General features: G+C 36.8%; 4 protein-coding genes, 1 long non-coding RNA gene and 1 pseudogene across 12 annotated transcripts; 3 read left to right on the top strand and 3 right to left on the bottom strand.

Moving 5' to 3' along the window:
* The first annotated feature begins 26,718 nt into the window (after positions 1-26,718).
* On the top strand, positions 26,719-46,568 carry Tk (Tachykinin). The gene is made up of 5 exons (XM_090162961.1): positions 26,719-26,733; positions 39,151-39,357; positions 41,202-41,568; positions 43,023-43,427; positions 46,038-46,568. The coding sequence occupies exons 2-5, from the start codon at positions 39,187-39,189 to the stop codon at positions 46,169-46,171; spliced, it is 1,077 nt and encodes a 358-aa protein (XP_090019087.1). The 5' UTR covers positions 26,719-26,733; positions 39,151-39,186; the 3' UTR covers positions 46,172-46,568.
* A 3,664-nt stretch (positions 46,569-50,232) lies between these two features.
* LOC149921154 (uncharacterized) lies at positions 50,233-63,171 on the bottom strand. Of its 6 annotated transcripts, none has more exons than XR_016477229.1 (8): positions 63,121-63,158; positions 58,507-58,628; positions 51,912-52,714; positions 51,794-51,848; positions 51,532-51,729; positions 51,262-51,473; positions 51,067-51,190; positions 50,233-51,011 (listed from the first exon to the last, which is right to left on the bottom strand). It is a non-coding gene; the product is annotated as an uncharacterized LOC149921154 (long non-coding RNA). The 6 variants fall into 6 exon arrangements; XR_016477230.1 differs by having other exon boundaries at positions 51,532-51,848; positions 51,912-51,976; positions 52,673-52,714; XR_016477232.1 differs by having other exon boundaries at positions 51,532-51,848; positions 58,507-58,555; positions 63,121-63,171.
* Positions 63,172-72,435: 9,264 nt separating this feature from the next.
* Positions 72,436-106,199, top strand: LOC149921152 (uncharacterized). Of its 3 annotated transcripts, none has more exons than XM_090163462.1 (2): positions 72,436-72,454; positions 105,474-106,199. In XM_090163462.1, the coding sequence occupies exon 2, from the start codon at positions 105,477-105,479 to the stop codon at positions 106,128-106,130; it is 654 nt and encodes a 217-aa protein (XP_090019588.1). In that variant the 5' UTR covers positions 72,436-72,454; positions 105,474-105,476; the 3' UTR covers positions 106,131-106,199. The 3 variants fall into 3 exon arrangements, with proteins under 3 accessions (XP_090019588.1, XP_090019587.1, XP_090019586.1); XM_090163461.1 differs by lacking the exon at positions 72,436-72,454 and adding an exon at positions 87,577-87,664; XM_090163460.1 differs by lacking the exon at positions 72,436-72,454 and adding an exon at positions 103,570-103,760.
* On the top strand, positions 78,345-79,246 carry LOC149921153 (uncharacterized; annotated as a pseudogene).
* A 49-nt stretch (positions 106,200-106,248) lies between the features above and the next one.
* On the bottom strand, positions 106,249-109,842 carry LOC149921151 (uncharacterized). Its single transcript, XM_090163947.1, has 2 exons — positions 109,581-109,842; positions 106,249-106,560 (listed from the first exon to the last, which is right to left on the bottom strand). The coding sequence occupies exons 1-2, from the start codon at positions 109,692-109,694 to the stop codon at positions 106,321-106,323; spliced, it is 354 nt and encodes a 117-aa protein (XP_090020073.1). The 5' UTR covers positions 109,695-109,842; the 3' UTR covers positions 106,249-106,320.
* Positions 109,843-114,794: 4,952 nt separating this feature from the next.
* LOC149921150 (coiled-coil domain-containing protein 12) lies at positions 114,795-122,381 on the bottom strand. The gene is made up of 5 exons (XM_090163264.1): positions 122,173-122,381; positions 122,030-122,106; positions 121,910-121,971; positions 121,732-121,843; positions 114,795-114,977 (listed from the first exon to the last, which is right to left on the bottom strand). Exons 1-5 carry the CDS (start codon positions 122,295-122,297, stop codon positions 114,874-114,876), a joined length of 480 nt encoding a protein of 159 aa, XP_090019390.1. The 5' UTR covers positions 122,298-122,381; the 3' UTR covers positions 114,795-114,873.
* Positions 122,382-144,179: the final 21,798 nt, after the last annotated feature.

Raw genomic sequence — 144,179 nt, 5'->3', positions numbered from 1 at the left:
CCGTTCTATAGGAAAAAAACACATTCCCCCTAACTACTTTAAGGAACAAAATATTTTCCGCAACTACTCTACTTTTTTTCGCGTTCACTCTATTCCCATATCTGCCCTAGAAAACAGCTCTTTACTCCTAACTGCTTTACAAACTCTAGGTGGTTTCTTTTCGCTTGTTCTCGGACTAAAAGTGTACTCTTTTTACCCTAAAACGTTTTATTCGCCTGTTCCGGGGATGGGAATTACTCCGCCCTATAAACTATTCGCTTGTTCCGGAGTATTAGGGCTACTCTTTTTACTCCTTCTGAAAAGGAGGTGTAAAGGAGTAAATCGGATTTTGTCGTCTGCTAGCCAGAATTTATCTGCTGAAAAGGTCACAGGCAGCCATTTTGGAAAAACGTTTTTACTCCGCCCCAAATTATTCGCCACCACATAATCGGAGTAAAATGACGTTATAGCGTTACTCTTCTTACCCTAATCCGAAATCCCGGAACCAGCGAAAAGAAACACTGTTCTAAAAGTAACTGAACTAATACAAAAACCTTAAATGGCAACAAAATCATTTGAATTTTGATGGTGAAGCTATATAATTCTTTGGTCCTTAAATTGCTCCAAGAATAGCCCTTTTAAATTTACCTGTTCTAAACCACCCTTTTCCTCAACTTCTCTAGAAACAACCATTTCACGGTACTATAAGACATGTTTATTTTATTTTGGTTTCCAGTTATCTAGACATATTTTAAATGAAGGAAGTTCAAATAGAAGAATTTATGTAATTGACGATTGTAACCCCTTAAAAAAAAAGGAAAGACTAACAATTTAAATTGACGAAAAAATAATTTTTACGTTTCGAAAACTGGGGTGGAGGCAATAGAAACCGAAATAAAAGAAAATTGTTCCATTAAGCGCGGGATGATTTTTTGTAAACAAAATCTTTCACTCCGCTGTGAGACTTTTGTCCATTTATCAACGCAGTTAATGCACGAAAAAGCGAAACTCTGGAAGGGAGATACACCCTGTAACCAGAGATATGATGAAAAACGGGGCGCCATATTTTTAATTATTCATCTCGCCAGCGCGCATTCGTATATATAAAAGACTCTCGCTGCTTAATAATGCATAATCTCTCTCGTCGGTGGTGCGGTGGCACTTCGGAATCCCAACAATTTCGCGCACCCCAATCTGAGAAGCCACGAGGGCCCTCGGAGGCAAGGTCCGTGGGTGGGAGCGGACTCCCAACTTCTGATTATAAACACAAGAGTGAATGAACGAATGCGGGAATCAGCGACAAGCGAAAGAAAAGTACCTTTTGATAAAAATAATAATAATAAGCCAGGCTAAGGTCTGGCAGCTTGGGAAATAGAAACACGTTGGGCGAGATAAAATAGGCTTCGAGTCTGGTTTCTAAATACTAAAAAATTTACTTTTTTTTCACAAAAATTATCGAAGGAATGTCGGAACAAATATTAGGAATAACTGATCTAAAATATTTCAGGAATAATTGATCTCAAATATCTCAGGACTAAATACTAATGGATCGAAAATATTTTTACAAACTTTAGGAATATTAGACCTAAAACATTTTAGAGATAATTGTTTTGAATAATATTAAGAAGAATTGATCCAAGTGATATTAAGAAGAATTGATCCAAGTGATATTAAGAAGAATTGATCTGCGTTATATTAGGAAAATTTGATCTGATTATTAGGAAAATTTGATCTGATTATTATGAAGAATTAATCTTAGTGAATGATATTAGGAAAAATTGCTCTGCGTGATATTAGGAAAAATTGATGTGATTAATATTATGAAGAATTGATCTGATTAATGTTACGAAGAGTTGATCCCAGTAATTTTAGCAAAGATTGATCTGAATGATATTTTTAAGAATTGATCTGAGAACTATTAGTACCAATTGATCTGGGAACTATTAGTACGAATTGATCTGAGAACTATTAGTACGAATTGATCTGAGAGCTATCAGTCAGAATTGTTCTCAATAATATTAGTCAGAATTGATCTCAATAATATTAGTCAGAATTGATCTCAATAATATTAGTCAGAATTGATCTCAATAATATTAGTCAGAATTGATCTCAATAATATTAGTCAGAATTGATCTCAATAATATTAGTCAGAATTGATCTCAATAATATTAGTCAGAATTGATCTCAATAATATTAGTCAGAATTGATCTCAATAATATTAGTCAGAATTGATTTCAATAATATTAGTCAGAATTGATCTCAATAATATTAATCAGAATTGATCTCAATAATATTAGTCAGAATTGATCTCAATAATATTAGTCAGAATTGATCTCAATAATATTAGTCAGAATTGATCTCAATAATATTAGTCAGAATTGATCTCAATAATATTAGTCAGAATTGATCTCAATAATATTAGTCAGAATTGATCTCAATAATATTAATTAGTCAGAATTGATCCCAATAATATTAGTCAGAATTGATCCCAATAATATTAGTAAGAATTGATCCCAATAATATTAGTCAGAATTGATTTGAGTAATGTAAAAATAATTAAAAATAATTGATGTTAGTAATTTTAGCAAGCGTTGATCTGAGTAATATTAGGAAGAATGCCGGTCATGGAAAATAGCAGCGCATCCAAGCTTAAAACCCGGAGGCTTCTTCCGGGGACGTAGCACGAAAAGGTGGCGAAGATCAAGCCCGCTTAATCCTCGACTTCTATACCACCAGATCTTTCGCTTTTTGTCGTTCGAGTCCACGATAAGTCGCTCGGCCAGGTCCTTTTTTGGTGGGATTGGGATTTTACGAATAAAATATTGGCGAGTGCCATTGAGTGAATGCTTCCAATCTCCTCGACTCCAACTTCGCATTATCAATCCGACTCGGAGTGAAATGGCGACGGTGGCCGCACAAAGGAAAGGTCGGGAATCGACGGAAAAGAAATAAAGAAAAGTCCACGGGTCTGTTCGAAAAGCCAGCGGTATTGCGGGAAAACGTCTCTCGCAAATCCGACCCTGTACTCGAAATGAACGCGGCATCACGGATTTCTAGTCAGGCCATAAAGGGGTAGTCCGGCCCCCCTTCGCGAAACCGACAAACCGTGAGGGTGTTAAGCTCTACCTAACTCCCCAAAACTCTCGATTCTCCGCGCAATTCCTACCATCCTACCCCGTTAACATCTCACCGTTAGGAAGACGCGCTAGCGTGAACCTAAACCGATAGCGGGCGGCCAAGGCTTAGCGTCTTTTATTTCGTCGGAGGTTCTTCCCGCGAGAGACCCGAGACCCCTTCATTCTAGTAGGTCACGGAAGGCCGCGAGAATAGACAGAGAGGGATTAAGGGTCCCCGCTTTTTAACGCGCGCTACCTCATATTGCGCCAAAATGTAATTTCTCGAAGGTGATGAAAGAACCGCGGACAAAGAGCGTTAGCCAGCGCCCTCTATACGCGATTCGAAGAATGAAGATGCCGAACAAAAATGTCTCCCGAATCTTCTTAAAGAGCAAATGGGTTTACAGACCGCGGCGAAAGCGTTCGGAAGGCTGCCGGATTTTACGTTCGGTTGGTCACAAAACATCTCAGAAGCGGGATTCTTGTATTGGCTTAGCGCCGGATTTTAGGAACCGTCTCGATCGAAGTTATTACCATCGTCTACTCAGTTACTTGAAGTACTTGTACGTATTATAGCGACTACCGCGTGACTCGGGAAACCGTGGTGGATACCTAAATTGGTTGTTCAACTATTAAACAACTGAGCGAAGCTCGCTGGATTTTATAAAATATCGTCTGCTAAGATTCATAAACGAATCTAGAGATGGCGGTAGTTCAAACACAAAATGTTGTCTGCTATGACAGAAAATTATTAATAATTAGAATGAATTAAGATACCTAATAGTAGAGGGCAACACCAAGCAGCGGGGAAACGCGAACATTAACGTTTGGGTTGGTGTGATAGTCAAAAAAGGACTTTGCAAACAAATCGAGCTAACCAGCGTAAAAAAGTAAACTTCAACCGTATTTAAAGTCCCTGCTGCTTGGTTTGGCGCTTGTTGCAGCCTACTTCCAGGTGCTAGTAGGCCACACTTTGAAGCTCTCTGGCGCTCTTTTAACTCGTCGTAGGAAAATGGGAAAAAAACAGGCGTACTTCTCAACTCACTTCCTACAATTCCTCAAAATTGTGCATAACCTTTTGAAACACCCTGTATTATTCCAAAAATATATTTATATATTTACTGAGAATGACTGAATGCCATCACAGACCACCTACCCCAAGAAGGACGCATCAACCTCGAAAGAAAGGTGTCTCTAAAGTGAGATGGCGCGCTCTAAAAAAAAAGCCGCATCACATTCGACGCAAAAAAAATTTAAACTACTACCCGCGATACATGTCCCTCTTGGGGTAGGTGGTCTTTGATGCCACAAAAGTAAGTAAGTGAGGGTTTTATACATTAATTCTGCTTCGTTGATGTAGTAGCTGAACAGTCTAAACAGATAGTCTCTGCCAAAACTTGTTTGACCTTCATTTTAAATTCTTAAAATTATTTGTCACCAGGGCCGTCTTAAGGCATGGGCTAAGTGGGCTACAGCCCAGGGCCCCCAGCCAGTTTTGGGGGCCCGGAAAGGCCAACGATACAGCCTCTACCATAGGGATACGGTTTTAGTTTGTTAAATATTATTTATGCTCATTTAATATTATGTATCTGTTAGTTACGTCTAAAGTAATTTGACTCATCGCGTATCATACGGTACCAACAATTTCTAAAACCTAACAGCGAATCACTGTCAGAAAAAATGTTGTTTTCAGTAGGTCTATGTTTTACTTTTGAAATTAAAAGTTTTGGTTTGATTATTGTGTAGTTGAATTTAGACAACGAACATACAAAGGTCTTAAGAAATAATTTAGCCCAGGACCCCACAAAGTCTTAAGACGGGCCTGTTTGTCACCGGTTCTATGATTTAAATGTTTAACAAAAAATCACCTCAATATATCATGATCCACAAACTTGATTAGACTTGCCAACTTGACACCATATTGCATTCTCTTAAGATTTCAGCATACTAAACCTTAATCGGGATTTTTTAGGGCATCTTCCTTAAATGAGCCAGACCATCTCTTCTCTTTATGATATCGACGAGTTCATTTTTCGCTTTATCTAAACGTCATTAAGCTTCCATTTTCGCCCTCGTGAATCGGTATCTCGGGCCATCGCGCTGTTGATAGCGACATTGGAATACCATTTTCTCAAATCAGTCTTCTGAAAGATAGGATACATTTTTTGATAGGGTGAGACGAGATCGACCATAAAGAACCCTTAACGGGGTGCCGCCGGTAGTGGCTTACGCCCTTCGCTACTAGAAGGCGCTCGAGGACAAGAACGTATAGTACAACGGCGAAGTAGAATGAAGACGATGAAAAAAGTATCGCCGATCTCGCGACGAAAGAATTACGAGGGTCTCGATTGAGATTATTAAGCTGTCTTAAGACACCGTCCCCTAACTAGATAGAGATAATTGCATTGGACTAAAAAAAGCGAGGGAGGAAGGAAGAATGGCGGCAAAGTGCATTCGGCGGAAGATATGTAGCCTTCAATTTCCTGCGTCCATTCGCGTAAAGACTCTGTAGGGACAATGTTGTATAATATGGGGCTCTATTCCGTTCGTTTCCGGTACATATCTTCCGCGTCTTTTTACGTATTAAAGAGAAAATAGGTTTTTTTTTCTGCGCTGACGTTGATCGTTTTTACGATTTCTACCGCGTCCCGGCCGATTTTAATAAAATTCACGTAGCTCTTAATTGGCTGCTTCCGCGTCATCGTTTTTATAACTGAGAAGGAAGCTAAAAGAAATTTCCTAATGAGTACCTAGTAAAGTTCTTCAAACAGCAAACGGAATAGAGTAATATCAAAAGTAAATGAACCGGAGTTATCAGACTGCTATGCTCCCCATGTTGGAGGCGTTTTCCTTATGAAGTTACATTTTGACCTCGAATTTGAAATTTTGCGCGCTCCTAGGCCGAAAAAAAAACGTTTTGGTTTTTATGAAACCATTTTCTATACGTAGAAATGGCTATACCCACAATTCCAAAGTTCAATTTATCGCGTTAAAAGACGGGGATGGAAATTAGATTTTGTTTGACTCGATTTTCTCATCATTTTCATAAGGAAAATGCCCTCAGATTCTGAGCGCTATTTCGATAACTCGGTTTATTTACTTCTGGAAATATTTAAAAAAATTGAAAGCTAAAGTGGATATATTTTAAATACTGGTAAACAAATGTAGTGTTATCATAAAGATAAAAGACACGTTTAAAAAACTATACTTCGACTTTCGGAATAAGATAAGCAAAAACTTAACATTAAAAGTAAATACAAAGATTTCCTTATCGATGTAACCGTAAAGTTTGCCATGGTCATTTGCGGCGTCAACTAATACACATAGTCAAGTTTTATTTAGTGCATTGTCATTATTATCACAAACCAAAGTCCAGTTACCGCGTAGAGTAGAAAAATTACAACAAATACACTACAATTTTTAAAAACTTCAACTCAATATCAAATTCAATTTAATTTAATAATTATTTGGATTAATAATACTAATTATTATTTTGATTATAGTGACATGAAGGTCTTTAAACTTTTAAACGTTTGACTCTACATCATTCGTTGTCTTTATTTTTAATATAAAGAAAAGAGTAATATTTAAAAAACTGCAACGGAGTAATATTGAAAAAATTGCAACGGAGTATTATTTGAAAACTGCAAAGCCAAAGGAGTATTATTTTGAAAACAAAGCGAACAGACTACAGAGTAATATTTGAAAACTGCAAAGTGAAGAAGGATAAAGTGCTATGATTTTATCAACCCGGTACTACTGCTGGACGCTGTCGTATTCGAATGTGTGTCAGTAATAAACTTCAAACTGTAGTGACCTCTTTTATCGCGAGAAAGCACCGAGTCCTTCTAGATTCAAAGGATTATTTGTAAAACTCCAAAGCAAATGGAGTCTAATATACCGTACACAGCTACGTCTAAAAATAAATACCTTTAACGCGTTCCCACCTACACCAAAGAACGGAGACGTTTTGTTATTTTGTCTAGCTCGAGCTTGTTTATTGTATCCCGATTGATTTCTTTACTTTGCGTAAAAGAAAAATACCTCTTTTTCCCCCTCATTAAAGTTATTCAAACAAATAATAAATCTTAGGGGCCTGATTCTCCCGTTTTTTGTCTCTCCCCGGAGTTTTAACTCTCCGTTACGTAAGATTACTTTTCACTACTCTCCATTCTTCAAATTTGTAATATTTCCCCCGTTTTTAGGGAAAAGAATTCCGCGGAACCGACGAAGATGTTTTTTCAAATGATGGAAAATGAAATAGGTTTTATCTTTTTTACGATATCAAAACTTAAAATGCGCAGAAAAGACGGTTGGATTTATGGGGATTTCAGGCGCTGATCTTAGAGATTTTTATAGGATGTTTGACCTATTATTTTTAGAAAATCACGCGGGGATAAGAAAAGATTTGAAAAATACATCCATGCTCGTAAACTTTATATGAAGCTGCTTTTTATTGATATGAATAATGAATAAATTAAATTATATTTTTATTGTTATTTTAAGAGCTACTCGCCAAAATCAGCAAAAGGGGTCGGCTTTTCTGGTGTGGGAATTTTCAAATTCCAAGCAGATTTTGGAAATACCAGACTGATTTTACGATTTTAAAATTGATTTGGATACATTAGAGGATTATAGAGCTGCTTTCGAATTTTTGGGGTCTCCAATTTTCGACACCCTACTTAAGAGATTTTTTAAAACCCGTGACATGATATTACGATTTGAAAATTTATTTTGATATTTTACAGCTATTTTCCAATTTGTTTGTGACTGCAATTTTCGAATTCCAAACAGATTGGTTTAAACTCCTAAACCTTATTTTTATATTTAAAGAAGACTATCCTTTCACCGGCAATCTGAATTGTAGATATTATCTAAAATGCGCGTTTCTAAATGAAAAATCGTTTAAAATAGAGCTAGAATACATTTTTTCTCATAATCCATTAATTCCATTTCCACCTCAAAATATAAATTTGTGCAATAAAAGCATTAAAATCCAACTTCTAAATGTTCGTTTCTCTGTATGAAATTTGTGAATCGGTTTATTACTGTGAAAATTAACATATTGGTCACTAATTCGAGTGAGAAGTATGAAAACTGTTTAGTTCGAGATGACAAAAAATAAAATGGTTACACCATTTTCGTTAAGGGTTTTTATAAAGTACTTTTTTGGGAATTTGAACGCACCATATTTCTTTAGTGATTTTCCCCTCAATTAAAGGGGAACGGTCAAGCTTTAACCAGTTAGATAGCCCTATAGCCCATTAAAAACTAAAATTTATGGCGAAAAGCGCATAAAAAAATATTGAGTGGTTAATTTTTAATAAAATAAAGAAATTTCGGGAAATCGAAAAGCGCGCGTCCGCCGCGACACCTGGTGAGAAGTCGGTGAGACAGAAAAACAAGGTAAAAGCGCGCGCTGCTGATGACGCGAAAAAATTGTTTTGCACGCGCGGCGCGTTCCAGTTATAAGAGACCTTAGCCTAAATTGCGCGATTTTAAAAGTTAGGACAGTTCGCAATTCGCTCATACGGGGTTAAGGGCGCTGGCGGCAGCCCCTAAGATGGCGGCGAAAATTCAAACCCAAGCACCTGGCGTTATTTTTCGATTCAACTTTTTGTGCCAAAAGCAATTTTTTCAAGACAAAAAAAGGTACGTGTTAGTATATTGAACGTCTTGTTAATCTTTTGATACGGAAATAAGGCCATATTTGGAAAAGCTTGGCCGTTCCTCTTTAAATACTTACATTCAGACCCAACAGTTGCTCAACTTTCAAAAATACTGAGGTATAGTAGGAATATCGACGCTAACAAAATAAATACACCCCAAAAACGGAGCAAACATTAACAATGCAACGTTACAAGGAACTGCACTCAGAATCGTCTCGGGGCCCTCCTAAATTCATTAGGCACCAGGGGCTAAAACGCCTCGGGGTTCATTTAAATCTATCTAACTTCAAGGACAGAACTAATCTTTCGGCGTTGCCGTGGAAACTGCTGTTCGTTCCTTGGCTATAGACTAAGGGAACTTAAGGAAGCTACTAAAGGTGTAGAAAAAGATAATTGTTTGTCTTCCAAGAAATGTTTATCTAAAAATACCGTCTTTTAGAGACAGCGCGATCATTAAGAAAGTAGGAGACCATCGTTAGGATCCGAAATTTCCTTTTCGCCAAAAGTAAACACCCCAAGAGGTAAACTCGAAAAACATAAATGTATTAAGCAGGTATTCTCGAAGTGTATCTTTTTTTTCTTGGTTCGAGAAATGGGAAAACTTTATCAAAAGTTAATCATTATTTTGCGTATAGGAATCTGACAAAAGTTTATTCGATTCTTCAATAGGCCGGGATTTTTCTGATGCCTGGAGCTTTTCCTTTTTGGCCGGGGTCTAAAAACCCCCCGAGCGCAAATGCACGAATAAATCATACATTTTTATCTCTCTCGCGTAGAAATTTCCATATTGATTTTGTTTGATTTCTTTACCTTGATATGGCCGGGCATCGTGGCATGAAAAAATGAACGACGATATGTTTATGGTTTGATATACGCGGGAAGGATAGATCGATGTTTTTAACTTGGCCTTTCAAGCGGTGCTAGAGAAGCTATTAAAGTTACGCTTAATGTGAATGATCCCATTTTAAACGAAACTTTTTCAAATACAAGTCTTTAGAACCAACAAGAGGAGCTCATAAACATCACGCTTTGTGATTTCTCGCCCGCTTAGCAGACGTAAATCCAGCAGTTTATGAAAGGTACAATTGGAAACGAACCACTTCGGAAAAAGATTTCGGAATTTTTATATATTTTCGTGGATTTAAAATTTTGGTTCGTGGAATTGCGTACTTTTCTTTAAAGGATATATAACCTCTAGAATTTCTTAAGACCTGCATAAAGGGTTCTAATATTATCCGCACCCTCATATGCCGCTGCTTAGTGGTTTGTTGCGGACGCAATCCCTAAAACCGTTGGGGTTTTCCGTAAATAACGCGTTTCACGTTATATTAGCACTAAACCCCAAACAAAGGATTTGAAGATTTTTCGATTTTAATGGGAACATATGTTTGCATTTTCGGTAAATCTGGAAATTCAAGATAATTTATAAAAAAAAAATGTTTATATTAAGAGATTTGTCGAAGTTTTACATTTCACTGTTTTTTTATTTTTATGGAATTTAGAATTTCACTGTTTTATTTTTTATTTTTCTGGAATTTAGAACTTCACTGTTTTTTTAATTTTCAAAATTTTTTAATTTTACATTTTTTTTAATTTTCAAATTTTTTTAATTTTACATTTTTTTTTATTTTTCTAAGCTTTTGAATATCATGGTAAGAAATATCTGGTATTTTAGCAATTTTGGTATTTCAGAAATTTTGGTATTTTGCCAAATTATTGGATTTTACGAATTTTTGTGATTTCACCAATTTTTGAATTTAGCCAAATTATTGGATTTTACGAATTTTTGTGATTTCACCAATTTTTGAATTTAGCCAAATTATTGGATTTTACGAATTTTTGTGATTTCACCAATTTTTGAATTTAGCCAAATTATTGGATTTTACGAATTTTTGTGATTTCACCAATTTTTGAATTTAGCCAAATTATTGGATTTTACAAATTTTTGTGATTTCACCAATTTATGAATTTAGCCAAATTATTAGATTTCACAAATTTTTGTGATTTCACCAATTTTTTAATTTAGCCAAATTATTGAATTTAGAATTTTTGGATAATACGGTTCTTTTATTACATGAATATTTCAGTCACTTTAAGAAATCCAAAGTCGTTGTTGTATTTTTAAAGAAGATTTGGGCACTGCAATAATGACCGTCAACCTTCGTTTGGAGAATTCGTATGTTTTTCTCGTCGTCACGAGCCCAAGTGTATCTGAAATTTCTCGATACAAGCGATTCCAGCGCCACCGTTTTATCTACCTAGAAAATACGGTAGAAAACCATTACACGGAACAACCACCATTTAATGGAAAGATCTCTCGAAATCTGCCTACCGAAGATTTTGCGCGTCCACGCTCGCCGTCACGCCGCATTTTTATCCTGGTGAAAAACAGCTTTAAAGCCCCATAAAGGTCCCGACCGCCTTGTTTCAGCTTCTTCCGTCATCGTAAGCCGAATTTTAGCACCTGCAGGGACAGAGAATATATAATATTACATAGATGGAAGGGCTAGTCTTTTTCTCTTCCAATTGGAAACTGGCTCTTCAGAATTTTTTGTTTCAAGATGGTCGTGGGGGTGTGCGAAGATGAGAGGGTCGCTGGTGGCGGCTTTAACAAGGTTAGGCCTCGTTAAGGCGCGCGACGTTGTCCCCCACGATTGGAAAAAGGGGGACCTTAAGGCGCCAGATTGAAGGGGACTATTTTTTTCAGGCGCGCAATTTTTTTCCGGCTGGGCAAACTGTAGCTAATCACGGAAGAGACTAAGTGTACATATAGATGGAGCCACCGGCGGCTAATGGAAATAGAAGGGGGTCTTTGCCGCAATGAAGAGTAAATACATTTGAAGAATCCCCCATAATTGATGCCTTCCTTTTATATTCTCGGCTTACGCGTGACGTCATCGATTCTATGGTAGACGACTCGCGTAGAATACCTAGACTACACGAAAGACCAATCGGAACCCGTCAAAATGGAATAAACGCTAACCCTTGACCACTCAATAAATGAGTCCTTTTCTGTCGAAGAGTTGACGGTTAGACGCGAAATCAATTTAAAGGTACGTTAAATGGACCGATAGAACTCTATGTTTTTATTTAGTTTAGGGTTCTCGAGATAGTCTTCGTGCGTAATTCAATTTTTGGTCACCAGCGCGGCGTGTAGACCGCTTTTGCAATAAAATACGGGATGCCGTCTGCCCCGGTACATCTCGATATAGTACGGTTAGTGGATACGATAGTCGCCGCGTAGTGGTTGTGTTTTCCACTAAAATTTATCAGGGTACATAGCGCTCAAAATAAAAATTAGGGCTGCGCGAGTAGTGGTTTTAGGCAATCGAGTCGGTTATCGAGTACGAATTTTTTTTCATCGAGTATTCGAGTCGAGTAATATTGAAGTCGAGTACTTGATTAAGGGGAAATTTTCTCTTATTCGAGTCGAGTAGTTCAGAAAAAACCTCGAGTACTTGATTAGGAGCTGGTTTTATTCAAGTAATTAGGAAATTAAATTTTAAATGAGTATAAATAAACTTTCAATGCTAAAAAAATCCTTTAATTTAAATGAACCACAGTTTCCACAACTTAAGCAACCTTATAGTGACTAGTGGGATTTAAAAGACTAGCCTACTAGCCTAATTATAGTAATTAATAGTAATATATACAATATAATTTTTTTTTAAATTATTAATGTACCGTCTACCCGTGTATTTTTAAGACTCTTGAGTCCTAACGCCAGCCGACATCCGAACTCGTGAAGAGACATCAAAGTAGTGTTGTTAATTTTCCGGAAAAATTTCCATAAACCGGAAAAATAAAAAAAATAAACAAATTACTTTTTAAGGGTTTTTAATTTTTTTTTTTAACTTTTTATCGATATAAAATGTCTAACAAAAGTAAACATACTACAAAACATAAGTGTTACATTGTTAATCAGATTAAAGCTAGTCTAGAGGTTTAGTTTTAGTTTAAGATCCGAAAAAATGAGGCAAAAATGCCGCTTTATTTAAATTTGCAAACAATACTAGACTAATCATGGATAGAAAACTTGGTTTATTTTTTTAGGAAAAATATGGAAATTATCCGGAAAAAGGCCTCGGTCATTTTCCGGAAAAGTTGCAAAAACCCCTCTTTTTACAAGCAGCTTATTCAAGTAATCGAGTAGCCGACTATGCAATTTTTTGGTACTCGATAATCGACGAATATTTTCCAATTACTTATTCGAGGTCGAGTTCGAGTACTCGACCTCAACAAATGTCGAATAATCGATGCTGTTCGATTACTCGCACAGCCCTAATAAAAAATTTAATCAATTTCCGTTATTTCCTACAAATTTTAACAGATGGCTCTGAATTTTCAACGCTTAATGAGCTACACCGGCGTTTGAATTAAAATAGAGGTGGTGAAATGACAAAATATGATTGGCCGGATGAGCAAAGAGGAGGAGCTAAACGATTTTCACCCATATTATTATTAGGCGCAGGGAAATGATGCCCAGCCTAACTGTATCAAGTTATAACTTTTTGAAAAATGATAGATTACATTTTTAAGAAAAAAACTCGTATAGTTTTAACTCAATACGCGCTGAAATAAAACATCCTTCAAGGATATCGCCAAGAAGAAATATTTCCGAGAGTCAGGACTCGCAAGGTACTGTTTGTATAGTGCTTGTTGAAATAATGGAAACTTTTCACCTGTAAGCAGAACGTCGTGCTTTGGCCAAGCCTTATGATGTCAAAAAAGCTACCTGGTTAAATGGGAACGCTTATTGCATACCGTAAAAGTGAAAAGTTTCCATTATTTTAACAAGCAATAAATAAACCGTGACTTGCAGGTCCTGGCTCTCGGAAATATTACTTCTTGGCAATTCCCTTGAAGATGTTTTATTGAAGTGTCTGTTCTTCTTCGTATCGAAAATAAAGAAAATGCAATCTAACTTTCGGAACTAGGAAAAATAAATAAATTCTTTCTTTCAAATCAGCATCGAATATTGTACTTTATGTATCAAAATAATCCACTTTGCAAAGTTCCAAAAAATCCATAGAAAAGTTCTTTCAACTGAGTATGTCTATTAGAAAATTTCTGGTTGGATCATTTTGCATTTCATTTGAATTTTTGATGTTCGTTTCTTTTTAACGTAACAAATTTTACTCTATATCGAAACATTTCTTTTGTAAAACGAGATGTATCGAAAAAATTGAGACTAGATACTGGATCTTTTCGTAATTATATTTCTAAAAACGAAAAAAAAATGGAAGTGGAATTATCGGATATTTGGAGGGTCTTTTACTCGGAGGTTTCGATGAACCCCAGGTGCGTTTCAGGAGCCGACTTTGAAGATTTACATCCTTAAGAGATCCCTTCTGTCTCTCGCGAGTCCACCTACACCTCATTCTCCGAAAGTCTGAATATTTAAAGCATCGAGAATTTACATCTCGGAAAATTTTAATTCTTATTAAATCAATGTATCGATAGCAATACTGTATACGTATTTTGAATATTTGGATATTTTGAGACTTCATTTTCTTAAAATGTCCTGACAGCTCGTTATTTTATCATTTAAGATAATAAAGAAAGTAAAGGGCCACTCGGGTGCTTGACAAAATCTGGGTAAAAATCATGTAACTCCTCCTTCTTCGTACATCGTCATAGCAGATCCGGCCAATCATGTCCTGTTATTTTCCCTACGTGTTTCCGGTACTCGCGCAGGAAACTAATATTTTTTTTCAGAAGCGTGCGCTTTAAAAAGCATAAATAATGGTTAATATTAAATACGCTTAAGCCTTGTATAATTAAGGTCAAATCGCTACGAGCATACAAGATAAAACAGAGAACACGAAAACTAAAGTGTATGGTTCAACAATTCTCACTACCATATATAAAGCGTGTATTAGTATTGTTATGTTTTTTATTTTCGTCGCGTACTCTGGTTTAGCGAAATGTCTTAAATGTGTTCACATTTTGATTGGACCCATACTGGTTTTCTTTAGCCGTTGAACTGACAAGGAGACTACCCGAGGTGGTTATCACCGATTTTGTTGAAACTCGGAGGTTAGGCCTTATGGTAGTATGAAAATTGCCAAAGGGAAAAGTTGCAATGAGCTTTATTTAAAAATGCATGGGATTTTCTCGGTTACCCAAATTTTGTTAAAATTTAACAAAAATTGATCAATTTTACCCAAAATCCTTGATAAATTTTACCCAAAATAAGTCAAATTCATCTTTTTGGGTAAGTTTTGAAAATTTAATTTTTTCAAATTAGTTAAGTAAGTAACTAACCCTGTGAAACCGAGAAAATCCCGTGCTTTTTAAATGGAGGTTTTGTTTTGAAAGATCAAAAACATTTTCAGTTGCCATGGGAAAACTAAAGCAAATTGCAACTTTTCCCTTTGGGAATTTTCATACTACCATAAGGTCTACCTAACCCCCGAGTTTCAACAAAATCGGTGATAACCACCTCGGGTAGTCTCCTTGTGAGAGCACGCCTAACTGTTTATAAATCATTTTAATTTTCTCGAGGTTATCATTGAAACTTCTACAGCGCTTTTATTAATCTCTTCATTGTAACGGTATTAGACAGACCTTTCATATCATTAATATTTAACAAGGCGAACATTGGGGTGAAATTCACGTTTTTGCGTGACGTCTAAATTTAGTTAAGGATCTACGTGATTGACAGATATCAAACTTCGCACGACACTATCAGTTTATCAGACATATTTATGCTCTTTTTCTATCGTTACGGTAGTGGTAGTTTAACGCGCAACAGATCGCTACATGGAAATTGAAATAGCAAATGATCCTTTCAAATGCGGATCTTCATCTTTTTATATATATCGTGTAAAGAAGGACCCACGAAGACGAATACGGGTTTGAAGTTCACATTGTTTCGTCGTTGTGTATCCTACTTTACCAAAATGAATATTTTCTTCGGATGTAATACTATGAAGTTCCGGCAGTTTGAAAATCGTTTAGCAAACTGAGTTTGCTAAGCGATTTTAAGCACCAAACATCTATAAAATTCCAGTTGTTCGGGTTTTCTAACATTTCGTTACAGCAGGGCTTACGAAGATGAAATACGTGTTTGGACAAAAAGCACCGGATAAACCAAAGTGCCGTCCAGGGCCGTCTTAAGGCATGGGCTAAATGGGCTACAGCCCAGGGCCCCCAGCCAGTTTTGGGGCCCTGGAAAGGCCAGCCATACAGCTTCTACTCTAGGGATAAGAGTTTAGTTGGTTTAATATTATTTATGATCATTTAATATTATGTATCTTTTAGTTACGTCTAAAGTAATTTGACTCATCTCCACATCGCGTATCATACGGTACCTACAATATCTAAAACCTAACAGCAAGTCACTGTCAGTAAAACTCGTATTTTCAGTAGACCTATGTTATACTTTTGAAATTAAAAGTTTTGGTTTAGTATTGTGTAGTTGAATTTAGACAACGGACATACAAAATCTGACCGTTGGGGATCGCAAAGGTCTTAAGAAATAATTTAGCTCAGGGCCACAAAAGGTCTTAAGACGGGCCTGGTGCCGTCCTCTCCGTTGTGGCGTGCCTTACTGTACTAAACTGAATACATCCCTTATATGTAAAGCTACGAAGTTCCCGTAGCTAATTACCAAACGATTTTAAGCATCAAAGGTCTAGAAACTTTCAGACGTTCCCGTAAATTTTTGGGAATTTCTTAAAGAAATAGAAATACTTAAAAAGAATGCATCGGCTGACGTGATAAGGCTTAATTTTTTCGAAATTCGCTAATTATCAATTGACGGTATAATTTGACTTTTCGATAAGTATTTACGTCTTGGCGTTACTTTACTTTATGGTGTAATTTTAGAAGGCTATCAAGATGTTCACTTTCTTTAGTTTACTAAGATTTACTGTCTCATAAGAAAATGAGCTCCTTTTAAGCCATCAGCACCACCATTGAACGCACTCGGCGTCTTCCACGTTACAAAACAAAACTACCGTTGCTTCGCTTTCACCTCAAATTAACGAATCATTGCGTATGCGTGGCTTGTACTTACTTTAATGATTTCTCAGGGTAGGACGTCCCTCCTTCTTAAGCCTTTGCCATTAACGCTACGGCGGCATTGATTTTTAAGTACAAGACTAACACCAGTCACAGAACTTCGCTTATTAACAAGCGTTGAATGTTGCGGTTCATTAATATTCTCGCTTAGTCGTTCCTAAAGTGTATAGGCCTATGTTTTAGTGAAATAAGTGATAATTTTGACCCATTTTCTTTGGGCATACAGCGCCACCTATGCGATACGGGTTTTGTTAGTACGCTACAAAAAGAGTTTTTGCCTACGTGCTCTTACTGCTAAATTATTTCTCTAGAATCAAATAGTAGCCTAGAGACCATTGATAAGAGTCTTCAAATACTGGTTTTCTTCTTTGCGGAGCCAGTCAGATCCTGTGCCTTATTATCCGTTTATTCTTTTAAGTTCGAGTGTACTTTTCTTATTCTACGCGTACCTGTTTTCCCTTTTACGTAACGCCAACTGGTTGTTTCCCTCTACTTGTAACCAACTGGTTATCTTCCCTCTACTGATCACCAACCGGTTATTTTCCCTATACTTATTACCAACTGGTTGTTTCCCTCTACTGATCACCAACCAGTTATTTCCCTCTACTGATCACCAACCAGTTATCATCCCTCTACTGATCAATAATCAGTCATCTTTCCTCTACTGATCACCAATCAGTTATCTTCCCTTTACTGATCAAAAACCAGTTTTTGCCCTTACTGATAACCAACCAATTATCATCCCTCTACTGATCCCCAACCAGTAATCTTCCACCTACTGATAATCCGTTATTTTCCCTCTACTTAACGCCCACCGGTAGTTTCCCTATACTTTGTACCAGTCAGTTTTCATATACTTTATTATTTTATCTGTTAATAGAGAAGTGCTCTGAACAACTTAGAGCAAACTCTCTTTTATTATTCACGAGAGTCTAAATTAAACAGTATACCACAGCACATTTAACGACCCGCAAGTCGAACAAAACATTTAGCTTTTGTAAAACGCACAATCCTTTCTGGGAAAAATCTTTAAATACCTTTAGCCAAATGGTTTCTCTTTAGTAATAATTCGTGTTCAGAGAGGGCGTTTGTTAATGGGCAACGGAGGGGAAGGGAACGCGAGGGGGCTGTTGTGCCCGTGGCAATGCATTAGCAATTAATTTTACGCGGCACAAACGCGGGTCGCCTGGTCCAGCATTCGACTCGAGCGGACCAGAAAAAATAAAACGTCCAAATTAGCGTCGAGCGCCTTTGGGCAAGCTCGCCGGTGATACACCGCTGTAGCGGGACGCTATTAGCTTAATTACCACTATTAAATCGCCGACAGAGGGAGGCATTATCGGATTTGCGCGAAGAAAATCCACGCTTTGTTCCTTCATTAGGATCAGCTCGTATGTACTTGTAAATCTTAATGCGTTGTTACACCTGTACCGGAATTACACTTTCAGTCTCACTTTTCTCTGACGCGCGCACGCGCTATTAGCGTAGATAACTAATTAAAATATTATAAATGAGAAAACAAATTTATTTAAAATAGTTGAAAATTTAGGTTCAGCTATGAAACTGATATATTCCGTAACATTTGACCAACCCGTCCCCTCCCCCCGTAACATTTGACCAACCGTCCTCTCCGCGTGCAACATTTACAATTGTTAGTAGCTCTTATACAAAACCCCCTATACTGCTAATTAGCTACTAGTGCCACGTTTGCGTTAGGATTGGATCAGCTTATTTATATCAGCAGATTTCGATTCCATTTTAGAGTCGTTGCTACGGAAGAACAGGGTTGCCATTCTAGAATCTACATCCTATAATGACTTTATAAAAGGACCGATAACTTTTGATTTTTTCATTTAAATTTAAGGGAATATAACCTCAGGTATTTGGTGTGGAACACCAACGTTGGCATCTCTGTGTTTGGCGCCTCTGTACAGGGAAATTTGAAAAATTGAGTGGGTCTTCCATAAAGAATGCTTTGCAGGTTATATTCCCTTTAATATGTAAATATTTCTTCGCGACCTTGAGTGACCAATACGTTAATTGTAAAAAAAATGAGCAGAAACTGACGTAAAATGTGTATTCCCTTTACGTAACGAATTCGAACGTTTGGTTCGTCAATGTTATCAATAAATTATATCTCGTTTAAAGGGAATATAACCTGCAAAGCAATCTTTATGGAAGACCCCTTCAATTTTTAAAATTTCCCTGTACAGTGGCGCCAAACATTTTTAAAGCGAAAGGCAAGAGTGGCCAGAGCTACAAGCGTTGGTGTTCCACACCAAATATCTGAGGTTATATTCCCTTTAATTTTAGCCTTTCCAAATTAAAGGATTCGAGAGTTGGTCCGTTGGACGCTTCGCTGTCTCCGGATTTATGAATCGTCAAAATTTGAATGCGACTCTCTCCGTCGGTCTCTTTTATCCCAGGGCCGAGCTCTTCGCTTACGAATGCTGACTGTGAATTTGCATATTTCGCTCGACCAATTATCATAGTTGAGGTGCGGGGTAGCAACGACGCTCTATACGAATGAAATGAGGAACTTTTAGCTATCGAACGATTTGGACCATTCTTCGCGAGTCCTCCTTTACCCATCAACCACTCTGAAATTACCTCAAAAGGCATCTGCCAATGACTTTTTATCTTCGAATTCGAAAGACTTTGCTTTTTACGAATTAAAATCCCATTTTTCAAAACTTTAATAATATTAATGTGACAATTAAAGTTATTCTTATTTCTTAGAATGGTATTTAGATAGGGTTGGAAATTTGCATAGCAGTAACTTCAATTTCACAAAATATTCATTAAATTTTTATTATTAATATTTATTTCGTTTGCGGTGAAATTTAACTTTTAGGAAGAAAAAACTCACTCAATTTAAACACAATAACATGTATGATTTAATCAACGATTTCTATTAAGAAAACATTTAATTTATTTAAAACAAGCATTAATTTTATTTGAAACAAGCATTAAATTTATTTAAAACAAGCATTAAATTTATTTAAAACAAGCATTAAATTTATTTAAAACAAGCATTAAATTTATTTAAAACAAGCATTAAATTTATTTAAAACAAGCATTAAATTTATTTAAAACAAGCATTAAATTTATTTAAAACAAGCATTAAATTTATTTAAAACAAGCATTTGATGTATTTATAACAAGCTTTTGATGTATTTATAACAAGCTTTTGATGTATTTAGAACAAGCTTTTGATGTATTTATAACAAGCTGTTGATGTATTTTTAACAAGTTTTTTATTTATTTAAAGAGATAATTGGATTTATTTAAAGATATCATTGAATCTATTACAAACATTTTATTTATTTAAAGATATCATTGAATCTATTAAATCTAAAACAAGTATTAGATTTATTTAAAACAAGCATTGGATTTATTTAAAACAAGCATTAGATATATATAAAACAAGCATTGCATTTATTTAAAGAAATTATTAGATTTATTTAAGGAAATTATAAGATTTATTTAAGGAAATTATTAGACTTATTTAATGAAATTATTAAAACTGTTTAATGAAATTATTAAAATTATTTAATGAAATTATTAAAATTATTTAATGAAATTATTAAAATTATTTAATGAAATTATTAATTTATTTAAAGCAATCATTCGATTTATTTAACGAAACCTTTTAATTTATTTAAAGAAACCTTTAATTTATTTAAAGAAACCTTTAATTTATTTAAAGAAACCTTTAAAATATTTAAAGAAACCACTTATTTTGTTAAATAACAAGATTTAAAATTCCCAGTTATTCCATTGAACACTAAACAATTTAATCAAACAATGAAAAACTATTTTTCAAAAACATATCTTGATATAAATCAGCCAACCCAGCTCCGAATTTGGAACCTTAATGAAATTAACAAATAAAGTCTCACACGTACTCTCGCTAGCTCCTACTAATTAAACGTTGCGACTAACCACGCTATGCTACCACCTAATTATAATGTCCGTCGACTCCACTTTTAAAGTTTGTAGCGGGTAGCGCGAGGGGTCAAATCAAACCGCAAACTTGTAACTGGTATAAGACGGAGAGCTCGGTCGTTTATTATCGTTCCTCGCAGGCCGACGGGCCCGTTTAAAGAGCTGAACCAATTTCGGGCAACAAACTAGAGGGGCAATCCCTCAAGATGATAAACTTATCTTTCGATACTTTCAACCTAAATTTTACACAAACACCATCCCACGCTAAACTTAACACCGCCGCGCCGTTGCTCCAATATTGAAGTTTCCATCCCGCTTATACTTCCCTGATTGGTGAGGTAGGCTGTTGAGGGGGGGGGGGGGGGGGGCTAAAACGGGGTAATTTCGTGGCCCATACCGTTACGAGGATGAGCAATGAAGGAAATAAAACAAGCGGCCGTGTTTCCACAAAATATAGACGCTTCTTCGAAAAAACATCGTTGCTATTTCGATCAATTCGAGTGACTCGTCTTTTCTCCCGAAATCGATTCAAAAATATCCCGAAGTTTTATCTTTCCCGGGTTTCCCCTCAAAGCGAGAAAAGTGGTTAAGATTTCGGGGACCATTACGAAATTTTGGTCCATTTCCAATTTGACAATCGTATTTTTGGGATTGTTCTCTAATTTCATTGTTTGGTTTCTAAAACGTAAATCTATGTCCAGAAAAACGGAAGTAAATATTTTCGGGGAAGGTTAAAATGATCTCGAATTTTTCCACGAAACGGGCGGAAGTATACACGGCTTCACGGAAGGAAATTTACTGCCTAACGATGTAAAATGTGAAGACCACGTAGGGATAATTACAATAATAAACCGTATCTTCCGTCCATAATATTTTGAAAAAGTCACTATTTTTTCTTCGTAAATATATTTTATGTTTATGCCTAATGTTTTAATCAATTAATTAATTAGCAGTATTGGGAGATAAAATATAAAGCGTTATATTTTATTCGCAAATTTTTATCGGATGATGAGTTAAATAAATTTGCGATCATGTATTTTAAAGTCCAAATAAAAAATACATAATACCATTAAATACTTAATATATGTAAATATTTAATAAATTAAACTAATTTTAAGTATTAATATTAAAATTATATATGAAATATTTGCTAATTAATAAATATTATTTTGTGGCGCTTTTGAGTCGACTGGCTTGGCTTTTACTTAGCTGCTGGATTTTCGTCCGCTTAGCAGACGTTTTGTCTAACTTTGTGTTTTAAAATGGCAAATCGCTAAGTGAGCTTCTCGTTTTAGCCGCTAGGTGGATCAATGTAAACTGAAAAGGCCAATTAATTTTAAAATATCTGGTACTCTAGATATTGTCGTCTTTTAAACAATTTCGGCTACGTTATGAAAGATGGAGCCAGATAAATTTGGAGGTTTTGGCTGCCATATGATATGAGGTGGGATCGGCTTACAATTCCTCAAGTGGATAATGTGGATTGGTCAACTTTGATTAAGACCAAGAGTCGATCTTGGCGAGTTTAGCGGGGGAACGAAAAAGCGATTGGATGGAAAAGTCTATTCCAATCACCGTTCAACGGAATTTGTTTGCGAGCGCTATAGAGAAAATAGACTACACCGATAAGGGTTTTGGAAAACAAGCGTGTACGTCCTTTCGAAGCATCTCGCTCCCCGCTATACACTTTTGATCGCTATCATTACCGAGAAGTGCTTTTCAAGATTTGAAAGAGAAACAAGTTGAGGCTGCTAAAATGCCCAAACCGTTCCACAAACACTATTTACAACCCAATGTAATTGTTCCTTATCGCTTTTACAGTCCAATTTTTTCCCTGGCTCTTTCACAACCCAAACACGTTTTACTCTGGCTCTTTCACAACCCAAACACGTTTTACTCTGGCTCTTTCACAACCAAAGAAATATTTCATTATTAATTTCACCGCAAAGACATTTTTTTACAACTCAAACCAATTTTTCCTTACCACTTTTACAACCTAAAGAAAATTTTCCTTAGTTCTTTCTCAACCCCATTTCTTTAACTCTTTTACAACCCAATGAAATCTTTTTTATAACCCAATGAATTTTTTTAACTCTTTTACAACTCAAATAACTATTTTTTTAGCTCGTTTACCACTCGAAGAAATATTTCATTGGTTCTTTTGCATCCGATTGAAAATTTTCTTAGCTATTACAACGGAAAGAAATATTTCATTAATTATTTTCAATCCAAATAAATTTTTATCTTTCTCTCATGTGGGCATATGTTTCAGCTAAAGTACTTTCTCCCTTTTGAGTTTTATTTCCAGATTTTAAATACTCTTTTATCGGTTTCAATTTTAAACAAACCATTGTATTTCAGTGCAATAACGACATCTCATTGTTTGCGTAACCATTCCATTTAAATTATTACTATATTTTAAAATATACTATCTCCGCGTAGGTTACCTTAGCTATGTACAAAAAACGACTTAATCCTTGACGATTTTTGACTTGGCTAAAAGTATTGGTAATGGTATTTTTTTTCCCCGGTAACGAGGTGAAAAGGTAAAATCCGTTCCAACTAATTACTTGCATGCATGGAATTAGTGTTTCCATTAAGTGTGAAAAGATGACATTAATTATTTTGTTGCCCTCAACAAAAATGTTTTTAGAATTTTTTTCAAGTGTAATAAATTTCGACTTTTGTTTTATATCAAACCCCAAAAGAACTTAATATTAATTTTTACCGCGTGTCATTGGCTCGTAAATAGATAAATGAACCGCGAAATCAAAGCCCTGTATTTGAAATGGCAGAGGAAATGTGTAGGTCTCCCTTTAAGAAAATACGCTATTTAGAAATAGTGAAAGCCGGAAAAGGCAATCTCGGAGATAAAACCAAAAAAGGAGACTTAACAGAGTCGCCGGATCCCGCGGGACTCGCGACTTTGTTCGGAAAACAGCGAGCGGTTAAAACCGATTGGTAGATGTCGCTACCATCTTTCAAGCGTTTTCCTTTTACTTCGGTTTCGTCTTTAATTGGTCGATTAGTTAACGGTGAAAACGTCTCCATTTAAATTGATTCGGAAAAAAATGGCTTTCGAGATAAAGCCAATTTACATTTAGAGTTTTGGATTTCTTTTTCGTTTTGAAATTCTTCGCAATTTTTTCTTCTTGGCGGGGTCGCCGTACCGCGGAGAAATAAAGCCTACAGGAGTAGCGAACGCGAGGCGAGTTCGGCTTCAGTATTGACTGCCAGGTGACTGGAGCCAAGCCTCCAAAGAGGGGCTCAAACGCGCCTAACTTCATCCCCGCGCGATCCAGAAAGCTAAGCTAAAACCAGAATATAAATAAGATTGTAATTGTCTCCTCGTTCATAGATAATAGATGGCGCCCCACTTTTGGGGAGAGGCTCCAACCACCTGGCAGTCACTGATTCTCCATTCGTTCGCTACTCCTATAGACTATTTCTCCCGAAACAACTAAGGTTTATAAGAATATAGCTGTCTCTAACGCATAGAGTTGGCGCATAGGGCGTTTGTATCCTAGTCAATGATACCCGTTTGCTACTCCTCTAGACTATTTCTCCTTGAACGTTGGAGATACGCTGTAACGTACGTAGTTTTATCAGAATACAGTTAGGAATGGGGTTTCAATTAGTGCGCGAAACGCATTTGGAGCATCTGGTGTGTTTCAGACGGTTCCTAATCAAGGTTCAGCTACAACGACTCAAACGTACTTATGATAATTTACTATCTTGGAATGATTTATTTTGTTTCTTTAAAATTCTAGATAAATTATAAATTATACAAACTTTTAAACCAGAATTATATTAGATAAGACACTATTAAGTGCTTCGAAAATTTATGGAGCGTTTTGGAACTCAAAGGGTGCGTTTGTAAAGTAAAGGCCACTTTAAACTCATACGACCAATTCAAAACTCAAAGAAAGATTTCTAAGTTCTAAAACTCATAAGACCCCTTTAACCTCAACGAGCCACTTTAGACTCATAAGACCCTTTAGAACACAAAGGGTCCCTTTAAACTCAAACGGTCCCTTAAATCAAAGGGACCTTTAAACTGAAAGGTTCCCTTTAAACTCAAACGGTCCCTTTAAACCAAAGGGTCCCTTTAAACTCAAACGGTCCCTTAAACCAAAGGGACCTTTAAACTCTAAGGTTACCTTTAAACTTTAAGGGTCAATTTAAAAATCAATGTGCATCATTTAAATTAAAACGGCACCATTTAGACTCAAAAGGCCCTATAAAACGCATAGAGTCCCTTTAAACTTTTATACCCCTTTAAACTCAGAGGGTCCCTTTAAAACTCATAACCAATAAGGTTTGTCTAAATTTCACCGGTCGTTGCCAATACACACCTAACCGGCTGCATCTCTTTCTAGTTTATGTAAATACAGTCGCACTTAACGTGCTAGCTATTTATCGAAGGTGCAGGCTCTCTCGAAATAATGTCTGAACAAGGGTTTAATCAATTTAGTGGGCTTATACGGACCCTGTCTCTGTCAGGCCAGTCAAGTGACCCTTTGCCCTGAGCAATCCACTCACAAAATCGGAAGGAAGGCGAAGAAGAGGAAGTCTCGAATGCGGAAAATCCGGCGTCGCCAAAAGGGACGCTGCACCCGATTACAGTCACTCTGCCCGCAGTCCAAAAATCAGTCAGGGTTGACATCTACCACCGAGAATGCATTCGGGTTCACTGAGAATGCGCGTTGTCTCTTGATTTCCGGAAGAAAAACCCCGCCCCTTCGCCTTTCCTCGAGTGATATTTCTCCCGGTAAAGGAGGGGACACTCTCTGTCTGTAGGCAGAGCTAATAGTTGCGACTGCATATTCTCTGTGAACCTATATGTATTTTGGCTACTACTTACCGATAACAAGGCTGAAACTAACGTGGTCACCTCAAAAATAATGTAGCGGTCGCCGTTTTTGATACGCTATTTCGTTCTCAACCCAACGACAATCTCATTAAATAGTAGACCGGATATACAAATCCTATTTACGGATCTCAAATCGGCTTACCATCCGTGTCTGGATTTCTTAAGGACTCCGTAAGCCTACTCGCCTTGTAAAGAGAGATTAGATGCGCATCTTTCCACAAATAGGAAATTCATTTTATTCTAAGGCGACTGGGAATCACTAAATTACGCAATCCACTTTCAAAAAATAGAATTTTCCATTATGAATTCGATTGAAAACAGCATGACTGCCAATTAGCGGATATAATATGGCCAAAAAATAACAACATTGGTACAGACGCTAGCGTAATTATTCTAATCTGAAATACATGGACTCCTAGCGGCCAAAATACCGTACTAATTACGCTTATATTTTGAAAATAGTTTCCCTAAGGTACCTTACGATTTTCTTCAAAATCAAAACATGACGATTAAAATGAACACTAAAACGGTAAATTGGTTTATTGGTGCGGGACTATGGGGAATTCCTAGTGCGTTAATCTGTAAATTCCGATTTCCCGATTTCACCTTGTTCAGAGAGAACAGAACGAGGTTACGCAGCCTACAGATAATGACTCAGCAAAATTGTTAGCGTCGTGTAGTAGCCGTTAAACCGTATTTGTAGCTTTGCTCTTGCGGGAATAAAACGCGTTAATAAACAAAGGAGCGCGAGCGAATATGAGACAACTTTTATTTTTTGAAAAAAAATCCGTGAGTCAGTTTTGAAATTGGGGACAAATCTTAAGCCTCGGTCTCTTTGTATCGAAGTTATATCTAGTTAGGTGGGGACTAGATAATTCTCATCCGAATATAGTCACAGTCCTTTCGACTGGGGAGAACTCCCCCCAAATTAAAGTCTCATTTCGGCGAAAACCCCCGAGAGATGGGGTTGACTCGGCGGCGGCCGGTAATTATAAACAGATAAGGCTGAAAACTGCCGCGGTTCTATTTAGACGCGCGAATGAAAAGAACCTTTATCAGTGTCGGCCTCTGGTGGAAATACGCCAAAAACAAAAAAAGGAGAACGCCTGACCCTAAGACGGTAAAGTAACGTTTATACCCCTTTAAGGGCTTACTGCTCTATCAAGGGGTGGTTCGGGAAAGGGTTCCAAAATTGGATGAGCCCCTAATCTGATTGCCTAGTCTCGGCGATCATCGCCAGCTGGATCGGATTAAGACGGTCTCTGGCGCCACACCTAACCCTTGGTTCGCTCGCCCTGCTTAGAGAGCCCCCTCGCCACGAACCTTCTTCTAGAGGATGCTAAGACAAAACCTACGTATACCTTCGGCTAAGCCTAACTGCGGCGCGAAGACGCGTCTCGCAGTTGTGATTGAGTCGCGGCCGGTCGGCTCAGTCGGCGGCGCCCCGAGGGACCTGCCTCGTCCCGACGAAAAATGGAATCTGTCTTTGATGTTGCTGTTCGAGGAATATAATTCGAAGGCGATCTAATCCCCCGCCAGGCTGAGCCGCGAACGAAATAATTTCCTCTTGTCCTGTCACTATCACGTCGGCCCCGTGTCCCCCCAGCCTCGTCTCCCGTTAGGCCTTGGCTCGGAGCAACTCGCCGAAACTTTAAGAAGTAGACAAAAGTCGGAAACAGCGCCAAATCACGAAGTCTAGCGGATTTGCCAGGCAAATTAAGAACTGATACGCGCCAACGGGTTCTGGTGTTGATTTAATAACGGGCAAAGCGGATGGATTGCCGATAGCAAAGCCGACTAGTTTGGAACAGAAACTGACGTAAACAGGCCAAACATTTTGGGTGGAAAGTTACTTGAATATTGATGAATGGGAAATATTCGATATTAACTCAAATTTCCGGTAATGAAATAATGAACTAATTTAGACCACCGTATCGCAGGGCTGCCACTAAATTTTCAAAATTAAATTACCTGACTTTTCATCGGTTATTTTCCCTTGAAATTTTTAGAGGCGCTGTAAGCGCAATTAGACAATTTTTTACTTAATTTTTTTCATCCGAAGTTAATTAATTTACTTCCGCTGATAATTTTATGTTTTAACCTAAAATCTATTTATTGCAACATAGGAATTTCAAATTTTAATTCAAATTCTCGGATATTTAAATTTTCCCTGATTTTTAGACCTATTTTGAAATTCCCTGACTTTTCACAATTAATTAAAATTTCCCTGTATCGTTAATGGGTCAACGGCGTAATTCAATATAATTTGAATGGAGAAGCCGATAAATTTCTTCCGTTAACCACTAACGAATCTAGTAGAATTTCGATCCTGGGTTTGATATCGTATTTAGAATTTAGGAATCAAACCTCGCTCGCTTAATCTGATAGAGACTCTCTTTACGAGGCGAACGGCTGATCATCTATTAATGAACCCGGAAATTAATGAACTCGTTATCCTAAAGGGGGCGCTGTTATCGAAAATCCCTACATAAATGAGCGTTTTATAGATGACCCTTCATAAATTAACTATACTAAACAAGCGGGTATTAAAACGATAAGAGAGCTTCTGTTCGTCGCTAATTGACCTTCATTAAAGGCTTACGGCCAAGGACTAAGACCTGCCAATTAAACGAAACTTTATACAACGCGTTGCCACTTCCATCAGTCTATACTTACTCGTCTTAGCGATTATACAGCGCGTCGATGCTACGATCAGTCGGTTTAAAAAATTATCAGACTCCAAAATTCACAGTCTGCGAAATTTACAAAAAGGAGAATTATCAGATTTCAAAATTTACCAAATTATCAGACTCCGATATTTTATAATGTTATTCGACTCCATAATTTACCAAATTTTCAGACTCCGATATTTTATAATGTTATTCGACTCCAGAATTTACCAAATTATCAGACTCCGATATATTATAATGTTATTCGACTCCAGAATTTACCAAATTATCAGACTCCGATATTTTATAATGTTATTTGACTCCAGAATTTTCAAAATTATCAGACTCCAATATTGTATAATGTTATTCGACTCCAGAATTTACTGAATTATCAGACTCCGATGTTTTATAATGTTATTCGACTCCGGAATTTACCAAATTATCAGTATCTAAAGTACGTAAACTTATTCGACTCCGGAATTTACCAAATTATCAGTATCTAAAGTACGTAAACTTATTCGACTCCGAAAAATATCAGACCGGGAAATTCAGATTAGGTAAAAATTTCGGGCTCAAAAATATATAAAAAAGTTCGGCCTCGAAATGAGGTAATTTTAAAGGCGTTTTTGTCGACGACTTAAATTGTAACGCGTAAGAAATTTGTCAATCCTCCCAACCCATCGCTGCCTTTCAAACTGCAAAAAAGCATTCGGGCCAGTTCGCGTCTATTCCGTCCGGATCATTTAGTAGTTAATCTCGGGCCTTGGCCCCAACGCGGCCAACAATAAAATAACCGTTAACAGCAAGAATCTCTTCTCTTAACTCGGAACTCTCATTTAGCTCGGCCTCAAGATAACAGAGCTGGAGCCATACAAAGAAAGACGGAAATAACAAGATCGCCTTGTCCAAATCAATGTTTCACCTTAAACAAATAAGCTTGGTTTTCTCAATATTTCCACCCAAATATTAAACAAGTGCGAAATAATGTTAGACCTAATATTTTTAGCTCGGCAATCCTAACGTTTTTTTACGCACGTGCTTTGTATTTTAGGGAAAGTATTTCGCGATTTTCTCGGTAGGAGCTCTGACACGCGATAAAATTTCTATTCGTACGATTCGGATCCAGTAAATTATTCGTCCAAAGTTTAAAATGAAATGTGACTAAGTCGTGTTACTCATGTATAATTCCGGCGAAATCGATACGAGTATACAAGGTTTCACATTTGCACAATGTTCCAGAGACCCCAAATTTTGGAATAAATTCCAAGAAAGATAATGTGGAAATATTTTTACATATTAGGGTACAGTACGCTGTACGATTTGCTGTAATACAAGAAAGGATGCTCTGAAACCCCTGGCGGCGGAACTAGCTTCCGTGAAGGTATATCGACAAAACGCCATCTGAGTAGTCAATTTAGACATTTTCAGGTTCTTGGGTATATTCACACTATCTGCACAGAAGAAACAAGAGTGAAAACACCATAGTACTTCACAACAAGTTGGCAAGCTTGCCAAAATATACCTCTCCTCGGAAGAATTGTCCCTAGTGGTATTAATTTCTCGAGATGACCCTTAAAGATATATCTCCGCAATTCAGAGTTATTTACTAAAAACGTAATCCCGGTTCCATCCCGCCCGGTATAAAATTTTAATTATAATTCAAATAAATGAGACGAAACAACCGATTTTAATTTAAATATTATAAATTGAGTAGTTACAACAGTGAGTTAGACGTACTATAACAATGCACAATTGAATTTAACCCATTTTACAGTACAAGTTTATCAGTTGAATATAATACGAAGCAAATTTTAATGAAAGAAATATCTACAGATGGTATTTGTATTTTTCTCGATTACGAAATACTTGCCGCATCATTTTATTTCAACACTCGTAGACTTCCAGTTGACGTTGTGACACATACCGCATGAAAAAGACCAATACCGTCCAATTTCCAATATCATATAATGACTCGCACACCCAAGAAATCATTGACTGCGTTAGAAATCGTAAATATCCAAATATCCACACCAAATGTATTTACAAGAAGCAAAAACCTTACCATCAACAAAGCACAGAGAACCACTTGACTAACCGACATTTCTTAAAGCAATAAACGTTAAATTATCGCTTTTGCATTAACACAACTATATATAGGTCGATAATAAAACCCGTAAATAAATAACAAAAAACTAAACAAAGTGGACCACCCACAGGGTCTACCCTTTAACCCTCTTATCTCGGCTGACTGCGCTAAAACAATATTTGACCTTTAAAATTGCATACGTAAAAAATTTAGACTTTAAAACCATTAATATACTCTTCCGCTAAGCTGAGTTTATAATTTTCAAAGAATCGTAACATATATCGGTGGTTCTGTGGTTGAACATTCGCCTGTCATGCAGAAGGGCTCGGGTTCGAAACCTGGGCGGCGCTTTCCTTTTTAATCAACAGAGAATACGCTACATTAGAATTACTTCGATGCAATAATTTAAATGGAACACGAAATTTCGTTCTATTTAATAAAAACCGAAAATTAATACTCTGTTAATTTGTAATAAACGCTTCCGATAAAGCTGAAGGTCTAATTTTCGACAAAGCGTAATAAGTGTCGGTGGTTCTGTGGTAGAACGTCCGCCTATCAAACAGGAGGTCTCGGGTTCAAATCCCGCCTGATGCGATCGCAAATTGATACTAAGACGAATACCGTAAACAATTGGTGGAAACCCTGCCATTTGGACGTTGAGACGTTTATCGTAACCCTTAGCAGTTAGAGAGGAAACGTCCATACAGACAAAATGCAAACACAACACACTGTACACCCACGACGGCGATAACACAAACTCAACATTCCCACATGACGCATAAACATTACAATGAAAAAAACAACCATACCAACCCGCACCAACTGCAAATTACTCCGTTAACGCTCACCGTCAGACGGTGGTTTTGCCAACCTTTAAACGGCAAACACGGTTTTTATTAGACTTTACCCCCGGTAATGCGTTTTGGACTTTGCCCTCGGTAACGCGTTCGCAGCCCACACACACACACACACACTCACACACACACACACACACGGACAGACACGACGATTGTATAACCCCTCCAGGGTACAAAGTACCCTCGTAGAGGTAAAAATTGATCTACGATTACAACTTCTTTCGGAACCAAAAAATTAATATTATCGCAAAATATACTTTTCTAACAGTATTTGAAATTTAAATTTGATTTTATAAGAATGATGTTTAAAATAATAAAGTTCTGCCATTTAGTATAACTCAAATTTATTTTCCTTTGTTTTGGTTTTCTTCAACCTTTTTTAGCCAAAAAATAGTGCGGCTTTGCCGCTTTGGTCTACTTTTGCTAATTCATATAAAATTTTAAAATACACTTTTTGAGAATTTGCGTTTAGATCAACAAATTTTAGTATATGGAATTAAAATAAGAGGCAGTGATTTTGAAATGGTTGATCAAATTTCCAGGTGACACTCGCGCATTTTTGAGAAATACCCTGATCTGAACACGGCTGAAAATGAGTGTTTTCACTCTTATTTCGTCTGTGCAGAGTGTGAATAGACCTAAACAGCTGAAAATGTCCAAATTGATAATCTGATGGTATACTATCAATTGCCGTCGGCGTTTTTTCGATTTACCTTCACGTAAGCTAGTTCCGCCGGCAGGGGTTTCAGAGCATCCTTTCTGGTATTACAGTAAATCGTACAGTGTACTGAACCATAATATGTAAAAATATTTTCACATTATCTTTCGTGGAATTTATTCAAAAATTTGGGGTTTCGTATCGATTTCGGCTGAATTATACATGAGTAATGGCTTTAAAAGTCGCTTGATAACTTAGGCCTAAGGTAGCGTGTCGTTAGTTGCATTTCATTTTAAAACAGTATTTGCGCTTTTAAACACGCTGCTGGAAAAATAACCACTTTTCTCTCTTGAGCTGGAAAACTGTATATTTCCTATTTTTATTTAAGAACTATAAATAGTGATATCACAGAAATAACGCGTCTTTTTCTTGAAGATTTAAAATTTACGACTCCCAAGTATAAACGCGAAAAGAAAATTGTCGGAAATGTCGCGGGACTCGTGATGTTATGTCTATTATCGGACAAGACTAAACTTGTTGTATTCGTAAAAAAGGTGAGAAATATCGTGAAACTTGGAAGACCAAACTTACAATAAAAAGAGTATTTAAATGTCTACAATGGCGTTTGATTTTTACTAAAAAAACGCAATCACGTAGCGATCGCAAAACCAATAACAGCCAGCACCGATTCAATAGCTTCCCTTACTTGTCATAACAATAAAGCGCTTACTAAAAGAGGCGAGCAGGTACTAGAACAAACCAGGTATATACAACGAGAAAGAGAGGGGTGAGAACTCATCTCCACGAATCCGCGCACGCCCTACATTTCGTCTCGTTGACAAGTGAGTAGCCAAGTAACTACAACGAGACGCAAAAAGAAACGTCTTTGTTAAAACAGTACCCGAGTTCAAAAACGTCGTAACTTGAAGTTACTATAAAATTAATCTATCAAGAATATTTATACTTATAGCGTTTTCCATTTGACTGCTCTCGAGCGCTCTAGATCGCCCTGATCCACATTTTATGTTCCATTTTCGTACTCGAATCTGCTACGATTAAGTGTCGCGTGTTCCATTTCCCGCTCTCGGGTGTTCCGAGGTCACCCAAAACCGATCTGCCGATTTCGACAGATCAACGGATCGGAGCCAATTTTCGCGCGTTCCTTTTAGATTTTTTGGCAAAATGGCAGACCAAGACGCGAAAATTCAAATTACTAGCAGACGCTAAAGCACAAAGCGCGGGAATATGCTAACGGAATGTTCCATTTGCGGTTTTACTTTAGTTGATTGGGGTGAGATCTAAGACGTCAGAGACAGATTCGGAGCGAATCTCGAGCAATCAAATGGAAAACGTTCATGGTCTATTATCCCACGGCACAAGGGGGGGGGGAACGTCATCCGTCTACGTTTCAGAAGACGTCAGGTTTAGGGAACCAATCAGATACCGATTTGATTTTTTTTTAACGTTTTCAAACAAAAAATTATCAAATAAAAAAAAATCTGAATATCGTGAAATTCTTTTGCCTGTGTGATAAAATCGAGGGGTAAGACACTCTGCGAACTCGGTGTACACTGCCGTACCTTTGACAGTGCTAAATGGAACTCGCGAACTCTTGAAAATATGTACCTTTAACAGTACTAAATGCGCGAACTCGGTGTACAGATTATCTGAGACTGTCTTACCCATTGAATTGGGAATAATACTGCTAGAATTACAATTACGATTTCGGTTGCCATGGTTACGCGGGACCTGTTCCGATAAGACTGTACGAAATTCATCTTTATAATTAGGCGGTAGCGCCATCTATATTTTGTAAAGTTACACGGCTGAAAATAAATAATTATTAGCTAACTCACCGTAACTTGAGTTAAAAAGGATCGTGTTGACAGAATAAAATTATTTTTAAACAACTTCAAAGGTTTGTTTGTTACGAGTAATCATACATTTCAATTTCGCATCAGATTCGCGAAAAAATTCAATTGCAATATAGTTTCCACCACTAGAGACAGATGCCGCCACGGTAGAACGATAAAGTTGATAAAGTCTCCTTATTGAACGAAATTGGTCCCGCGCCAGCCAGATTTAGTTGTACCTCTATTTATTCCCAACTCAATGGTCTTACCCCTCGCATAAAATAGAACGAATTATGGGAAAGAGCGCCCCCTTTTTACATAAGAAAATGTTCGAACCAAATACAAATGATAAAGTTAGAGTTACGACTGTCTGAAACTCGGTGAACGAAACGCGGATTGACACGAGCGAAAAAGATACACAAGACGTCGGAAGGAATTGCTTCCTCTTTTTGTAGATTAACTTTGTTTGATTAATTTCAAACGGACTGCCTCACCCCGATTCTACGGTTTCTACCCGGGCGGAATGGACCTGAAGATCGTAAAGCGAAATTTACCGAGTGAAGATTTTACGAGAGGAAGAACGAAATGGATAGCCATAAAAAGAATCGGAAAATGAAGTTTCAATTTATAAATATCATTATTTTTTAGGTTATGAATATCCCACCTTTGGTTCTTCTGTATATTACATTACAACACATCACATTATATCGTATTATGTTATTTTAATTAATTATATCATATTATATCCACTATTAATTAATCTTTTGTATTAATTATATCATATTATATCCACTATTAATTAATCTTTTGTATTAATTATATCATATTATATCCACTATTAATTAATCTTTTGTATTAATTATATCATATTATATCCACTATTAATTAATCTTTTGTATTAATTATATCATATTATATCCACTATTAATTAATCTTTTGTATTAATTATATCATATTATATCCACTATTAATTAATCTTTTGTATTAATTATATCATATTATATCCACTATTAATTAATCTTTTGTATTAGTTATATCATATTATATCCACTATTAATTAATCTTTTGTATTAATTATATCATATTATATCCACTATTAATTAATCTTTTGTATTAATTATATCATATTATATCCACTATTAATTAATCTTTTGTATTAATTATATCATATTATATCCACTATTAAATAATATTTTGTATTAATTATATAACTGTTAATTTTTAGAATATAAAGAATGTATTTATTGATACCATAAGTCTATAATATTATTCTATAAGTTCGTCACTTTGGCACAAAATTTCCCCCTAGCGAGGCGCTGTCAAAGGCTACGTGTGACACGGTAGCAAGCGGACGCAAACCGGCGACGAAGCCCGTAATGCAGTCTGTCTTGTGAATAGACCCATAACAAAAGAGGGGCCGCAGACGAGGCTTAAGTGAGACCTCTGGACGGAACATCCTGTTTGTGACGTTTTGAACCACGTGACCGCCATTGAAATATACAGGCGGAAGTAAGGAAACGGATGTTCCGTCCAAATGCAGAGTTGCCAGGTAAATATGTTAATTTTCGCCCCCCCCCCAACTTTCATCATGGGTCTATAGCTCTCAGTAAAAATTTTGTGAAGAATAGGAAGTGTCACACTTATGTAACAATATTATGACGTCAGTGTTAGGGAACCAATGAGATACCGGGCTGTATTGATTTGGTTTAGGGGGAAGGAACTAACTATTAGAGCCTGAGGAGGGTTGGATCTTTAATTAATTAATCCAAGGTTGGATCTACCGCTAAACGTCGTCTCTAACAATTGTAAGTAGAAAAAAAACAGTCTTGAGAATACGTTTAAAACCATTTGTTAAAAAAAAACACACACAATTTTAAGGGACGAAGTGTTTGGAACCTGAGTCATTTACTCGGTCATTTAATAACAAAAATATCCTAGTTTTGCAAAACCTCCAGATAGCGCTGCGTACGGATTATCATTGTGAAATGTATAAATGCATGACTTGACTCTACGTTCTTAGGGACCTAAATACGTTCCTCGTAATCCCCAGTCCACCTATTATAAGTCCCAATTATCTTTTGTTTCCTAGACAGAATGCTTCCGATCTCGAATGAAACACTCCAGATTCCCCAAATTCCCAGGTTGGCCGTGAAAAGGTTAGACGTAAATTACTTGCGAATCAAGAAAATAACGCCAGACTACACACACGCTCGAAGAGCTAAAACTCGAGAGAGAAAATTACCCGGGTAAAGCTAGACTGACACAGTCGATTACCCATTTAATAAAGTAGCCCAGAGTAAACTAATAAATGAATCAATTTCAATAATCTGGATTTATTATTCAAACTCACGTCCCGTCAAATGTCTCTGGCGATTTGAGCTAGTTTTAATAAGGAAATAACTGCTTTGACAAACAGATACCTCCGTTTTGAGTTAAATTAAGCTATTTAAACTAATTGACAAGAGTTTGGATAATCTTTTGAAGAGTTAAAGTTTACCACTACATGATATCTCAATTTTCTCCCGATAGGGTATTTTTATCAAAACCTATAAACGAAAGTATACAAAGTTTCAGATTTTTTAAATTGGTGTACCTTTACGGTAATTTAATTTACAAATTTAGTTTAAAAACTATTGACTTTATCAATTTACAAAAATCTATGTTTGTAATAATAATAATAATAATCAGGTAGGCTAATACCCAAGCTAGCACCACCTTAGGCCCAAGTCATCTAGCGTATTTTAATGCCTTTAAACAGGTGGCCGGGTTACAATGCGTAGGAGGGTGGTGCCAACAGCTCCCTACACTAACTATTACCGTTAACATTATCTCCATAAATTTAACCAAAATCTTCTAAATATTTGGTTAGTTCATGTATTTGGATGTCAGCTTAATTTTTACATAATAAACTATAAAAAACGTAGATTTATTAACAGGAAGTATCGCCACTAAATGCCAATTTTTAAATAAGTACTAGATGCACTGATTTGAACTTTTATTTAAATTTTTACGTAATATATAGCGCTTAAAGGGAATAGAACCTCCAACGCGTTCTTTATGGAAGACCCCATCAATTTCGTTTATTCCCTTCACAATCAGGGATTATCAGCGCCGCAGGTGTGAAAGGCATGAGAGGCAGCGGACAATATTGGAACCCTCGGAGGGCGACAGAAATACCAGAGGTTATATTCATGGACCTTGTCAAAGGGCAAAAAGCGCAGCGATAGTGAGCGTCCACTCGAGTTAGGCCTAACGGATAGTTTTGGCGTCAAGGGGAAAATTGTCTTAAACGAGATTATTTGCCTCGAAAATCCCCTGTAAAAAGAGATCAAATGGTCCTATCTCCCGCTCCGACTTCGGTCAGGTTTGGGCTGGATACTGAGCTTCGGCTCAGGCTAACGGAGAGGGTCCGTGCAAACTGGCCGCCTCTGCGGTTTGGGTAGCCTGCTGTGGGGCGGCGGGCCTCCATATGCGGGCCGGCGGTCCTGTTTCCCGACCTTTTGGAACAACACCGGGATCTCCGGTGCTGGCTGTGCCGGGTTACTTGGACTGCTGTGTGCTCGTCGTTCCCCTTTAGGAGCTCTCTCCAAAGGGTTTGACTCCTTACCTGTGTAGGTAGGGTGTCGGCTGGAGTTGCTACAGCATCCATTCTTAATCCCACTGCTGTGTGCGAAGTGGGAATTGGTCCACTCATTGCTGCACCTTCTGCTGGGTTGAGTGGCTCGCGTCAAAGGTGCGACCATCAGTAGTAGGGTTCTACTACCCATGCTGGATTTGTCACCTGTCCGGGCTAGGTGGACGCTGGCGTAGGGCACTATGATGATAGGCCTCCGGTGGTATGGTCTCTGTTACTATAGGTACACCGGGTTATAAATTCTGACACACTGTAAAAAGAGATGGTCTTTAATTGAAGCGCCTATTAGAAGTTTTTGAAATAATTTTGTAAAATAACTGTTTTAATGGGTGCCGTCTGTTGTAACTAAATAACTACGTAATTGGCGAATCAGTCTATTGAAATTAAAAACCTTTTCGTTTCCAGGATTATATTTTTATAACGGACTCTTTGGGGTGTCGCGTTTTGTGTTTAAAGGGAATATAACCAGCAAAGCATTCTTTATGGAAGACCCCTTCATTTTTCAAATTTCCCTGTACAGTGGCGCCAAACATGTTTAAAGCCAAAGGCAAGAGCGGCCAGAGCTGCCAACGTTGGTGTTCCACACCAAATACCTGAGGTTATATTCCCTTTAACGCAACTAGAGACAATCACCCCTTAACCTCAATTAAACCTGGTGTCGGAAATGTGTAGATCTGCCATAAATATGGACGTTCATATTCCCTTTAAGCACCTTATAGACGAATTAACTAAAAAATTTCATTCATGTACCGATAAGAATATGGGTGAATAACACCATGGAACAAGAATCTAAGGGGACTTCACTGTTCCAGATATTTTGACACGGTAAGCGTGGCCGAAATCGGAAGGCTTACTTAGGTACACCAGCCCCTTTGAAGCGCCTCAAGAATACTGTTCATCTATCACTACGACAGGCATAGTACGCGTGTACGAGAAAGTTAGGTTAGGCTTAGTTCATTAAATTTTCAAGTTTAGAAATGAAGTGAATTTTATTAAACAAACCTCAGCCATATGCGGGTTACTGGTTATTTTTACTTAACATAACGGTTAATTACTGTCTTTTTTACTGAACCTATTTTCGACGCTTACAATCTCGCCCAGCTGCGACAAGGACTTGAACCGGAACTGAGTAGCGTATTATCGTCCTTGGTAGTAGTGAATTTCGCCTCGGGTATATTTAGACACTAGGAGGCTCTGTGCCTAGAACCAAACCTTGATTGCGCAAGAGCTCTGGAAAACAGTTCGATGATAGTTTTTCTAACTGCCATTAGCTATTCGGTAATTATTTAAACTCAGAAATAATGAATATATTGAGTCGTTTTCATCGTTGCTGCCTATAACTCTCAACATAGTAACTCTCCATAAGTACAAATAAATACACTCTTAGCCATAACTTATTGTTAATATGTTACTTCTGGTAATAGCTTACTACGATTGTCGATTTAAAAGCGAGTTATAGTGAAAGCGAAGAGAGAAGGAGCTACCATTAATCAAAGCTGACACGGAGCCCTTTCGCGTGAAAGTAATTCCGAGGTACGAGCACCGAAACCAATTTCCATAACGGAAATCTCCAGCCCACTTTTTCGGTTTACTTTCTCCCTAATTGTAGTTTAATGACAAAGGCTTAACCACGCCATCTATAAACGAAAGGCGAGTCATTCGACTAGGCCTTTTTCAAATCGTATTACGTAGGGTCACATAGCCAGTGCCCTTTTGTTAAGAATTTAATTTATTATTTTGCGTTTTGCATTAACGAACCGTTTCTTTTTTTCATTCGCAGGCGTTTTCCTCGAAGCTAAAAGGTCGGACTAAAGCTATGGACGGAGCCACGTTACACGGGTCAAGGTCAAGTGGGTCCGTTTTCAGTAAGCTAAGAGTACTTGGTTTCGACTTCCGGCTCTCCTTGGCAATTGTCCTGTTGGTTCTCACGACGTGTCAGACCAAAGCGGAAACGTTATCACCGGACTTAGACTTAGTTTACCAACAAGTACGATCCATTTCATTTTTACTAAAATACGTTTAACATAAGTTAGAAGAATTATTTATTCCTCTAGAATAGTGCTAAATGACATTTTGTCTCTCTAGAAACAAGCTAAATTACCCTATAAGCGAGTTAAATTAACTAGTACTATATATATATGTATGTATACACTTGGAAAATCTAACAACGGAGATTTCGCTCGTGATTTTCTAAGCCTGACTCAAGGTTAGTAAATTTTAGGCTATAAAAGGTTGCCTCGATACGCTGTGGTTGCTAAGGGCTAAGGTTGGTTTCTTCGTTGCTAACGAACATCGTGACGTCACTGAGATGAGATCCTATTGAAAACCAATGGGATCTCATCTGGGTGACGTCAGCAACAGACGAATTTTGGAGGCAATCCAAAAATTCTTTCAAACCGTTTCTCGATCGAGACCCCCTTGAGCCTGACTCGGCTCCTGATCGACAATAAGCCTTGTCTCGCTTACTTCGTTTGCTCTTTTTAAGCATTTAAATTCATGATTATACCAGTTTCTCAATGAGCTTGGCAATATTATCGAAGATCTTCAGTGTGATCCCAGTTTTTTAATTTAATTTTCGGCTAAGTCTATTTTCCGAGTTAGTGTCCTTCATTTTTTATCCACTGCGCAGCCAGACAATTAATTTGGAGAAAAAACGCGTCTTACATTTGACGTAGTTCCCCGTGTCGCTTTCACGGGATGACGGCAATGTATCCTTAGCTATTCCAAGTGTATACTACTAGTCTACTACAACTACTACAAATAGCCCAATTGTTTAATAATACTCGCATAATGGGAGTGTAAGCAGAAACGTTCCTCGACCGAGCTAAAGTTTCTCAAGCAGACGGCGTTTTCTGTTTCAAGAACTCTCGTAACCCGACCACCTGTTTATCGCTAGATGACTTCGGCCTAACGTGGTGCCTTGAGTATTAGCCTAGCTGATAATTATTATTATTATTATTACAACCAATGAAATAAATACACTTTGTCAAAACCCCCAATGAATTTTCCAGTTTCAATAACATTACGGCATCTATCGTTTTCAAAAAAATTGTATTGATTAAGGCAGCGCCTTCTTAAAATTAGTCTCGTGCAAAAGTACCATCTTGGCCAATATGGACTTGACAGCATGACGTACCTTTGGCTATGGCCGCCATGCTGGTTCGATTTTTTTTCCAATTGGAAAAAGCATGGGTGACGTATTACCTACGTCATGTTGTATAGGAGCAACAAACATAAGGAGAACGCAGCTAGCCTTTAAATACGCTGTTGTGTACAAATTTCATTGGACGACTCATTACGCTGAGGGTTTACGGAAAGGGGGAAGACAATTTCCGAATTTTCCTCTTCCGACGGCAGCAGGCGCTAAACCGTCTAACCAATGAAAATTGTACCCAAGAAAATGCACGACTTTTGACGGGTTGCGTTCTCCTTGTGTGGGGTGCTGCATTTGCTGCTCGTATATGTTTCCAAGTCCCTATTACGATAAAATAAAAGCGCGTATCAAAACTATTGAAGTTGGCTGTACTTGTGGTAATTGAAAATACCTTTAAATTATTGAAACTGGCGAATTAATGAGGCACCGTCTCCTTAGACGCAGATCGATCTTTAAATTATGGCGATTTACACCTTCAAATAGTTTAATTTATTAATAGTCGAAAATTATAATGAAAAATAACTAGTATAAACATAGCGACTCCACCTTGAGAATTCTGATGTCGACCTTCAAAAAGGACATCTTTAGGATCGCAAATTTGGTCACACCTGGCTTAGGAGGCGAACGTTTCTTCCCAGTAGAATGGATCTGACTTAAAATGTGTATTTCTTTGGCAGGCTCACCCCGCTTCCGTGATATTAGGTCTTCCGGAAGAGGACATTCACGAATCGGGTGCGGCGGTCAAGAGGTTATCGTCCTTCATGCCCATGAGGGGCCGGAGAGGACCGGACGGGGTTTATTCGGACAACGAGGACAAGCGGGGCTCATCCTTTTTACCATCCAGGGGTAAGAAAGACAGGGACGAATCCGTTGGCTCGCCCGCTGACTCGTCCGCCGCCACTGGCCAGAAGAGGGCTTCGGCCTTCATGGCCATGCGTGGCCGACGTCTCGAAGGACAAGGAGGCACGCTTTACGACTCCGTCGACGAACTGGACGAAGATTACTACAAGAGGGCCGCCTTCATGCCCATGCGTGGACGCAAAAGTAAGCGAACGCGAGCCACATCGCAAACGGAATTCATCGATCACTAGGAATGATAAAGGTATCGTTGAGGTCAAATCGAGAACCGAGTGTCGTATTAACCCAAGGCAGGATCCCTAGGCTTGACGCGTGGGCCCCAACTCTTGGCGGGCACCTAGGCTTCAGCCTTGTCAGCCTTACTCGGAGAACCATTAAGTTAATTTTTATTGGCAAGAATACTTTAGGGAGAAGCTTTCCATTGTAAGCCGGCCACCTGAATTAATGCCTTCAAAATTCGCTTGATGACTTAGGCCTAAGGTGGTGCCTCGGGTATTAGCCTAGCTGATTATGATTATTATCTTTAGGAATCAGATTTAAGAATGAATCGACGCTTTTTATAGCAATAATGGATTTGTGTAATTTTAGCAAGAAGGGATCTGATTAATTCTAGATCTCGTCCACTTTAAAACCAAATGGGTTTTTCAACTTCGAGACCTTTACTATTCCTATCGTATCATTTCCAAAACAAAGTTTTTACCTGTGAAAAAAGGCTGCGACGGCGAGCGTTGATGCAAAAAAATTAGGTCTAACTGTAGATTTTCCTTTTCTCGTAAAATTAACGTTTTTGGCCTTCCCCAGCAGGTTTTTTATCCCCGATTCAAAACGGAAACGCGTTTTACATCCGAATATCCTCCTCCCTTCAATGAAACTGAATCAGCCCCACCAGGGTGCGAAGAACAGGTTTAGTTCCATGGCAAAGGCGTTAGTTTCAACTTCGACACGTACAATGTTTCTAAAGCGCGTAAAGAAAAATACATTTTTTAAAGTGTGTCATAATTATGAACTTTTCTCCAGGCCCGTACACAGCTGCCAAAACTCGAGGGCGCTCAAATTCTTTTTGGGGGTGCCCACTGCCAATGCCTTGAGTCCTTTTTATCTTCCCCACCTATGAAATTAGTAAATTGGGGATGCTCACGTACGCTGGGCATCCCCTGGCGCCCCCCCCATGTACGGGCCTGCTTTTCTCTAAGCACGTAAAAACTTGCGTACATGCGATAGTGAAATGACGCGTAGTTACGATCACCAATGGAAACTAAGTATTAGCCTTGGTTTCCAATAGGCCAACGTAACGGTGCGTCATTTAACTTTGGGACATCAAGAAAAATTCATTACTACGAGAGCTATAGTGGAATCTAAGCTTTACGTAGTCTAGTGGAAACCGCATACGCGCGCTAGTGAAAACTGAGCTTTACGCGGGGTAGTGGAATCAGCATAGGGTGGAAGCCGCATAGGCGCGCTAGTGGAAACTAAGCTTTACGCGGGCTAGTGGAATCAGCATAGGCGCGCTAGTGGAAACATCATAGGCGTGCTAGTGGAAACTAAGCTTAACGAATATTTTTTGCGTCGACGCTTAGCCCTAGTGAAAACCAGCCTTAAGTGTAACTAACGATGCGTTATTACTTCACCGTGGCGAACAGGCGCCTTCATGCCAATGAGAGGACGAAAATGGAGCCCTGACTCTGAGACAAAGCCTTACGGCTTGGACCTGGCCGAGGACAAGCGGGTCTCTTCCTTCATGCCGATGCGCGGCCGCAAGAAGGCCTTCTACGGCAGCAAGGGCGGCAAGAAACGGCTGAACGCTTTCATGCCGATGCGCGGCAAGAAGGGCAGCGCCGAAGACGAGGAATCCTCCGCCGACAGCCAAGCGCCCAACGAAACCACCCGGGACGACTCGGCGGACGAGGCCGAAATGAACCGCGCTCTGGAGGCGGCCATCGCCAGGGCACCTTCCGACTACAGCAATCTGACCGGCGAACCCGACAAACGAGCCCAAAGTTTCTACGGCATGAGGGGGAAGAGGCACGCGCCGCTCATCGCCAGAGGTAACCTCTTACTTTACTTCAATCCTAGCAACGAAAGTGAAGCTTCCGCCATTACTCATTGGTGGCGAGAGTGTAGTAGGAAACCCTGCTTCTCGCGTATATCTCCCAAAGATAGTTTTGTACACCTCGCAACGGGAAGGGATTGGCAAGTTTCTACTACGCTCTAGAGTGTCGCACCGCGAATGAGTATTGATGGAAGCTTGACCTTCCCTGCTATGGTTATACACCCTTTAAAGTACGCTTAAGCCTTCAGAGAACTTACAAACAGCCAAATCGACAAGTTGTTACCCACTATTACCACACTATACAATATTCGCCACCAGTGGCGCTGCTAGATCAATACTCTTTCAATCATTTTCAGCGATAGAGGGATAAGGATAGTAGCAAAAGCCTATCAACCCTAAGTTTGAATCGAAAGGCAGTGTTGGTTCAAGCAAACGACTGTCGAAAGTACAGCGCTAAATCCACCCGGTGGCGGAAAAGAGAAACGTAACGCGTCCCGCAATGCATGATGCCAGCTGCTTTGGTAAGAGAGAGAAAGGGGGAAGGAAGAAGCTTCAATTTATCTCTACCAGGTGCCGATACTATCGCCTGATTTCTTCTTTTTCGCCCGTCCAGTGGTGGTACAAAGGGCGCTATGCGCGTTTCAAACTTAGAGGTTATAGGCTTAAGATAGTAGCTTTAGCTAAAACATTATATTTTTAACTTAAGCGTGATATCCCTGGTTTAATTAATCCCAGCCGACATAGAAAGTCACTCTCTATGTAGGTATGGGCGGTGGTTGGGGCGGTTCGCCCCGAGTGCCACCCGTTTGGGCGTGATTTGGGAATGATACCCGACCGTGAAAAAAATCCAAACTTTCACAAACTAGAGACTAGTAAGAAGCACACCATGATATCCTCCCCGGGTCAGTGGCGTAGCTGATGGTCCGCAGGGCCCGTGGTGCGGGGGGGGGCCTCGAGCTTCAATGGGGGTCTAAAGCTTCAGGTGGGCCCCGCTTACCATAAAAAAATTAAAAAGGGGGGGGGCCTCATAGAGATTTTTGCGGGGGAACCTCTGAGTTATCAGCTACGCCACTGCCCCGGGTGTCACCCATGCTAGCTACGCCACTGGGAGAGTGTACACTACAGACACGGTTATTCACCCTTTGGCGATTGTTTTACGGGAGGTCTCGGGTGGCGCCCATAATCAACCTTCTTTTATCTCGACCCCTTTCTCGTTATTTCTTGGGAGCACCCGTCTACGTAACCTATTTACTAGCTTTGTTAATTTCATTCAGTATAGATAGCCATAAATTTAAATATTAATTTTTTCAGTTATAAAAGTGAACACATTTTATTAAATTATTTTCGTAATTAATCATTACCATACAATTGTAAGGTAAACGATAACTGCGTTTATTGGAAATTTACATAAATGTAACATGAAACGAATAAATATGACACTTTCCACTCTCTCAACCATTGAATTGGGAATAATACTGCTAGAATTAAAATAAAGATTTCGGTTGCCATGGTTACGCGGGACCTGTTCTGATAAGACTTTACGAAATTCATCTTTATAATTAGGCGGTAGCGCCATCTATATTTTGTAAAGTTATATGGCTAAAAATAAATAATTATTAGCTAACTCACCGTTTGTTTGTTACGAGTAATCATACATTTCAATTTCGCATCAGATTCGCGAAAAAATTCAATTGCAATATAGTTGCCACCACTAGAGACAGATGCCGCCACGGTAGAAAGAAATTGGTCCCGCGCCAGCCCGATTTAGTTGTACCTACCTCTATTTTTTTCCCAACTCAATGCTCTCAACGCCAACTAGTCTCTTTCACCAATGACCATATAAATTATTACTTTTCTAAGGACTCGCGATGCTCCGTTAATTGTTACTATTTCACGGAACTACCAGGTATCTGTGCCCGGGAATTTTCCCTTTTTTAATGGCATGCATAGCTAGTGCTTATTGAAAATTGGAACTCTTTGCTTGACAATACAGGGTGTTGCAAAAGGTTAGACAACATTTTTAAGGGGGTGAGTTGAGAAGTACGCGCGGGAACTTTAAATACGGTTTAAGTTTACTTTTTTACTCTGGTTACCTCGATTTGTTTACCAAGTCCTTTTTTACCTATCACACGAACCGAAACCTTAATGTTAGCATTTCCCCGCTGCTTGGTGTTGCGCTCGTTGCAGCCTACTTCCAGGTGCTAGTAGGACACACTTTGAAGCTCTCTAGCGCTCTTTTAACTCATCGTAGGAAAATGGGGGAAAAAACTGCGCATACATCTCAACTCACCCCCTACAATTTAAAATTTTTGCATAACCTTTTGAAACACCCTATAATGATGAATTTCGGAATTGGAACATAAAATTTACTAAATAAACACACAACTACCAAATTCATATTTTAGGTCAATTTCAGCTACGATTTTATGTTTTTTTGGGGGCTTAGGTTTATAATAGTAATGTTAGCCAAGATTTTTTAGATATGTTGTTTACCATTTAATTAATCAAAAAAACGCAACGTTTCAACCAAGCCCATAGAATCATACTCATCAAATACTGTACACAAGCTGACTTTGTGCTAAAATATCAAAACTATTGTTCCTAGCTCACAAACCATCAGCGACGGTGAAAAGAGAAGCTCTATTCATCGCTTCCAGGGGCAAACGATCGTCGGACACGAAACTGGAAAATGACCATTCGACGAACCTCGCCGGGCAAGTCCGAAACGCCAATAATTAGGCCTTTCTGCTCTCAGCGGCCCTAAGAAACATGACCATCCTCTCCCGATTTCAGTTCCCATTATTAATCAGCAGATGACAATAACTATAGCCTACCGAAAAATAAATAAATTATAAAAAAGCGTCTATTTTTGACCATTCGTTTTAACCATGCAGCAACCGAAAAACATGTTTTTAACTCATTTCAGATTTCAGAGTGGAAATATATAATATTATGTACTCCCAAGTTATTATTACATAGATATATAAATACAAAATAAACACCACAAATAGAACTTTCTTAGTCCAGTCCGACTTCTTGATTTTGTGAATTTAGACAAAGAGGATTTTTTCTAACTTATAAAATAATATAGTGTTTGAAAAAATGAAACTACGTTGTGTTAATATTAAATATTTATCTAATTATTTAAGTAATATATGTTGTTTCCGATTTCTCAATAGGTCGAAAACCGTTACAAAATTATGTAAATTTTGGCAAAATAAAGTTCAAAAACTGGTCGAATTGTAAGCAAGGTGTTTGGAAACTTATTATTTTGGTGTCTGGAATACTATTTTATGAACTAAAATCTAATGGGTGTATTGGGGTCTATCATAGCCCATTAGCCTTTTCAGTTTATAAAGCGCCACCTAGTGGGCAACGAGAGAAATACTACCGGATTTTTGTGTGCTAAGTAGACGCTTTATGAATTATTATCAGGGGTGTGGCTTCTTCTTCGTGGAATCACTAGACGAGCAGGGTGCTGCCGATATAATCTCTGTTCAACTGAATACATTCTTGGTAAAATTTACTGCAGTCTGACTTTTAGTGCCAAAAAGTGTTGAGGCAATGTACAAATCAAACCCAAATAACCATTTACCATTAGGAACGGCGGTACCACCTTATACCACGATTTGTAAAATAGTCAGATATATTTCATCCTGAGTTAATGTTATGTTAATTTCTTACATAAAATCGATTGCTGTGTGATTTAAGGGGTAAATAATATTTTAAGATCTATTAGAGTCCTAGTGTTAAATATTATTTTTCGGATATAGATAGATTATTGATGTTTGCTTTCCAAGAGTGCTAAATGTTGTTTTCCGGGTTAAGATCTATTGGGGTCTGAGTACTATATATTATTTTCCGGGTTATGATCTACTGAGGTCTGAGTGCTAAATTGTTTTTCCGGTTTACGATCTACTGGGGGTCTAGGTGTTTAAAATTGTTTTCTGGTTTACGAACTACTGGTGTCCGAGTACTAAATATTGTTTTCCGGGTTACGATCTACTGGGATCTAAGTGTTAAATATTGTTTTCCTAGTTAAGATCTATTGGGGTCAAAATTTTCTGTATGACTATTTTCACCGATTTATCTCATAGAAATCCCCCTCGATCTTACAAATTGAATCACGGTAGTCATCTTAAGACCAAGGAAATTATACCGGATGATAATTAAGGGTTATTTTTCTTAAATATTTTTAAATAAAGTAAATTATAGCATTAAGAGAAAAAGCTACGAAATCGCTTTCTCTGCCCAAGAATGTTTGACCTCAGGGAGAATGACCATGTGGAAATGATACGCGAGCATATAAGTGTATAATATTTTTACATAAGTTTGACATTTCCTATTCTTCATACGCAAATGTTTTACTGAGAGCTATTCATAAGACAGACTGCATTACGGGCTTCGTCGCCGTTTTGCGTCCGCTCGCTCCCGCGTCACACGTAGCCTTTGACAGCGCCTCGCTAGGGGGAGATTTTCTTCTTGTGATGACGTCACTCCCTTACTAACTCTCAGTAAAATATTCCCCAAAGTGACAAACTTATGGAACAATATTATAGACTTATGGCGAACATCATCGATAATTTTCCCTCGGCCCAAGAGGGTGTAAGAAAACCTTAACTCCAGTTGGTTTCAATACCGTCGGACGACGTCATGTTAATTGAACCAATGAACTACCGAACCAATTTGATTGACTGTTAAGGGGAGGACCTTATTAACAATTTTGCATTGATTTATACTTATTAATATGTAAGTTGAAATAAATCCATTTATCGTACTCCCCAATAAATAAACTTTAACATTGCTTTATCATTCCAATTCCGCTATTCCAAAACCCTTAAAAACAGAAACTACTTTTAGAACTAAGTCCGGCTTTAAATATTTCACAAGCAGTAGATCCGCCGATTCTTGTGGAATTCTTCCGAGTCAATACGTCGAAACTTTCATCGAGTTACACACTTAAAGAAAAACTGCGCCTTCTATAGACAAAAAAAGAAGGAGATTTCTATTCGAAAAGACTTTCGAAAATATGAAAATTAAATTTGTCTTCCTTCGCCACAGAGGACTAGTTCGCGCAACCGGTTTTGGACAGGATATTTCTACCAGAGTTATTCAACTTTAAGGAGGTTGGATGGCGACGCTATAATAGCGGTAATTGAAACTCGTCGCTCATAATAACTCAGATCTTCTTGCCCAATCTGGGCGAAGGAAGGATATTTTATGATGATTTGTAGACAGCGTCCTCTACCGCGGATAATTGAAGCTCGTTAAAAAAATAAAAAAAAAGGTGGAGTCAATTATGTATGGCAATCTGAGGTAATATCCGAAAGCTTCAGTAATCGAACCTCCTGAACTTGAATAACCCTGTTTCAAGCCAAATGTGCTGGGGACGTTAGAAAAGCGTAGACAGAATCGATGAACTAGTGCGAACCAGGCTACGAACGAAACAAAGTTAATATTTTTGCCTAGTTGGGGAAAACTTTTGAAAAGGGCTCAAGTTTTCTTCTCACAGCGACAGAAACAAACCCAATTTAATTTCCAGACGTATTGAAAATGATAGAAGTTTTCTGGTAAAGAACCCCATACACTGGTAAGTTTTCCACCACTGCCCAAAAATAAAGGGGCATTAAACTTTGTCTGCTTGGGCGTATGGCAGCCTCTAAAGCGCCCACTAGCAAATATGTTTTCGCAACTTGGTTGGTCAAAATAGGCTGATACGCATTTGTGTAACGATATTGAAGATAAACCAAATAAATATCCAAAGTCTTACCAGATGGCGCCAGCTGCTTGAAACGATTAAATTTTAATAATTTAACTTATCTATTAATTTTTACCTGAATGTGAAAAATTAAAAGCGTTTGAAGTTTATTTTTATGTGGTGAAGTAAATTAGTAAGTATTTATTCTCTACGCGCTAAAAAAGGTTTAAATTGAACCCATCTAAGTGGAGGAGTGGTTAGCACTTTTAGCCTAAGACTCAACGGAGAAAAAACCGTTTTCCGAAAAACACTGAACGCTGGACGCTTTTTTATATTTGACCCTTGCCAATTTTCTGAAATGGCGTTTACCTCGCGAGTGTAAAGGCTTAACTAAAATGCCCACGTATACAAATAACTTGAAATAAAATTATTTGCAGTAAAACTTTCTTATTTGTTGTTTACGTAAATACTTTTGAGTTTTTACATACAGGGTTTTTAAAAGGTGTTGCAAACATTTTAAGGAGTTGCAGGGGGTGAGTTGAGAAGTATACCTGTTTTTTTTTTAACTTACCTACGATGAGTTAAAAGAGTGCCAGAGAGCTTCAAAGTGTAGCCTACTAGCCCCTGGAAGTAGGCTGCAACAAGTGTAAAACCATGCAACAGGGAAATGCGATTTCTGGGGTACGATGATTTTGCGATTGCGTGGGAATTGAGATAAATAACAAAAAAAACCAAGGAGTAAATAAGAAATGTGCAATGAGTTTAATTAAACTCAGAAGAACAAAGTAGGAAAATGTGTATTTTGTAAAAGTTCGAAATTTCTTCCGTCAACTCTTACACAAAGACGACAGCGTCGAAGAAGCAAATCGCATACATGTTGAAATACTACCGGTGTGTTCCGAATCTATTCGATAGCGGCTTGAATCCTTGCCACGAAATCAATGTCAGAATCTATTGGCGTAATGTATACCAGATACTTCATCCATCCCCACAAGAAAACGTCCAGCGGAGTTAGGTCGGGTGATCTCGAAGGCCTGTGAAGCCCGGAAATTGTCGGCTTATGTATAAACCATGTACGAGAGTTAAACTAGAAAATACTCTTTATTAATAATAATATATATATTTACCAAATATTACAAAGCATGGCAACTATTAATAGCTATCTCTAGAAGAGAGAATAGTAAAGATACGACTGGTTAGATCAGAGTCCGTAACCAAGAGAGTTAGTCCATTGTCCCGACGTCCCTTATATAGCGGGCCGTCGGATGACGCTACCGGTCTCCAACCTAATTGGCTGGAGAAGAAAGCCCGCCAAGAAATCTTTGCGGACTCACTGTGGTGCAATAGTAAGCGTCACCGGTAATTTTACCCCGCTCTTAACCCTTCGGGTCAGAGGTCGCCACTTTCGGAGAATTCCAAAGGTGGACGATGATAGCGAGGATGAGTCATCCCTACCTTCCCCAGCAGAGTTTTCCCAAAACAACGAGATAAACTCTCTGAAGTAAAGGGAAAGACTGTTAGGGACAAAGCCTACATTTGCGTCCGCAAATGTAGGCTTTACAGGCCATAAGACTGGACCTCCTCTTCCTATCTATCTATCTGCGTGGAAATTACTGGTTCAGTTCTTCCCAGACCAAGACATAGTGAGCAGGAGCCCCGTGGTGCTGCAACCACCTCCGTCGCTAGTGGTACGTCATCCAGAAAATTAGGCAAGACAGCTTGCTGGTTGTGGGTGTTCAATGGACCTTCCCTTCCGAAAGTAGTAGTCATTGAAAAGGACGCTTTTAGGAAACAAAACATCTTGTTATGAACGCTCCAAGAACCACCGTGTAAAGTCCACTCGCAATGGTAAATCCCCCAGATATAACGCTTGAACTCTGTCTGTGAAAAGGGTACTGAAGATTCTCGTGCATGACACGCCAAACGGACAAATTACCGGCTCCCATTTCGTGTCATACAGCACGTGTGCTTGTTGACGGGTGCTTGTTGAAAGCCTCTAGCACATCTTCTTCGAACTGAACATTGCGGGAAACCCGTGGTCGACCTACTTCGTTCCTGTTCTGTAAAACGAACAATGCGTTTGTAACGAACCAGTCGCGGAGAAGTTCAAGTAAAAATTTAAGTAACGTACCCAGAATGTAAATGTCTCACGCAATCGACGATGGACATAGTAAAAGTCCGTGAGACGGGGATGCGCCGGTTCGGGTACCTTTCCTGGTGGAGACGTTGTGCAGCCAAAGTATTGCCATCCGAAATAAATATCCACCAGTTCTTCCGAAGTTAACTCCATTGTTGCAATTTGAAAGTGATGATAAATTGTTGTCCATCACGACTTTAAATACTCTATAATTTTACTTTTTTACGCTGGTTACCTAGATTTGTTTACAAAGTCCTTTTTTACCTATCACACGAACCCAAACCATAATGTTCGCATTTCCCTGCTGCTTGGTTTTGCGCTCGTTGCAGCCTACTTCCAGGGTCTAGTAGGCATCACTTTGAAGCTCTCGGGCGCTCTTTTAACTCATCGTAGGAAAATGAAAAAAAAAAACAGGCATACTTCTGAACTCACCCCTACAACTCCTTAACATTTTGGCATAACCTTTTGAAACACCCTGTATAAACAACACGTTTATCATTGAGCAAGAAAAAAAAACTGATTTTACAGCCGTTGACTTCGTTGAGCAGCCGTTAACCAAAGTGACGTTGAAACTTGAAATTCTAAAAAGCGTACAGTAAGAAACCGGACTCAAAGATTTATTGAAAGTTTAGTTCATTTATTACCTTTTCGAATTGATTCGTCATTCTTACAAAAACGACTCCATCAAACCAATCACGTATTCAAGTACCTAAGAAGTAAGAATGTGTGGCGGCTGGGAGCAACAAACATAAGGAGAACGCAGCTAGCCTTTAAACACGCTAACGTGTACAAATTTCATTGGACGAACCTTTACGATAAACGCTTTACGGAAAGGGGGAAGACAATTTCCGAATTTTCCCCTTCCGACAAAAGCAAGAGATAATCCGTCTAACCAATGAATATTGTACACAAGAAAATGCAAGACTTTTGACGGGTTGCGTTCTCCTTGTGTGGGATGCTGTGTTTGTTGCTAATAGGTGGCAGTAACATTATACTCTGGTACCACCATAGCATACTTCGTGGCGAAAGCTCGCCTGCATTTCAGTCCCAAAACTTAAACGTAGATGGCGATCATCTGTATGAAAGAGTCTCAGAAAAAATTTACAACATACGAACTTGCACTACAAAGTATGCGAGGTTGGGGCTTAGTCTATAGAATCTCCTCAGTCACATATTGTTAGGTACTAAAAAGAATCTTAATTTCTCAATTTCATTTAATAAAGTGGTGTCATTTTAACATTTTCATTTCATTTGGTCATAAAATATGGCTGTTGCGCAAAAACTTGACCGACACGCTGTGAAAATTTTGTTTCTCCATTCTAACGAAACTAAAATATGTTTCCCAAATATGTTGACTGTGGTAATTTGTGCCCGTTCAGTGTTGACGTATGGCGGGAGTACTTACATGGGCGATCCTTAGTAATTAAATGGTGATCTCCAAAATATTCTAAAATATTATATTAAAAAATAATTATTTTTCACACGAAATATCGATTTTCAAAAAGATGATCTTTAGAATAATTAACTTGGTAATAATAATAATAATCAGCTAGGCCAAGACCTTGGGCAGCGGGATAGGCCCACGAGAGATAGCGACGTTTTTGCTACTATTCGAGGCGACGGGTTACATTGCGTAAAAGAGTGGTGGCAAGCCCTTTATTCCAGGCAAGCCAACATTCACTCTTACAGTTAACCAAACAAAATTTTATAGAAAGGGATAACCCTTTTAACTACTGGGGATATAACTCGCAAACTCAACCCGGAAGGAGTAGGTCAGTGTTTCCAGCTAGTGCCACAAGCTGGAAATGGAACTCGTCTCCTCCTGCTGCGAGGCGAAAAGGCATACCTCTGTAATGCGAGGTTAGGTGTTGAATAATCAGCTCTTCCCCTTAAGACTCCTGGCATATTTTTGGAGAATTGTACCAAATTAAATTCAAATGACGTAGTAGCCAATTTAACTAACGTTTTCAGTTAACATAGAGCCACCTATTAACCAACGGTAAAAATATTTTCATCTACTTTGAGGTGATAATCACCGATTTTGTTCAAACGCGGGAAACTTAAAAACCCAGCAAGGAAAAAGTTGCGACAGGCTTTCGTTTTGCCATGGCAACCGAAAACGTTTTTCCCGACATGATATTGAAGTTTGTCCATTGAAAATAGCATGGAAATCCGAAGAATTGTAAGCACCCCTCCCCGGTGAAACTTTTTAAAATATTGAAAAAATTTAAAAATTTCAAAAACGTTAAAAATACATTACAATTGATTTTAAAAGTTAAATATAATCAAGTTTAAATGCAATTTGGTCAATTTGATCAACATGAGTAAAAAATTACCAAATTGAATGGAAAAAATAGAAAAATGATAAAATAATTTGAAAAATATTTAAAATAGCAATATTTTTCAAAATTGATCAGAAATTAAAACTTTTGATCAAAAATTGCTAAATTTAATTTATTTGACCAAATCTTGACATCAATGTGATCAAAATGAGTTGAAGTAAATCAGAATGAGTTCAAATGTAAAATATAAGATAAAATTAATAAAAAGGCTAGCAATTATTCTAAACTTTTTGTAAATAAAATAATATTTTTAAAAAAATTATAAAATTTGAGAAAAATTGGTTTTTTGATTAAAATTGACCAAAACGGTTAAAATAGTTACAAATTATAAAAAATCTAAAATATTAGAGAAAATGAAGAAAATGATATATTGTCGAACAAACATCTAATTTTATTTTAAAACAATTTTAATTAAAAAATTCCCGATCAATTTCGATTATATTTTTATCAATTGGATCAAAATTTATAAACAATTTATACAATTTAAATAATTACTTAATATTGGGTAAGCATATTTTTGAATTTAATATCATAATAAACTTCAAAAATGATAAAATCGGCCAAATTTGACCAAATTTAAATTCTTAAAAATATAATCTAAATTGATCAGATTTAACCTATTATATCAATTTTTAAAAATAATTATTTTTCAAAACTTTTTCGATATTTGTCGTATAATTATATATGCTTTTCTATATTTTCAATAATATTTTTCTATTTTTATTATATTCCTTTTTAATCTATTATGATCTATTTTGATCAAATCTATAAGATCCGGTTTAAATTTTATCAAATTTTAGAAAAACTAAAAAGGTTTAAAATAAAATTTGATAATTTTTTATTGTTATAGCTGTTTTTATCCATTCCTTTTCTATTTTCTCATTATATAACATTTTGAATGAATTTTACCCTTTTTAAAATTTATCAAAGTTCATTATAATTTGATCAAATATATTAAATTCATAAATATTTTTACCCAATATTTAGCCAATTACAGGCATTTTTATTCATTTTCTCTTATATTTTTCATTTTAACTCATTTTGATCAAGTTTTGATCATATTAAATTCATCCATTTTTACCCGATTTAAATAAATAATCAAGTTTAATCTACTTTTATCAAATTTATTAAATTTTGAAAATTATTTTGAATAATATTGCTGTTTTACCAGGGTTGGCATATAACCAGCCATACCGGTTATAGCCACCTGGTTAAAACCGGTTATAGCCACTTGAAAAAATCCGGATTTTTTTGGCTTTTTAAAAAAAAATTACAATATAAATATTTTAGGAAATTAATAGTTTTTATTTAGAAATGTAGTTTTGTTTCATATTTAGAAACCAGTTTACTTTGGCCAGTTTTTCGGTCGGTTTAAAGTTCGAAAGTTCGCTGCCTCGCTTCTGTCGGTGCGTCATACACAAAAACTGGGGGGAATTTCCTTAGGAAATCAAAAGAATTCAGTTATTTTATATAGTTATTTCGCTTTATTTGTTTAGTTTCTTATTTACGACAATAACTGCAGACAATTTCTACTTAAATAAGTAAAAGGTACTGGTTATTTTTTAGACGGTTATAACCGATAAAAACCGGTTATAGCCAATTAAAACCACTGGTCTGGATTTTTTCAAAAAAAGCCGGCTTTTTTCCAACCCTGTGTTTTACATAAAATTTTAATTTTTCACATTATTGCCCATATTATCATTTTTCTATTTTTTTCCATTTTGATTCAATTTGGTAATTTTTTACTCATTTTGATCAAAATGACAGAATTGCATTTCAACTTGATGAAATTTAATTTTTTAAATCAATTTTAATGTATTTTTAACGTTTTTGAAATTTTCAAAGTTTTTCATTTTTTAAAACGTTTCAATAGTCTTAGTCGATAATTCAAAATAACGGTCAAAAACGCCGCCGATCAGTTTAGTCAAATATTTTCGGCGGCGTAATCGTCGGCCATTTTCGGTATGGAGATACAGGCCGGAAGGCAGGCAAGGCTGCCAGATTTCGATAGACCGAAAACGGCCAATTCTCTCAAATGTTTTCGTCCTGTTGTCAAAAACGTTTTCGGTTGCCATGGCAAAATGAAAGCCCGTTGCAACTTTTCCCTCGCAGGTTTTTCAAGTTACATGGAGGTGTACATTACACTCGAGTTTAAACCCAAAAAAAATAAGACCGACTACTTTTCTAATCCCCCCTCAGCGTGACGGGGTTAGGGCCTCATGGCCCTCAACGTGTCCGTCGATAGTCTCGACATATTCATCCTCCCTGAGTATAAATAAATACATTCTCGGTAAAATATTACGTAACCAATCAGAACCTCGGGAAAATTTACGTCATATTTGGTGACGTCAATCTTTCAATTTTCATATAAATCTCAGAATCTACAATGGCGTCTGATATGAAATCTAGCAAGTGGAAATCAGTCAATAACGAATGGTTAATTGAGTTGGTGAGAAACCGACCAGTATTATATGATACGAGCCATCAAGCTAATAAATACAGGACAACAAAAGCCAGTGGCGTAGCCAGGATTTTGTTTCGGGGGGGGGGGGGGCACGCCATTGAAAAAAAGTAAAAAAATAAAAATATTTGTACGTACGACCATACGTTTCGGGGGGGGGCATGTGCCCCCTGTGCCCCCCTGGCTACGCCACTGATAAAGGCAAATAACTGGGATAAAGTAGGGGAAGAGCTCCAAGTCTCAGGTAAAAGTGTTAGGCCTTGTCCTTTATTATTATTGCAAATAATTAGATTAGCTCGTATCAAATCATTCCTCCACACGGGAGCCATTTTCTTTTGCGCCTTTTAAACAATCGGCCGGAAAGTTACTAATGAAAACTTAAGATCGTCACTAACACCGAAAACCAAATATTTTCGTCACGAAAATCGTAAAATTTCGGCCGAAAAATATGTCCAGTGAAAATCAAGCTGAAGGCTGGTTCACACGGGCAGTGTTTTCCTGATTTTCTCTATTTTCTCGTTTTACCACCTTTTCCCGTTGTTCTAGCCATGGATTAACAATAACTCACAGGGATAGTTCTCTTACATAGAACTATCATTGCCAGCCATAAACACGTTTGCTACAAACTCTTCCCCCCTTAGTCCTTACCGCCCCCAAAACGATTCAAATCCGGAAATAGTAACGCCATCTCGTGTCTGAAATCGACACTATGGTTTTTAAAAATGGCGATTGTCAGTAAAATTGGTCCGCAGATTATTTTATTTGGAATTTAATAGGATTTGTCATGGTTTAAGCCGTAACTTTTTTTTATATCGCATAGGTAAAAGCAATTAGCTTTACATTAATAAAAATTCAACAGTTATTGGATTCTATTATTATTATTATAAAAAAAAAGTTTTACCCGATGAAAAACAGAAACGCGATGCAAAAAATTAATTAGATTTCGCGGCGCCAAAAAAACTGCCCGTCTGATTCAAACGCCATCAGTCCTAGCGGGTGAAATCAGAACTAGGCCTAAGCGGAAACGATTCAATTCGTCTTTTCAGTTTACATAGAGCCAAGTAGTGGCAAATGCAAGAAGCTCATAAACTGCTGGATTTTCGTCTGCTAGGCAGACGCTTTATTGAAAAGGCTAATTGAATCGTTTCCGCTTAGGCCTAGTTCTGATTTCACCCGCTAGGACCGATGGCGATTGAATCAAACTTATTTTCGAAGAGAAGTATCCCTGTGAGTTATTGTTAATCCATGTTCTGTCGCACGGGAAAACGACTGTACACACGGAAAATATTTAACGGATTTTTCCGCCGTCAGCGCTGCCGGTAAACGAGAAAACGGAGAAAAAAATGTTGAAATATCTCTAATTTATTTTCCCGGTTTATGAAGCTCTATGAGTTCGGCTAATCAGTGAGCGTTTCGCTGTCACGTGATATAAGGAGAGATTTTGAAAGTCTTTAAAAGTAGGCTTAAGAATTTTTGCGTCTACCACGCGACGGCATGACGCTCGCTGACGGGTCGAGCCCAACGCCCCCTTAAAAAAATGTTATCTGTTTTTTCGTTCCCCGGCGCCAGAACCACGGGGAAAGGTGGTAAAACTAGAAAATATAGAAAACCAGGAAAACACTGCCCGTGTGAACCAGGAGTCGTGGGATTTTCGTCCGCTAACGCTAAGCAGATGAAAATATTTCTAACATTGGCTCTATGTTAACTGACGCTGAAAACGTTAGTCCAAGTTACGTGGAGGTGTACATTATACTCGAGTTTGACCAAAATCGGGTCGTCTCCTTGTTAGTGAACTTCTAACTTCTACTATGTTAATTGAAAAGGCTAATTACCTTATTATTCGCTTTGATTTCATGCAAACGCGTGTAGGTCATAAACCTCAAAATTAGTACTTCCAGAAACCATATACGTGTGATATGTTTTACTAACTTCTCATTATTTTGTCAAAAAAGTAAGATATATTTTTACTTTTTTAACTATCAGTAAGTCTTGTTTCAAATGTAAATAAGCTAGGAGGATTTCTTAGAGTTACGTAAGTAACTGGGGTGCCAATCTTTTCTTCCACAATTGCACTCGGCCAGCTTGTTTTATTGATCTACGCATTAGCAAGGTGTAGAAATAGCGATGCTGTCACCGTCTAGAGCCAGAAACCGAAATTAATACGAGTACTAATCAAGTACTATTCGGAATTAACATATTCATAAAGACTAAAATAAATAGCAAATTAATTATAATATAAAAGTAAAGAAATTTAAAGTGGTAAAAATAGGATATTGTCAACTATAAATTTTTCGTTTCACAAACAGCCCGAAAGAGGGGGCTTAAATCTGAGGCGGGTTTGGCTATAATGGAAACTTATTTCCCGCTCTGATCTTTGAATTTATGTGGTATTTGAAAAGCTTAAAAACAATGTTACTCGTAATAAACTTATCCCACCTTGCATCGCCATCAGCCAAACAGTGCTGGACTCGGAGATCCTGGGCCCCTAGGCAGATAAGGAGTCTTAGAACATAGTAAATTTTGGTAATTGTAAAACAAAATCTTCAACGCAGTTCAACCTAGAAATTTTTAAAATTTTAATTAAGATTGATTTTATAGGTTCATGCCTTCGTTAACGGTACTTAAGGTCACTGGAGGGTCCCTTGAACTCCCTTCTAAGGATGGGCCCCTAGGCCTAGGCCAAGGTGTGCCTAGGCGGAAATACGGTCCTGCAGCCAAAGCGCGTGGGATCTCTACTACAGGGGTTCCAAATAGGCTTGGACGTAAGAATATTTTTTTACTAATCAACCTGACTAATGAGCCTCCTATCTTAATTTATTTTAGTAGTCACTGACTAGTGGTGTTAAAAGGGGGGTATAAAACAATAAGGACCGTCAACATTTTGCTTCACCCGTCAGAATTAAAATAGGAGTTTATTCTCACTGGACTTTGGCCGATCACATTATTTTTTTTAATTAAATGTAATTGATGAATGATGAATTTATGATACGCCATATTCGCCATTATTTATGAATATTCAGGTAAATTTTTCACTAGTCAAATTGGCTAGTGAGCCCCCAGATTTCTATTAATTTTAGTAGTCGGAGCATTTATTTTATTAGTCAAATGCCGTGACTAGCGCCTTATGTCCAACCCTGGGTGATCTTTAGTAAATGGGGATCTCAAAAATATACTGAAGTCTACTATAAACAAGACGATCTAGACCTTTAGGCAGCGGGATAGTCTTATTTTGGATCTTCTCATTGACGGTTTAATTTCACTTGTAAGAGATATATTGTAGCCTTTTTACGTATCGGGTCTCGGGAGTTTCCATTAACGATGAAGGAGCCAAATCAGGGAATTTCGTATAAGTTATTAGCCACGGTGCTCGATCAACTTTCGCTATTGGAGTTGGCGAGTTAACTTTAGGATATTACAATTAAATATGGTCAGTTTGAAGTCTAGGGGATTAAATCAAATTAGTTTAATAGAGAATAGTGAAGATTCGGATTGAGGTTTGCCATGATAATGTTTAATAAACCATTAATCATAGATAAAGTAAAACAATTAATAATATATGAACTTAAATTAGAAACTGTTATAAAATCTTACCCACACAAGTGGGGGGCATGCAGTAGCTGCGCAGCTTTACAGGGAACTTAATAATATTGACAGCATTAGTCTTATACAAGAAAGAAACATTACGTCAGTCCTGGTGGCGCTGACCAGGACGGCGTCTTGTGTTGCAACGAAGAACGGTGTGATGACGGTGGTGCGAGGAATGGATACGGGGCCACTTTGACTCCGGTCACGAAGACGTTTCTATTCGTGGGCTAGCTTCACGGCAGGCACTCCGCGCCGTCGGGGCAAGAGCCCTAGTCAGACATGGCGCGGGGACCACGTTGTCTTAGCACCCGTCTTCATTTATTTTTTAAAGTGTCTCCTTTGTCGCACTTGTAAAAACGTCTCTTCAAAATCGTTTTAGTCTAGTTTAAAAATGAAAGGGGTCACGTGGTCTCATGGAATTACATCCTTTTTGGACCAATCAAGACCCGTGCCCCGAGGAATCCCGAGATGAGTCCCTACCAATTAAGTTACTTCTGGGATCGTCACCAAGGTGCGGCATCTTCAAAAGGATGAATCACCACCACCCGCACTTCGCGCAACCTTACACTTTCAAAGTTGGTTTGACCAAAGATTCCAGCTGACCACCATAAAATGGAACACTTCCCACCCATTCCGGCTGACCACCATAAAATAAAACACTTTTCACAAATTTCGGGTGAGCATAAATTCAAAAATAATAATACTACAAGATGGGTAACGCGTACACAAATAAATATAAGAAATAAACAAAGTCTGCAAACCTCAATTCTTTCTTTGTCAATTCGACCGGGGTTATAAAACTAAAAGGGGCTTCTTCGGCAGCCCACACAGAAGGAGAATGAGTTGGCTAATTGGGCAACGAAACAAAGATGAAAGGAAGGAAGGCTCGGTGGAAATGGAGGAGATCTGGCCAGTTACAACCCCCATTCCCTTTTCTGGGTATCAAGCACCATCTTTGTGTACTTGTAAAACAAGAGTTATAGACGAGGGGTTCAAAACTCGGACGCCGAGCGCACGAGCGCCCCCTACACAGAAAAAAAGGTGTTTAGGTTTTTAACATCTAAACATGTTTGAAAGCTAAACATGGGTAAGAGTTGGTGTTGTTTCCTTAAACACATCTGTTTAAATAAAACGAGTTTCTCAAAAGAGAGGGGGATGTCTATCCGGTGATTGAGAATTTCATTCTCAATCACCGGATAGACACAAAGAGCTTGGCTCCAGCCGTTCACCCGCGCCTATCCCGTTCCTCCCCCACCCGCGCCCCCATCTCAATCACCAGAATTTCTATTCACCAGAATTTCTAATCACCAGATTCTCCCGTTCACGGGTTGCTTTCCCCCAACCCCCATTCACTGGATACTTTATCTCTCGTTCACCAGCTCCTTTCCCCCATTGCTTTCACCCCTTCTAATCACCAGTTGCTTTCCCCCAACCCCCATTCACTGGATACTTTATCTCTCGTTCACCAGCTCCTTTCCCCCATTGCTTTCACCCCTTCTAATCACCAGTTGCTTTCCCCCATCTCTAGGCAATAAAAACAACCATAATTGTTATCTCTCATACTATCGATCCCAATCGCTAGAAATTGGCTTTTTTTCCCCATTCGCTATAAATCGCAGCAGTTTGCCAGAATTAGTTTTATCTCTCCGAAATAATTAATGTACCCAAAATTGGACCGCCAGTTTATTATTCTTTTTAGGGGAATCTCTATGGGAGTTTAACATTACAATAAAGCTAAAAGGTCCAGTTTGGGGTACATTTGGTCCGAAATGGGGTACATAGGGCCGAAAATGGTGACTTTGGTCGTTTTTGGGGTACATTTGGTCCATTTTGGTCCATTTTTGGGTACATCCCTGCTTTCCCCCCATCCCCATTCTCCAAAATTAGTTTTCCTCGCGCAGATATTTGGAGATTAGATTTTTACCCGTTTGCTTATCGCTTTCGAACCCCTTAATTTCTAATCTCTAGGCAATAAAAACAAGTTATTTACATTTAATTTTTTATTTTAGAACTTTGTTTTACATGTTAGTAGGTACTATCAGATATTCCATTAGATGGTTATCTTGTACATTACACAATTAAAACAAATTAAAGTAGTTAAGTTTACAGGCATTTAAATGGGGTGAAACGATCTCCTGCAACTTAATTTAATTAAAAGTTCTAACTCACGTATTTGTAGTGTTTAGCAACAGTATCGTCTGACATCCGAGGGACAGTTACAAACGTCTTCTTCTGGTACAGGTGAGATGCTTTTGTCAGAGACCGTAGTTGCTTTTGGCGTCGGGGGAATGTCCCATTCTAGCGAAAGGTACTTTTTTTCCGATGGTGAATTATCCCTAGCCGGACAGTTTGGAAAGAATCTAGCATGTTCAAGTTCTGGTACGTCTCCTGATTTCCATCCTTCTAATACGCCATGGCATTTGTAACATCGTACTTCATCGCCCCGCTGAATATAGTAGAATCCAGCCTTCGCTAGTTGCTCCTTAGTGACGTGCGGATTTTTCCAGTGACGAAACGTTTCAAGTCGATACACTTCAATGTCCATAGCTGATCTAGACCAAATACGTTCTATAGTTTCAAATGATACATTCTCTAAGCCTACATTTACCCCTAAGTCTACTAAACCTAATTTTATCAATATGGTTAAATTTCTACGCTAAAATTATCAATATAAATGCTTTTTTCAATATGCAAATTGTTTTAAATATGTCTAAAAATATAGTCTATTACCAAGAAAAAATAGTTACTTACTTTATGGGTAGAAATCCTTTGTCAAGCTGTAGAAAAGACTGAGCGAACCGTCAGCAGGTCTTTACTCGTCAATGTGCCGTAGAGAAATGACGCACGGAAGATTAATTTATTCCTATCTTGTTGAGAATAATTCATCACGTGATCTAAACTTCAAATAACCCTCAAATTCTATTGGCTGTCTCTCTCTGACAGTTTAAACTGCCTCTAATGATTGACGGCACATATTAACCCACTTGAGTATTTGGAAAAAACCCTTTGCTACTCAAGGAGAGTTTTGGAAATACCACGTTGACGATATCAAAATCGAGCTCTCACTTGAAAATGTTTACGGAAAACAATCCTCTTGGAAAATTGAGTTACGTAGAAGATTGCTAAAAAATGGCTATGTGTTAAGTTTTTTTCAATAATGAGTCTTATTTTTTACATTTTAAAGTATTTATTAAGAGTGAAAAATCCTATGACTACACTGACGGCATATCTTAAGTACCGGTGGAAAAATCCAGTGCTCAAAGTTCAGTTATCTTATTAAACGTGCGCGTGCACAGAAAAATGAACGAGTCACGTGATAGTAACTTAATTTCTACGCTAATCTTACCCCTACTAGACCTAATTTCTGTCTAATACATTTCCAATATATATATATAAAAGAATGCCTAAAAATTTCATTTTAAATATAATAAAATAGCCTAGCTGATTATTATTATTATAACTTACTTTTCAGCGTGACCTTCAATGACTATTCCCAATGCTAAGACTCTTTATTGAGATAACTAAGAATTGATTCCCATGACTACCCTGACGGCATATCTTAAGTACCAGTGGAAAAAAAAATCCATTGCTCAAAGTTCAGTTATCTTATTAATCGGGTGCGCGCGCACAGAAAATGAAAGTCACGTGAGAATCGGTACGTCACTGAAAATAGTGGAAGTGTCATCACTAGAGTTCTTTTATCAATATATTTAATTAAGGATTATTTCAAAGTTTAGATGGCGCCATGGTTCTCAAAGCAGTGATATTAAAAGATCTCAACGGGTGGAATTGGAGAAACGCTAAAAATATTATCGACATATTCATTCTCCCTAAGTATAAATAAATAAATAAATAAATAAATACATTCTTGGCATAGTAGTAGGATTTTAAGAAAAAAATTAAATACGGAAAATCAATTATTTTATTTTAAAGGTTTTGTGATTTCTCACCAAACAATTTCAACATCTTCAATGTAGGCTATCACATCAGGGGCATCTCAAAAATCTTTTTCCTCTGATCTCCTAGTTTCTGCCTCTGTCTTTAGTATTTATAAATATTTTCCTATCCATAAACCATTTCCTAACTGGTGGACATTGATAACACTAAAAGTTTACTTATAATAATATGCTGAAATACATTTTCCAATACGTAAAAAATTAAAGCTAGACCTAAAAACCTGTAAAGTGTAAATAGTTAAGACTAAATTTCTAAGCCTAGCCCATGAAAGTACATTTTCCGTAAATCATATCCTAACATGAATGCATTTGTTTTTTTTTTTAAAAATATGCTAATTAATTTCGTAAACAAGCATAAATTTTAGTTCGCCCTTCCTCCAAAATATCTAATAGAGCTAGTACATTCTCGATAAATATACATGTTCTTGGGGAATAAGAGACGTTTTTTATCAAAGTAAGCCAAGTTTAAAGCTTATTGTCATTGGTTCCATAACAAAAACCACATTCGGATCAAAATAAATTTATTTATTTTATTTTTATACAGATTTTTTTTCATTTTTTTTTGCCTTAATTTCAATTTTGGGAGTCGGTACCCGTTTCACCGAAGATGAAGATGCTTCGTTTTATTCAGCGTTGGGTAAATCGCCGTGTAAAAAAACATCTAGCATTGCATTAACTTTTTCCTCGTCCTCGTCCGAGACCCCTACAATACGTCTCTCGATCTATAAAGTAAAGAAATCAAAATAATAAGCTAAAAGATAATCCATACCTTCTATTCACTAGTTCAATTTATCACTGTCTCATATATCCACTATCGTACATACATACATTCATACACTAACTTACTAACGCTTTAGTCTCCGCAAGTTTTTATGTTGTATAATCAAAGTTTTGAATCGAATAATAATAATAATAATAATAATTAGATCAAAACAAATTTCAAGCTTACGTTAATGTATTCCCTTGAGTGAGGGCCCAATCTTTGAAAAATCTTCTCAATGACGACATGGGTAGCTAGATGGACGTCGATGTAACCTTCGTCCTCTTGCAGGTTCAATTCACGTAAATACCAGTTTTTATATTTTCTTAACATTATTTCTAACGTTCTAAACGAAAATTGTTTTTCGTTTGGCATATCAGGCTTAAAAGAAAACCTAAGAACTGCTTTAGTTACACGCATATCCACGTTATTTTCCATAGCTAATATTTAGCCCTTAAACTTGCTCGTAATTACGAAGAATGTAAAAATGTAGAATGCTCGCTCCTATATTTATGCCAAATCAGAAATCACTTGAAATAATAACTTCATTTGGTACTTAAAAAACGGTGAGAGGTGGGAGGAGGGGTTTGGTAATTTATAAATTTTTATAATCAAATGTACCATAGCAAAAGTATATAAATAATACAAGAAGTGCACTAATTATTATTTTCGCTCGCCAGGTAATTTCGTTTGATTTCCGTTTCGCACGGACGCAGATAACATGGTAACGTGACTACAGCGAACCGATAAAGCTAATTAATAAAATATTGTCAACCATTTGATATTAGAAATGTTAAAATAAAACTTTTACAGATAAATCTAATTTATAAAATATTGCCAATTGAGGGTTTGCAAGTTAGTTTGATTATAGGTTTTGAGTGTTAGAATAGAAATAACGCTAAATACAGGGTTAAATTCAATTCAAAATAAAAGACCATGACAATAAAAAATAACCTTTAAAATATAAATCGCGAAGAAAATGAAGTAACGCGACTTTTAAAATTAGTATAAAATGTTTAATCCCTCTGAAAACGTGAAAATTCATATAGGACAAAACCCAAATACATGTTTACTGAGCTTAGCACTCTACTTTTTCAATCCTCTATTCTCAATGGTGGCCTCTATTTTTACCATCGTCTGCTTCGTAAACTTTATGGATGCATTGGAAGGGCTCAAATTAAGCTAAGTGGGTACACTTCTTGTTTAATTTATATACTTCTAACCATATTAAAGTATCAATTTTAATAAAAGGAATTCAACTTAAGTGTTGTTTTGCTATCTGAAATTCGAAAACAAAGAAGGTAGTACAGGGGTACTTAAGTTGATTTTAATATTTTTTTTAGAAATAACTTAAGTATACAGCGAAATAATCATTAGTGGTATCTAATTTTTTAAGTGCCCACATACTTCTCATCTCGTATAAAAGAGGGTCATTTTTGTACTATAAAACCATTCCATTCCTGAAATCCGCTACAGGAAAAAAGTTGATTAAGCTAAGCAATTTACGAGCGACGTCCTAGCGTACTTGTAATTAAGAAAGTAAGTACTTAGTTTTACGATTTTGCTTAAAACTATGATTTTAAATCGATAAAGTGAAACACGTAAAGTGTCCCTGACCAAAATTGTTTCACAAACATCTGTACCGTTTAATAAGATACGAGTATGATAACGATTTCTAGAGCCCTATGTTCGATAATGATTCATTAGGAAAATTTGAATATAGTTTAAATTTTTAATTACTTATTTTTTGGTTTGACTACCAATTTGGAGGACTACTGTTTTGATTTTGATATAACTAAATTTGATTGGTTTTCGAAAAGTTTTCTCTTCTACCCCCAGCCCCCAGTTTATAATTATGATGTCAGTTGTAAATTGTTTTTTTCGAGTATAAAAAGGGTAAACAGAAAAATTGAGAGATAGTATTAAGAAAACAGCCAATTCGAATTGTTTCGGAATCGGCTCGAGGGACTAAGTACGTAGATATACGTCAATTGTAAATTCTAAACTTTGTATATATATTATATTCATTCATTCATTCTTACTAATTTTATAGTAATGGATCCTATTTCCATAACTTTGGCCTCGGGAAATGAGTACGTCGGTACGACAACCGAATCTATGATTTGCTTTCACTGCGGCGAATGTACGGAAGAATTGGCAGTAAGAGGCGGAGGACTCTTCTTTTGCTGGGGTCGAGAGTGCGCACATTATCAAATGGGAGTAATTTTTCGACATGGTAATGTCTATACCAAACACATCCCAGGGCATCTTATAAAGGAGTTCCCGCCCCATCTCCGCTGTACGTACTGTGGAAGAAGAGGGTCGAAGAGAAGCCGTCGACGGGAGGAGTGCTCAGCGTTCGATTTCATGGGATGCTGTCATTACCCTAAGCCTCCCAGAGACCGAACTGTAGTTCGTTTTATAAATAGATAAATAAATAAATAAAATTGCGAATAATTTACAAATAAATGTCTATTGACTTTTCTTCATCCTATAATATAAGTTTATTCCTAAATTTTTAAGCTTATTACAATAAGATTTCTTTAAGAGAGAGAGAGAGAGAGAGAAAAGAATTGCTTAAATTAGGAAGTAATAATGAATCTATTGAATCCAATGTAAAGAAAATGCATCAAGATATTAACTTGGAAAATCCAAAAGATGATTCACCAGTAAGCAGTATTCAGTTAATTAAAAATCATAAACAAAAACCGACTGATTACGGTGCATCAAGATATAATATTTGTATATCTTCGAAAAAAGGTGAATCATTAAACATCAACAATGCGGTAATTTACTTATAATATATTTTATATGAAAATAATTAAAGGTTTTATAAATGATAAATTATATTATAGATTATAGGTGGATCTAATAGCAAAATAGTATACGTCCAGGTAAAGTATTGTTTTATTTAGAAGTTTAAATATTAAGTTAATGGTTTATTTTAGAATAACTATATGTTAAATGATTTATTTTAGAATAGCGTTGATACATATGGTGGTAGGACAACATTAGAAAGTAGGTATATTGATTTAAAAAAACTATCGATTAATTAAACATTTTAATAATATTTTTACATAGCTTCGATAGTATCCAGAGATTGTACGATTGTTATTACAAAATGAAACTAATTTATTTTATAATAAATATAGGTAGTAAAATGCTGCAAAAACCTCTGACTCTACGTTCAATACGTTAAAATAGATTACAATACGTAAATATAGGTGAAAAAATACTAGAAAAACACGCATACTATTATTTTTTTTAATTTTTGGAAATACACAACATCCACCAGTTACTTCGCAATGACGAACTGGCTGCTCTCTTTGTCCCAGGAGACATGACCAATGAGTTGGCAAAGTACGGAAAAGACTCGTACAGGTGGCGCAAAAAATTACGTGTTCCGTATAAATCAAGGCGTAATTTTTTGCGCCACCTGTTGCCAATTCTTGGATGTACGAGTCTTTTCCGTACTTTGCCAACTCATTGGTCATGTCTCCTGGGACAAAGAGAGCAGCCAGTTCGTCATTGCGAAGTAACTGGTGGATGTTGTGTATTTCCAAAAATTAAAAAAAATAATAGTATGCGTGTTTTTCTAGTATTTTTTCACCTATATTTACGTATTGTAATCTATTTTAACGTATTGAACGTAGAGTCAGAGGTTTTTGCAGCATTTTACTACCTATATTTATTATAAAATAAATTAGTTTCATTTTGTAATAACAATCGTACAATCTCTGGATACTATCGAAGCTATGTAAAAATATTATTAAAATGTTTAATTAATCGATAGTTTTTTTAAATCAATATACCTACTTTCTAATGTTGTCCTACCACCATATGTATCAACGCTATTCTAAAATAAATCATTTAACATATAGTTATTCTAAAATAAACCATTAACTTAATATTTAAACTTCTAAATAAAACAATACTTTACCTGGACGTATACTATTTTGCTATTAGATCCACCTATAATCTATAATATAATTTATCATTTATAAAACCTTTAATTATTTTCATATAAAATATATTATAAGTAAATTACCGCATTGTTGATGTTTAATGATTCACCTTTTTTCGAAGATATACAAATATTATATCTTGATGCACCGTAATCAGTCGGTTTTTGTTTATGATTTTTAATTAACTGAATACTGCTTACTGGTGAATCATCTTTTGGATTTTCCAAGTTAATATCTTGATGCATTTTCTTTACATTGGATTCAATAGATTCATTATTACTTCCTAATTTAAGCAATTCTTTTCTCTCTCTCTCTCTCTCTCTTAAAGAAATCTTATTGTAATAAGCTTAAAAATTTAGGAATAAACTTATATTATAGGATGAAGAAAAGTCAATAGACATTTATTTGTAAATTATTCGCAATTTTATTTATTTATTTATCTATTTATAAAACGAACTACAGTTCGGTCTCTGGGAGGCTTAGGGTAATGACAGCATCCCATGAAATCGAACGCTGAGCACTCCTCCCGTCGACGGCTTCTCTTCGACCCTCTTCTTCCACAGTACGTACAGCGGAGATGGGGCGGGAACTCCTTTATAAGATGCCCTGGGATGTGTTTGGTATAGACATTACCATGTCGAAAAATTACTCCCATTTGATAATGTGCGCACTCTCGACCCCAGCAAAAGAAGAGTCCTCCGCCTCTTACTGCCAATTCTTCCGTACATTCGCCGCAGTGAAAGCAAATCATAGATTCGGTTGTCGTACCGACGTACTCATTTCCCGAGGCCAAAGTTATGGAAATAGGATCCATTACTATAAAATTAGTAAGAATGAATGAATGAATATAATATATATACAAAGTTTAGAATTTACAATTGACGTATATCTACGTACTTAGTCCCTCGAGCCGATTCCGAAACAATTCGAATTGGCTGTTTTCTTAATACTATCTCTCAATTTTTCTGTTTACCCTTTTTATACTCGAAAAAAACAATTTACAACTGACATCATAATTATAAACTGGGGGCTGGGGGTAGAAGAGAAAACTTTTCGAAAACCAATCAAATTTAGTTATATCAAAATCAAAACAGTAGTCCTCCAAATTGGTAGTCAAACCAAAAAATAAGTAATTAAAAATTTAAACTATATTCAAATTTTCCTAATGAATCATTATCGAACATAGGGCTCTAGAAATCGTTATCATACTCGTATCTTATTAAACGGTACAGATGTTTGTGAAACAATTTTGGTCAGGGACACTTTACGTGTTTCACTTTATCGATTTAAAATCATAGTTTTAAGCAAAATCGTAAAACTAAGTACTTACTTTCTTAATTACAAGTACGCTAGGACGTCGCTCGTAAATTGCTTAGCTTAATCAACTTTTTTCCTGTAGCGGATTTCAGGAATGGAATGGTTTTATAGTACAAAAATGACCCTCTTTTATACGAGATGAGAAGTATGTGGGCACTTAAAAAATTAGATACCACTAATGATTATTTCGCTGTATACTTAAGTTATTTCTAAAAAAAATATTAAAATCAACTTAAGTACCCCTGTACTACCTTCTTTGTTTTCGAATTTCAGATAGCAAAACAACACTTAAGTTGAATTCCTTTTATTAAAATTGATACTTTAATATGGTTAGAAGTATATAAATTAAACAAGAAGTGTACCCACTTAGCTTAATTTGAGCCCTTCCAATGCATCCATAAAGTTTACGAAGCAGACGATGGTAAAAATAGAGGCCACCATTGAGAATAGAGGATTGAAAAAGTAGAGTGCTAAGCTCAGTAAACATGTATTTGGGTTTTGTCCTATATGAATTTTCACGTTTTCAGAGGGATTAAACATTTTATACTAATTTTAAAAGTCGCGTTACTTCATTTTCTTCGCGATTTATATTTTAAAGGTTATTTTTTATTGTCATGGTCTTTTATTTTGAATTGAATTTAACCCTGTATTTAGCGTTATTTCTATTCTAACACTCAAAACCTATAATCAAACTAACTTGCAAACCCTCAATTGGCAATATTTTATAAATTAGATTTATCTGTAAAAGTTTTATTTTAACATTTCTAATATCAAATGGTTGACAATATTTTATTAATTAGCTTTATCGGTTCGCTGTAGTCACGTTACCATGTTATCTGCGTCCGTGCGAAACGGAAATCAAACGAAATTACCTGGCGAGCGAAAATAATAATTAGTGCACTTCTTGTATTATTTATATACTTTTGCTATGGTACATTTGATTATAAAAATTTATAAATTACCAAACCCCTCCTCCCACCTCTCACCGTTTTTTAAGTACCAAATGAAGTTATTATTTCAAGTGATTTCTGATTTGGCATAAATATAGGAGCGAGCATTCTACATTTTTACATTCTTCGTAATTACGAGCAAGTTTAAGGGCTAAATATTAGCTATGGAAAATAACGTGGATATGCGTGTAACTAAAGCAGTTCTTAGGTTTTCTTTTAAGCCTGATATGCCAAACGAAAAACAATTTTCGTTTAGAACGTTAGAAATAATGTTAAGAAAATATAAAAACTGGTATTTACGTGAATTGAACCTGCAAGAGGACGAAGGTTACATCGACGTCCATCTAGCTACCCATGTCGTCATTGAGAAGATTTTTCAAAGATTGGGCCCTCACTCAAGGGAATACATTAACGTAAGCTTGAAATTTGTTTTGATCTAATTATTATTATTATTATTATTATTCGATTCAAAACTTTGATTATACAACATAAAAACTTGCGGAGACTAAAGCGTTAGTAAGTTAGTGTATGAATGTATGTATGTACGATAGTGGATATATGAGACAGTGATAAATTGAACTAGTGAATAGAAGGTATGGATTATCTTTTAGCTTATTATTTTGATTTCTTTACTTTATAGATCGAGAGACGTATTGTAGGGGTCTCGGACGAGGACGAGGAAAAAGTTAATGCAATGCTAGATGTTTTTTTACACGGCGATTTACCCAACGCTGAATAAAACGAAGCATCTTCATCTTCGGTGAAACGGGTACCGACTCCCAAAATTGAAATTAAGGCAAAAAAAATGAAAAAAAATCTGTATAAAAATAAAATAAATAAATTTATTTTGATCCGAATGTGGTTTTTGTTATGGAACCAATGACAATAAGCTTTAAACTTGGCTTACTTTGATAAAAAACGTCTCTTATTCCCCAAGAACATGTATATTTATCGAGAATGTACTAGCTCTATTAGATATTTTGGAGGAAGGGCGAACTAAAATTTATGCTTGTTTACGAAATTAATTAGCATATTTTAAAAAAAAAAACAAATGCATTCATGTTAGGATATGATTTACGGAAAATGTACTTTCATGGGCTAGGCTTAGAAATTTAGTCTTAACTATTTACACTTTACAGGTTTTTAGGTCTAGCTTTAATTTTTTACGTATTGGAAAATGTATTTCAGCATATTATTATAAGTAAACTTTTAGTGTTATCAATGTCCACCAGTTAGGAAATGGTTTATGGATAGGAAAATATTTATAAATACTAAAGACAGAGGCAGAAACTAGGAGATCAGAGGAAAAAGATTTTTGAGATGCCCCTGATGTGATAGCCTACATTGAAGATGTTGAAATTGTTTGGTGAGAAATCACAAAACCTTTAAAATAAAATAATTGATTTTCCGTATTTAATTTTTTTCTTAAAATCCTACTACTATGCCAAGAATGTATTTATTTATTTATTTATTTATTTATACTTAGGGAGAATGAATATGTCGATAATATTTTTAGCGTTTCTCCAATTCCACCCGTTGAGATCTTTTAATATCACTGCTTTGAGAACCATGGCGCCATCTAAACTTTGAAATAATCCTTAATTAAATATATTGATAAAAGAACTCTAGTGATGACACTTCCACTATTTTCAGTGACGTACCGATTCTCACGTGACTTTCATTTTCTGTGCGCGCGCACCCGATTAATAAGATAACTGAACTTTGAGCAATGGATTTTTTTTTCCACTGGTACTTAAGATATGCCGTCAGGGTAGTCATGGGAATCAATTCTTAGTTATCTCAATAAAGAGTCTTAGCATTGGGAATAGTCATTGAAGGTCACGCTGAAAAGTAAGTTATAATAATAATAATCAGCTAGGCTATTTTATTATATTTAAAATGAAATTTTTAGGCATTCTTTTATATATATATATTGGAAATGTATTAGACAGAAATTAGGTCTAGTAGGGGTAAGATTAGCGTAGAAATTAAGTTACTATCACGTGACTCGTTCATTTTTCTGTGCACGCGCACGTTTAATAAGATAACTGAACTTTGAGCACTGGATTTTTCCACCGGTACTTAAGATATGCCGTCAGTGTAGTCATAGGATTTTTCACTCTTAATAAATACTTTAAAATGTAAAAAATAAGACTCATTATTGAAAAAAACTTAACACATAGCCATTTTTTAGCAATCTTCTACGTAACTCAATTTTCCAAGAGGATTGTTTTCCGTAAACATTTTCAAGTGAGAGCTCGATTTTGATATCGTCAACGTGGTATTTCCAAAACTCTCCTTGAGTAGCAAAGGGTTTTTTCCAAATACTCAAGTGGGTTAATATGTGCCGTCAATCATTAGAGGCAGTTTAAACTGTCAGAGAGAGACAGCCAATAGAATTTGAGGGTTATTTGAAGTTTAGATCACGTGATGAATTATTCTCAACAAGATAGGAATAAATTAATCTTCCGTGCGTCATTTCTCTACGGCACATTGACGAGTAAAGACCTGCTGACGGTTCGCTCAGTCTTTTCTACAGCTTGACAAAGGATTTCTACCCATAAAGTAAGTAACTATTTTTTCTTGGTAATAGACTATATTTTTAGACATATTTAAAACAATTTGCATATTGAAAAAAGCATTTATATTGATAATTTTAGCGTAGAAATTTAACCATATTGATAAAATTAGGTTTAGTAGACTTAGGGGTAAATGTAGGCTTAGAGAATGTATCATTTGAAACTATAGAACGTATTTGGTCTAGATCAGCTATGGACATTGAAGTGTATCGACTTGAAACGTTTCGTCACTGGAAAAATCCGCACGTCACTAAGGAGCAACTAGCGAAGGCTGGATTCTACTATATTCAGCGGGGCGATGAAGTACGATGTTACAAATGCCATGGCGTATTAGAAGGATGGAAATCAGGAGACGTACCAGAACTTGAACATGCTAGATTCTTTCCAAACTGTCCGGCTAGGGATAATTCACCATCGGAAAAAAAGTACCTTTCGCTAGAATGGGACATTCCCCCGACGCCAAAAGCAACTACGGTCTCTGACAAAAGCTTCTCACCTGTACCAGAAGAAGACGTTTGTAACTGTCCCTCGGATGTCAGACGATACTGTTGCTAAACACTACAAATACGTGAGTTAGAACTTTTAATTAAATTAAGTTGCAGGAGATCGTTTCACCCCATTTAAATGCCTGTAAACTTAACTACTTTAATTTGTTTTAATTGTGTAATGTACAAGATAACCATCTAATGGAATATCTGATAGTACCTACTAACATGTAAAACAAAGTTCTAAAATAAAAAATTAAATGTAAATAACTTGTTTTTATTGCCTAGAGATTAGAAATTAAGGGGTTCGAAAGCGATAAGCAAACGGGTAAAAATCTAATCTCCAGATATCTGCGCGAGGAAAACTAATTTTGGAGAATGGGGATGGGGGAAAGCAGGGATGTACCCAAAAATGGACCAAAATGGACCAAATGTACCCCAAAAACGACCAAAGTCACCATTTTCGGCCCTATGTACCCCATTTCGGACCAAATGTACCCCAAACTGGACCTTTTAGCTTTATTGTAATGTTAAACTCCCATAGAGATTCCCCTAAAAAGAATAATAAACTGGCGGTCCAATTTTGGGTACATTAATTATTTCGGAGAGATAAAACTAATTCTGGCAAACTGCTGCGATTTATAGCGAATGGGGAAAAAAAGCCAATTTCTAGCGATTGGGATCGATAGTATGAGAGATAACAATTATGGTTGTTTTTATTGCCTAGAGATGGGGGAAAGCAACTGGTGATTAGAAGGGGTGAAAGCAATGGGGGAAAGGAGCTGGTGAACGAGAGATAAAGTATCCAGTGAATGGGGGTTGGGGGAAAGCAACTGGTGATTAGAAGGGGTGAAAGCAATGGGGGAAAGGAGCTGGTGAACGAGAGATAAAGTATCCAGTGAATGGGGGGGGGGGAAAGCAACCCGTGAACGGGAGAATCTGGTGAATAGAAATTCTGGTGATTAGAAATTCTGGTGATTGAGATGGGGGCGCGGGTGGGGGAGGAACGGGATAGGCGCGGGTGAACGGCTGGAGCCAAGCTCTTTGTGTCTATCCGGTGATTGAGAATGAAATTCTCAATCACCGGATAGACATCCCCCTCTCCCTCAAACAATCTTCCAAGATCTTTCCGGTAGTGTTCCAAACCGGAACAGCTGGTAAGAGGTCATGTTTAGAAATTAAACTTCGTGGTTTTTAAACATAATGCTAAACACTGATGCTTACTAAGTGTATATTGCGTTACGAGTTTAATGTATATTTCGCGTTGTCTATATATTTCGTTTAATTTCGTTTTCTATTTTTCTAAAAAAAATAATATTCGTTAATCACCGATATATTAATAGAGTTAACTACAATAAGGACCGGGTTCCTATATCATCTCATAATTTTAAGTTAAGACTAATTAAATAACACTAATGTATTTAAATCAATAATTGAAAATGAACTACTAAAAATTAATAAAATAACACTACTTTTGATGTGATTTAAGGTCGTATTAACACAAATATAATTTAAATTAATAGCGCTAAAATATAATCAGGCAGTTAAAGAAATGAAATCGACAGTATAGGCAGTAGGTTTCATTATTTCGTAGCCAATTAATATTAATGTTATTTTAGATCGTAATTAAAACACTCAAATATAAGGCTACTCAAAGAGTGGCGTATACGGCAAATTAACACATGTCTTAAACCACAACACCCGAACCTTTGAACACGTTTAGAAACTAATCTTAAAAATCTTAAGACGGGTTTTCATTGTAAGCGCGAAAATCATTTAATATGTTTAATCTCTGAACGTATTCTATCTAAACACGTTTTAACGATAAATATGATAAGCAAATAACACGTTTAATTTCTAAACGCATGATGTTGCAAAGCTGAACACCACTATCGCCTGAACATGATCGTTTTTAAACATGATAAATATTCTGTTGCATTTTGGTGTTTAAGAAAGTGTTTAGTATCTAAACACCTTTTTTTCTGTGTAGCTGAAAGCTTTTTGAGAGAGGGGGCGTGGAAGAAATAGGTCATAAAATAACAATAGTATTTTCTTATTATCAAAGCTATCTTGAAGTTTAAAATAATCCAAATGTAACGTTACAATCTGTAAAATGATTAATAACCCTTGTTGACACCTAAAAATGTATCGACCTAATTGGCCGGAACCGAACTTGGCGCTGCGCGTAACTTCCAGGTAACGTTGCCAGGACAAGGAAACTTCTTCCTAATGAGAGCTAGGTCTATTGAAAATTAAATATTGATAAATAAATGAATCGGAACGTAAAATCGACTGTTATAAACAATCGCGTCGTTTTAGTAGGCACGCTCTTTGAAATTAAAGATGTAAAAAGCGTTTTCACTCTTATTGAATTATTCTGCCATAATAAGAGATAAACTACTAACTTTTCCTCGGTAGTTGAATAGGAGGAGGTCTCTTCGTATCCAGCGGGTTTCTTGCCAATACAGCACCATCGGCTGCGTGGTATTTGATTTCGGAGCGACACAGCACATTACAAATGATGCTACAAACTTCATCAATTACCAGAAGTACGAGAAACCAGCTAGGCTTCAGGTTGGAAAAGGGCCGAAATGCTATCAGACGGTGAAGGGGATGTCCAGATGAGTTACAGAGTCGGAAAGCGAATTGTCCCAGATGTCATACGTAATGTTTGGTACATCAGCGATTTTGCCTGCAACGTCTTCTCTCTGAAAGCAGTGATGAGTCGAAATCCGAATTTCAAGTTTAAAGCTACATCGTCATCGTGTGGTCTCTATGAGGTCGTGAAGAGAGGGTGAAGGAGACTTCGGGTTCTTGGCAAAGTCGAAAGCCTTTATCGCTTGGACGTCGTGATTGAAAAGCCTGAAGATTCAATACTTTTGGTCGCTGATCCAAAGAATGACAAGAAAGCCGATTTGCAAATATGGCACGAACGCTTTGGACATCAGGATCGTCGTCATGTCGTCTACCTTGAAGAGACTCGGCTACGCAGTCGTTGACCACTCCACTAACAAACAATGCGAAGGATGCATATATGGAAAGATGTCTCGTCACAAGTTTGGCACTCGACTCGACAAAGCAACGAAACCTGGCGAATGAATTCATTCGGATCTGTGGGGACCCTCTCCGACTCACTCGTTAAGTGGACAGAGATACTACCTTCTGTTCAAGGACGAATATACTGGCATTCGAGTTTCTGAAACAGAAGTTAGAAACCGTCGATCGACTGAAGTACTTTCTTGCAAAGTGTAAATGTGTAAGAACTATGAGCATACAGTTAAAGAACTAGTCACCGACAATGGCCCTGAGTATGTTAATCAACAATTCCGTCAAGTGACACGAGAAGTCGGTCACAATCATCGAACGTCGATACCTTATACGACCGAGCAGAATGGAGTGGTGGAGCGAGAAAATCGGACGATAATGAAAGCCGTCAGAGCGATTATGCTTTCGAAGCCGGATTTACCACCAAAACTTTGGGCTGAAGCCGTCAACACTGCGATGTACGTCTTGAATCGAACAGCACTTACTCGAGTTAAAGGGAAATCGCCTATTGAACTCTGGACTGGCCAGCCACAGCCATCGATAAAGCATGTTCGAGTCTTCGGCACCGAAGGCTACGTACATATTCCAAAAATGAAGATACGAAAATTGTCAAGGAAAGCTTACAAGGGACTTCTTGTTGGATATGAAGAGAATGGCGATGGTTGTCGAGTGTACGTACCTGAACTCGGCAACATTATTCGGTCTCGAGATGTGAAATTCAATCCCGAGAAATGTGTCATGGAAACACTGCCTGTCCCTAACCAGGGAGAGTCGGTTATCGCTGAAGAGGAAGTTGAGGAAGATGATGAAACTTCATCTTCAGATTCCAGTTCGGACCAGAGTTCAGCCAACGAAGGTTCAGATTGCGGAGACGTGACATCCAGATCCGTCAGATCACCAAAAAACGTGGTCTCCACACCCGTTTCCGAAGATGGTCAGTCTACTACCATTAAGAGAAAGAATTCAATTGGTGTTTCTATAAAATAAATCAATAAAAAAATTACACGTTTAAAATGTTTTTTCCCGCGTCACGAGCTTAAGCTTTTTAGGGCTTTATTGGCACGCGCGTTTCGCACGTCGACTTCAAATACCAAAATCTTTATCGACTCGAGCGCGCGCTCTCTATCTTCGATAACTTTAGCTAGTGACGTAGAAAAAACATTTACACGTGACCTAACGTATTTTATAGAAACATCTATTGAGACGACAAGAACCGAGGGTCCGGTTCTCCGAGATAGAACGAAGTTGAACCGATTTCTTGCACGGCATGTTCCCCTCCAAAAGACAAGGCGTTCCTGGTATGTGACTTGTTACCTACGACCGTTTAGGAAGCGCGATCGTCCGTTGACCACGCAGAATGGGATAAGGCAATGGAAGAAGAACTCGCAGCTATGAAGAAACTTGAAGTCTACAAGTTGGTCGATCTTCCGAAGGGTCAAAGAAACGTCGGAAACAAGTGAATTTTTCGAACGAAAATTGCAGAAGATGGAACAGTTGCCCAACACAAGGCACGACTTGTAGAAAGGGGGTTCACTCAACGAGAAGGGTTGGACTATCACGAGACATTTGCTCCAGTAACGATTCGACACCCTACGAATCTTTCTGAGCGTCGTTGCCCAGAAGAAACTTAGCATGTGGCAGTTTGACGTCAAGACGGACTTTCTCCACGGTACTTTGAAGGAGAAGATTTACTTACGTCAACCTGAGGGATTTGAAGATGAAATCAGTAAAGTCTGGCTACTGAAGAAGAGTCTACGACCTGAAGCAATCTCCTAGATGTTGGAATGATAAAATTGATAAGTCTCCTCGAGGACCATTGCCTCTATGTTTATTCGACTGGCTATACCTTCCTGATCCTAGTTTTGTATGTCGATGATGGTCTGGTTGCTGGAGATTCCGATGAAGCAATTGACGGTTTCTTGAAGAAATTCAGCGAGGAATTTGAAATCGTCACTGGTCCGGCAGCGACGTACCTTGGTCTCCAAATTGATGTCACGAGGGATGGGTCAATCCTTCTTCATCAGAGCGCATACGTTGAGCGAGTCTTGGAACGTCTCAACATGGCCAACTGTTAACCAGTAAAGACAGCAGCTACGGTTCCTGGTTCGAGCGTTGAAGATCAGAAACCGTTCGAGTCATCGTCCTTACACGCTTCAGCAATCGGAAGTCTCCGATACGCAACCTTGGGTTTCAGACCAGACATAGAGGTAGCCGTAAATCGTGCCTCTCAGGCAATGGCAAACCCGACAGTTGCAGGCTGGAACTCGGTCAAACGAATATGTCGCTATCTACGAGGAACAACAAATCTTGGGCTGATATACAGATCAGACGATATTCTTTCCATAGTCCCTTATTCAAATGCTGACTATGGTGGGTGCGATAAGACAAGACGCTCTACTACTGGTCTCGTTTGTCTTATGGGCTCCACTCCGGTCACTTGGGCCAGCAGGAGACAGCAGTCAGTCGGTCTTTCAACGACCGAGTCAGAACTGATGGCAGCTACCGAGGCAGCGAAAGACGTCGTGTGGATATAGTCAGCAGGGCTGGATTAACCAATAGGCCGAATAGGCCTGGGCCTAGGGCACCAAGCCTACAAGGGGCACCAAGCCTACAAGGGGCACCAAGAGGGTTCGAAAAAAATAAAAGTACAAAACTTTAATCATTTGCTTTTCACAAAATATTTTCCGGAGATATTTTAGTAAATGCGTCCACCCCTATGAACTAAAAACGTTTGATTGTCACATTCTCTGACGGACTGCCGTCTAGCCCCTGACGACATACTAAATCTGGCAGAAAAATGAATTTTCCTTCAATTTCTCAATTATAAATTGAGGGAGCGCTTAGCTCGCTTCGCTCGCTATTGAAAGGAGGGCACCAAAGTTAACTTGGGCCTAGGGCCCCATAAAGTCTTAATCTGGCCCTGATAGTCAGTCATGGCAGTCATAGAAGTTTCGAACGATGAAGTCCCAGCTCGACCACGCCGGTACAATCAAGCTGATCCGCAACCCCGAGTTTCATCGTCGGACGACACATATAAGTATTCGCCAATTCTACGTTCGAGAACTGGTTGACCGCGGGAAGCTTGATGTTGTCTATGTACCAAGCGAGGAGCAATTAGCCGACATCTTTACGAAGGGTCTTCCAGCAGAGACTTTCATTCGTCTTCGTCAGAAAATGAATCTCGTCGCGCTATCCCAAGTCTTCATCGTGGCGCAGCTGAAGCGTGCTGGGCCCATAACTTTTTATTATTCGTATTTTGTCGAGGGTTCCCCGGTGGATATGTATTTCCATCTTTATCAAAGCTTACTTTTCGAAGTATGATTTCATTAAAATTCAATGTTAAGAAGAATTTATTTTAACCTAAAACTAGTAAATACAGCGCTAGAGGGAGGGCTTACCCCATATCGTGGCATCAAACGTTCCTAAACATTCGCAGTGTTTCATCTTAAAGCAAGTGTCGGCTCCTATTTTAAGGTTAGTATCATTGGCGAGCGAGAGATGTCACTAACGTCGAGTTTAGCTGAAATTGAAACAAGTTGAGCAAGCAAATTATTCCCTCAAAAGTAGGTGCCTCGACGTGCCCCTTCCTTTGATTGGCTTTGCGTAATCACGTGCGCAGTCAACTTAGCTTGGATTGGCATTTCTGCAATCACGTGTTTCAATCACGTCATCGTTGACTTTCAAATAAATGACAATAGGTTTTTGAAAGTCGATAATAGATGGAAGCACCTTCCCGGCGATCTAAGCAATCATAGCCATCTTCGTTACATAGACCCAATCAAAAATACAGAGGGCAACGATAGAGCCGACACTTGCTTTAACCTAAAATGCTAGTGAGATTGTGAAATTGTCATTAAAAATAGGAACATATCTGGCCAAAAACCTGAAGGTTAAAATACTTGAGTTCCTCCGCCAACTACTACGTCTTAATGCTTCAGCCTATGCATGAACGCCGTGAAATCAAATTATGGACAAGGTCTTAGTTTTTAGTTCCACATCGATATATATATATATCTCATTCGATAGAACTCTTTGACGCTCACGCAGTGCCGTTAATTTCCGCCCCTCCGACCAACCCCCTTAAAGGGAGAGTCACTGAATGGTACGATATCGTACTCCACGAAAATTGTAATACGCTATAAAAATTGCGATGAAATCATCGTCTTCAACTGATTTCCTATTTTCTGCAAAATTACATTCATGTGTATTTTTTTATGAATTTGCGAATTTACATGGCTTTTGGTGTCTAAAATACCCAAATGTTTGATATAAATTTTCTAAAATAAACACATTTGAATCCCAGTTTAAAAACTTCTTTAAATCATATTTCCACTAATTTCCATAATTTAAAAGAATTATGTTCGTCGTGTTTTGCTTACCTATATCACCTTTGATACTTTCCGTCTATAAAACGATAGGAAATTACATAGCCTCAACAGCTTTTGTATTGCTTTGCCCACCCACGTATCTTGAGGGTGGGTGGCGCCCAAGTTTTAATCCTTCAACTTAGGATGGTAAATTATATATCTAACGATAGGAAATCACATGGCCTCAACAGCTATTGTATTAGTTTGCCTACCTGTGTCTACTAAGGGTGTATGGGTTTGCCCACCCGAATACGCCGCTGTGGAACTAATATTACGGCCTGGGCCGACTTGTTCCATCAGTATACGTTGTCCAACCAGAAATATGACCCCCTGCGCGTGCTATGCGATCTGAAAATACCAAATTTCTAGAAAACAATTATTATTAATTGTTATTTTTTTAAACATAATAAAGTTATAGAGTGTTAGAAATAAATATTTTACACAATGTTTACAACGTAATCAACCGAAGAAACGGGACCTTTATTGTTTTTTTACAGCCACAACAAGAAAATATACGAAAATATTTTGTTTTATTTAATTGAGCGCGTTCGAAGGCCGTAACCGTTTACAATAAATTATGCTACCGTGAGCTGCAAACTATGGCGGGCAACGAGAGCTGCCGCGCATACATACTCATACATACATGTAAGTAATCCCATGTAGCTTTGTTCTATACAAAATTTCCCACTAAAGGTCTGTTTCAGCCATATTTCGTTTTGTCAAAATGGTATAGAAATTACCGACGACTTGAGGTTTTGAAGGGTAACGACGTTTAGTATAAATTTTATTCGATTAATATGGGTAAATCTGTACTTCTTTCAGCTATTTAATCAAACTATTTGCTTTGCTATTATGTTTCAAAGTTTTGATAAAATATCGTGGTGCAGTGGCCCGTTTGGGCGTGATTTGGGGGTGACACCCAACCGTGAAAAAAATCAAAACTTACACCAACTAGAGAATTTTCGGTGTCTGAAATATCTGTTCGTGAGTGGTTGAAAATGAAAGGCGAACTAGAAGTTATGAATCCGCGTAAACGAGCATGCAGATTAGCTTGGCAGACGGTCACCACAGAAACAATTAGAAATGGTTTTAAAAAAGCTGGCATTTTTAAATGATTTCATTTTTTTTGTAATAGGTGTAAATAAAATGACGATTTTCCATTATATGTAAAAAAAACTTTAAATAACACGCACACGATTATAACACGCAACCCCCCTGATTTGTCACTCACATTTTTAATGTAGTTAAAACTTGGAACGATTTTGTTTATCCATTCTTGTATAGACTATAGAGGGTTGGGATGTGGTAAACACAGGTGTTTTATCAAGAAATCGTATGCTTTCGGAGAATAAAAATGAACTGTCATGGCAAAGCTTCGTAGGGTATTACTGATTTTTTATTCTTCAATCCAGTTTGGTGTAAAAATTTAAACAGTTCTATTGAAGTTGGACCAAATCTTTCGTCTAAATTCAATTCTCATTTCATGAAGAGTTTTTTAAAGATTAATCATCTGGGTCATTCCATGTCAAGTCGACAACTCATGCAACCATGGGTCGGCCGAATCAAATGAAATTTAAACCACCTAAACTAGGGACAAAACCATGTAGAAATTGAAATTTTGGGGGAAATCGATGCCGCGGTTGCGTAACTAAAGCCTTTCGAAAATAACTCACTTTTTCAAACTCTTGAAAAGTTCATTTTCGCACCCTCAAACATTTTAAATAATAAATTGAAGAATATTTCGTTGATTACTATGAAACTCTCAATTTTAGGGTAACACATAGCGCTGATTTCGAAAACATTGATTATTATTTTCTAAATATTACCGTTTTATTATACCAAGTTAAAACTTCGTGATTTTTATTCAACGGGGGGTCATTTTCGACGGCCAATTTTGTGATGAGGGCAAACTTCGATTTGGGATTTTAGACATTCATGAAAATGCTCTTAAAATAAGCTTTAATGTGATGTACTACACTTTATGTCTAAATGATTTCTAATAGGCGAAATATTAGGTCAAAGTCAGTAATAAATTATCGAAATTTTCAAAAAGATGTTATTTTAAAAAATTAAAAAGATAACACTCGATTAGACAAGTGCTTCCAACCGACTCCTAGATATCAGTTTCGATATCTGATCTGGGGGAAAGAACAGATCAGATCGGTATCTATTTATTCGTTCTTTAGAAATAAAAATATGAAAACCTGGTAGAAAGGTTAAGGTTGGTTAAATAAAAAAGTACTGTATCAAAATAACGATATGTGATATTGATTTAATGTTTAATTAATACTGATTCCATTCCTTATTTCTAAATATTAATTTAATGTTTAATTAATACTAATTCCATTCCTAATGTTTATTTAATATTAGTTTAATTCTTAATTTTTATTTAATATTAGTTTAATTCTTAATTTTTATTTAATATTAATTCTATTCTTAATTTGTATTTAATAATAATTGAATTATTAATTTTAATTTCATATTAATTCTATTCTTAATTTGAATTTCATATTAATTCTATTCTTAATTTGAATTTCATATTAATTCTATTCTTAATTTGAATTTAATAATAATTTAATTCTCAATTTTTATTTCATATTAATTTAATTCTTGTAGCAATGTAGTAGAATCATGTAGGATGATTGTAGTAACCATGGAGGTATTTTCTAAAATCACCACATACAATCAATGCTATGCTGCTCCTTGCATTACCTTCGCACATGCATAGTGGCTATAATGCCAAATGTTTCAGTGTTTGCGTGCTTGCTATATAAATTCAGTGTCTGTATTAATTGGTTCAAAGACTATTGGTGAATTTTGCGTTAACGTAAGATGTTGTGTATATAAAAACGAACTAAAAAACCAAAGTTAAGTTAGAAGAAACCACCTATGGACTGTGAGAAGGATGATTAAATCCGCGAAAAAGTAGATTAGTCCATAATTAAAAGGGATAATATAGCTAAATCCTAAACAAATTTGAAGAAATTAAAAACTTACTAATAACGCGTTTTTTGTTTGCTCGAAGACCTATTGGTACGAGTTATTACTAAGTTTTTAATTTGATGTGATTTAATGCGATGTAATGTAATGAGATGTAATATGATGTGATGTAATGCGATGCAATGCTATGGGATGTAATGTGATGCGAGGTAATGCGATATGATGTAATGCGATGCGATGCAATGCTATGCGATGTAATGCGATGTGATGTAATGTGATGCGATGCAATGCTATGGGATGTAATGTGATGTGAGGTAATGCGATGTGATGTAATGCGATGCAACGTAATGTAATGAGATGTAATATGATGTGATGGGATGCGATGCGATGCGATGCTATGCGATGTAATTCAATGTGATCCGATGCGATGCGATGCGATCCGATGCGATGTAATGTAATGCTATGTAATGCGATGCGATGTGATGTAATGCGATGTTATGCTATCTAATGAGATGCGATGTAATTCAATGTGATGTGATGTGATGTAATGCGATGCGACGTAATGCTATGCGATGCAATGCTATGCGATGTAATGCCATGCGATGTTATGCGATGTGATGCTATCTAATGAGATGCAAGGTAATTCAATGTGATGTGATGTGATGTAATGCGATGCGACGTAATGCTATGCGATGTAATGCGATGCAATGTAATGCCATGCGATGTAATGCGATGTGATGCTATCTAATGAGATGCAAGGTAATTCAATGTGATGTGATGTAATGCGATGCGACGTAATGCGATGCAATGCCATGCGATGTAATGCGATGCAATGTAATGCCATGCGATGTAATGCGATGCAATGTAATGCCACGCGATGTAATGCGATGTGATGTAATGTAATGTAATGCGATGCAATGTAACGTAATGTAATGCGATGTAATGTAATGTACAATGATGTTTTATAATGTTATATAATGTAATATCAGATCAGATATCACAACTGATATCTGGGAGTCGGTTGGAAGCACTTGTCTAATCGAGTGTTATCTTTTTAATTTTTTAAAATAAAATCTTTTTGAAAATTTCGATAATTTATTACTGACTTTGACCTAATATTTCGCCTATTAGAAATCATTTAGACATAAAGTCTAGTACATCACATTAAAGCTTATTTTAAGAGCATTTTTATGAATGTCTAAAATCCCAAATCAAAGTTTGCCCTCATCACGAAATTGGCCGTCGAAAATGACCCCCCGTTGAATAAAAATCACGAAGTTTTAACTTGGTATAATAAAACGGTAATATTTAGAAAATAATAATCAATGTTTTCAAAATCAGCGCTATGTGTTACCCTAAAATGGAGAGTTTCATAGTAATCAACGAAATATTCTTCAATTTATTATTTAAAATGTTTGAGGGTGCGAAAATGAACTTTTCAAGAGTTTGAAAAAGTGAGTTATTTTCGAAAGGCTCTAGTTACGCAAACGCTGCATCGATTTCCCCATAATTTCAATTTCCCCATGGTCTTGTCCCTAGTTTAGGTGGTTTAAATTTCATTTGATTCGGCGGACCCATGGTTGCATGAGTTGTCGACTTGACGTGGAATGACCCATCTTCAATCTCGTCCATTTCAGTAGATTCAAAATCCATCCATACTAACTACAAATTTTAAATAAGGTAAATCACGGAATATTAATTATTAGGGCAACTATTTTCTTCTGTATATTCTTTATCTGAGGATGACACTTCTAACTCGGGAGTGATGAGACCATAGAATGTTTCATATTGGACATCCGAAGACTTTTTGGGAGTTTCAATGCTTCCGTGCAACAGTAGGTGCTAGATGTATATTATTAATCTCGAGTGTCTCCGAACTGACCAAATCATTATGTTAGCTGTAAATCCGCTATAAAGTTGTTTTTGTATATACCGATATCACTAATATTATTAAACCCTTTAAATTGTATACTTTTCTCCCAGTTTTGTTGAATCTCAAGGGAAAATACAATTTGGAACTTCACAAGCTTCAACTATTTTCAGATTTATTTAAATTTACATAAGTACTATAATTAAATCATTATAATTCATTCAAAATTGTATGTAAAACAAGTAATATTTCAAACTTCAAAAAAAATTACTTTATTTATGGTAATAAAGCCTATTACAAGTTGAAGAAACTTCCTTAGAGCCTAAAAAGTTAGGCTTTCAAAAGCTGTAGAACTTAGTTTCTCACGCCTATTTCGTTGCCTGAAAGCAAAATCCACGTAACTTCTTAAGACTTGCGTATATAGTTACGTGGACTTTGCTTTCAGGCGACGATTTCTAGCTCTACCAGAACGGTGTGGTGGCGCTACGTGCTACTTCCCTATAACGCATGCCACGGGGGGGATGAAATTTCCATAACAGAAAGCAGCTCTTTTTTTTCCAGTGTCTGGGCCTCTACTTATTTTCTATCTCTATGGGTTTAGCTTTTTATCCCTTTTTATAATGGACTAATCTACTAATTCGCTAATTTTATCATCCCCGGGATAATATAGCTCTGTCTCGGAAAGCTAGTCACCTTCTTGGATCTTTCTATGTTGGCTATCGTCCCCATTGATTAAAATGAAAGATTTGAATTGGGAACGGGAAAAGCAAACAAAGAGAAAACAAAAATGTATTCTCAAAAGTAAAAATATTTTTTCTTATAAAAGAAAACCATCTGTAAATGTACCTAGACCTGAACCTGAGAACCAGTTTGAAAAAGAATCTGAAGACGTTCCTGAGAAAATGCACCCCGAAGAGGCTTCAGATCAAGGGTGCACAGAGGAAAATTAAGCGTGCAACGATTCCAATCACAATTTCGAAATAGAACATTTTAATCAATAAACCAAGGTGACATCAAAAAATCTTAAAGTTCAATATTCAGACAGAAGTCGAGTCTACCATAAAAGTATTTCTGAAACAAATGTTTACTATTAAAAAGCAAATGGAACTAAGGAATATCGCGAATGGATGATATTTTCCGATACAAGCAATGTATATATTGCTATCCCTGCAAACCCTTTTCAAAAGCACAAACGAAATTAAGTACTAGATTACGATATCCCCAAAGATCACAATACCTCAATGCTAGCTTTAAAAATTACTGAAAAAATTCGTAACAAAAAGTTACGTAATGATAGCTGTCCTGGAGAATGTTTTATTCATTTTTTAATTATCGGTGGATATTAGCAGGTTCGCCTCGTGGAAAGAGGCTTGCGCCATCAGGATATGTTAAGTTAGAAGAAACCACCTATGGACTGCGTGAAGGATGATAAAAAACGCGAAAAAGTAGATTAGTCCATAATTTGTTTAGGATTTAGCTATATTATCCCTTTTAATTATGGACTAATCTACTTTTTCGCGTATTTTCTCATCCTTCGCACAGTTCATAGGTGGTTTCTTCTAACTTAACTTATCGTATATACTATTCTCCACCACACTCCCCCCTTTTCGGCTTTCCGTTGCTATGCAACGCGTTTTGAAATTTTTAATGTTTAGGCTTAGTTTTTCTTTTAGATATAACAGTCGCCGGCCAGATTTCCCGCACGGTACTGATGAGTTCCAAATAGAACGAAATCGGTCTACCGTTGGAATTTCTGGCTATTTTACGAGTTATTAGTAAGTTTTTTTAATTTCATCAAATTTGTTTAGGATTTAGCTATATTATCCCTTTTAATCTACTTTTTCGCGTATTTTATCATCCATATGACTCGCTAGAAATCAAATTTACGGGAAAATAAAAGCGTGCATTCACAACGGTCGTTTAGACTTCAAACGATAGAGTAGCAATTGGGGTTTATTACCAAAACCGCGTTTACTCACCTGATTTATGGTCTCAGGGTACTCTAGGAAAATCAATTTCCGGGAATATCGTGGCCTAAAGGCATTGTAAGCCTAAGATACATAGGTGAAACACTACACTTCAGCTATTGAGGACAAGCTAGTAGTTTATCTCTTTTAGTTGGCAGAATGACTTCCAGGTTACGTTGATGGCGATTAATACCGGTAACAAACGCGTTTTAGATCTCAAATTTCAAAATAAGTACCTTCACACAAAGCGAGTGTTTATGATAGTCAGTTTTATGTTCAAATTGAATAATTTTTCATAATTTGGCTGAAGAAAGCGCGATTTTTCATTGTGAAAGTGATTTAATTTTCAATAAGCCTTGTTCTCAAGCAAAAATTAGCTGGCAAAGTATATTTATCGCAATTGTTAAATGGAAGTCTCACGCAGCGCCAAGTTCGCTAGCGGAGTATGCGTGAACTTTATAATTGGGTCGATAATACGTTAGGTGCCTACGAGGCAATAATGTATGTATTTATACTTAAGGAGAATTTTAAGGACGATTTTTGCTTTGCTCCCAATTTCCCTCATGCTTGAAGAGTAAGCGCCTTCTCCCTAAACAAAACAAATCGTCAAGGTATGTCATTCCCCCCCCCCCCCTAAAATTGACAACTTCCCATGGACAATGATGGCCTTAACATAGTCATTTTCCATAAAGTATAAATAAATAAATACATACATATTTATATGGCCTGGTCTATTGCAATATTTATAAATCGATTGAACCCCCACGCAAGCCCCAAGCTTTAGTATCTAGAGATGCATTTTAAAGCCGTGGAGAGTCGAAAATAGGCTCCAGCTTTCGTTTTTAAAGATGGGACCCAAGGATAGTATTAGAAGTAAATTAATGTTAACTTGAATATTCGTGGGTGAAGTAAATTAATGTTAAGTTGAATATTCGTGGGTGAAGTAAATTAATGTCAAGTTGAATATTCGTGGGTTAAGTAAATTAATGTTAAGTTGAATATTCATGGGTGAAGTAAATTTATGTTAAGTTGAATATTCATGGGTTAAGTAAATTAATGTTAACTTGAATATTCGTGGGTTAAGTAAATTAATGTTAACTTGAATATTCGTGGGTGAAGTAAATTAATGTTAAGTTGAATATTCGTGGGTTAAGTAAATTAATGTTAAGTTGAATATTCATGGGTGAAGTAAATTCATGTTAAGTTGAATATTCGTGGGTGGAGTAAATTAATGTTAAGTTGAATATTCGTGGGTGGAGTAAATTAATGTTAAGTTGAATATTCGTGGGTGGAGTAAATTAATGTTAACTTGAATATTCGTGGGTGAAGTAAATTAATGTTAAGTTGAATATTCGTGGGTTAAGTAAATTAATGTTAAGTTGAATATTCATGGGTGAAGTAAGTTTATGTTAAGTTGAATATTCGTGGGTGGAGTAAATTAATGTTAAGTTGAATATTCGTGGGTGGAGTAAATTAATGTTAAGTTGAATATTCGTGGGTGAAGTAAATTAATGTTAAGTTGAATATTCGTGGGTGAAGTAAATTTATGTTAAGTTGAATATTCGTGGGTGAAGTAAATTCATGTTAAGTTGAATATTCGGGGGTGGAGTAAATTAATGTTAAGTTGAATATTCGTGGGTGGAGTAAATTAATGTTAAGTTGAATATTCATGGGTGAAGTAAATTAATGTTAAGTTGAATATTCGTGGGTGAAGTAAATTTATGTTAAGTTGAATATTCGTGGGTGGAGTAAATTAATGTTAAGTTGAATATTCGTGGGTGAAGTAAATTTATGTTAAGTTGAATATTCGTGGGTGAAGTAAATTCATGTTAAGTTGAATATTCGTGGGTGAAGTAAATTAATGTTAAGTTGAATATTCATGGGTGAAGTAAATTAATGTTAAGTTGAATATTCGTGGGTGAAGTAAATTTATGTTAAGTGTTGAATATTCGTGGGTGAAGTAAATTCATGTTAAGTTGAATATTCGTGGGTGAAGTAAATTAATGTTAAGTTGAATATTCATGGGTGAAGAAATTAATGTTAAGTTGAATATTCGTGGGTGAAGTAAATTTATGTTAAGTTGAATATTCGTGGGTGGAGTAAATTAATGTTAAGTTGAATATTCGTGGGTGGAGTAAATTAATGTTAAGTTGAATATTCATGGGTGAAGTCAATTAATGTTAAGTTGAATATTCGTGGGTGAAGTAAATTTATGTTAAGTTGAATATTCGTGGGTGAAGTAAATTCATGTTAAGTTGAATATTCGTGGGTGAAGTAAATTAATGTTAAGTTGAATATTCATGGGTGAAGTAAATTCATGTTAAGTTGAATATTCGTGGGTGAAGTAAATTTATGTTAAGTTGAATATTCGTGGGTGAAGTAAATTCATGTTAAGTTGAATATTCGTGGGTGAAGTAAATTAATGTTAACTTGAATATTCGTGGGTGAAGTAAATTAATGTTAAGTTGAATATTCGTGGGTTAAGTAAAAATATTCGTGGGTTAAGTAAATTAATGTTAAGTTGAATATTCATGGGTGAAGTAAATTAATGTTAAGTTGAATATTCGTGGGTGAAGTAAATTAATGTTAAGTTGAATATTCATGGGTGAAGTAAATTAATGTTAAGTTGAATATTCGTGGGTGAAGTAAATTAATGTTAAGTTGAATATTCATGGGTGAAGTAAGTTTATGTTAAGTTGAATATTCGTGGGTGGAGTAAATTAATGTTAAGTTGAATATTCGTGGGTGGAGTAAATTAATGTTAAGTTGAATATTCGTGGGTGAAGTAAATTAATGTTAAGTTGAATATTCGTGGGTGAAGTAAATTTATGTTAAGTTGAATATTCGTGGGTGAAGTAAATTCATGTTAAGTTGAATATTCGTGGGTGGAGTAAATTAATGTTAAGTTGAATATTCGTGGGTGGAGTAAATTAATGTTAAGTTGAATATTCATGGGTGAAGTAAATTAATGTTAAGTTGAATATTCGTGGGTGAAGTAAATTTATGTTAAGTTGAATATTCGTGGGTGGAGTAAATTCATGTTAAGTTGAATATTCGTGGGTGGAGTAAATTAATGTTAAGTTGAATATTCATGGGTGAAGTAAATTAATGTTAAGTTGAATATTCGTGGGTGAAGTAAATTTATGTTAAGTTGAATATTCGTGGGTGAAGTAAATTCATGTTAAGTTGAATATTCGTGGGTGGAGTAAATTAATGTTAAGTTGAATATTCATGGGTGAAGTAAATTAATGTTAAGTTGAATATTCGTGGGTGAAGTAAATTTATGTTAAGTTGAATATTCGTGGGTGAAGTAAATTCATGTTAAGTTGAATATTCGTGGGTGAAGTAAATTAATGTTAAGTTGAATATTCATGGGTGAAGTAAATTAATGTTAAGTTGAATATTCGTGGGTGAAGTAAATTTATGTTAAGTGTTGAATATTCGTGGGTGAAGTAAATTCATGTTAAGTTGAATATTCGTGGGTGAAGTAAATTAATGTTAAGTTGAATATTCATGGGTGAAGTAAATTAATGTTAAGTTGAATATTCGTGGGTGAAGTAAATTTATGTTAAGTTGAATATTCGTGGGTGGAGTAAATTAATGTTAAGTTGAATATTCGTGGGTGGAGTAAATTAATGTTAAGTTGAATATTCATGGGTGAAGTAAATTAATGTTAAGTTGAATATTCATGGGTGAAGTAAATTTATGTTAAGTTGAATATTCGTGGGTGAAGTAAATTCATGTTAAGTTGAATATTCGTGGGTGAAGTAAATTAATGTTAAGTTGAATATTCATGGGTGAAGTAAATTAATGTTAAGTTGAATATTCGTGGGTGAAGTAAATTTATGTTAAGTTGAATATTCGTGGGTGAAGTAAATTCATGTTAAGTTGAATATTCGTGGGTGAAGTAAATTAATGTTAACTTGAATATTCGTGGGTGAAGTAAATTAATGTTAAGTTGAATATTCGTGGGTTAAGTAAATTAATGTTAAGTTGAATATTCATGGGTGAAGTAAATTAATGTTAAGTTGAATATTCGTGGGTGAAGTAAATTAATGTTAAGTTGAATATTCATGGGTGAAGTAAATTAATGTTAAGTTGAATATTCGTGGGTGAAGTAAATTTATGTTAAGTTGAATATTCGTGGGTGAAGTAAATTCATGTTAAGTTGAATATTCGTGGGTGAAGTAAATTCATGTTAAGTTGAATATTCGTGGGTGAAGTAAATTCATGTTAAGTTGAATATTCGTGGGTGAAGTAAATTCATGTTAAGTTGAATATTCGTGGGTGAAGTAAATTCATGTTAAGTTGAATATTCGTGGGTGGAGTAAATTAATGTTAAGTTGAATATTCGTGGGTGAAGTAAATTCATGTTAAGTTGAATATTCGTGGGTGGAGTAAATTAATGTTAAGTTGAATATTCGTGGGTGGAGTAAATTAATGTTAAGTTGAATATTCATGGGTGAAGTAAATTAATGTTAAGTTGAATATTCGTGGGTGAAGTAAATTTATGTTAAGTTGAATATTCGTGGGTGAAGTAAATTCATGTTAAGTTGAATATTCGTGGGTGAAGTAAATTAATGTTAAGTTGAATATTCATGGGTGAAGTAAATTAATGTTAAGTTGAATATTCGTGGGTGAAGTAAATTTATGTTAAGTTGAATATTCGTGGGTGGAGTAAATTAATGTTAAGTTGAATATTCGTGGGTGGAGTAAATTAATGTTAAGTTGAATATTCATGGGTGAAGTAAATTAATGTTAAGTTGAATATTCGTGGGTGAAGTAAATTTATGTTAAGTTGAATATTCGTGGGTGAAGTAAATTCATGTTAAGTTGAATATTCGTGGGTGAAGTAAATTAATGTTAAGTTGAATATTCATGGGTGAAGTAAATTAATGTTAAGTTGAATATTCGTGGGTGAAGTAAATTTATGTTAAGTTGAATATTCGTGGGTGAAGTAAATTCATGTTAAGTTGAATATTCGTGGGTGAAGTAAATTAATGTTAAGTTGAATATTCATGGGTGAAGTAAATTAATGTTAAGTTGAATATTCGTGGGTGAAGTAAATTAATGTTAAGTTGAATATTCATGGGTGAAGTAAATTAATGTTAAGTTGAATATTCGTGGGTGAAGTAAATTAATGTTAAGTTGAATATTCGTGGGTGAAGTAAATTTATGTTAAGTTGAATATTCGTGGGTGAAGTAAATTAATGTTAAGTTGAATATTCATGGGTGAAGTAAATTAATGTTAAGTTGAATATTCGTGGGTGAAGTAAATTAATGTTAAGTTGAATATTCATGGGTGAAGTAAATTAATGTTAAGTTGAATATTCGTGGGTGAAGTAAATTTATGTTAAGTTGAATATTCGTGGGTGGAGTAAATTAATGTTAACTTGAATATTCGTGGGTGAAGTAAATTAATGTTAAGTTGAATATTCGTGGGTTAAGTAAATTAATGTTAAGTTGAATATTCATGGGTGAAGTAAGTTTATGTTAAGTTGAATATTCGTGGGTGGAGTAAATTAATGTTAAGTTGAATATTCGTGGGTGGAGTAAATTAATGTTAAGTTGAATATTCGTGGGTGAAGTAAATTAATGTTAAGTTGAATATTCGTGGGTGAAGTAAATTTATGTTAAGTTGAATATTCGTGGGTGAAGTAAATTCATGTTAAGTTGAATATTCGTGGGTGGAGTAAATTAATGTTAAGTTGAATATTCGTGGGTGGAGTAAATTAATGTTAAGTTGAATATTCATGGGTGAAGTAAATTAATGTTAAGTTGAATATTCGTGGGTGAAGTAAATTTATGTTAAGTTGAATATTCGTGGGTGGAGTAAATTCATGTTAAGTTGAATATTCGTGGGTGGAGTAAATTAATGTTAAGTTGAATATTCATGGGTGAAGTAAATTAATGTTAAGTTGAATATTCGTGGGTGAAGTAAATTTATGTTAAGTTGAATATTCGTGGGTGAAGTAAATTCATGTTAAGTTGAATATTCGTGGGTGAAGTAAATTAATGTTAAGTTGAATATTCATGGGTGAAGTAAATTAATGTTAAGTTGAATATTCGTGGGTGAAGTAAATTTATGTTAAGTGTTGAATATTCGTGGGTGAAGTAAATTCATGTTAAGTTGAATATTCGTGGGTGAAGTAAATTAATGTTAAGTTGAATATTCATGGGTGAAGTAAATTAATGTTAAGTTGAATATTCGTGGGTGAAGTAAATTTATGTTAAGTTGAATATTCGTGGGTGGAGTAAATTAATGTTAAGTTGAATATTCGTGGGTGGAGTAAATTAATGTTAAGTTGAATATTCATGGGTGAAGTAAATTAATGTTAAGTTGAATATTCGTGGGTGAAGTAAATTTATGTTAAGTTGAATATTCGTGGGTGAAGTAAATTCATGTTAAGTTGAATATTCGTGGGTGAAGTAAATTAATGTTAAGTTGAATATTCATGGGTGAAGTAAATTAATGTTAAGTTGAATATTCGTGGGTGAAGTAAATTTATGTTAAGTTGAATATTCGTGGGTGAAGTAAATTCATGTTCAGTTGAATATTCGTGGGTGAAGTAAATTAATGTTAACTTGAATATTCGTGGGTGAAGTAAATTAATGTTAAGTTGAATATTCGTGGGTTAAGTAAATTAATGTTAAGTTGAATATTCATGGGTGAAGTAAATTAATGTTAAGTTGAATATTCGTGGGTGAAGTAAATTAATGTTAAGTTGAATATTCATGGGTGAAGTAAATTAATGTTAAGTTGAATATTCGTGGGTGAAGTAAATTTATGTTAAGTTGAATATTCGTGGGTGAAGTAAATTCATGTTAAGTTGAATATTCGTGGGTGAAGTAAATTCATGTTAAGTTGAATATTCGTGGGTGAAGTAAATTCATGTTAAGTTGAATATTCGTGGGTGAAGTAAATTCATGTTAAGTTGAATATTCGTGGGTGAAGTAAATTCATGTTAAGTTGAATATTCGTGGGTGGAGTAAATTAATGTTAAGTTGAATATTCGTGGGTGAAGTAAATTCATGTTAAGTTGAATATTCGTGGGTGGAGTAAATTAATGTTAAGTTGAATATTCGTGGGTGGAGTAAATTAATGTTAAGTTGAATATTCATGGGTGAAGTAAATTAATGTTAAGTTGAATATTCGTGGGTGAAGTAAATTTATGTTAAGTTGAATATTCGTGGGTGAAGTAAATTCATGTTAAGTTGAATATTCGTGGGTGAAGTAAATTAATGTTAAGTTGAATATTCATGGGTGAAGTAAATTAATGTTAAGTTGAATATTCGTGGGTGAAGTAAATTTATGTTAAGTGTTGAATATTCGTGGGTGAAGTAAATTCATGTTAAGTTGAATATTCGTGGGTGAAGTAAATTAATGTTAAGTTGAATATTCATGGGTGAAGTAAATTAATGTTAAGTTGAATATTCGTGGGTGAAGTAAATTTATGTTAAGTTGAATATTCGTGGGTGGAGTAAATTAATGTTAAGTTGAATATTCGTGGGTGGAGTAAATTAATGTTAAGTTGAATATTCATGGGTGAAGTAAATTAATGTTAAGTTGAATATTCATGGGTGAAGTAAATTTATGTTAAGTTGAATATTCGTGGGTGAAGTAAATTCATGTTAAGTTGAATATTCGTGGGTGAAGTAAATTAATGTTAAGTTGAATATTCATGGGTGAAGTAAATTAATGTTAAGTTGAATATTCGTGGGTGAAGTAAATTTATGTTAAGTTGAATATTCGTGGGTGAAGTAAATTCATGTTAAGTTGAATATTCGTGGGTGAAGTAAATTAATGTTAACTTGAATATTCGTGGGTGAAGTAAATTAATGTTAAGTTGAATATTCGTGGGTTAAGTAAATTAATGTTAAGTTGAATATTCATGGGTGAAGTAAATTAATGTTAAGTTGAATATTCGTGGGTGAAGTAAATTAATGTTAAGTTGAATATTCATGGGTGAAGTAAATTAATGTTAAGTTGAATATTCGTGGGTGAAGTAAATTTATGTTAAGTTGAATATTCGTGGGTGAAGTAAATTCATGTTAAGTTGAATATTCGTGGGTGAAGTAAATTCATGTTAAGTTGAATATTCGTGGGTGAAGTAAATTCATGTTAAGTTGAATATTCGTGGGTGAAGTAAATTCATGTTAAGTTGAATATTCGTGGGTGAAGTAAATTCATGTTAAGTTGAATATTCGTGGGTGGAGTAAATTAATGTTAAGTTGAATATTCGTGGGTGAAGTAAATTCATGTTAAGTTGAATATTCGTGGGTGGAGTAAATTAATGTTAAGTTGAATATTCGTGGGTGGAGTAAATTAATGTTAAGTTGAATATTCATGGGTGAAGTAAATTAATGTTAAGTTGAATATTCGTGGGTGAAGTAAATTTATGTTAAGTTGAATATTCGTGGGTGAAGTAAATTCATGTTAAGTTGAATATTCGTGGGTGAAGTAAATTAATGTTAAGTTGAATATTCATGGGTGAAGTAAATTAATGTTAAGTTGAATATTCGTGGGTGAAGTAAATTTATGTTAAGTTGAATATTCGTGGGTGGAGTAAATTAATGTTAAGTTGAATATTCGTGGGTGGAGTAAATTAATGTTAAGTTGAATATTCATGGGTGAAGTAAATTAATGTTAAGTTGAATATTCGTGGGTGAAGTAAATTTATGTTAAGTTGAATATTCGTGGGTGAAGTAAATTCATGTTAAGTTGAATATTCGTGGGTGAAGTAAATTAATGTTAAGTTGAATATTCATGGGTGAAGTAAATTAATGTTAAGTTGAATATTCGTGGGTGAAGTAAATTTATGTTAAGTTGAATATTCGTGGGTGAAGTAAATTCATGTTAAGTTGAATATTCGTGGGTGAAGTAAATTAATGTTAAGTTGAATATTCATGGGTGAAGTAAATTAATGTTAAGTTGAATATTCGTGGGTGAAGTAAATTAATGTTAAGTTGAATATTCATGGGTGAAGTAAATTAATGTTAAGTTGAATATTCGTGGGTGAAGTAAATTAATGTTAAGTTGAATATTCGTGGGTGAAGTAAATTTATGTTAAGTTGAATATTCGTGGGTGAAGTAAATTAATGTTAAGTTGAATATTCATGGGTGAAGTAAATTAATGTTAAGTTGAATATTCGTGGGTGAAGTAAATTAATGTTAAGTTGAATATTCATGGGTGAAGTAAATTAATGTTAAGTTGAATATTCGTGGGTGAAGTAAATTTATGTTAAGTTGAATATTCGTGGGTGGAGTAAATTAATGTTAACTTGAATATTCGTGGGTGAAGTAAATTAATGTTAAGTTGAATATTCGTGGGTTAAGTAAATTAATGTTAAGTTGAATATTCATGGGTGAAGTAAGTTTATGTTAAGTTGAATATTCGTGGGTGGAGTAAATTAATGTTAAGTTGAATATTCGTGGGTGGAGTAAATTAATGTTAAGTTGAATATTCGTGGGTGAAGTAAATTAATGTTAAGTTGAATATTCGTGGGTGAAGTAAATTTATGTTAAGTTGAATATTCGTGGGTGAAGTAAATTCATGTTAAGTTGAATATTCGTGGGTGGAGTAAATTAATGTTAAGTTGAATATTCGTGGGTGGAGTAAATTAATGTTAAGTTGAATATTCATGGGTGAAGTAAATTAATGTTAAGTTGAATATTCGTGGGTGAAGTAAATTTATGTTAAGTTGAATATTCGTGGGTGGAGTAAATTCATGTTAAGTTGAATATTCGTGGGTGGAGTAAATTAATGTTAAGTTGAATATTCATGGGTGAAGTAAATTAATGTTAAGTTGAATATTCGTGGGTGAAGTAAATTTATGTTAAGTTGAATATTCGTGGGTGAAGTAAATTCATGTTAAGTTGAATATTCGTGGGTGAAGTAAATTAATGTTAAGTTGAATATTCATGGGTGAAGTAAATTAATGTTAAGTTGAATATTCGTGGGTGAAGTAAATTTATGTTAAGTGTTGAATATTCGTGGGTGAAGTAAATTCATGTTAAGTTGAATATTCGTGGGTGAAGTAAATTAATGTTAAGTTGAATATTCATGGGTGAAGTAAATTAATGTTAAGTTGAATATTCGTGGGTGAAGTAAATTTATGTTAAGTTGAATATTCGTGGGTGGAGTAAATTAATGTTAAGTTGAATATTCGTGGGTGGAGTAAATTAATGTTAAGTTGAATATTCATGGGTGAAGTAAATTAATGTTAAGTTGAATATTCGTGGGTGAAGTAAATTTATGTTAAGTTGAATATTCGTGGGTGAAGTAAATTCATGTTAAGTTGAATATTCGTGGGTGAAGTAAATTAATGTTAAGTTGAATATTCATGGGTGAAGTAAATTAATGTTAAGTTGAATATTCGTGGGTGAAGTAAATTTATGTTAAGTTGAATATTCGTGGGTGAAGTAAATTCATGTTCAGTTGAATATTCGTGGGTGAAGTAAATTAATGTTAACTTGAATATTCGTGGGTGAAGTAAATTAATGTTAAGTTGAATATTCGTGGGTTAAGTAAATTAATGTTAAGTTGAATATTCATGGGTGAAGTAAATTAATGTTAAGTTGAATATTCGTGGGTGAAGTAAATTAATGTTAAGTTGAATATTCATGGGTGAAGTAAATTAATGTTAAGTTGAATATTCGTGGGTGAAGTAAATTTATGTTAAGTTGAATATTCGTGGGTGAAGTAAATTCATGTTAAGTTGAATATTCGTGGGTGAAGTAAATTCATGTTAAGTTGAATATTCGTGGGTGAAGTAAATTCATGTTAAGTTGAATATTCGTGGGTGAAGTAAATTCATGTTAAGTTGAATATTCGTGGGTGAAGTAAATTCATGTTAAGTTGAATATTCGTGGGTGGAGTAAATTAATGTTAAGTTGAATATTCGTGGGTGAAGTAAATTCATGTTAAGTTGAATATTCGTGGGTGGAGTAAATTAATGTTAAGTTGAATATTCGTGGGTGGAGTAAATTAATGTTAAGTTGAATATTCATGGGTGAAGTAAATTAATGTTAAGTTGAATATTCGTGGGTGAAGTAAATTTATGTTAAGTTGAATATTCGTGGGTGAAGTAAATTCATGTTAAGTTGAATATTCGTGGGTGAAGTAAATTAATGTTAAGTTGAATATTCATGGGTGAAGTAAATTAATGTTAAGTTGAATATTCGTGGGTGAAGTAAATTTATGTTAAGTTGAATATTCGTGGGTGGAGTAAATTAATGTTAAGTTGAATATTCGTGGGTGGAGTAAATTAATGTTAAGTTGAATATTCATGGGTGAAGTAAATTAATGTTAAGTTGAATATTCGTGGGTGAAGTAAATTTATGTTAAGTTGAATATTCGTGGGTGAAGTAAATTCATGTTAAGTTGAATATTCGTGGGTGAAGTAAATTAATGTTAAGTTGAATATTCATGGGTGAAGTAAATTAATGTTAAGTTGAATATTCGTGGGTGAAGTAAATTTATGTTAAGTTGAATATTCGTGGGTGAAGTAAATTCATGTTAAGTTGAATATTCGTGGGTGAAGTAAATTAATGTTAAGTTGAATATTCATGGGTGAAGTAAATTAATGTTAAGTTGAATATTCGTGGGTGAAGTAAATTAATGTTAAGTTGAATATTCATGGGTGAAGTAAATTAATGTTAAGTTGAATATTCGTGGGTGAAGTAAATTTATGTTAAGTTGAATATTCGTGGGTGAAGTAAATTCATGTTAAGTTGAATATTCGTGGGTGAAGTAAATTAATGTTAAGTTGAATATTCATGGGTGAAGTAAATTAATGTTAAGTTGAATATTCGTGGGTGAAGTAAATTTATGTTAAGTTGAATATTCGTGGGTGAAGTAAATTCATGTTAAGTTGAATATTCGTGGGTGAAGTAAATTAATGTTAAGTTGAATATTCATGGGTGAAGTAAATTAATGTTAAGTTGAATATTCGTGGGTTAAGTAAATTAATGTTAAGTTGAATATTCATGGGTGAAGTAAATTAATGTTAAGTTGAATATTCGTGGGTGAAGTAAATTAATGTTAAGTTGAATATTCATGGGTGAAGTAAATTAATGTTAAGTTGAATATTCGTGGGTGAAGTAAATTTATGTTAAGTTGAATATTCGTGGGTGAAGTAAATTCATGTTAAGTTGAATATTCGTGGGTGAAGTAAATTCATGTTAAGTTGAATATTCGTGGGTGAAGTAAATTCATGTTAAGTTGAATATTCGTGGGTGAAGTAAATTCATGTTAAGTTGAATATTCGTGGGTGAAGTAAATTCATGTTAAGTTGAATATTCGTGGGTGGAGTAAATTAATGTTAAGTTGAATATTCGTGGGTGAAGTAAATTCATGTTAAGTTGAATATTCGTGGGTGGAGTAAATTAATGTTAAGTTGAATATTCGTGGGTGGAGTAAATTAATGTTAAGTTGAATATTCATGGGTGAAGTAAATTAATGTTAAGTTGAATATTCGTGGGTGAAGTAAATTTATGTTAAGTTGAATATTCGTGGGTGAAGTAAATTCATGTTAAGTTGAATATTCGTGGGTGAAGTAAATTAATGTTAAGTTGAATATTCATGGGTGAAGTAAATTAATGTTAAGTTGAATATTCGTGGGTGAAGTAAATTTATGTTAAGTTGAATATTCGTGGGTGGAGTAAATTAATGTTAAGTTGAATATTCGTGGGTGGAGTAAATTAATGTTAAGTTGAATATTCATGGGTGAAGTAAATTAATGTTAAGTTGAATATTCGTGGGTGAAGTAAATTTATGTTAAGTTGAATATTCGTGGGTGAAGTAAATTCATGTTAAGTTGAATATTCGTGGGTGAAGTAAATTAATGTTAAGTTGAATATTCATGGGTGAAGTAAATTAATGTTAAGTTGAATATTCGTGGGTGAAGTAAATTTATGTTAAGTTGAATATTCGTGGGTGAAGTAAATTCATGTTAAGTTGAATATTCGTGGGTGAAGTAAATTAATGTTAAGTTGAATATTCATGGGTGAAGTAAATTAATGTTAAGTTGAATATTCGTGGGTGAAGTAAATTAATGTTAAGTTGAATATTCATGGGTGAAGTAAATTAATGTTAAGTTGAATATTCGTGGGTGAAGTAAATTTATGTTAAGTTGAATATTCGTGCTACAGACAAAATTTGTATTTGTAGTGCAAACTTTGAAACTTAAGCAGCATTCAGACTATGTGAAAATATTACGTTTGCGTCGATCGTGTCGGTTCTCTCGATTTCTTACACCGTTCAGACTTCTCAACAGAGACTTTAAATTTTCGCGCGTGTCGTTTACATTTTTTAATTTCGTTGCGGATTGCCTAGATGGCGTCTCGGTTTAAAGCTCAAAAAGTTCATAGCAGACAATTCAGGATTTTAACGCGGGAACTCAGAGAAGACATCGGCTTAGGAGGAGCACAGACCTCTAACACCCATTCGCGTCGGAATAAGATTTTAATTCTATTAATCATGTAGGCCGCAAGTAAATTGTTATTATTCAAAATTTGCGCCTTTCTATTATCTGTCGCCATTGTAGCCTATTTCAAATTTTCCACCTTTATTACTGAGCTCTGATTGGATGAACAATCATTGAGTTGGGAATATTAATTTAGAGGTCCAATAAAAATGTCGGATTTCAGTATTTCGCGAAACAAGTTTTAAAAAAATAAGAGTACTGCCGTCTGCTAACAAATGACGAGAGAACTTTATCATTCTACCCGTGGAGCCGTCTATCTCTCAGTGGTTCGTTCAAATAAGACGCGTTTTCCACCAAAAATATTTTTTTAAATAATGGATGGCGCCACGGGTCATATGATAACGTTTTCTCGTAATTTTATAGGAGACGGCACATTCGTAATTTTCAAAAACTTGTTTCGCGGGGAGCAGATTTGATTGGATCTCTAGATTAATATTCCCAACTCAATGTGAGTAATCACCTTTTATTTTGATCTCCGTGCAAGGTTGGTTGCTTTCTGAACAGTGAAATGAACGAACGACGCGACCAACATAACCGAAACGATACGACCGACGCTAACGTAACATTTTAACATAGTCTGAACGGCGCTTTGCAAATAAAATTGTTTCGGTCGATGACAACAAAATGATTGAATTTCCCAAAACATTATTAATCATCAACAACAGCACGACAATAATGTGCTGATGCACTGTCATGTTGCAACCGAAGACGCCTGAATTGGGCCTCATAATTTCTTCTAACGTGTTTCTTACTTCGTAATAAAGTTTAGTCATATTCAAAGAAGACATACATTTCAAATATTTTGTTGCAATCACTTCGAAGAATCTATTTTTAGGTAGTGTCAACTTGTTTTTATTTATACGATGACAGATCATAGTGAAAAATAGTCCTATTTCGGGACAACCAACAATATTTGTAAATTTCAGAGTATGTTCTACAATGGGCCAATCAACAATTTGTCTACCAGTAAAGAAAAAAATTTAAAACAATGAAATATTTTTCGATTTACAAATTGAATTTACTAACAAACTAATACTGAAAATTTTAGAATTCTAGAAAATATAGTCTTTTATAAAAATACCTGGGCCGATCAACTTGAACCACGGAATATTTCCAAATCTCCTATTAGGAAGAAATTACCAACAAAATATAAAAATAGTACTTGGGTGGCTATAGTCAATCCTACACTATTTTTAAATAGGCATACGATATTATTTTTTCCAAACCGAAAAACAAACCAGGTAGTAAAAAATGTTATTGGTTAATATGCTCATTTTTGGATAGACCAATTCTCTTATATAGATGTCATCAGTAAAAGTCGGAAGTCTCGGCCGTCTATCCACCAGAATGATAGAGGGCGATAGTGTCGCCTTTAAAAACCTTTATTTCAAAGTTGGCTCTCGTCCCCTTTCCTTCGTGGTTTTAGTTACGCAGTGTTGTGTACAGATTTCATTGGACGAGCCTTTACGCCGAACGCTTTACGGAAAGGGGGAAGACAATTTCCGAATTTTCCCCTTCCGACGGCAGCAGACGATAATGCGTCTCACCCAGCGGTTCCCAATTTTATTTTGCTATGGAACCCTAAATTTTCCACCTAATTCTGGCGGAACCCCAACTCATTTTTTTTACTCATCTTAAACTCTTGACACAAACAAAGATGGCCACGCTGCGAATTCTCGGAACCCCTGTGGTGACCCTTTAACGGAACTCCAGGGTTCCGCGGAACACCTTTTGGGAACCGCTGGTCTAACCAATGAAAACTGTACACAACAAAATGCACGACTTTTGACGGGTTGCGTTCTTCTTGCGTGGGGTGCTGTGTTTGTTGCTGCAAGGTGCCCGGTAAGAGGGTAGAAGTGTTATAAAGCAGTCTCATATTGGAAAAAATGCATTGTGGTTATTAATAAAACTTTAATTTTACACAAGCTTTAACACTCTATCCTTCAGTAGCCGTTACCATTACCTAAAATATTTAAAGTAAATGAACTCTTTGGTTCAAAAATATAAAATAGACGTATTTCTCCGTAACACGAACCTTCAACTATCGCTGTAACTATAGAGAAAATAGTAATACAATCGCGAGGGACAACTATTTCGGAGAAACTAACGTAGGAATTGACTAAATTCTTTTGGGCATCTGCTTATATGACACCAACAAAGTTAGCGACTAAAGCCAAAGAAGCTTTTCTTGGCTATCTGTCCTTCCCTCGTGTTGATAATGCGTTTCTCTAATTGCGCTTCGTCTCGGGGTGATCCCAAACAATGTTAGTAGTGCATTAAGAGTTAAGCGGATCAGGCCAAGACAGACCCAAAAGCGTAAAGGGGGAAACGAAACGTGCTATATAAGATCTTCAGTCATGGTCACTACGGTCACAGAACCGGTCGAGCCATCAGCTCGAAACATCTCACATCAGAGGTAAGATTTCTCTCGCCGTCCCAGCCAGTCTCGTAGAAATAGTCAAACTTTTTGTTCGAACTAGTACGCTGTTACCTCGTTGTTTCAAGTTTACCATATGAAAATAATAGAAGCAAAATGCTGTAGAGGTCAGACTTGGAAATAGCGGGAGTCCTGGGGCCAATGGCTCTTAAAAGAAATCAGGGGGGCCTTAAAATAAATCATTCGAAAGGGGGTTACGGGCCACCGGGGCCCCCAAATTTAATTAAAATATCTATAAAAAAATTTCGGAATTTTTTTTTTACGCCGTCTCAGAAACGATGTATTCCTACCCTAGTCGAGAGCGAAATCTAGCGTTAAAGTTAACGTTTTAAAGTCAATAAAAGTTTGAGTAAGTAACCAATTTTTATTCTCGTATTTTCCCTCCTTATTTTTAAAATCCCCCTATTTCCACCCCCCTAGGCCAGTAATACTGGCCCTCAATAAAAATAAACTTAAAGGGGGCCGGGAGACCTTAGGGCCCCCGTAAAAATATCACTATTTCCAAGTCTGCTAGAGGTTGAATGACAACGTCGTGAGTATCTGGACGTTCGAGAAGACAAATTATTTAAAATTGTTTAAGCTTGTTTTTAGTTCAACGGTTGAAGTAAAAAGTTCAGGTTGTAAAAGAAATTTAACAATGTAGACATTTTGAGAAACCCGAGTACACGACGATAGGAAAATGAGTTGGAACACTACTAAAACGCGACCTATATATAGCGTTAGAATTGTCTAAACAGAACATTTTGCTTTCGTGTACCCTGGTTTACCGAATGTTTATCCTTGTTATACTCGTACCAATTTCGAATTAATTATAAATGGATTGGCGCATTTCAATTTAAAGGGGCTCCAAAGTTGGGTGGGAAAAAAAAGAAAATTGGGCATGCTTTTCATTCCCCCCAACCCCTCACTCGGCCTTGGCAGAGGCGGGCCGAGTCAACCGTAAATTTCGCACTTTACTGACTTTACACACATTTTGCCCCCGAACTTTGGAGCCCCTTTAAATCAGTAATCCCGGTTTTTAACACGCGTGCCGCTAGAAAAAGAACCATTTACTATAACTCTCTCGATTTGTTGAGGTGAAGAAGAGTTATAATCAGTAATTTTATTTAAACACTATCAAGTAGCGCGATACGGCTCTTTGGTCGGAGAAAAAACATTAATATTATTGTGCATTTAAAAAAAATATTGGTATACTGAGCGCTTTGACAGAGAAATATCAAAATTTAAACTCAAGTTCGCATTTAAATCGAAGTAACGTGGGCTTACGTCACTGTCTCTTACTTTTACAAGCGCGTACTAAAATCGCCTGAGGAAATTAACTAAATGTCCACTTGCGTTATACGGCGCCATCTAGGAAGTGTAAGAAAACTCCCTCATTGTACTTATATTTTAACTCTAAGCCAATGGGGATCTCTTGAAGAAACGTTCTCCACTAGAGCCGTGAACGAGTTCACTAAGCAGACGGCGCCTGACTATTACATTGGTAGTCTAGAAAACGTGTGTTCTTTTTAAAGGACATGTAGCTCGGTCACGCCACTAGCCCAGAAAGTTTCTTCGAGAGATCACCATCATTGGTAAAATAATTAATATGGGTAAACCGAATATGAAGATAGGAATCAGCGTTCTAGTTCGAAATTCCGCGACGATTTCTAGGATTGAGCGTAGTTCTAATAGTCCCAATTTATTCCTTAGAATATGTCACCGTCGAGTGCCCTTCTGGTATGTCTGCTGGCCATAACCGGCATCATTTCAGGCTTGGAAACGGAAGCCGAGGACAGTCCGACCATCTTAACGCGTCCAGCGATCGGAAACGAACTGGAGCGACAAGCGCGACGTCTGTCGTTCGAGCGGAACTTGCAGGAATGCGATTGTCGCGCGCCAACTCAAGCCTTCAAGCAGAAGTTTAAGCAGTACGACCCCAACATGTCCGTCTACATCATTCCGGTCGAGAAGCAGCCACGAGACGAGAGCAAGTCTTTCAAGGCCTGGGGCGGGAAAAAGAGGACCACGGACCTAATCGTAGCCCCGCCGGAGTACGTCGACTTGTTCGGGAAACTTAGCAACGGTACCTTTACCGTTCAAAGCGACGGTGTCGTCAAGAAAGATCCGTTCGTGAAAGCGACCTTGAGTCAAGAAGACGCGGTCGATTCCTCGCAGATGGACACTTCCAGGGAACCCGTGGTCCGACGTAAGGGTCACAAGTTTCTCTCGTGGGGTGGTAAGAGATCGGGAGGGTCATTCGGTCAATGGGGAGGCAAGAGAAGTTACGGACACGCTGACCCCAAGAGAGCTGGTTCTTTTAACAATTGGGGCGGGAAAAGAACGGCGTCCCAATTTTCACTTATATAAAAAAAATGTAAAGGCCAAATAAAACGTTACTTATGTAAACTTTTAAGTATCGCAATAAAGATGACATATTTATGAACGATAAATTTTTTGTAAAACATATTTATTTTTTACCATTTTTAATAAGCATTATTTTTTAAATATATGAAATTACAACTTCCTATACAATTATTTTCAAAGTTCGTTTCGAATATCATCCTCGAACGGCGCCTAAGTAGTTATCCGAGTAGTCGTCCGTGTCCCGCCTTTTGCCCCTGGCCCCCATGAAACCGGGAGGTGGAGAGATGTCGTTGCTCCTTTTGAGTGGGCTGAAACGCCTCCCTCGGGCGCCCATGAAGCCGGGAACCGCTGGGAAGTCGTTGGAGTCGGCCCTCTTGCCGCCTTGTTGGAAACCCAGCATTTCTCGTAACATCCTGAGGAAACCGTCTTCGCTCTAAGAAGTAAAAAGAACTCCTTAGTGTCGTTACTAGCATTGGCATTTTTCTTGAACTGCTTGGACTTCTCCCGGAGTGCTCCGAAAGTAGTTTGTTATCTCCTTGCGCTATCAACAGCAGATTATTGGGATTTGAGGGAGCAGCTAGTTTCCGAGGGGCTGATCACTATCCGTAATCAGAAAATTACAGATCGAGCACTACCAAAGGCTGTACTCGCTGTTAGATTCTTGCTCAGTGGTGTAGTCCTAAAAACCAAAGAACCGGGGCGCTGCCTGAGTACGGCCAACTTCGATTTAGCGCAAAATTGAAAAACCAAGGCGGGGCGGCGCCCAGCCTTTGAAAAAAGAACCGGGGCAACGCCCTGGACCACCCTGGACCACCCTGGCCCGACTACACCACTGTTATCTTGCTCCCTGTTAGTCTGAGGTCAGTAACAGAGCAATGGAATTTCCAGCTTTTTTTTAATAAACTGGATTCAGGCAGGAAAGTTGAGTTGCAAATTAATCGTTTTCGTTACATTTAAATCATCATAATTTGGAAGTTATTAATTGGAAAATTTATAGGTTTTCTGAAAAATCTAGTTCATGGATTTTCCGATCAAGTATTACGTATCGAAATCTTACTTACTCTTCAAGTAAAACCTAACCTTGCTTTAAATTTATTTAAAACGTTAGCATAAAAATGCACCCGAAATACTGTTCATGATCCGAGTGGTTTTTGAGAGCAATTTAGGAGTATCCCACAAAACTCTATCAGAATACGACTTTTTTTAACTTAAAAAAACGCGTCATCTCAATGCAATGGAAACAGCTATGGCAAAATAATATAGTTTCCTCCATCGCGTAGAGATGGTGATAGACGAAAATATCACCGGTTACGAGGGCGGGGCTTCTACGGCATTTCAGCCATTTATGAAACCGATCTCCTTATCCGTTCGTTACTTCTGCAGGCTTAATTCCTCCAAGATCACAGTAAAAGGGCGTCCAAACTATGCAACTAGTCAATTAGTTTGGCCAGCAAATTTGTGGCAGTTAATTCAACCGTGTAAACATCAAACGTTGGTCCCCTTTTTGCGGGACCAACACTCAACCTTTTACGGGTAGGTGACCGATTTTTGAGCGTACAATTAGTTGCAGATATACAAATATTTGAATAGGGCTTCTAACGCTGATCTGGTGTCTGATGCTTTCACAGATAAACTGGATTATTTTTAATCCGATACCTTTAGCGGATAACAGATTTTTTACTCTAACGGCAGTACGCGGATACGCTTTTGCGCTTGTCTGACAAGCCTATATGACTTTCACGGGTTGATCTGTTTTTTAAATTGTATCTTTAACCCGCGATAACGGCGGATATACCTTTTTAGTATATCTTTATATTGACTTCTTGGAACTAAGCCATTTTTTTTGTTGCTATACAAAAATTTAAAAGGATAAAAAACATTCAACTAGATGTCGGAAAGTAGACATCATATAGACAGATATCTACGCGCTTATCAGATAAAATAACTGCTTTCTATATCTGTGGCCTCGTCGGTTACCGAAACGAGATAACTAAACTAGATTGCCGCAGGTCAGATAAAAAAAGGAACAGGTAGCCAGTGAATTCAGGTTTTTTATCGGCGATATATCTTATATGATAAATAGTAATCAGATTGCCTTATTCAGATCATCGTTAGAAGCCCTATATTTGAAGTTCAAACAATGAAATTAAGCTATTCCGTGATGTCATTGACGTGGTACCCGCAGTCTGCTATCTACATAATATTGCTATTATCGAAATAGCAGACCAAATATTTTGAGAGGCTCAAGCTAATTTATAAACTTCAGATAAAAAATAGATTATACCATTGGATGAACCCAAAGCGGTAGCCCTAGTGTGTTCTAGTATCGCGACTCACAAAAACTTAAAATACACGCATTTTTTAGTCTGAACAGCACTTAAGTGTATGCTCTATCCATGGCACAATAGTAGCCTTGGAAGAAAGTTGCCTAAGCTACTGCGGTACTTAAATTGGGTGCACTTTCTTCGCTTTATGCTCGAAATTGGGGCGGAGTTGAATCTTTAAAACGTTGGTCAACTACAAACGGATTTAGCTAAAGCTTGGTTAACCGTGGTTAAAACTAGAATGTTACGAATTCTACAAGTGTTGCTTTAACAAATATCATCAGAAAATGATTAATATCGTTACGAACTTGTCAGGTTTTATTCGAGGGTCAATAAACTAGGGTCCTATTTAGAGAAAAATTAAAATGGAAAAAATATTTATCGCGTAAATAAAAGAAAAAGCCTTTAACTAAATTCATAAAATGTGTAACAATAACTTTGGCAACGTTATAGTGCTGTAATTTCTAAACGTCAAATAAGACGTGTTGAAGGCATTTAATAGCTTATTATAGTTATCACTGCGCCTACGAGCCTATAGTTTTTATTTCTATGAGTCTATAATTTTATTTCGAATTATATGTGCGCGTAATTTTAAGGGGCCTATAAGATTTATTCTGATTAGATTTGGTCCGTTTATTATGAGATTCTAAGGTTTATCCTGATTACTATGTCGCCACAAGGTGTATCCCGATTATTATGGCACTACAGGGTATTCCGCTTACTATGGTTCTATAAGGTTTAATTCCGCGTACTTTGGGTCAGTAACGTTTATTCCACTTGTTCCGGTTCTATAAGGTTCATTCTGATCTATAGTTTATTCAGAATACTATGGGTGTATATAGTTTATTCCAATTGCTATGGGTCTATACGGTTTACTGTGATTTCTATGCTCCGAGATTTTTTTATATCTATTGGGCTAAAGGTTATTCTAAATTCTACGAGGCTGAAGTGTATTCTAACTTTTACGTTGCTAAAGTGTAGGTTCTATTCTAACTTCTACGAAGCTACCGTTTATTCGAACCTCTATATGGTTAAGGTTTATTCTAACTTTTACAGTTTTCAGGTATGCCATCCACAGAACAATATAAGAAAAATATCTAAATAAAAAGTGAAGAATGGTTATATTTACCTCTTGGTTGTTGGAGTCTTCATTGTTGAAGAGTTCGGTAGCGTCCGTAACCAGAACCCAATAACCGGACATCAATACCACCAAACCTAAACCTAGTATCGAACACCGACACATCCCTAAGACTCGTTTAGTTTAAGAACTTGGGCGAATTTGTTCAGATAGTCAACGCGAAAGAATGTTTGGATTGTGGAGTGAGCCGCGATTTCGATTTTTCTCTCTAAGCGAGATGCGGCGCGTTTGATATTCAAACTCCTTCTGGGGACAGTCGCGCCGTGTGTGACAAGGAAGCCTATTGGCCTGGGGCTTTTTATGGTCAAGGAGCTCTCGAATGACCAACAGGTGCGGTTGAAAGCGGAATAAACAGGCCACGAATTACGATTCCCCGGAATCAGCCTGGACAGCTAGCAAATTGTAAATAAACGATTATTTGCTGGCAACCCGAGGTACCAACTTGACCAATTGCGCTCTCTTCTCTTTTTTTTTGCCTTTATTCGAGGAAAAAACTCTATCGGACGTGTAGGCACACCGCCTCATTGCAAAGCCCATATATACTAACCAGAAACACGATTAGCAAACGTAAACAAGTAGCTTCTAAGGTAAACTGCAGTTACCGAGGCCTATTTAGTATTCCGAACTGGCCAGGAGGGTGGCGAGAGTTTTAATTTCGTTTCGTTGTAGGTTGGTACTTACTCTTCATTTAGAGCCTGGAATCGAACCCGGCTACTGACGTAAACGATCTTTACCTCGAATTATTGGTAGATTCAAAGCTTTCTTGCAAAAAAACGTGTGGGATTGAAATCGAGAACAAGTTGTCCCGTGGAAAGTAACGTTTTCTTCGCCTACAAAGACAAAACCACTTCCGTATTAAAGTTAAATTGATTATTACGTTTAATTAATAGCGTTTTACTTTGAGCTGCTCAAAACCTGCCCTCAACTTCCGCTAGAGGGCACGCGAGTGTAATTTCCCAAAAAGAAACGCTTTTAGGAGCAGTATTTCTGGGAAATGATTAGGTCAAAGTTTTAAATAAAGGCATAGCGAGGCTTCGTAAACTTTTCCTAATTATTAAATAATATATACTTAAAGGGAGTATGATTATGGAGGATCAACGAATTTCACATTTTTGCCAGCATGTTTCATAAAAGCTGGGGATGAGTGTAATGATTTAGTAATCCATCAATTCTAAAAATAATACATTCTGACTCTAGAATAATTATGGTAGTTTTAATATAATTATTTACTGCACTTCTCACTTGAATTTCTCTCTTTTCACTCAAAAAGATTTTTTTTAAACCAGACTTGCTCCCAATTCCATCAGTGGCGTAACGAAAAAAATTGGGCTCCCCCGCAGGATATCCAAAGGGCCCTTTATAAAAAAACATTTTTTTTATTTTCCCCATTTTTACAAATAGTGAAAGCATAATTTTTTTAATTATTTAAAAATTTAAATTAATTAAAAAATCAATACTTAAAACGAAAGGGCCCCCTATCTGGTGAAAATGTCATGCCCCCCCCCCCTTAGTTACGCCACTGAATTCCATTGCTCCATCAACCTCGGAGGAACAGGGAGGGAACAATTATCTGCTCTTTCTCGGAACAAAGGCCCAATGCAAAATTCGATTATCTCCGAGAACCGCTCTCTATAACGCAATGGAACACGCGTCAATTTTCGGAGTATTCCGAGAACAGTCAGAAGCTCAGAACAACTCAAAGAAAAAAGTACCTCTTGAGGTGGCGGGCGAAATTAGCGAGAGATTGCCTATTAGCAAACCGAACTTCAGCAGAAATTAATTTATAGGGTTAAGATTAATGGTAATTTAGGGCGTTTTATTTGGGCTGCTCCAAAACTACTCCCTCCCGGATCTAGTAATAGCGTTTTTCATTTGACTTCTCAAGATTCGGTAATTGATCTCACTCTGATTGAAAGAGATATAGAGCGTGTTTCGAAGATTTTAGATATTTATTATCGAGCTAAAAAGGTGCACGCGAAAAGAATGCTTAGAGCGGGTATAGAGCGCGTTGGAACACGCCAAAAATTGCTCCAAGAGCTATCTCGATCCATCGAACTTTCGAAATTGACAGATTGGTTTCTAGGCATCTCAAGAGCGATCGAGTAAGAGCTATAAATGGAACAAGCTACAATTGTTTGAGCGTTTGAGAGCCGTCAAATGGATCAAGCTATACATTTTAGGCGTGATGGATAACCTTGAAAGTTCTAATGGGCTACTAAGTCTTACCGATGTCCCAAAAATATTTAAAAAAAAATCGAAAACTTGAAATTCATTTGAAATTTACTACGGCACCGTAGAATTAAAATTTTGAGGATGAATTACAATATTTTGCGATAGAAGGGGGCCTAGAAATTCTTCTAAGGAGTGTTAAAAAAATTAAAATAGGAGCCATACTTACGGGGCCTACCTGATCAGAAAATCCTGGCATCGCCACTACAATAGGGAGCGAGAAATTTGATATTCTCTCACGGAACCACGGAGCAACATTCCAATGTAAAACGCGATTTGATCTGGGATCTGCTCTCGATAGCCAAATGGGACACGCTACAACCATCGGGAGCAGTCTGAGCCGCCCAAAAGAAAATTTCTATATGAAAAACGGGAGCAATTTTGTTCTAAGATTTTATATAAAGGCGCAGCAAAGTTTTGTAATTTTTCCATGACAGTAAACAAGGGGACACGCAGCAACGACTTGCAATGGGAGCGCTAAAGGTTTAACATTGCATTTTCATGTTATTTTCACTGCTTTGGCAATTTATGATGCTTTCTTTGTAGGTCATTTAATACAATATTGCCAAATCACTGATAACAAAAGTTTTAAAACTAATTCGTTAGGTGATAAGTCACAAAAATATATTTTTCTTTCTTTCGGTTTAAAGGCCGACTACATAAATCTTCGGTTTACTCTGTCTTTCACTGGAAGTAGGCTTACTGCAATACACGTGTGCCATGCAGTCAGCCTACTTCCAGTGCAATACAGAGTAAACCGAAGATTTAAGTAGTCGGCCTTTAAGCGGACGATACACCGAGCGTTAACACGCGATACACCTAGACTCGTTTCGGTAGCCAAGTTTATTCAAATATGACTTTCGGAACTAACTCCTACCCTAGGTTGGTAAAAATGAACTAAATGTTTAACATCCTGTACGTTTTCTGTGATAGCGGACGAAATTTTTAATCTCCAGATCCGTTGCTGAACCATTATTAAAACAAACAGTTTCTAGAATCTATCAAGCGTTGCGTATACATAGTTAAGCAATGATTCTAGGGATGGCTCCAGCTTTTCAAAGCTAAGTAGTATATCAAAGTTTTACTAAATTATAGATTACTTCAACTTTGCAAGATTCGCAATTTAGTCCTTGGTTTTCACCTTTATCATAGTATGATTAGTTATTTAGTTAGTATGAAATAATAAATAAACATGCTTAATTTTGAAAGACATTAATTATTTTTAACGTTTACGGTGGTATTTAAATTGAGGTAGGGTTCGATTATTTGTTACGTAATTTTGGTGGTGTGGTCATTCCAAATTTTACTCTTCGTTAAGAGGAGGCCGGGGACGAAAAGTAGTTTTTTTACATTACGTAATTTATTATTATGAACAGCCCCTTAGCGAAAACCTTTACAGAAATTCCGCCAAAAATCCATTCCTATAGCGAAAAAAGAATATCTGTGGAACCTTAACTTAAAAACACTTTTATTATTTGCATGAATAAAATTTAATCATTTGGTATTTAATTTAAATAATAAAACAAATATAAGTATCATTTTCGTTCTAATTTTTCAGAAATCGATAGAATAAGGTTCAATAGGCTTTACATAATTCCTTAAGTAGCCAATCAGAATTTTACGTTCTTAATAAGCTCCGCCTACTTCCTCACGAGAGGGGACCTCCTCTATTCCAGTTCAATATGCGAATTTTGACGATTTTTATCCGCTACCAGCGAGCATGAAAATGGGGCTTTAGTAGGTTTTATAGTAACGAAAAGGCAAACAAGATGTACAGAGACACCATGAATTAGCTATTTCAAGAAATGTTTTTTAAACGTGATAAAACTTGATATATCTTAAAAACTTGGAGGTGATTGGTGCTCGGGTTTGTTGCAAGTTATCCTACGGGAACGGGTCTACAAGACAGTGATGAAATATTTTGCAACAACTTGCAACTTTTGAATAAAAAGCCTTTAGAAAAAGCCGTATTTTGGTCAAAATTGGCCCTTTGATTGCATTTTACAGAAGATCTGTTCAACCGAATATTACCAAATTTTAAATTTATGTATAACATAATTCTATAGACGCTTTGCAAAAAGAAATTCTATGGAATTCAATGTAGGGAACGTTTGGCCCCCTGGTGGCAGGTAGCGAAATATAATTTATATTTTCGGATACAACTTAAAACAACAATTTAAAATATATATACATTTATTATATTAAGTTGATTTTTAATTTTGTCACTAAAAAGGCGATTTCGAAACACTGTGAGGCCGGGGTAGGCCTGGGCCTACTTGAAATTTTCGTCGGGGCCCCCAAAAGTCGTCATAAGGGGCCTCCAAAATTTAAAATATGGACCTCCTAATTATTTAACATCAGAAAATTTTGTAATTTGTTTGAGAAATAATTTATTTATTTATTAATTTTCCAATATTCAATGCGAGTGATTCGCTTAACGACACTGCTGTTTTTATTCCTTTCAAAGGTACGAGTCACTTTTCTTTGACAGTAGTTTATTTTTTAGTTTTCATTTTTGGCGAGCTCTACTATATCCAAATTGTATCTTTAATTTTATCTTTACAAGTAAATGGTTCTAAAACTTACTTTACTTAGTGTTACTATGTACATTCATTTTCGTAAAGTTCTAAGTTCTGATGTAAGGGATGTACAAGCGAAGTACCGAAGGAATGATTGTAAATTGATAGACTTGAATTCAGTCGTAGAAATAAGTAAATAACCACTCATTTGTTAAGTGTTATTAGTTCTAATTTTTTCGTCGGGTACCCATTTTACCCCAAAATTGCACCACTTGGTTAAAAAAAATCCACGAGGATGGATTTGAAAAAATTGTGGTGAGGGGGGCTCCAAATGGTTGGCCTACCTCCCCAAGAATCCTGGCGCCGCTACTGGGATGGAGTAGTACTATATTAGACGCGTTAACGAGTGCGACATTTGGGTTTGATCAGTAAAGGTAAAAAAGTAGAAACAGTGATATATGAGAAAAATAAGTTTTAATACGATAATGATTATATAAATCGCGGCCATTGGCGATCGTTTTATTGTGATCGTTACGTTAATCTTCATCAGAGTCAGGAGGTGGTTTCTCCTGGACGTCTTTTAAGTTACTGCCCACTATTAACGATAAATCTTCGCCCGCATTGGCCTGAAGTCGTTCTCCTATTAAAAAAATATTGCGTTAAAAAATTTACTATAATTTCTAAACCATCAAAAATTTCATCAAAATTAAGATTTTTATCCAGAATAAGACCTTTTATTTTAAAAATTAACAGTTTTCTTTGTTTAATTTCGTGCTTACCAAGATCATTCTTGTGACGCGAGAGACACCATTAATACTAGTTTATGATTATTTACAACCACAAAAATTAATATTGGCAACTAAAGGCAAATTTGAAGAAAATAAAACAATATGGACTCAAGGGTAGATTTACAGCCGCTACCGTTTAGCCTTTACTACTCACGACCCCAACTGAACTTCAAATCGCTTCCGCTAAGTTTTAACTTTAGTTTTATTTACCTTCCAGAGCGCGCCAAAACGGCGGAAACGAAAGCGGTAATAAAATAGAATTTTTGCGCGACTGAAACATAATTATTTCTAGGCCCACCGTAAATGTGAAAATTTATATAACACATTGCGCGAAGTTAAATATTTTACGTCGAATATCAAAGTAGTAACGAGTGTTTATTTAAACTTGTGGCTAGCATAGTCGACGAATTAATAAATGCGACCTTAGTGTCATGGCTAGTTTTATGTTAATAATGATCTGGGAATAAGGCAAAGGCGTTGCTCGAAGTTCAGTTTATTTCCAGTCATGACCAGTTAAAAGTGGAACAATTCGGTTCATTCCCTTTCTATCTCGTGATAGCAGAATGATACGACCAATCATTATTTGGCATTTTTCCAGCCCTAACTTCAATAGCCTAGAGCGGGAAACTACTTAAAACCGAACGATTTAAATGTAATCTCGAAGATCTACTGGTCACATTGAACAGTTTGGTTTTCTGTTGAAGTAGTAGTTCAATAAAGGTAACGTGCCTGACGGAGGGTCTATTTATCAGTTTCAAGTTTATTTACCCAGAAAAAGACACGCATGTCCATCACACCAGGCTTGAAAACAATATAATATATACATTATATACAGAAATAAGGATCAAAGTTTATTTATAAAGTTTAAGGTCTTTCAAAGCTCTACGGCAGGAATTGCTAAGCCATTCTTTGATGGCACATAGACAGAAGGAGAACCTACGACTGCCTGTCCTCCTTAGCCATGTCTATAATCGGGAGTATTTTCAAAAAGTGGCAAAATGGGTGCGTTGTTAAAGGCTACGTTGGGAAATATTGTTAAACGACGCACTTGTCGACGTTGATTAAGAGAAGGCCATTTCAAGGTCTGAATTGCACCACTTGCGCTGGTTTCACAATCATAGAACGACACAACCTTGACAAATCTAGCAGCCTTCCTCTAAACTCTCTCAATAGCCTTATTACCTTCTAATGTAGTAGAGGTGATAGATTTAAGTTTGATTGGTCATCTGTATAGGCGCCTACGAAGAACCCCAAGAGCACCAGAGGCCTTTGAGGCAATGTTTTGAAAATGCTCGCTCCAGGATAAGTTAGGAGAGTTAAGCACACCGAGATACTTGAGAGTGGTGGTGTATCAGAATTTATAGGCCGGTGAACCTAGCAACAGGTCCCATACCACCGGAGGCCGATCATCATAGGGTCATTCCAGGACAGATTTTCCCACTTGTACACCCGACCATCGCCAAATTTCGTGAAAAAATGTAATTAGGGTTATTTTGACCGTAGAATTCGATTCTGAAACTTTGAGGAAGATTGGTTGACGTTTCAGTGACGTTTTTTGAATCAACTTTAAGCAATAAAGTATTAATAAAGCATGTACCAACTCAAAGGAATATAACATTTCAAGGATTATTATTATTATATAGAAAGGTTTAAAAATATAGCAATTATAAGATTGCCTGAATTGGGTCATAACCGATGTAATATTTTGAAGTAGGGGGTTTCGGGGTCACATTGTCCAGGGTATTATGGCTTATTTCCAAGACCAGTCGGAACTTCATTAAGGTTAATCTACATTTTTTGAGAAGCAGACTTAGAAATAAGTGTTTTACAATAAGCCAGATATACATGTAAGGAATAGGGTACTACATACGTAGTCCCTATCCCCAAGGAAGATACTCATCACGACCCTAACCCAAATGGAAAGTTGAGGAGCCTGCGCTTCTATCATCAACCACAAAGCAAAAACTGACTTCATCTGTCTAATAATTCATTCATATGCCCTGATGTGGCTAATTAATCTACTTTTCAAATTCAAAACATGATTTATTTTGTGGAGATAATTCTAAATGCATTTTTTTTCAGTGTTTTTTTTCTCCCAACCATGACCCCGAAATACTATACTTAACAAGAAAATCCTTTTTGTCTTAGGACTGATAATAAGTATATCGCAACCTCTCACGAGGAGACTACCTGAGGTGATAATCACCGATTTGGTTGAAACTAGGTGGGTATGTAGACCTTATGGTAACATGAAATTTCACCAAGGGAAATATTGCAATAGGCATTAGTTTTGCCATGGCAACCGAAAATGTTTTTGACAACACAGTATGTATATTTTCTCATTGAAAATAACATGGGAATCTGAGCACTTCAAATTTCAAAACCAAAAAAAAATAGATCAAAATTGACAAATGAAATGAATTTTATGATATTTTGATGAATTTTGGTCAATTTGATCAAAATATGTAAAAATTGATCAATTGTTATTTTCAATGGGACAATATACAGACTGTGTTGTCAAAAACATTATCGGTTGCCATGGCAAAACTAATGCCCATTGCAACTTTTCCCTTGGTGAAATTTCATGTTACCATAAGGTCTACATACCCACCTAGTTTCAACAAAATCGGTGATTATCAAATCGGGTAGTCTCCTCGTCAGTTAGCTATGGCCAGTTCAATTTAGTTATATTTTGAACCTTCAGTTGAAAAAGTAACTGGTCAATATGATTAGTGGACCTCTAAGATCCCATTTATTTTAACTGGTCATAACCTGAAAAATAAATTGGACTTCGACCGAAGGCACCGCCATATTTCCAAGATTTTCCAGAAATGGATGAAGCAACTCTTGATAATAATGGAGTTTAATTATTAAATCACTTATTAATTGCTTTAACCACTGTATTTTTCAAAAACTGGAGGATACTGATCCCTTATGCCAGTGGTTCCCAAACATTTTCCCTTTCAAAACTCTTTACTATCTGAACAAAACACCACAGAACGAGGGGTCGGACACGGAACTTCGGGATTTCGTAGAAGTTTTGGCGATTTTATCATTACTTTTTGAAGTGATTTTGGGATTTCAATGTTAATTTACCATAGAGAGAGAGTTAAAAGATTTTGCGATTTTAGACAAAGTGTACGGGATTTTGGTAAATGTTCGACCCCTCGCCACAGAACCCAATGGTCATGATTAAGTCTGTTGGCGATAGCATTCAACCACGAAAAATCTTTTTATTTAAAAGCCAGTTGTCCTTTTCAAATTTTTTTCGTGTTACAAAAATATGGGTTCTAAGGGCTCGCAAAGAATGGAATAAATGTGTAAATAACTCCTTTCACATTTTATTAAAAACTGCCTTAACCTGTTTTTCAACCAGAACAAAGGCGAGGGGCTAACCAGTAAGAATTGGCCTGTACACCGATTACGTAATCATTAATGAGTACTGATTTCTGTACATGATTACGCAACGAGTACAGATGATTACGATGAGTACAGAATGATTACGATGAGTACGGAATGATTACGATGAGTACGGAATGATTACGATGAGTACGGAATGATTACGACGAGTACGGAATGATTACGATGAGTACGGAATGATTACGATGAGTACGGAATGATTACGATGAGTACGGAATGATTACGATGAGTACGGAATGATTACGATGAGTACGGAATGATTACGATGAGTACGGAATGATTACGATGAGTACGGAATGATTACGATGAGTACGGAATGATTACGATGAATACGGAATGATTACGATGAATACGGAATGATTACGATGAGTACAGAATGATTACGATGAGTACAGAATAATTACGATGAGTACACAGGCAACCCAAAACTTTAAAATTGTTACAGATGAGTAATTGAGTACGGGATAATTCCAATGAATAAGCGTGACTACATATGATTACGCGTGACTACAGATGATTACTCACAATCACAAATGATTACACGTTATTACAGATAAGTACGCTTGATTTCATAATGATTACGGGTGATTACGAAGATTACAAATGATTACGGGATTACGAATGAGTACAAAAGATTACAGAAGATTACGTAATCATTACAGTTAGGGTGTACACCGATTACGGGAAGTGGTTAGCCCCTCGAGCAAAGGTTACTGGCTCCAGGACAGGTTTAAAGGAGCTGGCAAGGGGAGCTCGGCAGGGGGGAACGAAAATTCAAAAAACGTCAGAGGTTATTTTTTCATGGAGGAAGGACCAATATGCTTGGAATATTTTAATTGAAAACCGCTATAATACAATGGCGCTGCGCGTTACCGTACATCCTTCCCAAAACCGCGTCACCTCTGACAATTTTTGAATTTTCGTTCCCCCCTGCCAGTTCCTTTAATAATGAATGGCTTAAGCGAGAGCTTAAAGGTGAGTACAAAATGAATGCAAAAAAAAACGGGCCAATGTGAACAATAGGCCCCCCTTTTTGTTTTCGTTTTTTTTTTTAAGATTTATTGGTAGCATTTTCTACACTGAATTTAAAGGTGTATTAATTACTAGGCTAATAGCTTTAATACCCGGCTTCACCCGGGGTCTTTGTTTCAATAAATGAGATCTGATTTGTACGTAAGAAAGGTAAACGCCGAGGTAAACGCTGTAGCAAAAACGCAACAAGCGTAGCAAAAAGGCAACAAGCGTAGCATAAACGTAACACGCGTAGCAAAAAGTCCTGAACTACTTAAAAATCGCAACTAAACCTTCCCTTCTACGAAGTCCCTTTCTTTCACACTTAACTCCTCTTCTACGAATTTGACCCTAACCCGTCAAAAAAGTTTAAAGGTCGGGACGGGCGCAAGGAACTCAACTTCTCAAGAGAGGAAAACAAAACCGGGCGCCGTTTTAAAACGAATAAAGGCGCGACCACGTGACATTTTTCAAAAAAAAAATAGATCAGAAAAATAGATAGGAGAAGCAAAGAGGTGAAAGTCGAGAAAAAAAATTGAAAGCCGAGACCAGCGGGAAATAGATAAGGGAAGCAAAGAGGCGAAAGTCCAAAGTCGAGTAAAATAAAATTGAAAGCCGAGACCAGCCGGGAAATAGATAAGGGAAGCAAAGAGGCGAAAATCCAAAGTCGAGTAAAATAAAATTGAAAGCCGAGACCAGCCGGGAAATAGATAAGGGAAGCAAAGAGGCGAAAGTCCAATGTCGAGTAAAATTGAATTATGAGTAAAATTTAATTAGATTAATAACCATGTCAGGTATTTGGAATTAGGCGCGTTTAGTTGGAAATCAGGCTCTGAACATTGAGTTAAAATTTCAAAGCTCTAGAGCTAACCGTTCTCGAGTTTTTTAGGAACATGGCATACAAATAAATAAATAAAAGGACAAACTTTAAGACTAATTGTTATAGATTATCCGCAAACATGTAAATAAAAAGTTTCAGATTTCAGTAATACGATGCAAGACTTCAGAGTTTTTCCTAGCTGCAAGTTACTTGTATCCCAGCTATGTCGGAAGACAACAGTGATTCTTCGTCGTGAGACGAATTTAGGGAATAAATTTAAGAGGGCGATGTAATTAATTCTTTTGAAATCCATGATATATGTCGGGATAATAAAAAAATTCTGGATTGGCTAATGGAGAAGAAGCTTTTGGCGGATTCGCAGAAATGTACAATATGTGGTGAAGACATGATGCTAGTAGAGAAAGGCAGCAAAACGGACGGTTTTCTTTGGCAATGTCGAAAAAATAGAAAAATTCCTAAAATTGGTACTAAGAAATGTTACACCGAAGTGACTGTAAGACGAAATTTTTTTTCTCGCGCTCTAAACTGACCATTCGTGAAATATTACTCATAGTTTACTTTTATGTGTATAAAATTTAACCGCAATCGTTTGTTGCTCGGGAACTTTACATTTTGCTAAAAACCCTAGTTGATTGGAGAATGTTTTTCCGGGAAGTAGCGTATAACGCTGTTATCGCCAAAAGTCAAGCAATCGGTGGTCGGGGTAAAACAGTTGAAATTGAAGAGTCCAAGTTTGGGAAGCGTAAATTCCACAGAGGAAACAGACAGGAAGGACAGTGGGTTTTGGGGGGCATTGAGCGAGAGTCCAGCAAGTTTTTCATGGTTCTGGTTCCAAAAAAGGATTTGACGACGTTGCTTCCGATTATGGAATCAGTGTGATTTACTAGTTTTTGCATTTTCTAAGGAATGATACTTGAGAAATAGCAACAAATAAATTTTTGGTGGATAAACCAACGCTTATGGAAAATTTAAACACTTTAAAACTAATGAAATTGTGCCAAAATAGACACTTTGAAAAAATATTGTTAACTTATTCGATTGGACCATAAAATTGACTAGTACAAACACTTGCTTTGTTTCTGAAGGTAATGTAATTGCTTGCATTTATAATCATCAAATTAATCTGACTATGTTTTAGTAATTCCACAAGTTTGGAGTATGCGTTACTTCTTCCAAAACATACAATATCACAATTGGTCTATGACAGGCTATCATTAACTGAAATCATTCAGTGTCATACTAATATGATTATGTTATTTACGATCTTACATTGCAAACTAACGTAATTTCAGGTACATTCTAAGTGGTTTCTGGAGTAAGCAGTTTTAACTTACGAATAAGCTCAGCAATGGCGCGTTGTGTCCTTTTTTCAAGTTTCTCCAGTTTTTTTGCCACATCCCTCTTAAGGTCCCAGTCGGGTTTCCTTGGTGCTAAAGTTGCTAGATCCTTAATTTAAACATAAATTTGTCAAACAAACAATTTTAATATAAGCCCACATTTACATTTCCTTACAATTTCTTGAACCAAAGGTGTGGCTTCAGAGAGATCTACATGGTCTTCAATCATGGTTTCAACTGTGAAACAGAATGTTAGGAAATGCTTCATTTAAACCCATTTTGTTTATATGCTTACTTGAATCAACCTTAGTAGGTGGGAGTGTCTTTTCCTTAAGTTTTTCATCCTGGGGTCTGTAACTTCGAAACTGTGGCCTTAAAAATAAGTAAAACAATCAACTAAAAACCACATTAAAAATAGTTATGATATTGATTACATACTCCGGCAATTGTCTTTCTTTCGATTGTATATTTTCATTATGGTTGGTTTTTTTCAAGGCGCTTAAACGTGCCTTTCTTTTTTCAGCTTCTTCTTGTAAATGCGCTATATTATCTTCTTGGGCCATAGGAATTTTTCAAATTTCGAAAATTTTAATTTGTAAAAAGACTATGGATATATACAATGCCCTTCACTGGGAGCGAACGGAAGAAAAAGCAGACGGCTACAGCCAGCGTTGCCAGATTTTTTGACCGAATTATTGTACCACGGCCAACTTTGATTTCTCGCGCATCTCTCGCGCTACAGCGGCCATCTCATTCGTTGACGTTCCTGTGTCAGCCTTGGAAATAAGGTTTTTTTTTAAACTGGTCCTTATGACCAGTGACCCCCTAGCATATGAATTATTAAACTGGTCCTTATGACCAGTGACCCCCTAGCTTATGAATTATTAAACTGGTCTTATATAAAATGTTCTAATGTCATTTATAGGCCTAAAAAAACATATACTACATGTTTAGAAGTTAGATTATGTTGGTAACATTAACTTTACACGTATTCAAAATAGTTAACTTTATTTTACGTGTACCACCAGAATATTACAATATAGTACTATCTCACCTAAGACTACTACCAGAGCCTAGAAGACCCTCGTAATTTACCGTATTACCTCTATTTCTCTAGGCCCCGTAACTCCAGAGTCCCCGGTCCGTTACAGCGTAGCCAGGTAGCCTACCGTACTCGGGGGAAAGTGAGACTAGAGGATTTGAGGGTTTGAGGCCAGAGGGTTGTTAGACAGTTCGACTCGTTCAAGGGATGCGAGTGAACTTCAACGAAGGGACTCTACATAAAACCTCGACGTGCGGCCCCGGCGGTAGTAAGAGGGGTCGCTGTACATAGAAATCCAGTGAATAGGGAAATCCAAATTGATATAAACCTTGAATTAATAGGTCATCTCCTATTATTTGGAATTATTAAACTGGTCACCTTCTGTTTTTTGTTATTATTTCGAATTAATAAACTGGACACGGTGACCAGTGACCCCCCAAATTTTGAATAAATAAACTGGTCTGAACAATTAATTAACTGGTCTTTGACCACCTGACCACCGTTATTTCCAAGGCTGTCCTGTGTTAACCTATGAGCAAAAGATGTGTATGACGTCAGCGCCCCTAGCGGATTATTATTTTTAGTATAGTTTTTACATTGGGGACAATATAACCACCGAGCGTGGCGCTGAACTCCTACACATTATAGTACAGTTTATAGGGGGAAAATCCTTGCTCGCGGAATTTCGACGAATGTGTTTGCCGTAGTAGCGCGAACAGCGCGTGATCAAAGTTGGCCGTGATTGTACAAACTACAAAATTAAGGGTAAAAAGTTATAGTACAACAATAGAAATTAGCCTTTTCAGTTTACATAGAGTCACGTAGTGGCAAAATGCAAATGCAATACGCTCATAAACTGCTGGATTTTCGTCTGCTAAGCAGACGCTTTATTAAAAAATCGTCTGCTTCACAGACGAAAATCCAGCAGTTCATGAGCTTCTCACATTTGCCACTACGTGGCTCTATGTAAACTGCAAAGGCTAATTATGGTACCAATAGAAGCTTCAATAAAGCATCTTCAAGGAAATTGCCAAGAAATAATATTTCAGAGAACCAGGATCTGCAAGTTACGGTTTATATATTGCCTGTGGAAATAATGGAAACTTTTCAGCTGTAAACAGAACGTCATGTTTTTGCCAAGCCTTAATTTGTCAAAAAAGCTACCTGGTTAAAAGGGGACGCTATGGGAACGCTTGTTGCTGCCCTAAAGGTTAAAATTTTCCATTATTTTAACAAGCACTATATAAACAGTGACTTGCAGGTCCTGGCTCTCAGAAATATTACTTCTTGGTGGTTTCTTCGGAGGATGATTTATTGAAGCGTCTATATAAAATAGTATTAATTACTTTTAATTTAAAGTGTTTGCTGCAAAACATGCAAATAGAAATCGGAAAAACTAAGTAGAATGATTTTGGAAATTTTACCGCGCGCGCCGATTAGTATCGACTATCGAGTGATCTGGCAACACTTGACCGTGGGCTTAATATTTCGTCACCTGAAAGCAAAAACTACGTAACTTTAACTATACTTTTAATTAGTATAAAGTTATGTGGTTTTTTTCTTAAGTAGTAGAAATAATGTAAATATAAAAATAGTACCATTATAGTACATCAAAAATAAATAATATTACTGGTACAATATGGTACATTTTGGTACTATCTCAAAATAATATTACCATTTATAATATGATGCAAAATTAATGTATTTGTACTATAATTATAGTACTTAATTTAGTTAATTATGGCAATGTTGGCTACAACAATTCTTTGGGATTGGCTTTGGAAACCTATTTTCTAGGCTCTAGCCCTCATCATTATCTTAAGTTAAATAAACTATTTCTAGAAATAATATATATATATTTTTTTCATTTAAATAATAATGTTACAGCCAAAAAAAAACACCGACACACACTTAAGGCAAGGAGAACAAACAATCGCCTATTTCTTATTCATTCAATCATAATGGGCCTACAAAGCCGAAACCAACTTATGGGCAGGCATCGTCACAGGAACTGACAATAGACATAATACTGTTAATGGTAGTATCATCAAGGATTCATGCCATGTATACCATCCCCAATTCCCCATAGAATTGTCACGAGACCTTGGTTCACACGGAACATACAATAAGCGGACCCAAAAATGCAAAATTTATTATAATCCTTGCGCTATTGAAAACGTTACCATGGAAACGAAATAGCGTGATCACGAGGCACGATCTCATCTTTAGATTAGCCAAACACGCGCGAGTAGCTCTCACTAACTTCCGTTTCCCATCAGTAAAGTTGATGACGCGTATTTCGTCCATAGATATATGAAACAGAATAGATTCGCGGTGCTGGCTTGGGCAACGTATTAAAACATGGAGGCGACAACATGGACGAATTAATATTTTATCCACGGTGACAACTGACAGCTGCAGTCTGGAGTGCTGATCAAAGCGCCATCTATAAGTGGAAATAAAATTGATATATCCAAAAAATCACGCGGGCGATTTGAATTAAGCCTAAATTTTTTTTTTAAACTTTAGAGTATCTTTTTTCGGTAATAAGATTGAACATGGTTAGAAGTTGTGCAATTACTAATTGTTGGAACTATTCAGTTAGTTGTACAAATGTATCATTTCATAAGTAGGACAAAACAAATTCGCATAAATACATATAAGCCTATAATGGTTTTAAATCAGGTTTCAGCCATAGATAAATGTCTATAGTTTCAGCATGGAGTTGTTAATTAATGCTATCGGTCAATTAAAGGGGGGTAAATTTATTCCAAGATTACTTGGAGTTATTCTTCAATACAGCCAGAGGAAAAGGGGGTTGGAACAATAATTCTACTACGAAACAGTTCGAATGCGCTTATAAAAGATCTCTAGCTACTGAAATTCACCGTATTTGTAGTGTTCAGTGATTTGCAGAATACAATGGTTCTGAAATTCAACAGTTATCGTTGAAAGTCAAGCAAAAAATTAAATAAATTAAATTTATTAAATTTAATATTCATGAATCCTATAGGCCTTTCTATAAAATAAGCAACGCTTGCTGAACATGTTTTATGTAGCTCATTCGTCACGAAATACGCAGAAGCTCAGTTCAGTTTATGCTTAAAAACAGTGTTTCTCGTCGAATTTCCTCTTTATGTCCAGGGCTTTTCGTAGTAAAACGTCGTCGATACGTCCCCCTTTTTTCCCCATGTGATAATTACCTGGGTACCCCCAGTAAGGCCCTTCCTCCCCCTTTTCCCCATGTTATAATTACCGGGGTACCCCCAGTAAGGCCCTTCCTCCCCCTTTTCCTCATGTTATAATTACCGGGGTACCCCCTCCCCATTTCCCCCATGTGATAATTACCGTTCCTTCCCTTTTTCCTCATGTTATAATTACCGGGGTACCCCCTCCCCCTTTTCCCCATGTGATAATTACCGTTGTACCCACCTCCCCCTTTTCCCCATGTGATAATTACCGTTCGAGAAATAAATCTCCAAAATTGGTTGACAAACGAACCTACCTACCTACCACTCTCAACCAACAGCTTTTTATTATATAGATAAGAAACCAACGATATATACATAAGAAACCAATGATATATATATAAGAAACCAAAGATATATTTAATAACTCTCTCTTTTTATTCTTCTAATTAATACTTGACATAGTGAAGGACTAGGCTAAGTCGTTAACGACTTTGAAACCTGAAGATGGATTATACATCAGTTTTGACAATTAATTAGTTAACAATGTAAATTTAAACTATTAAAAGTAACTAACAATAGATAAGCGAATACAATAATTTGATAATTAGATAAAATCTATTGTTTCGCGTTTTTTTTAAATATTAATATCCTCTTTAAAAGAAGGATTCATTTCGTTAAAAATATTAGTAATTTTACATAGAATTGAGCAAAGTTTTAACGTAGTTCTAGCCAGTGTTGGGCACCGCTCATCTCATTGTGAGCGGATTTGTTATTATGAGCGAAAATGAGCGGTAAAATATCTTTTTAAAAGAGCGCAAAACAAAAATGAGAGGAGCGAAAATTTTACCGCTCAAAAAAGAGCGGAAGAATATGAGCGAAAATTTTACAGCTCAAAAAAGAGCGGAAAGAGAGGAGCGCCGATTTTACCTCTGAAAAAAGAGCGGAAAAAGAAGAGCGAAATTTTGCCGCTCAAAAAAAGAGCGGAAAGAGAGGAGCGAAATTTTACCCCTCAAAAAAGAGAGGAAAGAGAGGAGCGAAAATTTTACCGCTCAAAAAAAGAGCGGAAAGAGAGGAGCGCCGATTTTACCGCTCAAAAAAGAGCGGAAAGAGAGGAGCGCTGATTTTACCGCTCAAAAAAGTGCGGAAAGAGAAAAGCGCCGATTTTACCGCTCAAAAAAGAGCGGAAAGAGAGGAGCGAAAAATTTTCCGCTTAAACTTCTGTCTTCTGGGTGTCCGATTTCAAAGTAATTAGCAATGGCGACGAGGGTTTTCGATACGTGAAACTAGTACACGACAATCGCTATACAGTGGCGTAACTAAACTTACGGTCGCCCGGGGCGGAAGACAAAACCTTAGCCCCCTCTCATACAATTAATATTAATTAATTAATAATAATTTGAATGACTTCAAGTATTATTTAATTAATTGACGAATTAATTCATTATTATGGCAAATGAACTACAATTATTTGCTTTGGTAATAAACATTGAAATTAAACTTAAGCCTATACTGAAAGTCTGAAATTCAAGGAATAAAAATGTACACGTGATAATCTGCGACCGACCATTCAAAACGCACCCTCCGCTCTTATAAGTTTGCACCTGGGGCCAATTTCGCCCTCCTGGTAGATACGCTACTGCCCCTAGGGATTGTGTGTAGAAAGTAGATGAAGATGTAGTTAAAGCTTCATAAGTTAATTGTATGCTAGAAAAGAGCACATTTATTATCGCTCAAAAAGAGCGAAGAGAGGAGCGAAAATTTTACCGCTCAAAAAACAGCTGAAAGAGAGGACCAAAAATTTTACCGCTCAAAAAAGAGCGGAAAGAGAGGAGCGAAAATTATACCGCTCAAAAAAGAGCGGAAAGAGAGGAGCGAAAATTTTACCCCTCAAAAAAGAGCGGAAAGAGAGGAGCGAAAATTTTACCGCTCAAAAAAAGAGCGGAATGAGAGGAGCGAAAATTTTACCCCTCAAAAAAGAGCGGAAAGAGAGGAGCGAAAATTTTACCGCTCAAAAAAGAGCGAAAAGAGAGGAGCGGAAATTTTACCGCTCAATAAGACGTGAGCGTGAGCGGATCTTTGACGAAAATGCCCAACACTGGTTCTAGCCAAAGAATATAAAGCAAACGGAATTTGGAGTAAATATGATTTCCTACGATTGCTGGTATTTGGGGGGGGGGGGTTGACATCGAAAATATTGTGAGTATATTTCGTAAGCGATTTAAAAATAAAGTCAAGACCACAGCACAAGTATATATTAAAGATATTAAGAACTTTTAAATTTTTAAAAATTGGCTCAGTATGGGCGTAAAAAGGCTTATCGGTAACGATTCTTAAGGCTCTTTTTTGAAGAATTAACAACCTATTTAAGTTATTGTCCGTGGTGTTGCCCCAAATAAAGGTACAGTAATTTAAGTGGGAATGAAGCCGAGTGGAATGATCAAAAACTTGACGTAACCTGTTCAGCGTATAATTACTATAGGCCAATTCACAAGGGCAATTTATGGCGTTAAAAGCAATGAGGTAGAATAAATAGAGATCAAAATCCGCCTTCCAGGATCTACCGTTTCGCGGGACAGTATTTGTTAAGTTGGAGAGTTAGGCCTAGGTAATTAACTTAATAAAATCGTGTTAGCGCCATCTACCGTGTTATTGGAAAACTAAACCTTAACATATTTTGCAAAAGTGTCTGCTTATAGAAACAGATGGTACCAACACGATTGGATAAAGTTGAAACTTAAGCCTAATTCAGCCTACTCAAATAAAACGTGTCATAAGGAAAACGGCCTGTGCGCTATTTTGATAACTTCGGTTCATTTACTTCTGGTTTTTCCAATGACATTTCCTGTCTAAACGGTTATCTTTGTAAAGTGGTTGAAGCATATTTTCTTGACTCCAACCAAAAATACCAAGCTCTTGGCCGCCTGTACTGGCTCGCTCTGGCTACGGGCCTGCGCTTCACCCTGCAAAACTACCAGTAGCCCAGCCAAGAATTTTCTGCACATAGGCCCAGCCTGATTTAGAGGCCCCATCTATAATGTTTATTTCAAAAATTTCCTGACTTTTAACGATTGTTTTTAAATTTTGACATGATTTCTAAAAGTTTCCCCTGCAATGGAATGACATTCGTCGATTAGATTTTTCCGAGGGGCAGGTCACTTCCATTTTGGCTGCGTCTTAATCATAGTATAATGATTAAATCAGGGTAATCGTGATTAAATCAGGGTGATCGTCATTAAATGAGGGTAATCAAGATTAAATCAGGGTAATCAAGATTAAAAAATCTAATCTAGATTTAATCAATCTGATGTGTTTGTTCTTGTTAATTAAACACTCTCTATTGAAGCTATAAGATTTATTTCCATGATGATGATGATTTTTACATATGAAGTTTTAAGTAAGAGTACCGAACATGTCGGCAGCCGGTAGACCACTGTTTAGGTGGTCATAAAACTAGAGCTCCCTCAGCTTCCCCACCCAGTGGCGCCCCCTGGCTATTATAGTTCATAGCATCACCTCTTTTTTAAATAGACTGATTATAGTGTATTTTAACTACATTAACGATTAAACATTTCAGTTCATAAATTAAGTCTTTTAATTGATTTACGTCTTCGACTGGATCTTCGTACGTGTGGTCTGTGTCTACTCGACTGAGGCTCTTTGTCGAAATCTTGTCTATTAAGTATCCTTGATCGGGCTCCTTCTGATGATGTGGCTACACTAGGAATAGAGATGCTTGTGGTAGGCTGTTGCTCTGGTCTCGAGTCTTGTCGTGGTAATAAGATAGGATTGCGACTCGGTGATCGACTTGGTGATGATTTGCTACTCCAGCTTGGAGATTCATTGTCAGGACTCAGGATTGGTGGTTGCTGATGACTCTGGATCGGTGGTTGTTGATGACTCTGGATCGGTGGTTGTTGATGACTCTGGATCAGTGGTTGTAATACTGATCTGTACCCTGCATCTGGATTTGGATTCATTTTACTGGCTCCAGTTGTTGATGTCTCAGACACGGTTGGTTTTAATAACTTCTCACTCCTTAGTCTCAATTGGTTCTGATGTTTTCTAATAATACCTCTCCCAATATCAATCCCATACATCATATTTCCGATAGATTTTTTACAGTTCCCTCTATCCAATTTTCTCCCTTACCATAGTTTTTTACAAAGACTTTTTGATTAGGATGAAACTTATAGGTAACATCACTAATTTTTACTAATGGTTTTATAGCTATTATTATTTACTTCTAGAATTTCAATTATAGGTTTATCGATGTTGATATTCTCATTACCTCTCTCCTCTTTAAAGTTCGTTAGATGGACCACGTAAAGTTTCGTGCGGATTTCTCTTCCAAACATGATTTCCGCTGGAGATTTACCACTATTTTGCGGAGTGCGGCGATAGTTTATGAGAAATCTTGCTAGTCTTACGTCGAGAGATCCATTTGAGAATTTTTTTAAACCTTCGTCAATTACATCAATGGCAGAGTTAGAAGTACCATCTATTTTTTTTAATGATGTCTTCACGGTACGCACCACCCTTTCAGCCTGACCATTTGAAGCAGGGTGATACGGTGCAATGGTCAAATGCTTGAAGCCGTTATTCTGCGTGAAGATTTGGAACTCGTTACTTGTGAAATAAGTGGCATTATCACTCACCAGGGTCTTCATAATTCCATAACGTGCCAAATTTTGTCGTAAGAATGTGATGACTACGGCTGAACTGGTTGTTGAAGTGACTCCGATTTCCATCCATTTCGAGGTAGAGTCCACTAATATTAATAAATATTTCCCATTTACCGGTCCGGCAAAGTCTATATGGACACGAGTCCACGGTTGGATGTCCTCGGGCCACTTCAAGTATTCAGCCTTTGGCATGGTTGCATTTTGCTGACAACTTGAACATGCTCTAATTCTGTCCTCAATGTTGGTGTTCAATTCTGGCCACCAAACTTTGCTCCTGGCTAATCGCTTTGTTTGCACCATTCCCTGGTGTGAACTATGCAGTTCATCCAGAATAACTTCTAGGCAAGTTTTCGGTTAGACCACCCGATCGGTAGCTAATAAGACTCCTTCATGAATAGTTAAGTCATATCTTCTCTTCCAGTATGGCTTGAAATGTTCTTCTAATTTGATTGGCCACCCTTGTTGAACAAATTTGTAGATTTGCTTCAAAATATGGTCTTTTGCTGTTTCTTCGGCTACTTGCATCGAGTCGAGAGGTCCTTGATTGAGTTGGCTAATTGCGAAGACATACTTGGATGGTATTGGTGGTGTTATTGGTTTTGATAATAAAGGTAAACGACTTAGTCCATCGGCGTTAGAATGATTTACACCTTTCTTATATCTAATTTCATAGCTGTGCACTCCTAATGTTAACCATTCTTATTTGCAATATACATCAATAGTTTACCTTCAGCTGTCGACCATTCTTTCCCCAGTCTCTTTGCAGATGACACAAAACTTATCAAAATTCTTAGTACCAACACATCTAACGCCGAGTTACAACAGGATCTCTCTAAAGTTGAATCTTGGCAAAAAATTCCGGTTTATCCTTCAACACCTCAAAATCCAATGTGTCTTGAAAAAGACTGTTTGTAATAGCTTAGTAGTCTTGAAAAAGGAAATGCGCGACTTTTGACGGGTTGCGTTATCCTTTTGTGGGGTGCTGTGTTTGTTGCTTATCGGTGTAACACAGTGTGTTGTAGCTTCTCACTGACACCACGGCAAACAGGTGTCAGGTGCACCTTTTCTGACTAGCATGTAGTATTTCAGTCGATTCAAAAGATCAAGTTTTTAATGGAAAAATCTGGAATCGCGGTCATTCATTCTAACCCTCTCGAAATTGGCAAAGAAACCTGCTTTCTAAATATGCATTTTTAGAAGGCCCAAATGTAAAAATCTTACGAACTGAAAGTTTATTTCGATTTTGGAGGCCCAATCATAGGCACCTTTTTAAAAATTTGGAGGCCCCCAAGTAGGCCTACACTTTTTCAACGTAGGCACATGCCTACTTGTGCCTATTGCTGGCGGGGAGCCTGCACTTGCCCTTAATGAAGATACCGTAGAATAGCTATTTTCGACATCTGGTAGTGGACGACTCGTAGACTTCCAGTTGACGTTGTGAGTTTGTGACACATACCGCATGAAAAAGACCAATGCCGTCCAATTTCCAATATCATATAATGGCTCGCAAACCCAGGAAACCAATGACTGTATTAGGAATCGTAGATATCCAAATATCCACACCAAATGTATTAACAAGAAGCAAAAACCTTACCATCAACAAAGCACAAAGAGCCACTTGACTAAACGCAAGCTCGAATATCAATAAACGTTAAATGAACGCCTTCGCTGTATTGAAACTATATTTAAGACGATTATAAAACCCGTAAATAAATAACAAAAAACTAACAAAGTGGATCACCCACAGGCCTACAGGTTGTAATGAACACTCTTCACGTTAGAGATATTACACTACTTATTTTATCATTATTTAAAATGAGGGACACTTCAGTTTAGGTTAACAAAGGTAATTTTATTTCAGACTCACAATTCCTCCTTCAAGCAATCCTTTCATCTATTTTAGACGGGTCCCCTAGCCCTCTCTCTCTCTCTGCTCTGTTCTGCCACCCGTCTCTTACAGGGGCTCTCTTTATATATGTTTTTGTTTTGATTATACTTTCGGCACCAGGGGATTTACTCTTTCTAACGGCGCCCTCTATCGAGTCCCTTACATCTCCCTCCCCTTTAGCTGAAAGGATTGCTTTCTGGTTACAAAAATATTATTAATATAAAAGAACAAAATATTAAGTAAATTAATTTCTTTAGAACATTTATAAACTTTATAACGCTCTTCAGTCTTTCCTTCTTCTACTGTAAATTGCGCACGTCTCTATATGAATACGGCATTTGTCGTCTGCTTAAGTGAGGTAGACGGTGACTTTGTCGTTGTTCGTAACTTCTCGGTACCCTTCGCTCTGTCTGACAATACTTTACTAGGTGGGGGTGTCCACAACGGTAGCATCGTTGGTGTGTACGTTGCGCTGGAACAGGCACTGCTGATACGCTTGGTGTCTCTCGTCTTTCTCGCAGTGGAGGTCTTGTGTTTGAATACCTCGCTGGCTTCTTATGTGTCTTCTCAGTCAGGATCACCCGTCTTTCTGGGCTTGGTGTTGACAATCTGAATCTACCATTAAATCGTACCACTTGTTTCGTTTCGGTACTGGGTTCTTGGGTTTTTGTTGTGGTTTCGGCTTGAGAGGTGGATCTTTCAGGGATAGGTTCCGGCTCAGTGTTAACCGTGTACTCTGCGGGGTGAACTTGATAATCATATGAAAACATTAATTCGTATTCAGTTTTGGGGTCTATTAATATACTATAACTGTCTAGGTCGGTTGATATGCCCACTTTTGTGGTTATACTCTTTTCTCCAAACCTGATCGGTAATTGGGTTACAGCTACTACCCCTTTTACACCATATTGTTGATAAAATTGATTATCGTCTACGTCAGATTCTTCTTTTCTTTGACGTCCGACCAGATGATATGTTTCTCTCGATATGATGGGAAAAGGTATATCTGGACGATATTCGCCTGTGACGGTTGTTTCCTCTACGCCTATAAAAAAGACAGTTGACTCCATCTGAAATATTTTAAAATTAATGATTTTTCAATGAGCACTGCGCAACCATTCCTGATCTATGGTTGCCCCAGGGATTGGTTCGGGACTGAAACAAAACATCCCACTATTTAGATCCTGTACTAATCCAAGATCCAATAAGGGTTCCCACATTCTCTCCAACTCTTTCTTCGACCGGATTTGTTTTTTAAACGGGACTGGAGAATAATAATATACGTCCCCAATTCGCTTTTTTAAGTTACCTTGCGGTTGTTTTTTAGGGATTACTATTTCTCTTAGCCAACCCTTCTTGAGTGGTTCAAGATATGGAGATTCTTCGTCGTCTTCCAATTGATTTCTTGGTTCGGCAGATTCTTTCTCTGTTTCAGACTGTATTCAGGCTAGTTTCTAAGTCTGTTTCTGTAGGTACCTCAGGATTGATGTTAGTAGCTTCGTCTAAAGACGTCTCATTGGATGGATTTAGACCTTCCACTAAGTTATCGATGTCTACTTCATGAACTTCCTCGTACTGATCTCCATCGTCCTGCTCCATATAAAATTTTAATTGACTGTGTTTTTTAACCACCTGCAACGGTCCTTCCCATTTAGGCATTAGTTTGGCCATCACTCCTGCGGCGGCGTTAGATAATTTATGATTTCTCTTCCACACCAGCTGTCCAACTTCCAGTTCACTTTCGCTATAACGTTGGTCATAATAGTATTTTTGTTTTGTAGTTCTGTGAGTGGTCGTTTCTCGTACTCTTGTAAAACCGACAAGTCCACTTCTTCTGCCACTTCATGGATGTTATCTACTTCCCAGGGTAAACGTACTTCTCTGCCATAAGTGAGGAAAAATGGAGAGTTATTAATAGTGGTATGGTGAACTGAATTGATCGCTAACTGGTGTAGTTCTAATCCAAGATCCCATTTATTGTGGGTACTGCCGACATACATACTTAGCTGTTCTCCTAATACTCGATTGACTCGTTCACTGAGATTGGTCTGTGGGTGGTATGGTGTGGTAAAGGTTGGATTGATTTTCATTAGCCGGCACATTTCTTTCCAGACAGCAGATGTGAACTGTGTACCATTGTCGGACAAAACTCGCTCAGGACAACCATGTCGAGAGATATATTTTAGAAATACGTTGGCCACTGTATGCGCTGTTATGTTGCGGATGGCGAACAGCTCCACATACTTAGTAAAGTAGTCAACGATTACAACGATATACCTGTTCTGACGTTGGGTTGGCAGCAAGGGTCCCATCATGTCTATACCGACCAATTGGGCAGGTCCATCTGTAGATGTATTAGAACTCATTTTACCAATAGGTTTGTTATTACTTGCCTTGTATTGATGACATATAGTGCAATTCTTGAGGTTTTGATATATTATCTTCCGGAAACCCGGATAGAAGTATTTCTTATTAATTTTCAACTCCGTAACCCTTCTTCCACGATGTCCTGATGTGGGGTGATGGTGATACATGTCTATGAGACGTTGATGTATAGCTTTCGGTGCCACAACTCGGGCGGATCTGAAAGCAGTAGCCTTCCTGAAAATTATACCATTTCGCAATTCGTATAAATCATGTTCTGTTCCCTCCAACAGAAGGTCCAGAATTCCGGTCCACTCTTCGTCAGCTTCTTGTGTCTGTTTGACATCTTGAAGTGTTACAGGATCTAGCATTTGATCACCAGCAGCTAAATAAATTGTCATTAAACTTTTCAACGGAATAGCCTTGTCTACACCTAGGTCTTCAACAGAGCGAGATAGCGCGTCCGCTACTCTGTTACTTTTACCCGGTTTGTAAATGACATTGAAGCTATATTCTTGAAGTTGAATAGCCCATCGGACCAACTTACTTTTTGGCTTTTTCTGGTTAAACAGCCATGTTAAGGCTTGGTGGCCTGTGACCACAGTGAAATGTTGACCAAGCAGATGATAGCGGAACTTTTCAATGGCATACACGATTGCTAGGCATTCTTTCTCTGGGATTGCATAGTTCCTCTCAGCTCCTCTAAAAGCTCGGCTGGTATAGGCTAATGGCACCTCGACCCCATCTTGTATCTGTGAGAGCATAGCACCGATGGCGTGGTCGCTTGCATCTGTAGTGATGATGAAAGGGTACTCTGGGTTGGGTATATGTAAGATAACCGCTTTTGCAATGAGCTCTTTGATCTTTTCGAATGCCGTATTTTCTATCTCAGTCCACCTCCACTTTGCCCCTTTCTTCTTCAGTCGCTGCAGTGGTGCTACAACTTCTGCAAAATCCGGTACGAAACGTATATGATAAGTTACCATACCTAGGAATGTAGCTAATTCCACTTGAGTCTTAGGGATTTTGTACTCCCGAATGGCTTGAACTTTAGCGTGATCAATGCTGAGTCCTTCGGTGTTGACAACATGTCCCAAGACCTTGACTTCTGAACAGGCAAAGGCACACTTTGATATTTTCAAAGTTAAGCCGGCTTTCTGCAACTGTGATAGTACGTATCGAAGTGCTTTTATATGATCGGCCCAAGTGCGGCTGGCGATTATGATGTCATCTAAATACCAGGCCACCCCCAGATGCTTGCCATCTTTAAGTACTCGGTCCATCAACCGCTGGAAGGTTGACGGGCTCGTTTTTAAACCAAAGGGCATATACTTAAAATGGTACTTGCCACTTTCCACTATAAATCCGGTATACTTTTCGCTGTCCGGGTCCATGGCGACCTCCCAGAATCCAGCTCTTAAGTCCAGCTTCGTGATGTATTTTGGCTGTTGGATAGAATCTAGTATATCATTAATTCGTGGATAGGGGTAAGGATCGTCTTCGATTTCATCGTTGAGTCTTCTATAATCAACAATAAACCTTCTTCCTCCATCCTTCTTTCCAATAACTCTGACGGGACAGGTATATGGAGTTAAGCCGGCTTTCTGCAACTGTGATAGTACGTATCGAAGTGCTTTTATATGATCGGCCCAAGTGCGGCTGGCAATTATGATGTCATCTAAATACCAGGCCACCCCCAGATGCTTGCCATCTTTAAGTACTCGGTCCATCAACCGCTGGAAGGTTGACGGGCTCGTTTTTAAATCGAAGGGCATATACTTAAAATGGTACTTGCCACTTTCCACTATAAATCCGGTATACTTTTCGCTGTCCGGGTCCATGGCGACCTCCCAGAATCCAGCTCTTAAGTCCAGCTTCGTGATGTATTTTGGCTGTTGGATAGAATCTAGTATATCATTAATTCGTGGATAGGGGTAAGGATCGTCTTCGATTTCATCGTTGAGTCTTCTATAATCAACAATAAACCTTCTTCCTCCATCCTTCTTTCCAATAACTCTGACGGGACAGGTATATGGAGTGTCAGATGGTACTATGACTCCGTCCCTTAACATCGACTGGACCTCCTCCTCTACAACAGCATTTTCTTGTCTTGTAAATCGTCTTGGCTTACTCTGGATCACCTTGGCTCCAGGTTTGAGTTTGATTTTATGGTACACCCAATCAGTTTGGCCAACACGATCTGTTACTACTGTAGGAAACTCTTTATTTAATTCAACCAATTCACCTTGCTGTTTCTTAGTGGTGTTTTCTCCACTTATGGCTTTATCCACATCGGCCATAACATGGTCTGGAATAACCTTTTCTTTCGCCCTTTGTTCACTGTCCATGCGATGTAACTGTGTTGAATAATTGCCCCACGTGAGCTTGTACTGATTGAAATTAATGACGGCACCTATACGAGTCAGATAGTCTGTTCCCAAGACTACGGGACAAGGCAACGACCCTACAACATTAAAGTGCAGACAACCTGTAGAGTGACCATTAATAGATGTCTGTAGTGGTATTGTTCCAAATATCGGTATAGTTTCTCCACTTGCTTGAAAATATATCTGGTTAGATTTTTTTAATGACTTGATTAGTCCTAAAGATGTTAAAAACGATTTAGTTAAAAAGCTTGCTTCGGCACCAGTATCCACACATGCCAGTTGGGTATTGTTATTCATAGTAAAATAGATGCCGTAGGCTTGACGAAAGTTAATATTTAAAACTGCAGGTTTATTTACATTCTGAGACTGAGTCCCTGCCTTGTTCAGTCTCGACTTTCGTTTTCCTTCTTCGAGGTGTCTTCGTGGGTTATGTTGTTTTGGTTGGTGGTATAGCGAGGTTGGCCCCGACGCTGTCCTCCTCAAGACCTCCCATAACTCGAACTGGTTTGCTGGACTGGACTATAACTTAATCGAGGTTGATTAAATTGAACTGGGGTTGGGTTAGCATTCGGTCCGAACATCTGTTCCATCTCGGTAACCTTCACCCGAAAACTTTCAAGATCGTGGCAGTTGTATCTACTTTAAGTGTGGCGTGTAAATCGGCAGAACATTTTTAATCATATACTTCACCAGTTTTTCTTTTGACAATGGCTGTAGCAATGACAGGTTCTGTTGTTGTATCCGAGTTATGTAAGCTTCCACAGACTCCTGGTCTCCTTGTTTAGACAACTCAATCTCGGCCTTGATCCGATGTTCTCGCTCTGCGGTCAGATAGTGTCGTTCGAACGCCTGCACAAAGCCTGACCAGCTCCAACCCAGTGGTTCTGTCTCCAGTTCATAACCTTCATACCAGACTCGGGCTTCACCTCTGAAAACACTACGGGATATAGCAGCAACACCCTGCATATTTAGTTGGTTAGCTTCCGCATAAAGTTTCAATTCTCGTAAGAAACTACGTGGGTTTTCCTTACCACCAGAAAACGTAGGGATATTTAGTTTTACCTTACCCAGATTAGGGAAATGCACGCTATTGTTGTTACTCGGGTCAGGTCCCATACTCGACCCAAAGGATAAACGGTGCGGATCATCAATATTGCCCATATCCGGAAAATGTACTGTCCGTCGTGACGTTGGAAGTTCGGTTGAGTTCAATCCATTCATTGGCCTCGTACCATTGCAATGTGGGAGTCCAACTCCGGAAGTAACATGGTTCAGTAACTCAGTCATACTGGTCTGTAATGCAACCATCTGTTGTCGTAGTTGTGATAGTTCTCTGCTTTCCGAAGATCTATTTGCATCGTCCACTGTAGTAGTTGTTGTCTCTGTGGAGCTCTGGTCGTGTGTGTTAGTAGTCGTAGTTGGTGAAGGTGATGTTAGCTCCGGCTCAGTTTCATTATTACCCCAATCTAGGAGATTTCGTCCCAACTTATATCCAAAGTCTTCTGCTTGTTGGCCATACTTTAGACCTATTCTACTCAAAAAGGTTAATATTCTCCACACTCCTATTAACACGCAGGAGACAAAAATCGGTATTAACATCCACAGCGACTTTGCCCCTCTTATTATATAAGAACTAGGCCACTTCCATAGCCATAGCCAAAAGAATGCGTAGATTAATCCCCAGCAAATCAAAAGGTAGAGGCCAAGGGCAAAATAAAGTCCCCATGCTACACTACGGTACAGCCAGCATAACAATTCCCAGCTAACAGCAACATATAGTCTTTCAGCTGAACAAACACAATGTACATAATATCATTTAACTGTTCAACAGGTTCCATAACGTCCCAATTATTTGTTGTTTATCAAAATTATTATTAATAGAATATTAAAAGGTATTAAGATTAATTTAATTAGTTAAAAAGAAACGCAAAACGAGCTTACGATGTTTCAAAGAGGCGTTTTACACGGGACTGATTGCTTCGAAAAAATGGCGACGCGGTTGTTGTTTTTCAACAAGGAGCTTCTTCCCCAACCGGATTGGCGCAGGAAGGTCACGTGCTCATATTTCGGCGCCAAAAACGGCGGCGTAGAAACCATATGGCGACGTGGTCAAAATTCAGTCTACCGTATTTTTACCTTATATAACCTCGTAAGGGAGAGTTTTCTTCTCCGTAAGTAAGATATTATAAATTATTTTAATTTACAGAGGCATCCCCCCATGGGCCACCATTATGTAATGAACACTCTTCACGTTAGAGATATTACACTACTTATTTTATCATTATTTAAAATGAGGGACACTTCAGTTTAGGTTAACAAAGGTAATTTTATTTCAGATTCACAATTCCTCCTTCAAGCAATCCTTTCATCTATTTTAGACGGGTCCCCTAGCCCCCTCTCTCTCTCTCTGCTCTGTTCTGCCACCCGTCTCTTACAGGGGCTCCCTTTATATATGTTTTTGTTTTGATTATACTTTCGGCACCAGGGGATTTACTCTTTCTAACGGCGCCCTCTATCGAGTCCCTTACAAGGTTCTACCCTTTAACTCTCTTATCTCTGCTGACGTAAAAAATGTAGACTTTAAAAACCATTAATATACTCTTCACAGCATTAACAAGACTCAGTCGCCGCTTTTATGAGAGAGTGGCGTTTATCGGACCGTCCTATGGGAATACATAAATTAGTCCACGGGGCAACCAAGTAGTTTTTACTAGGGGTGTGCAAAATATTTGGTGAGACCTAATAATTCGATCGAATACCAAATCGAATAGCATGTCGTTTTGCCTGATCAACTAGTCGAATATTCGCAAAGGAAGGGAAAAGTATTTGGTATTTTCATATAGTTTAAAAACCGCGGGTCTTTTTCTAATTTGTTGAGTTTCAAGGCCTTCGAAGGAGAAAGACAACACCAGGAGAATAAATAACTCTGTGGTGAAAAAAGGGTATTTTATGTAACATTTTGAACTTATTCGAACGGTACGTCAAGAATTAATTAAATTAAATTTTTACAAAAGATACTTAAATGTACTATATTATTGCAGGTTACTGTGAAGAAACCCACATTTTTTGCCAAAGGCCCAAATGAAATTATTAAAACGTTCTGTGATTCCAATATTTTTTTTACATTTTATTGGACAAATATAAATAGTGTTGTCGTCTGATACGATTTTGAAAACTTGTAACGTCACAGCTGTAGTGTTAAAGGGGCTCCAAAGTTCGGTGCCAAAAAAAAAAGAAAATTGAGCATGCTTTTCATTCCCCCCAACCCCTGCTCGGCCTTGGCAGAGGCGGGCCGAGTCAACCGTAAATTTCGCACTTTACTGACTTTACACACATTTTGCCCCCGAACTTTGGAGCCCCTTTAATAGTGGCCGCCATGACAGTTACCGTTTTTTATCAATAGGAAAATTACAATGGTGACGTCGCAGGGTTTCAGACGACAACGCTCTATACTCCCGTGATTTCAATTATTTATTTTTATTTTTTTGACAAACATGCAAACTATTTGGTTATTTGAAAACCAAATACCTTGAATTATTTGATATTCGAAATACTATTTGGTATTTGATCAGTTAACTGGCTTGGATTTTTGCCCAAAAATATTCGACCAAATTATTTGACGTATTAAATATTCGATTTGGTATTTGACGTCATACCACTTAGTGGTATGCCGGTATTTTGAAGAAAAAAAATTATTCCACGTGGTATTCCGGTTGTTTGTTCAATAAATTACAAGTTATCTTAATTTTGGGCTATTTCTAGCTGTGCTGCCTTTTTATGGCCGCAACCCCACTTTGCCCTTGGTCTTGCGATATACGCTCCATTTTTTTTTCACGCCCGACAATACTTGCTAGGGTATGCCTAGGTACTGTCCTCTAGGTTGCGTTATAGAAGGCCCATCGTTTTTTTTTAGTATGGGGCTGGGGTGGTGCCGCGCGCCCCCAGCACGAGAGCGTCAGGCGCCAATACTTATACGAACACACGACGAAAATAATAACGAAAATCGTGAAAAGGCCCAAGCAGTTGCGCCCATAAAAAGGCAGCACATCTAGAAATAGCCCAAAATTCCCAAAATTAAGAAAACTTGTAATTTATTGAACAAACAACCGGAATACCACATGGAAATTTTTTCTTCAAACTACCGGCGTTCCAATTGGAAATACTTTGTTTTAACAAACTACCGGAATACCAAGGGCTGAAAAACACGTGGTGTCATCAAACACAAGACGAAAATAATAACCACAAAAAAATGTAAAATACCCAAAGAGGTTCAATTTTTTAAATTAAATTAAAAAAATAAATAATCATTTGCGGCCAAAATAAAAATACCCACGCTATTTACGTGACAAACTATCGTATCCGCCTAAAATAATTTAAAAAACAAGATAAAAAACGTGAAAATACCCCAAAAAAATTAAATTTTTTAATTAAATAAAAAAATTAAATAATCATTTGCGGCCAAAATAAAAATACCCACGCTATCTACGTGACAAACTCTTATCGTATCCGCCTAAAATAATTAAAAAACAAGATGAGGTTGCTGTACCCTACTTTTGCCGAAACTGATGATGTCAGTGAGTACATAAAAGAATTTGCTGCCAACAGAGAATCTAAGGTGTGTTGCCTGCATTTTACAAAGGAATATTTTAGTATTATCATGCTAAAAAAACGCCTACTACCCCATGCAATACCAACTGTGATTAACAAATGTGATATTTCAAGTTTGCGTGATATAAACTCAAACCAAAAAAAACTGTGATTAGATATCTTCCCAAAATTCAACTAAAAGAAACTGTACAATTGCATTAATTGGTGGTTATCTTGTAAAGGTGGCAGAGGAGCGTACATAATGTTACGACTGTTTAAAAAAACTTATTCAGCCAGATTCAAATGCGCCTTTGCTGAAGTTAATAAGAGAACAGGACAATGGAGGTCTTAAGTACCCCAGCAGGCTACTAATTTCACTAATGGACCAACTAAAACAATTACAAGTAGAAAGCACGACTACCAATAGTAGTCGTGCTTTCTACTTGTAGTCAAATTGTTTTAGTTCAGCACCAAAATGCCAGTTTAAAACTTACAAAAGTACTACTCGAAAAGTATTTAAGACCACTATTGTACAATCATGAAATTAAAAAAAAATTGAACTATAAACCTTAATCCAGAAAGGTTTAAAAGTGTAATAAATCAACAATTAAGGATTAAAATGGCTTAAAATGATTTTTATTACGTGGTGTTTTTAAGTTTCCTTTTAATAATATGCTATTTTAATAAAAACAGGGCTCCAATCGCTCAATAGTCAATACAAAAATTTATATAACTATTTAATCTTACACCTTTTCCCGCCTTACCTAATTCAAATTGGGCCAGGAAAGAGAGCCATCTTACGGCAGAGTAGCGAAAAAAACAAGTCGTCGCGTTTCTCTAAAATCTCCCCCTTCCCAATGAGCGCGCATGGGCCTTGATTAACGCATGGGCCATGATTAACATAGGCAGCGGACCAAGTTTGATTTGAAGCGTAAATTTTCTTTATTTTACTGATTGGATTTCAAAAGTATTTGTTTTAAGTTACATTAACCAGATATAATATTAAACTAAGGTTTATTTTATTTTACCAAGGTGTAAACTAAATATGGGAAAATCTTGCCAATTGTAAGAACTATCACAAATCATCTTTAATCATAAGTTGGGTTAAATTGAAATTGTAGCGAAGTTTATTAATACGTTGGTGCCTTCAATTGTAAATATGGACAAGTAATGGAATGCTTCATTTGTCATTTTTATTGGATTTGCCTTAATTTTTTCCTATGCAAAGCTGTTTAAAAAGAATAAAAATATAGAAAAACATTTGAAATTAAGCTTTTAAAACCGTGTCTGTCTGTGGGTCTGTGGGTCAGGCCTGCGAACGCGTTCGCATTTTCGGTGCAAAGTGTAATCACTGCGTACGCAGTTTCTCGAAGGGTTGGCAAAACCACCGTGTGACGGTGAGCGTTAACGGATTAATTTGCGGTTTGTTTATTATGGTGTTTTTTCGCTCACCGTCATGACGGTTTGGTGTATTACGTTTTTGTAATGTTTATGCGTAGGTTGTGAGTGTTGAGTTTGTGTTCTGATGGTTGTGTTTGTTGAGTCTGTTGTGTTTGTATGGGCGTTTTCTCTCCAACTTCTTCTTAATGACTTTGGGACGGACCGAGTGCTGAGTGTAATGCTACCTCTCAACGTCCAATGGCACGGTTTCCACCAGTTGTACACCGAGTGCTGAGTGTAATGCTACCTCTCCACGTCCAATGGCACGGTTTCCACCAGTTGTACACGGTATTCGTCTTAGTATAAATTTGCGATCACATCGGGCGGGATTTGAACCTGAGACCGCCTGCGTGACAGGCGGACGTTCTACCACAGAACCACCGACACTTGTTACGCTTTATTGAAAATTAGACCATCAGCTTTATCGGAAGCGTATTTAATAGAGTACGAAATTTTGGTTTAATTGAAATAGAATTGAAATTGAAATTATTGCATCGAAGAAATTCTAATTTAGCGTTTCTCTATTGATTAAAAACAAATGCGCCACCCAGGTTTCGAACCCAGACCATTCGGCTTGGCAGTCGAGCGCTCTACCACAGAACCACCGATAGCTGCTTTGGTTCACTGAAATTAAGACACGCATCGTAAGCATAATAGGTAATAAAGTCTTTTTTTATCAATGAATTTATGAAGGCCTAATCTGGTTTTTTTACGAATGAAATTTTAAAGGTTAAATCTTGTTTTAGCGCAGTCAGCCGAGATAAGAGGGTTAAAGGGTAGACCCTGTGGGTGGCACACTTTGTTAGTTTTTTGTTATTTATTTACGGGTATTATTAACGACCTATATATAGTTGTGTTAATTCG

This window comes from Leiobunum rupestre, chromosome 11, assembly GCF_980474605.1.
Source record: "Leiobunum rupestre chromosome 11, qqLeiRupe1.1.hap1, whole genome shotgun sequence".
Lineage (NCBI taxonomy): Eukaryota > Metazoa > Arthropoda > Arachnida > Opiliones > Sclerosomatidae > Leiobunum > Leiobunum rupestre.
The sequence above is the reverse complement of the archived record's forward strand: the minus strand, read 5'-3'. Positions and strand labels throughout refer to the sequence as shown.

What these genes read in the sequence shown, in the direction of transcription:
- LOC149921151 (XM_090163947.1), bottom strand. Translation starts at nt 109,694, where the DNA reads ATGTGTCGGTGTTCGATACTAGGTTTAGGTTTGGTGGTATTGATGTCC. An exon ending in AAGACTCCAACAACCAAGAG is followed by an intron (nt 106,561 to 109,580) that starts GTAAATATAACC and finishes TTTACTTCTTAG; the next exon opens with AGCGAAGACGGTTTCCTCAG.
- Tk (XM_090162961.1), top strand. Translation starts at nt 39,187, where the DNA reads ATGGACGGAGCCACGTTACACGGGTCAAGGTCAAGTGGGTCCGTTTTC. An exon ending in GCCCATGCGTGGACGCAAAA is followed by an intron (nt 41,569 to 43,022) that starts GTAAGCGAACGC and finishes CGTGGCGAACAG; the next exon opens with GCGCCTTCATGCCAATGAGA. An exon ending in CGCGCCGCTCATCGCCAGAG is followed by an intron (nt 43,428 to 46,037) that starts GTAACCTCTTAC and finishes TATTGTTCCTAG; the next exon opens with CTCACAAACCATCAGCGACG.
- LOC149921152 (XM_090163462.1), top strand. Translation starts at nt 105,477, where the DNA reads ATGTCACCGTCGAGTGCCCTTCTGGTATGTCTGCTGGCCATAACCGGC.
- LOC149921150 (XM_090163264.1), bottom strand. Translation starts at nt 122,297, where the DNA reads ATGGCCCAAGAAGATAATATAGCGCATTTACAAGAAGAAGCTGAAAAA. An exon ending in AAAGAAAGACAATTGCCGGA is followed by an intron (nt 122,107 to 122,172) that starts GTATGTAATCAA and finishes CTTATTTTTAAG; the next exon opens with GCCACAGTTTCGAAGTTACA. An exon ending in CACCTTTGGTTCAAGAAATT is followed by an intron (nt 121,844 to 121,909) that starts GTAAGGAAATGT and finishes GTTTAAATTAAG; the next exon opens with GATCTAGCAACTTTAGCACC.